This window comes from Chlorocebus sabaeus, chromosome 26, assembly GCF_047675955.1.
Source record: "Chlorocebus sabaeus isolate Y175 chromosome 26, mChlSab1.0.hap1, whole genome shotgun sequence".
Taxonomy (NCBI): domain Eukaryota; kingdom Metazoa; phylum Chordata; class Mammalia; order Primates; family Cercopithecidae; genus Chlorocebus; species Chlorocebus sabaeus.
Genome location: NC_132929.1, coordinates 40,572,669 through 40,713,544, shown reverse-complemented (window position 1 = coordinate 40,713,544; position 140,876 = coordinate 40,572,669). Strand labels below are relative to the sequence as shown.

Genomic DNA, 140,876 nt, shown 5'->3' with positions numbered 1-140,876 from the left:
CGGCGTGTGACCTTAGGCAAGTCACTGAACCACCCCTTCTCTACCTGCACAGTGAGCCAACAACCCTTCACCCGGTTGTTTAGAGCATACATAGTAGAGAAGAGGCCCTGTATTCACGATGAGCCACGCCCACATCCAAGACCAGATGCTGATACCAGGATGGCTCTTCCCTGGCCAAGATGAATTTAATTCTCACAACAACCCTGTGGGGGTGGGACAGTATTCTGCAGATGATGGAAATGAGGCACAGAGTGGCAAAGAATCTTTTTCAAGGACATAAAAGTAGACTCAGCTCCTAAACTTTGATGTTCTCCACCCTGGAGGTAATAAAGGGTAGATCCTAGGGTGAGGTGGTGGCAGGGAGAGCCCTGAGAAGATGTGGATGGGTGGAGAATTCATGTGTGTTACATATACACTCCACCCTAGGAGCCAGGCGGCGGCTGGGTTTTCCTTGGGAGGAGGGGACAGGATGAAACGTTTAGGGCTGGCAGAGAGGTACCTCCTCATGGGAGAAGGGTTGGGGTGACGCCGGCCAAACCAACTGAAATGCCTTCAAGTCACCCTCCTTAATCCAAGGTCTGTTTCAGTTTCTCCAACACCACAACCGAAGGGCTGGTGTGCCCAGTTCCTCCCCTGCTCCATGCCCTGCCAAACCCCAGCCCAACCAAACTCAAGAAGGAACCCAAGAAGGAGGGCCTGGTTGGGAAGACCTACCCCTGCTCCTCCCTCAACAAGGTGTGGGGCAAAAAACCTGAGTAGTGTTGAGGTGCCAAGCGTGTGTTGCTTAATCAGGTCATTAATGTTTCTGAACCTTGATTTCAATGTCTGTAAAATGGGATAGTAGAATAGATCTCAAATTTCTTTCACTAGTCACTTTCCTGACTTTTTTTTTTTTTTTTTTTGAGACAGAGTTCCACTCTTATTGCCCAGGCTGGAGTGCAATGGTGCGATCTCTGCTCACTGCAACCTCTGCCTCCTAGGTTCAAGCAATTCTCCTGCTTTCTGCCCCAGTCAAGTAGCTGGGATTATAGGCATGTACCACCATGCCCGCCTAATTTTGTATATTTTAGTAGAGGCAGGGTTTCACCATGTTGGTTGGGCTGGTCTCGAACTCCTTACCTTAGGTGATCCACCTGCCTTGGCCTCCCAAAGTGTTGGGATTACAGCCATGAGCCACCATGCCCAGCCCCTCACATTGTCTTATTTAAGCCTTGTAATAGTCCCATGAAGTAGCTTAGGGATTGCCCTCATTTTTCATATGAGTATACTGAGTCAGTATTAGAGAGCTGGGGTCCGCAGGACTCTAAGCCCTCCATAATATTAGCCCCTACACTCTGCACAGAAGGTGGTACATAAATGCATTTTTTAAAATGTCCAGCCCAACTGGGTGTCACGTCCTGTGGTAACTGACATGTCCAGTCTGTATTTCAGTCCCTCAGCCCGTACACCTGTCTGCCACCTCCTGGGGGGGCACCCCAGCCTCTCAACCCCCACAAGTCACACCCTGATACTGCGGCTGACCTGCTATCTGCCCTGAGCCAGGAGGAGCAAGACCTCATTGGGCCAGTGGTCGCCCTGGGATATCCCCTGCGAAGGGCCATCATAGCTCTGCAGAAGACAGGCAGGCAGAGCCTGAGCCAGGTGAGTTGGGGGGCCCAGAGCTGATGGGCTGTGATGCTGGAGCCAGATGAGTGGTCACATGGTTTTCACCTTTTGAGCTGTGGCATAGGCCCAACAACAGCATCAGCCAACCCCAAAGATCTGGAGCATCTACGGCCCCTCAGGGTTGTCCTAAGTGGGGCTGAGATGGTCAGGCCTTTATACCCCTGCCTCAATCAGTCATTGCATGTGGGAAGGGGATGACTGAGGTAAGTGGATCTCTGCTGTTAAGGTAATCCCTGAAGGGGCAGACAACTGAAGAGTGTCTCCCAGCTCTCCCAACATCTGGGGCAGTAAGTCCTGCAGTGAAAGGGTATGTGGTTGGAACATCACAGAGTCTACCACGCCCAGGTTCTACTCACCCACGTTCTATTCTTCTAATAGAATTCACTCTATTGGAAGTATGGCGGAGACTCATGAGGACACTCCAAGGACAGCACTCTGAGCCACGCTAATATTTGGAAGCAGGTCTTGATTGACCCCTAATATAAGCCAAGAATATAAGAACACCTGCAGAGGAGTGAGGGCCCCCATAGTGCTTAAAAAGAGGTGCTAGTCACAAGATACCTGGGAGAAGTGGTATGAGTGTTATAGGGGTGTTTCTGTCATCTATTTCTGTGTAACAAACTACCCCAAAACTTAGTGACTCGAAACAATCATTTATTTGCTCATGATTCTCTGGATTGGCAGTTTTAAGGTGGACTCAGCTAGGGGGTTCTTCTGCTCATCTCACCTGAAGTCTCATGTGGCTACAGTTTGGTGACTTACTTGGGGCTGAATGATCTAAGATGGCCTCATTCACCATACAGTGGGTGGTGATACTTGTCAGCTGGGCCACATATCTCCAGCAAGCCACCCTACTTGGTTCCAAGAGTAAGGCCTCTTGAGGCCTCTTGAGGCCTAGGCTGAAATTGTACATAGTCACTTCTGCCTCATTCTATTGGTCAAAGCACATCACTGACCACTCCAAACTTAAACAGGGGAAAAACAGACTCCATTTCTTGGTGGGAGAGGCTGCAAAAATTTTTATGATCATTCTCAATCTACCACAAGGAGGTTCTAGTGATCAAGAAAGGCTTCATGGAGATACCAAGCATTGAGTGGGACTTCAAGGATGGATAAGATCTGACTCTGAAGGAAGGAGAAGGGGTGATATTCCAGGAGGGAAGGACAGTGTGAATAAAGGAGTGGAGGTGGGAGGGAAGTGTTTGGGAGGCCCTGATCTGACCAGTCTTGTTGGAGGAGAGGGTGCATGAGGCAGGCTGGTAGGAGATGAGACAAAGAGAACTGGGGGTAGATTTAGGGGTCTTGAAGGCTGGCCTGAGAATTTGATAAATGACCCAATAGCCAAAAGGAGGCATAGAAGGATTGTAAGTAGGGTCAGGAGGTGACACTGAATGCCATTGCCTATACCCCCATGTTCCCACGTGAAAGCAACATCCCTCATTGTGGTGTTTTCTAAACATCGGGACGCTTCATGGTTGGATGGCTGTTCCCAGGGTAGTTGGCCCTTTTCATTTTTCTCCCATTCCTGCCCCGCCATCAAAAGGCTTGGACACCTCCGTCATCACTGATGAGTATGGAATGCTGGGTCCCTGCAGTCCAGAGCTATCTGCTCCTGCAAGAGGGAATGGCAGAAGGAAAGTGACTTTCAAACAGGAGCTGGGGTGGGGCTGGGGAAATGCACCTGGTTAGCCCACCCACTCCTGCTTCTACTCTACTCTGGGTTCATCAGTTCATGCCCTGTCCTGGAGGAGAATTTCCAACATAGTGACCCCCATGTGGCTAAAATGGCAGGGAGGGGTGCTAACATTTATTGAATATTTTATTTGCATGAATCTCTCTCTCCCAGGGTATTCAGTTAGGTTTTCTCAATTCTGCAAGGTTGCTATTACGTTATGACCACTTTGCAGATGAGGAAACTGAGGCCAGGGAAGTTCCTGCAGTCAGTCAATGGCAGCACTGGGGTGAGGCCGGCTGATCTGACTCTGCATCTTGGTTGCACAATGCCTTTTATCTCATTTTCTGTGTGAGAGCCTCCTAGGACAGCACCATAGGCTAATCTGAGATTTAAGAGCAGATCTAAAGTCACCCCTACCTTCAGCTGACACTGAAAAGCCAGGGTCTTGGCCAAAAAGCTGGCCAGGCGGGCTGTGAGAGGCCAGGTGCACAGTGGGGCTCTGATATGCCTCCCCAGTCCCTTCAGGCCCCGTGACAAGGCTGAGGTCTCAGGCCATCTCTCTGGGGGTCTGAGGATGAGTCAGAGCCAGCCTGGGGCCCTGGCCTCCCAGTGGGTGAGCTGGAAGAATTTCACTGCATTGGGAACATTGTGTTTCCAGATATAGACTGACCACCTGCCTGGCCCCCTGGATCTCTGGGTGGCCTTCCCCAGACAGCAGTCAGGAGCCAGGCCCCAAGGGGGGGTCTGAGGGGCCTTTGGATGACTTCATCTATCCTCCCCCACCAAGTTAGTATTTCTGTCTGTTCTGTGAAGTCCTGGTAACTGAACAAGTCCTTTGGGTTCAGATTCCTTCTCCCGCTGAAAGCCGCATATTGCAGTAAATCCTTTTTGGCCAAGAAAAATGACAGATGGCCCAGGAGGAAGGGCATCAGGTGATAGAGACAGAGCAGCTAGAAGAGTCAGGGAGAGAAGATAAAAAAGAAATTGTGCAGCACTCCTTTCCTTCCACAAGGCTTGATGTGCCCCTCACTGCCTCCCTGCAGGACAGGCCTGGGTGCCACGTGTGAGGGTCCACAGGCCAGGCCACCTCTTTTAGCCTCAGTTTCCCAGTTCACAGGGTGGAGGGGGAATACGTGTTTGGAACCAGTGACTTCCGGGGGCTCCATCCTGTGGCCTGAAGGTGACATCCTCGCCCACCTGGGGGCCTGAGGCAAGCCTGATAGCTTCTACAGTCCTGCAGGCCCAAAAGCTAACCAAGCAGCAGAACCTTTGCAAATGCAGACTCTCAGGGCTTATCCTGCAGGGTCCCAGTCAGTGGATCTGGTTGGAGCCCAGGGGCCTTTAATTTTAAAAAATGTGCAGATGGGTCTGATATTCACGGTGGCATGGTATAGATCAAGGTCAGCTGTCCCCATTCCGTGACGCTTAGTCTTGGGTGCACATTAGAATCACCTGGAGAGCTATAGGAAAAAATCCCAATGATCAGGCTACACCCCAGACCAATTATATCGTAACCTCTGAAGGTGAGGCCCAGACATCAGTAATGTTTCAAGTTCCCGAGGCGGTTGCAATAAGCACTGAGATTGAGAACCATGGCTGTGGATGAGCCAAAAGGTGGAGGCAGCGTCCGCCACCATCCTTGCCTGCCCTCCTTCTGAAAGTGAAGGTTTCACCTTTGGAAACCCTGTCCTCCACCAAGACAGCTCAAAGCCCCTCCTCTAGCAGCTGATCCCTCTGATGGACAAGGCATTAAGTGACAGGTTACATAATCGGGGGCCTAGTCCTGGGACCCTGGGCAAGGCACCTGCCTTGCCTGAACCTCAGTTTCCTCAACTGTGAAAGGAGGGCACGAGTGTGTGGTTTTCAAAATGTGCTCAGAGCAGGTCTGGCTGTATTGGGCAGTACCTTGGGCAGGAGCACTGGACTCCGGGCCCCCATGCCCCTGGCCCTTGTTCTCCCAGAGCAGCTCTGATCTTAGCCTGTTATTGCTGAAGCCTCCTTGTGCTAAGACAAGCACTTCAGGAGCTAAAACCAATTTGAAAACTGTTAGTCTAGATGATCTGCACTTTCATCCCAGCTCTGAAGGTCTGCAGAAACCCCACTTTCCCTTCTCCACATATACTCATAATTCCTGTGGTCTGGAGCCTTCATTTGGCACCTACACTCTATAAATCCTGCTTTGATTTGCCTGGCACTGATGTGGTCCTGTATCTGGTTTATCTCCCCCACTAAGCTGTGAGTTCCTTGAAGGCAGGTCTTCATTTGTTTTATAAACACAGCATACATTTATTGAGCTCCTTCTGCCACCATGCTGGATGCTGGGGACACTGTGGTGAATGAGACTGACACAGCCCCTCCCTCAAGGAGCAAAAAGTTAGTGGATGAGAAAGATTGAGTGAAGCAATTACAAAGTTATATGTGCTGTAATAGGGAAGCACAGGGTGCTATGGGGGCACGAGGGACAGCACCCAGGAAGACAGAGGGGGCAGGAAGCTTCCCAGGGACAGGGAAGGAGGCTGGCCTTGGCTGAGGGAGCTGCATCTGCAGAGTCCTGGAGGGTGAGGGAGGGGCCAAGGCCATAGACAGGGAACAGGCCTTTGAGCCCTGCCTGGTAAGGAGCAGCACTTTATCCTGGGCCCCGATGACGTAACTGTGGGGTGACCTGAACAGTTTTTCTAACCTGTGGAATCCTCCTCTGTGCCTCCCCCGCACCCCTTCTCCAGCACTGGTGCAGGAGTTGCATAGTAGTGGCTCAGGAGTCCTGGATGAGAGAGATGCATCTGGGGGTAGAGTAGGGGTGCACAGGTGTGGACGGATGAGGAGGCGCCTTCACACGAATGGGTGCTCCTGGGCAGGGATGGGTGGTGCACGAATGTTGAATTGCGTTGGGTAGTAGGTGGGATGCCTGTTTGAAGCCTGTCCTGCTCCCCACCTAGGTTCTATGAACACCCTAGCCCACCCTGACAGCCCTTTTCCTGGAGTCCAGCTCCCAACTTGGGATAGTTGGTGAAGACCCACTGTCTGCCTGTCCCCAGGCACTCAGAGGAAGCCTCTATCCCTCTTCTGTGGGTTCACGGGATCTCTGGGGCCACACTGCATGTGGTGGCTTGCCCTGTCGCCTGGCCCTCAGCTCAGGCCCTTGGAGTTGCTGCTGCCCCTGCTGCTCCTCTTACCCTCCCTCCCTCTCTGCCCTCTTCCGGCCCAGTTTCTCAGCTACCTCAGTGCCTGTGACCGCCTGTTACGTCAGGGATATGAGGAAGGCCTGGTGGACGAGGCCATGGAGATGTTCCAGTTCTCCGAGAGCCAGGTCAGCAGGGCTTCCTGCCAGGACCCCAGGCAATGGAAGGGATGGGGGTGTACCCAGGAGCCTGGGTGCAGGGGCACACCAGTCTTCAGAGCCAGCCTGTGGGTCCGTCGGGAGATTGCCTGACTCCTCAGCTCTGGGGAGGAGATGGTCCAGGGTGCTACAGCAAGGACAAAGGAGAGAGGCACAGAGGGAGATCAGGAAGAGGTCGGAGGGGGACAGGAGGCAGACAGCAGCAGGGGCTTTGCTTTATTAGACTGAATCAACGCAGCCTCTGTAACTGAATGCCCACTCTTTGTCAGACATCCAGATAGGAGCCATGGGCAGCATAAAGATGCATGACCTCTCTGCTTGGGGAGTGTGCCACCTATCCCAAGTGCATGCAGCTGTAGGCCCAATAGTCACATCTTGATTTTTGAGACTGAGTCTCACTCTGTCGCCCAGGCTGGAGTGCAATGGCGCGATCTTGGCTCTGCCTCCCAGGTTCAAGCAATTCTCCCGCCTCAGCCTCCCGAGTAGCTGGGATTATAGGTGCCTGCCACCACATCCGGCTAATTTTTTTTGGTATTTTCAGTAGAGACGGAGTTTCACCATGTTGACCAGGCTGGTCTCAAACCCCTGACCTCAAGTGATCCACCCACCTCGGCCTCCCAAAGTGCTGGGATTACAGGAGTGAGCCACCGCACCCGGCCCCAGTAGTCACTTCTAAGTGCCCCATGGCAGAGCAGCTCTTCACAGAGGCTGAAGGGGACAGAGAGTTGAGTGAGGCCCCGAGAAGGAGAGAGGGAGCAGAGGTGGGGAAGTTTCAAGCCCTGGGGTTGGAGGGGAAGGAAGGTGCAGGCTGCGCTGTGAGACCTCCGCAGCGTTCAGGGCATGAGCAGGGACTTCGGGCTGTTTGTGCTCCGGTGCCGGTGTGCGGTCTGCCCCCTCCTGCCCCAGCAGAAAGTTGACAGTGAGTGGGAGGAGAGTCAGGACAGAGCCCGTGGCCAGGCTAGGGCCTTGTTTTCTTGGCAGAGAAAGGGAGGTCGGAGCCTACATCACCCTAGAGATTCAGGAAAGTGGCAGCTGCAGCCCAGGATCAGGCTCAAGTGGCCTGCGGGGAGCCACAGCTTTTTGGGACTAGGAAAACCACAGCTTTTCCAGTGCAGTAGGTACTGGAGCTGGGCTCCCCACGGCTGAGGCCAGGCCCAGCAGAGGCCCCAGCACCCTCCCTGTCTCCTCTTCCTCAGGCAGCGGAGTTCCTGCGCCTCTGGGAGCAGTTCAGCGACATGGGCTTCCAGCAGGACCGGATCAAGGAGGTGCTGCTGGTCCATGGCAACCGCCGAGAGCAAGCCCTGGAGGAGCTGGTGGCCTGTGCCCAGTGACCATGGAGGCACTCCACGATGCCTGGGTGTCCAGGCCCAGTGCCAGACCCGGCGACCCATCCTAACTGTATTATTAAAACCAAGCAAGAGTAACAAAGTGATGCATGCTTATTGTAAAAACACAAATAATGCCAAGGTGACAGTTAACAGCAGCAGAATCTGCTGAAAGCGTTGAAATGGTTGCCTCTGCAGAGGGGCAGATAGGAGAGCCGGACGGGGAGCTATGTTCTTCATGCACGCCTGTGAAACCACCTGATTTGACTCTTTACACTGTGTGCATTAGTAACCTTGCTTTTAAGAAAATTAAAACCAATAAATAATGGGCAGTTCTTTTGAGTCCTGTAGGCACCTGGTCTTGGTGTGGAAAGAATATCAAACTGTAGGTCAGAAGACCTCATTTCTGATTTTAGGTCTACTGATGTCTGGGTCAAGGCTTCGTTGGGCCTCAGTTTCCCTAGGAAAAGTGGAGAGATTTGACCAGGTCAAAAGCTTCCAGGCCTGGTAGCTATCCATAAGAATCCTTTGGGTGTTTATTCAAGAGTCCTAGGCCCCACCCCCGTATATTCTGATTCAGGAAGCCCAGCTTAGCAGCACCCGGGAATCTGTTTTGTTTTATGTAAGAAGATCTCTGGGGATTCTTTACTACATAACAGGCCTGTGGCCAGTGTGTGTGACTTTCAGCCAGTCTGGGTCCCCTTCTGCTCTGACAATCTTTGATCCTATGCCAGTCTTTCCTCATTTGTGGGGCGGGGAGGTTGCGACCAGAGTTGTCTCCAGTCACCCAAAGCCTATCCTTCAGAAGTCCCCAAGGATTGAAGGGACCAGTTGCTGGAGCAGCCCATAACTCAAACAAGCAGAGGCCAGGGGCCAAGACTCTGGTGCCTATGCCCTCCCCAGCAGGCCCTGCGCAAAGACTTGCAACAATTACCGCAGAATCAAAACATCTCAGCCCCCTCCACCCTGCAAACAGGGCTGGACCTGGAACTGAGGCCTGTAAAAAAAACGAACAACTTCCACGTTTCTCAAGGCTTCAACCCCAGATACCTCATCTGAATGTGTAATGGCACTTCTGCAGGCCTACACACAACAAGCTTGGAACTAGAACCAGGTCTCCGGAGGCCCAATAGCCCCTCGGTGCTTTCCACTAAATCTCAATGCCTGCCAACTTGAAATCACAATAAAAATATTCTTTGGCCTTAAAATTTGCCTTGAATAACTTGCAGGCAGCACAAGAGAAAATGGGCAGGATGTTGTGAAGTTGGACATACATCTGTCTGTTGCCAAAAGTAAAACTACACTTGAAAGAGACAGTAAAGTTCTAAGATGCAATGTTAGGTCCAAAGCTAATGTTCTGATTAAGGTAATCTGGCCTTGGTCTACCACTTTACTAAGTCCCCTTGATTAGAGGCAACCAGTTGACAGGTCCATCCATTATTCCTATCCTTCTCCCACATGCCCCAAATCTGTCCATCCCCAGCAAACTGTTGCTTGATTAAAAATGTAACATCTGGCCAGGTGCGGTGACTCACCCATGTAATCCCAGCACTTTGGGAGGCCGAGGCGGGCAGATCACTTGAGACCAGGAGTTTGAGACCAGCTTGGCCAACATGACAAAACCCCGTCTCTACTAAAAATACAAAAATTTGCCAGGTGTAGTGGTGCACGCCTATAATCCCAGCTACTCGGGAGGCTGAGATGGGAGAATAGCTTGAACCTGGGAGGCGAAGGGTGCAGTGAGCCAAGATCATCCCACTGCACTCCAGCCTGGGCAACAGAGTGAGACCCTGTCTAGAAAAAAAAAAAAAAATATTTGGGAGGCCAAGGCAGGTGAATCACCTGAGGTCAGGAGTTCGAGACAAGCCTGGCCAACATGGTAAAACCCCATCTCTACTAAAAATACAAAAATCAGCTGGGTTTGGTGGCATACACCTGTAGTCCCAGCTACTCGGGAGGCAGAGGCAGGAGAATCACTTGAAGCCAGGAGGCAGAGGTTGCAGTGAGCCAAGATTGAGCCACTGCACTCCAGCCCGGGCAACAGAGAGAGACTCTGTCTCAAAAAAAAAAAAAAAAAAAAAAAAAAAGGTCAGACGTTAGAAGCAGGAAGGTTGCTTGAGCCCATGAGTTTGAGGTTACAGTGAGCTACCACAGTGCCACTGCACTCCATAGTGAGATTCTGTCTCCAAAAAAAAAGGAGAGACATCAGTGAGCAAATTGTTCATTTAAAATATTTTTTAGGAGGTACAATAGTGTGGTAGTTAGGGGCACAAACTCTGAAGTCAGATGTGGGCTGAAACTACAGCCTTAGCACTAACCAGCTGTGTGACCTTTTGAACATCACACAGCCTCTCTGCCTCAATGTCTTATCCATAAAATATAGATACTGAAACTTCCCAATTGTGATGATTGAGCAGGATAGTGTGCATGGTATCTAGTAGCTACTTATTTATACATATTTACACCCAGCCTCATTCCATCATCATTACCTTTACTATGATCATCCTCATCACCGTTATGGTTAACAAATCTCCAGCATTTATCATCAAACTCAGAAACCCTGGGAGAACCACTCTCTGCCTCTCAGGTCAGCAGGGTTAAACAAGGTGCCTGGCTGGAGCAGAGGATTCTGGGAGTGCCACTTGGGAGAAGGACAATCTCTACAGTTAATACTAAGGATCAGGTGGCTGCCTTGGTGGCTCCTTGAAACAGTAGCAGATGACACACTCAAGCATGGTCTGGACAAGAGGATCCTTAGAGAGGAGGTCAGGAGGATGGCAGGGTCCAGATTCCAGGAGCAAACCAAGGCCTGGCCCATGTAAGGAGAATGAAGCTAATTCTGCCCGGTTCTTGCTCTCCCTCCTGTCCGCTTATGCTTTGTTTCCTCTTCTGGGTCCCCACCATGTTCCCGCAGAGGCCCAGTGGAGCAGGCTGAAGGTGGCCTTTTGACTCTGACAGGAGGGATATCTCCTAACCCATTCGGCCTGAGATCTCAAGGCCTTTACGTGTTCCTTTCCTGGGGAAATGTGCATAGTGCCCTCTATCTGGTTGACTTTCTGCCTCTTTCTTAGAAGGACCCTCGTGATTCCATTGGGCCCACCCATATAATCCAGGACAATCTCCCACCTCAAGATCCTTAATCACAGCCAGGTATAGTGGCTCATATCTGTAATCCCAGCACTTTGGGAGGCCGAGATGGGTGGATCACCTGAGGTCAGGAGTTCGAGACCAGCCTGGCCAACATGGTGAAACCCAGTCTCTACTAAAAATACAAAGATTAGCCAGGCATTGTGGCGCATGCCTGTAATCCCAACTACTTGGGAGGGTGAGGCAGGAGAATTGTGGAGGTTGCAGTGAGCTGAGATCGTAACACTGCACTCCAGCCTGGGCGACAGTGAGACTCCACCTCAAAAAAAAAAAAAAAAAAAAAAAAAAAAAAAAAGATCCTTAATCACACCTGCAAAGTTCAGGTAACAGATTCACAGGTTCTAGGAATGAGGACGTGGATGTCTTTGGGGAGCCATTATTCGGCCTACCACAGAGAGGCACTGCTTAACCCAAAATCATACATGTGTAATGGTGGCATTTCAGGTACTTGTACCAGGGGGTTTCCTTGTATTTTGTATTTGAATTATGCAAGGCTGGGCCCCCAGGCAGGCTCCAGCACACACAGCTGCCGCTGATCCTCTCTCACCTCTGCTCTCTTGCTTCATCTCAAGTCAACCTTCCGCAGCTGATGACATTCTTCTGGCATGGGAACAGCACCAGCTGAGGGGCTGCCAGCACCTCCTCTCGGCCCTGACCCTTTCACTCTGCGGGGAGGGAACACACTCGCAGGTCACTGTTGGCCTCCAAGGATCAACTGAAGTCAGGAGCCGCTTCCCTCTTCTGGGACCCTCCTGACCGCTCAGCCCCTTCCTTCCACTCTCCGTCCCCCATGCTGCCCAGGCTGCCTCTAGCTGCCCTGTCCTACTGTCTTATCTAGAGAGTAAAGAATTCCTTTGTCGATCTCTGCAGGGAACACTCTTTGCCTTTTGAGAACTTAGGGGACGAGGCAATGCTTATTTCAGGATAACGGCTCATAAATGATAGGGTTTTAGGTACAGTGCAAGCTGTTAAAGGGAAGGCGTGACCCTCACAGTTCTCCTCAAATGACCATTCTGTCTCTACGCAGGACTCCCCCTGAGAGGAACGTGGGGCTTTAGGAAGCTGAGGGAAGGATCTTTCCTAATAAGGGTTTGGGGAGGCTTCCAGAGTCCTTCTCTCAGTATGGGACCTCCTGGGGGGCTCCTCTGCTCACCCTCAGATCCCAAGGGCCAGGTCTTTAATCCTAGCGATGCTGGGGTCAGAAAAGTGCAGAGACAATCAGGAGTCTCCCAGAAACACACTCTCTGTCACACACACACTTTGACCTCGGGGAGTGAAACTCTTCCACCCTATCAGGAGGAAGTTGATGGTATGTGTGTCTTCACACTGGGGACAAAGGTGATCCTGGGCAGGGCAAACACTGACTGCCCAGCCCTACCCACCTCCTCAGCCCCACATTGGGCCCTCTGAGGAGAGAAGACGCTGCCCTGAGTTCCAGGTGCTACAGCCCAGGTGATGAGCCAAAACTCCCACCAGAGAACCCTTCATTTCCTAATTCTGTCACCCCACAAACCTTTACTGCACACCATACCAGCTGGTGCTAGGCCTGCTGGGCCCAGAAGTGGGGGAAGGTGGGATGAAGGATGGGAAATGGCCTCTGCCCTGGAGGGAGGGGGTTCCCAGGGCGAGGCTGCCAGGTGAGTTTGCGTGGCAGCTGGCTGAGAGGTCAGTGACACAGTGAAGGCGGAGGGACAGGCAGGCTTTGGCCCCAAAAGGGCCTCTGGAGCTCACGCGCAGCCAAGTCCCTCTGTGGAGTCAGGTCCTGGCCAGGCATCCTACTGGCTTCACACTCAGCCCAGTGGTGGGGTACCCACCCCTACTCCAGTCTCCTACTCTCCTGGTGGGTGGCCCTCCCTCCTGCCCATTCTACTCCTGAACCTGTCCTTATAAGGCCACCCGCTCAGGAGACGTGCGTTCTGTGTCCTCTGGGCAGCTGCCTACACAACGTCATCTGCTGTTTTACTGCTCGAGATTTTTAACCTATGATTTTATTTTTTTGTCGTTAAGAAAATGTTTCCAGGTTGAGCAGAAACATTAACTGGGTGCCAGATGAGGGCAGAAGGATGAATGCCAGGGTGCTTGGGAGCCAGGGACCCAGGACTGACAGCCCCAGGGTGTGACTTTGCCACATATCCCAAATACCGCAGTAGCTGAACCATTCCAAGAACTCCAGCAGGCCCCGTGTGGGCCATTTCCCCTTAAGTGACACCCACTGAGTTGGGGGAGTTGACCCTCCCCCAGCTGTGGACCATCTTCCTGTGTTGTTAGAGTGCCCTTTGGTCCTCTGTCCAGGGGGTAGGCACATGGTGCCCACACAGGGCCGGTCCGACAGCGGGCTGGAGCGCTGGAGTCTTGAGTACACACGTTCTGGGGTAACCTCAGTGGGACTGTGAGCAGCTCCTGATGCTGTGGACTGTCCATTTCCAGCCAGGTGCGCTGGCCTTCCCAGGGAGTGCTGAGTTACCAAAGTCCTTCCAGTAAGATACTGTTCTCCTGAACTTAGCCAAAGGTTTCCCTGGCTGACAACCAAAGCACCCTGCTGGGTGCAAGAGAATATGAGTAAAGGTAGTGGCAGTCAAGGGGGGCAGAGAGTGTGTCCTGTCTCCCTGCGAACATAGAGGAAGGTGTGTTAAGCTGGATGAGAGAACCCTGGGGTGAAGCTGCCACCAGGAAGGATGCTATCTCCATCAGGGAACTCACCTTGTGGTCCTAACTGCTGCAGGGGCTGGCTGCCTCCTTCGCTCTACTGTGAGGCCCTGGGGGCGGGGGCTGAACCTGGCTTGTCTCTCTGCCTCTGCGCCTGGCACAGCTTCTGGTTAGAGGAGGTGCGCAGAGTGTTTGCTGAAAGAAGAATAAGAAAAAGAGTGGGGGGAGAGGGCAGCCCGGAGAGTCACCCGAGGAATGGCCCATGCTGAAAGGGAGGTGCCTTCCAAACGGTCGTCACCGAACTCCAGCTGAAAGACCCACCAAAAGGGATTCAAGGAAGCTCTAGTACTCAGGATGTCTACTAGTGAGGTGATTTCCAGGAACCAAGGCAGCCACCGCCATTCCTCGGCGACCAGACCTCAGAGCCTGGAAGGACTGCAGGGCGGGGGCTGAAGAAGGGATCCCAGTAGTTGCTGGGAGGGTCCTGGTGTTGATCTGCACAGGCCCCCCGGTGCCCACGGAGCGGAGTGAGGTTCCAGCTGGTTCACACCCCCCCGTGCTGTGCTCCTTTGGAGACCACATGGTACCTTTTGCATGGCAGTAAGGCAAGCAGAAACAAGCGTGGGCTGCTGTTCTTGAGCAGGCCAGGAGCAGTGGCCACACTCGGCAGTGGAGCAGACTGAGCTCTGAGAAGAGCAGTGGGCGCTGCTGGGCAAAGCTGCCACCACCCTGTCCCTGTGATGAGGAGCTTTGTTTTGTCACACCAACCCCAGGCCTGGTGGGGGCAGGTGGCCCATGAGACCGCCTAGAGGCAGTCCAGAGCTGTTTTGGGGGTTCAAGGTAGGAGACTGAACCTAAGAGAAGTGTCTTTAGCTCCCCAGGAGTGCAGGGACCTCAGTTACAGGGCTGGGGCCCATGGGTCACAGGGATGCCACCTTCTCAGCATCTGGATCTTCAGTCAGACCCAGGGCTGGGGAGGCCGCCTGCCCAGGCCAGGTGAGAGGACTCACACACTTGCTCCTCCACCCAGCACTGTCCTCCCTCCACCAGACGGGGCACCAGCCTTTGTCCCTAGGGTCATATTCTGGAGACAATGCCCTAATCAAGAGGGACGATGAGAGATCTTTTCAAGGCCAAAACTCTTTGGGGCTCCCAAGTACACCAAGCAGTCATGAATTGCCTTCTCCATCTGAAGCCAGACTGCCCGCTATTGCCAAGATACTCCACTGCCCACGCCTGAGGGCAGGGAGGTTTCTGCTTCACTGACACTGACAGCCAGGCCCTGCTCTACACCCTGTCTGTGCTTTCTCTCATTTACTCTCCCAACAGCCCTTTCAGTTTAGGTTCTGCTGTCCTCACTGACAGATGCCCACCTGAGGCTCAGAGAGGGTAAGCAACTGCTTAAGACCACACAGTCAGGAAGTATTAGAACTGGATTCAAATCCAGGAAGTCTGAGCCACAACTGGAGCCTCCCTGCCACTACACTGGCTCCTTTCACAGTGAGCCTGTACACACGTTCCCCCACCTGACCCCACAGCAAATGTATGCACCAGACACATCCCAACCACAGATACAAACTGGGGCTCAGAAAGGTGATGCAACCAGCCCCACATCACTCAGCAAACAGGTGGCAAGGGTGGGCCTGAAGCAAGGATCCCCAGGGCTCCCTCTATGTACCTTGCAGAACCCCTTGGATAAATCTGGTAATGATCTGGTCCAGCCAGGGTGGTGGAGGCCGGGGCTGCAGGCCTGCCTGGCCCCTCACTTGGGAGGGGGTGACAGAAGCTGTGCACTCTGGAGCTCATGCCATCTGGTTCGGTTTCCATTCCCAGCCACTCTTCAGAGAGCTTCTAAAGGTCAATTTTTTCCCCTCAAATTCAAGTGACTTGGGAGGCAAGGCCCTGGCTTCTGGTCATGGAGGCACCGCCTCTGCCTGTAAGACATTCCTCTGGTTCCCATAACCGTGTGATCAGGCAGAGGAACTGAGATGGGCATTTGCCAGTATAATGTGCCCCAGCCAAGCCACTTGGTGACACGGCCCAGAGAGCTGAGGGTCAGAGGGGATAGGGCCCATGTCCAGCAGGGTCTTGGCAGGAAAGAGATGGCACACTCAAATCGGGTCACTAGAGGAGGGTTGAGGAAAGAGGCTGTTCACGAAGGGTGGAGGGCCCCTAAGGGATAGCACAAGGCTAGTGAGCTTGGGGCTTCACTACTCCTGCCTGGGCAGGAGGGAAGAAAGCAGCCACCTCAACCTGGAGACAGAGGGCTGTAAGGAAAGGACCACCCGTCAGCGGCGGGGACTTGAGTCAGTGAAGGAAAAAGATCAGTGCAAGATCACCCCACAGGGAGGAAGCCAGGAACTAAGTTCCCTGACTCCACACCCCTCCCCACTTCCCACCTTCTGCTGCTGCTCTGTATTGGGAGCCAGTCAAGGGAGCCCAGTGATGTCACCCAAACAGGACCACCTCTCAGGGTGTGGAGCAGAAGAAAGGAGCGGATCTGGAGGGACAAGCTGATCTCGAGGGACAAGGAGCCATCAGCCCAGGGCTGAAGGAGGGGCTTGTTATCTGAATACAAAAAGCAGGTCTTTCAGTCACACTCACTGCCTCAAAAACTTGCTGTGGCTCCCCACTTCCTACATAATAAAGCCCAAGTTCTCTAGCCTGGCATTCAAAGCTCTTCACACACACAGACTCCAGCCTACTTCTCTGGCCCCATTACAGGTACTTCACATAATCTGCAAAGAGACTCTGTAACAGTCTCTCATCATCATCTCCATTTGCCCAATATCACAGAGCTGGCACGTAGAGCTGGAATATGGACCCAGGTCCCCTGGGTGCCATTCTGCTGCATCATGAGCGATAAGCACAGACTGCTGGAACACGGTCCATTCACCAAAACTGCGCCTTCTCCACAGTAAGGGTGTCAATAATGGGTGGAGGGGAAAGTGTGAAGAGGAACCAGGAGAAAGAACTTGGAAGGTGAGGACTGCATATGCTGGTCTAGAAGCTCTTATTTCACCCTCAGGACAACCCTCCTGGAATTACCATCTCTGGTTAGAGTTGAGACACCTTCACTCTTTCATTTCAGCAACTTTAAGGAATTTACCCATGGTCAAACAGAAGTCCCTGTCAGAGCCAGGGTTTGACTGCAAAATCAGCTGGCAGGCAGGCAGTACTGTCCCTCTGCAGAGTGGCACCTACGAAGTCCTCAGTCCCTCGTTTCCACTGCAACCCAGTGTTAGCTCCTTCCCTAAGCACCTGAAATTCCCTTTGCTAATCGGGACTTTGCGGTTAGGCATATTTTTGTAAGACTCCTGTTAGAATGAAAATATGTTACCTGCAAAGAGAAGCATGTTGGGCCAATGGTTTCTGATTTCCTGTAGAGTTGGCAAAGTGTGTGTGTGTGTACGCATGAGTGTGTGATCTGAAGGGCCCAGGTGCCCAAATACCATTAGAGATTAACTCCTTTGTCTCTATCTGCTGAATCTGAGTGCTGAATGGGGTGTGTGTGTAGAGGAACTTTCCTAGAAAAAATAAGGATGGAAGCCTGGAATCAGGGAGGGCAGCCTGAGGATGGGTCACCATAGGGAAGTTCTTTCATGAATGCCCTGGAAGGCAGCACAAGAAATAACATGTGAGGATGGGAGGAGGATTCCAGAGAAGCAGGCTTTAGGTTGGGTGGTCCACTTGCATGGCTGTGTCTCCAGGAAAGTTGCTTGCCCCTAACCCGTGACCTTGCTTTCCTTCCCTGTGAAGAGAGGGGTGGAACTAGAGGCTTATACCCTGCTCCAAGACCCTGTAGCCCAACAAAAGGCCCATTTTCCCTTTGTTAGTTACTCAGATGCCAGAGAGAAGGGCTCCCTCTTTTCATGCTTCCCCAGTCCAGCTGGGGCAGAATCATGAGAGCTGCAGAGGATGCTGCTGGGACAAGACCTCCTCCAGGGGGTCCTGTATCCCACGTCCATTACTGGCCTGTTGGGGGCAGCCTGTCTTCCAACAACTGTGTCTCCCACCAGCACAGTTAATTTGCTGCCGTTCCTGGGATGTGACAGCAACTTGAAGCAAAGTAATTAGGATGAAAAAGAGGCCCAGCTCCTTGGGGCCAAAGGAAAATAAACAGAGCAGCCCTGTGTGTATTCCGCCGCCAAGAGGAGCCATTCTTCATGGGATGATTAGCATTTCCAATCCCAGCTTCCTCCCTTCCCTTGAAAGAAGTGACCTGTGACCTGCTACTTTTCTCAGATCCCACTCTTCCCAAGGTGGACTGTGAATTTGACAACTCATCACCTCCACAGAAAAGTCTTCCCTGGCCACCTGCCACAGCCCTGCCAGAAATGATACCCCTGTCCTCTGAAATCTGAAAGCCTTTCTCTGTACCTCTCCCATGGAGTTTCCTTGACTGACTGATCAATTGATCAATTCATTCTCTCGACAAACATCCGTTGAGTACCATTCATTCATTCAACAAATATTTCTTAAGTCCCTACTATATAAATCATCTCTTAAGCTGCCTACTATGTTCTAGTCATTGTTCTGGGTCCTGATGAGACAGCAGTGAACAAAACAGAAAAAAACCTCCACCTTAGTGGAGTCAAATTTTAGTAGGAGGAAGCCAACAGCAAACAAGTGAAAAGATAGCATGGAAGATGATGCTAAACGCTATGGAGAAAAATAAAACAGGAAAAGGGAGAACACACAGAGAAGGGGGAGGTAGATTTTAAACAGGGAGGTTAGGAAAGCCCGCAGGATCGAAGTGACATCTGAGCCAAGACCTGCAGGAAGCAGAGTGGGGCTAAGTGAGGCAGTGTGCAGGCAGACACCGGCCACAGGCCCTGAGCTGGGAGTGTGCCTGGTGTGTCTGAAGAGCGATGAGGCCAGAGAGGAGTGGGAGATGAAGTCAGGGAGAAAACAGGGTGGGAGAGTCTGAAAGGACTTTGCCTTTCAGAGAGGGAGCACCATGCTCTGACCAGCGTTTTGTTGAACTAGGATGGCTCTGGCTGCCCTGTGAGCACACTGAAGGGAAGCCAGCAAGGAAGCGGGTCCTGGGTGGAGGACAGGGGTGGGGCAGCTTCTCTGCCTCTGCCGGGCGGGCTATATAAACCAGATAAGATGATTTCAGGCAGAGGAAGGCTTGGGGTGCAGGACATCGGAGTCAGGGGCAAGGAGAACGTTTGTGGAAGACTGGAGAGAGCTCCAGAGAGTCGGGCTGTAGGGCTGCCACTAGGTCCAGGAAAATGATCCCTGCAGCTTTAAGCTGTGTGAGTGTAGGCCTCTCAGAAAGGACGGACTTCTCAGAGTAAACCTCTGGGCTGGGACCGAGAGATTTCAAACCCAGCACTCTGAGCTCAGGAACTCCTAAGTGTTTCTGTAATTTGCCCAGCTGCGCCTGGTTTGTGCCCCCACACCTGCATGCAGCAGTCAAGCCGAGGTGCTGAGGAATGAGAGGCTGAGAATCCCAAGTCCTGAGTTCAGGTCCCTCCTCTTCCACGTGACTGCCTGTGTGACTCTGGGTGAGCCATTCTGGCTTTCTGCTGGTTTCCTCACCAGCACCCCAGGCACAGTCACCATCCCTGCTGAGGGCGGTGGGCAGTTGACATGCTGACTGTGGGTGGAGCAAAGCCTTACCTGTGAGAACCCTTAGGCAGAGAAGGTTACAAAAACTGGTTTACGAAAGCTCCCCACACTTCCTGAGATGAGGGAGTATCGGTGAACGGTGAACGTGCAAATATCCCCCAGGGCCTAAACCAGTCATTACCTGGGCTGAACGGGGCTACTGGTCTTCCAGGTCTATCCTAAGGGAAGAGAACTAGTTAACTTTCCTACGGAAGAGGGAGGAGAAAGGGTTGAGTCCAAGGGAACAAACGAACCCCCAAAAGAGGTGGGGATACATAGAGAAAGGCAAAAGGGAGGGAGTGTTAAGGAGACTGTTGGAAACACCGTGTCCATCTCAGGATGTTGGCCAAGCAGTCATGCAGCACATAAGACAAGCCTATGGCCCTGGGTTCACAGCCAGGTTCTGCCACTTCCTAACGAGCCTCTTCTAATCACACGACCCTTGAGCTTTTTCCCCTCCATTAAGCTGCTGGAGTAGGGGTGTTGCCAAACTATCTACCATTTAAAATTCTTAAAAGCTCAAGCAAGTCAACTGTGGGAAAGCTCTCTGTGAACAGTGTTGTTATTATGCACAAAAGGCATCTCAGAAAGGGCCGCCCTGGATGAAGGAACAACCAAATGCCAGGAGACAGCAGGCCAGGGCTGAACAGCCTCAAGTGCAGACAACGCTGTGGGATGAGAGAGACTACGAGCTGATGGATCACGATGTGGCAAGTCTCAGGTGTTCAGCACTGGTCAGCAAGGAGGAAAATGCTCTGTACTGTTTGGAAAAGTTATCTGTAACTTGGAAGTAAGGCAAAAGGAGGATTCTTTCCTTTCAGTGTCACTTTGGGACAGGGTTGAACAGAGAAGAGTTATTTAATTTTCAAGGGGAACGTACCTTTGCCTTACAATTTACTATAGATTAGAGCCCAGACTTTGTGAAGTCACATGCTAACTTGTAGGCATATGCACAAATATGTACATGCATGTATGTAAAGATGCAAAGGATTTTTGTTCAGTAGGGAACCAAAAAAATCATGCTTTTGTCCTGTAAGGCATATTCCAGTTTTGTCTCTAACTTAGCAAACTTATTTTAGTATGTCTCTTCCAACTAAATACACAAATCTGTCTCTCAAATGCTCTTTCAATCAGCTTTGCCATTCTTTTTGGTTCTCTTATAGGTGAGTTAAATAAATCTTTGATGTGTGACAAAAATTACACTTTGAGGCCAGGTACAGAGGCTCATGCCTGTAATCCTAGAACTTTCGGAGGCGAAGCAGGATTGCTTGAGCCCAGGAGTTCAAGGCAGCCTGGGCAACACAATGAGACTCCACCTCTACAAAAAATTTTATAAAAATTAGCTAGGTGTGGGGATGTGCACCTGTAGTCCCAGTTACTCGGGAGGCTAAGGTAGGGAGGATCACCTGAGCCCAGGAGGTCAAGGCTGCAGTAAGCCATGATTTTACCACTGTACTCCAGCCTCAGGGACAAAGCAAGACCCTGTCTCAAAAAAGGAAGGAAGGAAGGAAGGAAGGAAGGAAGGAAGGAAGGAAGGAAGGAAGGAAGGAGGGAGGGAGGGAGGGAGGGAGGGAGGGAGGGAGGGAGGGAAGGATTACACTTTGATAGAACTACAAGTGAGGAACTCTTGTTGCTATGCTGTGTGGCTTTGGGCCAGTGGGTCAGTTTTTGCTACAAGAAGAGGGTACCCAACTCCCAGGCCCAAGGTAGGTCTGGAGGGGAAAGACAGATGTGAAAGTACCTTGCACATCATTCACAAGAAGAAAAAGTCAGGGTTTATTGTTGAGACTTATCAGACTAGGCTACTCCAGGGCTGGAAGGTCCCAGGCTTCTGAGGGCAGCATTCTCCAGGCTTGGGACATAGGCCAAGAGAAGAGGCAGCTAGGGGCAGCCCTGGAGCAAGCCTCCATGCCCCGGAGGTGCCATGCTGACACTGCATTCTCCACTTCTGATGAGGCCAAGATTCCCCATGGGCCTCAGGTCCTGGGGGATGGAGACCAATCAGGACCACCCAGAGAAGTCTTCCCAAGGCCATGGAGAGGCTGGAGAGGGCTGGGACAAGCATCTGCCCAAAAGCTGGAGCTGGGGATTTTGATGAAGGAACGAGAGTCCTCATCCAACAACAGAGGTCAGCACTAGGTTGCTAACTGGGCTTTCAAGGCATCATCATTTTAATCATGGACAGGGAAGTCCCCCAGCTCACTGAACATGATCTCTGCCCTTACAATCCGCACACGTGGTTGTGCACACACAATGATGTTACAGCCAGGGGTCCAATGAGCAATGCAGGCAGCCCAGGTCAGGAAAACGAAGAGCTGGGTCAGCCAATGCTGCACATAGGATGGTAGAGCACTGACAGGGAGAGAGAAGGAGACAAGGCATTCTGGCGAGGGGAATCGTGAAGGCCAGAATAGGACAGAAGAGAACAAACTTGTAGAATGTGGAGGAGGGGCTACAACTGAGGAAGATGAGGCAGGATTTGGCTCATACCTGAAGTCACATGGGTTAACAGTCCACTGCCCCTGTGGTGATGGCAAAAACAGGGTGGGCAAGGGCTTATACCTGGGTGCTCCCCTAAGGGTCCCAAAAGGGAACATGAAAAATTCTCTCACCCCCACAGGTCTTACTCCAGGCTCAGCTCAGTCATTATCTGCTACAAGTTGGCCCAGTCTCACCACCTCTCCAGATGCCCCAACTACTGCTGCTCTGCCGGTATGGTTGGACTTGCAGAGACCCTCCAGATCTGCTCCAGCCTTCCCCAACCCTCCCCTTTCAGCAGCTAATGGTATCCTGCTCACCTCCTCCATAGAGTTTGCACACACTCTTCTGGAGTTACATATTTTTCCTCTTCCTATTTTCCCTTTGCCCTGATTTCTTCAGCACTTTATTATACTGTAGGTGGTTTTAAATTTTTTTGCATGTTGCCTTCAACTCTGTGGATCAAGTGTGTGTAAACCTTTTTGTTGTACTGTAACTGTTAAGATTTTTTTCTGGGTTATCCTCTAAGCTTCCTGGATCCCTGTGTGGCAACTACAGCTCTCATTAGGCATAACATTGTATTGGGCATACAGTAGGTGCCTAATTCTTGCCTACTACCGGCAGTTTGATCAACATCACTTAACTCACTCCTAGCCATGCTCAATCACTAGCCCATTACATACAAGCCTGGATTATTCAAATCCCAACTCCCCCTACCCTTTTCACTGACACTGTGACCCACCAGCTCTCAGCAGAGCCCAAGTGATTTGATGGCATCATCGCTGCTCCCTGAGCTGCTTGAACATGTCCACACCACCAGAAGGCACCAGACCTGGGTGTCTCAGTAGAAGGAGGGAAGTTACCAGCTACTTCTAAGGCCGGCTTCACACACTCAACCATAACTCAGGGAGGAGTCGCGGCGTCTCCTCCCTCCTAAAGCCGGCCAGAGGTCACAGTTCTGGCGTTGTCGAAGCCACAGGCCCAGGGGCGCCAGCAGGCAGCCTTAGGAGAAAGGTCTGCAATGAGCCGGGCCGTGGGAAGCCGGCTTTCTCCCTGAGCAGCCGCCAGGTGCCGCCCTCAATGGCGTAGAGCAGCGTGAACATACGGTTGACCGTATACACGGTGTCGCCGCGCACCACGGCCGTGAAGAGCGCTCCCTTGCTGTTGACGAACTGGCCGGGCAGCGCCGTCCACTGGCCCGTGGCCAGGTTGAGACAGTCGATGGCGCAGTGCAGGAAGTCGTCGGAAGGTCCGTTGCGCACCACGTAGAGGCTGTCGCGGTGGGCCACCATGCAGTGGCCATAGCTCTGCGGACGCCGCAGGTCGGCCACCGGCAGCCACGCGTCGGTCCGCGCCGCGTACTCCACCACGGCGGTGGTGTCGGCCGGCCGCCACAGGCACACGAAGAGGCGGCCACACGCCTGGGCGCAGGGCACGCCGGCGGCCGGCTGCGGCAGGTCGGCCACAAAGCTCCAACAGCCCGCGGCCGGGTCGTAGCGCTCCACGGAGCTGACGGGCGTCCTCTGGAGCTCGCCGCCGATGGCGTAGAGGCGGCCGTCGAAGCCGGCCAGCGCTGTGTCATAGCGCGGCTGGTGCGGGCTGGGGAACTCGCGCCACGTGCCGCCGTCGGGGTCGTAGCAGAAGCCCAGCTCTACCACCTCCTTGCTGGCGCCGCGCACGCCGCCCACTATGTAAAGCTTGTTGTCCAGCGTGGCCACCCCGGCCAGCAACGTGCTGGCCTCCAGGGGCAGCGCGGCCAACGTGCGCCACGCGTCCTCTTCCTCGTCCAGGTAGCACAGCGTGCGCGACGCATCCTCCAGGAAACCGGGCGCGGGCGTGTGCGTGCTCACGGCCACGTAGCTACTGGGCCGCAGGGCCGCCACGTAGGAGCGAGCCTCGGGCAGCGCCAGCTCAGCTGCCAGCTCGCACTCGCCGTCGCGGATGAAGAGCGCGGCACTGTGGAACACGTCGCGCAGGCCGAAGGCGGCAGCCGCGTCGCACAGCAATGCGCAGTTTTCCGACGTGAGGTTGTGCTCCAGAAAGCGCGCCAGCGCCGGCGCCTGCAGGAAGGCGGCGCACTCCACAGCCTGCAGCAGCTCGTCCTCCGCCGCCAGCGCCGGCCGCTCGCCGCGCAGCACCTGCAGCGTGACGCGGAAACCGCCCGCGCTGAGAACGCCCAGGCGCACCTCTGCCGCGCGCGCCTCCCGCATGCCGGAGCGGAAGAGGCCGCGGAAGAAGCCGCAGTGCTCCACGAGCAGGGCGCGGTCGGCTTGGAAGAGCTGGCCGCCCACCCATACCTGCACCGGGGTCTCCGGGCCCCGTGGCATGGCGAGCCGGCGGGGCGGAGGCCTCCGCTGGGGCCTTGGGTTCGCCCGCCACAGACTGTAGGGCTCCCTCGGAGCAAAAAACTTCCCTGGGGGCTATAAATATCTCTCCCTGGCTAAAGATAGTACGGCTCATGTGATGTGGTGGCCCGCAGGCTGTATGGCTCCGGGCCCGGAGGGCATCTGGAGACCTGTGTGGTCATTCATTTCCTTAGAAGAAATGGTAATAATAGTGACCATATGCCGTGCACCTGCAGCATGCCGGCGCACTGAGGGCTGCTAGGGAGATACCCATTTCACCTGCATCTTTCCAGCTGTGTGCCCTCGTGCGAGTGTCCTAACTGTTCCTCATGTTACAAATGGGGCCAGTAGGCCAGAAATGGTGGGTCACGCCTGTAATCCTAGCACTTTGGGAGGCCTTGAAGGGTGGATCACCTGAGGTCAGGAGTTCGAGACCAGCCTGGCCAACATGGGGAAACCCCGTCTCTATTAAAAATACAAAAAAAAAATTAGCCGGGCGTGGTGACACGTGCCTGTAATACCAGCTACTTGGGCTGAGGCACGAGAATAGCTTGAACTCGGGAGGCTGAAGTTGCAGTGAGCTGAGCTCGTGTTATTGCACTCCAACCTGGGCAACAGAGTGAGGCTCTGCCTCAAAAAAAAAAATTAAAAAATTAAATGGGGCCAATAATAACACCTATTTCACAGCCTTGGGACAACATCTGAAATATCCCGGTTGAGGCTGAGAGAGTTTAGGTAGCTTGTCCGGGGTCATTCAGCTAGGAAGTCGCTGAGACGGAATGAATACCCATCTCACCGCTTAAGCTCAGAGGAGTGGGACAGGCAGGTTGGAGAACAAGGCATAAATGGAGCAAATACGTTGGGCCAGACTGGGGTCCAGGACCAGAGTTTTAATTTGGCTTGGGCTTCTGACCCTGACTCTGGGCCAGTCCAATCTCTTTTTGAGTCTCAATTTTCTTCTCTGAAAAATGGAAAAGGTAGCAACCCTGCTTTGCAGATGAGCATCCCATAAAGCCCCTGAGTTAGGATGGGAATGGGAATTCCACACTTGCTTCGAGGCTCCAGATCCTGGGAAAAGGAGTTGGGGCTGCCTAGGGGATCATAGGCCTGTGGATGGGAAGAAGGGCTTCCTAAAATAATAGCTAACACTTTAATTGCATTATGTGTCAGGCACTATTGTAAGCACTTTATATTAACTCCTTGCAACACTCCTAGGAGTAGATACTATCATTTCTTCCCCCATGGATATTATCCATTTATTGCTTATAGCAACACTATGAATTAGAAATTAATGGCCTTATTTCATATATGAAGAGACTGAAGTGCCGAGAGGTTTAGTCACATAGCCAGAGAGTGGCACACCTAGGCCTGGAATGCAGCCAGCCTGATTCTAAAGCAGGAGTCCCCAACCCTGGGGCCACGGACCTTAGGAACCAGGCTGTGCAGCTGGAGGTGAGAAGTGAAGCATCATCTGTATTTACAGCCGCTCCCCATCCTCTTTACTGCCTGAGCACTGCCTCCTGTCAGATCAGTGGCAGCAGCATTCGATTCTCATTGGAGGGTGAATCCTATTTGTGAACTGCGTGTGGGAGGGATCTAGGTTGCCTTCTCCATATGAGAATCTAATGCCTGATGATCTGTCACTGTCTCCCATCACCTCCAGATGGGACTGTTTAGTTGCAGGAGAACAAGCTCAGAGCACCCATTGATTCTACATTATGGCAAGTTGTATAAGTATTTCATTATATAATAATAATAGAAATAAAGTGCACAATAAATGTAATATGCTTGAATCATTCTGAAACCATCTCCCCTCCGCCGTCTGTGGAAAAACTATCTTTTATGAAACCAATCTCTGGCACCAAAAAGGTTGGGGACCGCTAGAGGGTATGGCTATACCACTGTATTTTTGTTGGTGGTGGCTTTTTTTTGTTTGGTTCGTTGGTTTGGGGTTTTTTTTTTTAGACGGAGTCTCACTCTGTCACTCAGGCTGGTGTGATCTGCCTCTTGCGTTCAAACGATTCTCCTGCCTCAGCCTCCAGAGTAGATGGGATTACAGGCATGCACTACCACGCCTGGTTAATTTTTGTATTTTTAGTAGAGACAGGGTTTCACCTTGTTGGCCAAGCTGGTCTTGAACTCTTGACCTCAAGTGATCCACTTACCTCGGCCTCCCAAAGTGCTGGGCCATACCACTGTGCTCTGATGCCTCTCTGTGCTACAAATGCTGGGCAGTCGCCTTGTGTCAGGAGGGCATAGTTGGAAGGCACCTCAGGCTCATATGGTTCAATCCTCTCACTTACAGTGGAGGGAGGTGCTCAGGGTCTTGTAGCTTGAGGCAGACAGCCCCAGGCCTCCTGCTGCCCACTCCATGGCACTTTTCCCACTACACAGAACTTTTCTGGGTGACCAGCTAAAACTATGGGTCCCAAAATGGAGCTTGGGATGGAATAGAGCTTAATAATTATCTCCTCCTGCTACCTTATTCTAAGGTGAGGAAACTGAGGCCCAGACATATGTAAAATGGTATCTGCCATTCAGATGTGCAGCTGTCCCATCCTTACCTGCAGGCCTTCTTAGGGAGGATGAGGGGCTTGCAATGACCAAGTAGAAGGTGGGAAGAGGCAGGGGAACTTCTCTCCCCCTTAGGATATATATGCATAGATCCTCACGTATGAATCTGCAGAACCAACACGAATGTGCCTCCCCTGCTAGGGAACTCTCATCCAGTTCACTCCATCAAAGCAGTGATGGGATGTGGGGACCACTTGTGTGAGCCTGGGAAGCCAGAGGCCTGGAGGAGGCAGCCAGAAATATCTCTGACTCTCTACCCCAGGGACCAGACAGGAAGAGGAGGAGGAGATGGGAGGATGGGTGGGCAGGAGTCCCCACGAATACTATCCCAGGCCCTCTGCCAGCTTCTCTCTTTCCCCGAGGCCAGATATTGGCTAAATGGCCTGGGATGTCCAGGCAGCAGGCATGACAGTCCCAATCTTGGGGACCAGTGGGCTCTCAGTGCTGGGTCTTGACGGTGTCCTTGCTGGTGGCCTTAGTGGTAGGGAAAGGGTGTCTGACTGTTCCCATTTCACAGATGAGGAAAGAAAGGCTTAGAAATGAGCTAGGCTTTTCCTTGGTTATGAATGGGGATGTGGGCCTGAATCAAACCATGCCCACTGACCCCAGCTGCCACTCCTCACCTGCACTAGCCTTGCCTCAGGGCAGGGAAACAGTTGCCTTCTGCTGGGGACAGGACTGGAGAAGGGCTGACTCCCAGGGGGCTGGGGCTGCTGCATAGTCCTGGGACCACAGTTCCCTCCCAAATGGCCTGTTCCAAACACCTAGTAACTGGCAGACACAACTAGATGGAACCATTGCCTGGCCCTCTCCTGAGAGCAGGAGGAGGAGGGAACGCAAACCCCTCCTGGCTGAAGTTTGCTCTTGGCTTGATGTTTTCCAAGTCTAGCCCTGCCTTGAGTGGGCTGGGGCTCGGGCACACACCCAGTTTCCACCTCCAGCAGCCAGGCAGTGGGGAGAGGGTCATCCAAGGTGGGGGGTCATGTTTTCCTGAGGCTGGGCTGAGGATCAGCCCTTTGGTCCCGCCCCCAAGGCCCCAGTGGGGTGTTGCCTGCAGCTGGGGAGAGTTTCCTCCTCCTGGACACTGAGTGTCCCTCTGGGATTTGGAGAGGACAAGGAACTATCCCGGCTGTGGGCAGCCCACAGAGTTCCCAGGCCCTGCTCGACCCCACACCAACCTCCCTCTCCACTCTGCATCCCCCACACTGTGTGAGGTTGGGGATGGGGGCAAAGAAAGGAGAAAGGAACCTGCCTCAGACTCTGAGCCTTTCTAGAGCGCAGACCCAGTGTTGTTCATCCCTGTATTCACAGTGATTGGCACACAGTAGGCGTCTGTTAAGTAGATTCTCTGGGGCGCTAACCTGTGGAAGTCTCCGGTCTGACAGAAAAGATATAACCCTTACCCTGGGAGACACCCCCACTCTCTGAAGTCTGATGGGAATGCCTTGGCCCTTGCCACTCATGCACATAGGTGTTTCCGCACATAGAGTAGTGAGTGGCTTGTACTGCCTGGACCTGGAGGAAGAAGAGCACTGGACTGGGAGTCAGGATTCCTGCCTGGGCTCTGATGCCGGTGCCACCACTGACTTACAAAAGCTACCCAAACTCTTCAGGCTACAGTGCTTCATCTGTAAAGTGGAATTTGAATCTGCCGTCTAAGGTTCTGTTCAGCTTTGACATCTGAATTTATCATTCAACAACCACAGAAGTGGTTGTCATGTTGTGCCTCCACAAGAGGCACCCACATCACAAAAGGGGACCAAAAGCTTAGCTTTATATGAAAGGGCTCCTGGGGGTTGGGTGGCAAGGGTAGATGCTGCCATCAGAAAAACCTCACAGGCCCTACATGTCTAGACCTATATTTGCTCCAGTCCTTCACTACAGAGATATCTATTGACCACCTGCTATATGCCCACTGCTGGGCTTGGTGCCACATCCTCTAGACTTTGAGTGCCCGGGGGCCTCCTATGAGACCCTTGATGGGGGTTGGTGGTAGAGGGTAAGGAGAGTTGCGTTACTTGCCCTAGCAGAATAACCTCTCTCTTGATCTGAAGTGTACAAACTTCTGGTCACTAAATGGTTGTGACTTCTTTGTAGGTGGATGAGAAATGTGTGCTATTTATATCCAGAGGAGTAGACGGAACTAACCTCTACTTTCTTGGGACATGGGCCAAGGTCTGGATAGGACACATGCTATCTAATATACTTCTTGATATTGTCCCTGCTTTATTTTATTTTGAGACAAGGTCTCACTCTGTCACCTAGGCAGGAGTGCAGTGGCACAAATACAGCTTACTGCAGCCTCCGCCTCCTGGGCTAAAGCTATCTTCCCACCTCGGCCTCTGAAGTAGCTGGGACTATGGGTGCACGCCAACATGTCCAGCTAATTTTTTTTATATGTTTTTGTAGAGACAGGGTTTCACCATGTTGCCCAGGCTTGTCCCTATTTTAAAGATGAGGAACTGAGGCCCGGAAGGGCAAAGTAGCTTATTCCAGGGTCTGACAGTAGCAGCCCCTAGCTGAGGAAACTGGGGATGGAGAAAGGGATGGGTCACAGCCATGAGGTGGGCACTGTTTTCCTCCTAAGCCTCAGAGGAGGGGCAGACTTTGAGCAATGAGCTGTAACAGCTGAGGGCCCCAGTAACCAGCTGGCCACCAGCTTAAATAATCTCTGAACTGGAAGAGAAATAAGGGTCATCTTACTGCATCATGCAAGTCATAAAGGAGTCTCCTCTACAACACTTCCTTGAAGTGGTCACCCCCTTGGTTGCTGCCAGTGTCAGGGGAGAGGGGTTCAGTTCCACCAAAGACAGTCCCTTCTAACTATGGACAGTCAGATGGTTACAGAGTTCACCCTCAGACTGAGCTAGAATCTTGCAGCTCCCATCTCCTGGTTGGTCAAGTTTTAAAGATGAGGAAACTGAGACCGGATAGAGGCCAAGTAACATCCCAGCATCACACAAGCTGGGAAGTAGCAGAGCTTAGGTTTACATGCAGTTGGGCCCATGCAGGACCACAGCTAGCCCTGTCTCCAGCAGTCTTCCACTGAGATTGATTCTATCCCCACAGGCCCCATCTGGAACCAGTCTGTCTTCACAGGACGGGGCCAGCCCAGGGATGTGACTGGAACTTGGATCCCACTTTCTCAACTCCTACAACTCAAAGGAAAACCCTTGCCATTAGCTGTGTGACTAATTCTGGCCTGAGAGTGTAACCTAAACAAATTCCACCCGATACCTTAATAACACAGCTGGTTTACCATGATTTCCCCAAAACACAACTAGGCTGAGTCAATATTCATGTCCTGGCCAGGAAAATAATTGTTCTTCATTGAAGAGTCGTTATTACCGTCCAGCTCTGACCCTGGGCCCTGCCTGCACAGCTGGTTTTCCATGGTTCTTCTGTGGGTGGGTGGGTAGATGAGTTAACCATCTGGGGGAAGGGGAAGGAGAAGGGCTGCCGTGACAGGTCTCTGAGGCCCCCGTGCCTTTCCCCACTCTAACCTGGTGTGTACTCCAGAAGAGATGCCTCACAGGGTTCTAGAATGTATGCAGGCCTGGAGCCCAGGGCTGATTCTGTCACTCTCTATTTTGCCTCATTTTCCCCTTCCTTTAGTGTTTATAGATGGGGACACCAAAGCCCAAAGAAGCAAGGTGACTTGCCCAAGATCACTCTAGGGAAGGAGCTAGCACTAGATCCTAAGTGTACAGGTTCGTGGTGTGGGCCATTTGCCCTGTCTTTGGTATGACCAGATTTAACCTGAGTCCCAAGGGGAATGACCAGGTGACCCATGCCAGGCTCACCACCAATCCCAGAATTGCTGTAGGCAAGAGGCGGTGCCAGGTTTTAGAACAAACACCCCATTTACACAACAGGCCACAAACACATGTAACTCATTAGCTCCCATTAGGGAGAAACAGTAATTCAGAATGGATTAGGTTTCTTGAAGCTGAATCCATATTGGCCCTGAAATGTTAGTAAGGGGTTCTCTCTGCCCCGCCACCTCTCCCAGAAGCCTGGATTCTGAATGGGTTCTGCAGTGAGGCCTCTAGAGTCTTCACAGGAAAGGGCAGAATAATGTGATTGGGAATATAGAGTGCCAAGGCTGAGCTAAAGAAAGGGCAAGGCTTGGAATTGAACCCAGGAAGCTTCCTGGAGGAGGAGGCGGGGCTGGCTTGGTAGAACAAAGGGAGGGGTGGATTTTCTTGCTGGTGAAAAGAGATTGAGTGGGAGGTTCAGGGAAGAGTGCAAACATCCTTTTCCTCTCTCCCCCTAACCCTGAGGCTCCCTCTCTCTGCTCCTTCCCAGCCGGGTCCGGGGCACTCATGAGGGTGACGGGCCAGGTCCTCGAGGCCCAGCCTGGCGGTGGGGGCGCGGCCGGCCGGAGCTCCCTCCCGGCTCCAAGAGCCGGGTGAGCGCGCCCCGCGGGGGGCTCGGCAGACCTTACAAGGAGTTTGGTGGCGCTTGGGGTGGCCCCGCCCGCCAGGCTCCACCGGCCCCTCCTTCCCACGGGGTGGCAGCCCGCTGGACGTGGGGCTGAGGGCGCGGACGCCGACGGGTCCGGGGCCGCGCGCGCCAGGGAAGCCTGCGTCCTGCTCTCCTGCGCCCCTACGGGCGGGCTTACTGCGCGGGGCCCACCGGCCGCAGACCTGCGTGACTGTCCAGGGCGTCGCCATGTCCTCGGTGTTTGGAAAACCCCGCGCCGGCAGCGGGCCTCAGAGCACGCCCCTCGAGGTCAACCTAGCCATCCTGGGGCGCCGCGGGGCTGGCAAGTCTGGTGAGTGGTGCCGGGAAACCTGTGCCGCCTGGTGCGGAACTGGGCGTGGGTGGGGGGGACAGTGCGCTCTGCTCTTGGGGGCAGGTTCTTCCACTGGCCTAGGGAGCTTCCTTCACCCGGGAGGGTCGCACAAGACACCGTGATTTTCTTTGCCTCAGTTTCCCTGTTGCCAGGCTTTCTCTTCTCTCGGCTTTGTGCTCTGCTCCTGCATCTCTGTCTTCTGTTCCCTGCCTGCCTCTTCCCTTTGTGTCTTCCCACTGTCTCTGTCCTCCGTGTCAGTGACCCTGCTCTCTCTCCCCTCTCTCTTACTCTGTGTCTCGGAGTCCTTTATGGATCGGTCTGCCCTGCCACCAACTTTCCAACCCCTAACCCTATGACCTCCCCTGGGGCCAGCAGTCAGTCTTGGCGACTGACTCTAAAGGGACCTGTTGGGCACTGAACGCCCCCCCCCCCCCCCGCCCCCTCCGTCCAAGGCGCCTCTTTGAGCTTAGTCGCAGCCTTGCTACTCCCTGATTAGGCTTCGGGAAAGACTTCCCGTCCAACTCCTCCCCCTCCACACCCCCTCCCCGTGGAAAGGAGCTGGTGAAATCACTAGCTGTTGAGATTTTTCAGGGAAGGTCCACTCCCCAACTCCCATTCCCATTCCCTGGGATTCTGGGACAAGTTGTGCATTCTTATCAAATGTGTTTGTTTCAAACCAGACCCCTCTCAACTTTCTGGAAACACATTGGGTTATGGTTCCAGGTGCCTGGGATTGTCCTTGATGAGCCAAGATCTTGGGCTTCCATTGAGATAATTTGTGTCAACACTGAACTATGCCACTCCTGGCCGGCTGAAGGAGGGAGGGCAGAGGGGGTTCTCCACTGACTGTTTTTCCAGTTTTAGCCATTACTGATGGCCAACCCAAGCTCAGCTGGCTGTGGGTTTCCTCCCCAGTGTTCTGTGAGGCTCGCTGGGGGCCTACTCTGATTCTGAAGCCAGCCCCACTCCCGTCGGAGAGGGGACTCTGAGTGTGGTTTTCCTACAGAAGAGATTACCCTCTTCCTCTGAAAGATTTGCCCTTTGAAAATCAGATTGTTATCCGTAGCTCTGTAACTGGTACCGTTTAGCCAGTGACTACATAAAAGAAAGAATTTAAATTTTAAAATATGTATTCCCTGAGTATTCGTTTGCAAACTGACACTGTTATGAATCCTAGGAAAGAATTTTAAGGATTTTATTCACAGTATCACTTTTTTTTTTTTGAGACAGTATCTCTGTCATTCAGGCTGGAGTCCAGTGTTGCGATCACGACTCACTACAGCCTCAAACTCCTGAGCTCAAGCCATCTTCCCCCTCAGCCTCCTGAGTAGCTAGGACTACAGGCACACCACCATGCCTGGTTAATTTTTCTATTTTTTTTAGAGATATGGTCTCACTATATTGCCCAGACTGGTCTCAATACCCCAGTCTTGGCCTCCCAAAGCACTGGAATTATAAGCATCACATTATTTTCTTTCTCTTTACTTCTTTCTCTTTTCTTCCTTCCTTTTTCTCTCTTTCTCTTTTTCCTCCCTCCCTCCTCCTTTCCTCCCCTCCCTCCTTTCCTCCCCTCCCTCCTTTCCTCCCCTCCCTCCTTTCCTCCCCTCCCTCCTTTCCTCCCCTCCCTCCCTTCCTCTTTTTTTCTTTTTCTTTCTTTCTTCCTTTCTCTTTTCTCTTTTTCTTTCTGTTTCTTTCTTTCTTCTCTCTTTCTCTTTTCTTTTCGTTTTTCTTTTTCTTTTCTTTTCTCTCTTTCCAAACAAGCAGTAGTGAACATTACTTTTTGAGGGTCCAGCGTAGTAGTTGGCTGGTCCTTGCTTTATGTGGCTATACTCTGAACCAGAGAGCTTAATTCTTGAGTTTTACATTCTGCCAAGATACTCGTGATGAGTGTAGAGGCCCCAGAGAGAGCCAAGACTTGCGATGTGGGAGACCAGGACAGAGTGTGTTTCTTCGGGACACAGACCTCACCTGGACCTTACCTGGAAAGCCCAGGCGCTTGGGGATTTATACCCTTCCCAAGGATCAACCACTGTGATCAACTCTGCTCGTCCTGTGTTTTTGGCTTGTAGCCAAAGCCTGGAATAAATAGTCCCATATTTCAGAATCTCTATGACTTGTCCGGGGTGGGCGACACCTCCCTTCAGTTGAGGTTTCACCAGGCTGACTCTAGGGTAATGGTTGCATGCGTCCTGACCCCTAAGTTCATACCTTCACAAACACCCCTTAGGCTCACCACTCATTGCTTTCCTTGCCATTAAGAAAAATTCCCAGTGCAATTAGAGGCACTTGGTTCCCCATATTTCTGGTTTCCTTCTGAGCCTCTCAAACCAATTCCTCAGTTCCCTAGCTTCATTCTCTGGGAGAGCTGAGTTTCATGTCAGTCAGGGATCACAGAGGTTAGATAAGGCCTCCCTAAAACGAGGGGCCAGCAGCTAGACATGGCAGCAGAGATGGAGCCAACCTCTTTCTGCTTCTTGCAGCCCTGACCGTGAAGTTTCTGACCAAGAGGTTTATCAGTGAATATGACCCCAACTTGGGTAAGAAACTACTCCTCCCTGTACCCTCTGCTGCCTGCGCCCCACCTGGAGTGCTCCCCTGGAACCTACCCCGTGGGTGGGCACTGACCAGGACTGCATGTCTGGGGACAGAAGGGAGAAGCCGCCAGGATGACCCAGCCCATGGGGGAAAGTGTTTTAGGTCTCAGAAATACCCCTTCCACAGCCCACCCCAGACAATTGGGGGTTGGCCTAATTCACAGAACTAAGAAAGGCTGATTTACCCTAAAATATGAAGTATGATGAAACTTAAAAAAATAAAAATAAACATAGCAGGACATCCACATCCAAACAGGTATTATTCTTAGGCCGGGCGCGGTGGCTAATGCCTATAATCTCAGCACTTTGGGAGGCTGAGGCGGGTGGATCACCTGAGGTCAGGAGTTAATGACCAGCCTGGCCAACATGGTGAAACCCCGTCTCTACTAAAAATACAAAAATTAGCCTGGTGTAGTGGTGTGTGCCTGTAATCCCAGCTTCTAGGGAGGCTGAGGCAGGAGAACTGCTTGAACCTGGGAGTTGGAGGTTGCAGTGATCTGAGATCGCGCCACTGCACTCCAGCCTGGGCGACAGAGCAAGACTCCATCTAAACAAAAACAAAAACAAAAAAACCTCAGAAACAAATAGGTATTATTATTCTTCAGGATGGTCAGTGTTCTCTTCCAGAAAAGCTGGGCAAACATTTGAGGAATTCTCTAGTGGTGCTGGCTTCTGAACCAGTTTTTTAACTATATGAGAAAACAACTCTTGTTTTTATCACTGCGTCATGGTATATTGGAAAAAGGAATGTTTCCGTGTCAGTCAGAGCTGGGTTTGAATCCTACCAGGCTCTGCTCCTTATTGGCAAACTTGAGCCAGTCAGCTAACCTCTCTGAGCTACTGTTTCCTCATCTGTAAAATGGGCATTAAACAATATTTATCTCAGAGAATTGCTGTGAGGATTAAAGAAATAACACATGTAAAAGATCCAGCATAGTACTTGACCCACAGTAGGCACTCAATGCATTTTTGCTTTTCCTTCCTCAAATGGCTTCCTGTACACAATGGCTTAGATTCCCTTCTAAAACAAATCAAAGCAGGATTTTATTAGTATAAATGTTGCTTAAAGCTCACATGTATAACATTTGTCTATTGTAAACTGTTCACTGAGAGCCATAAAGTGTCTGGATGAACTTAGCCTTTTGAAAATGGGTGTTGTAGTCTTGGATTATTTTCCCCATTCGTACAAATCAAATAAAGCATTCATGGGACCCCTGACAGCCCTCCAAAGAAGCCCAAGGCTCTGTGACACAAGTGGAAACCCCCTGCACTGCCTGTAGCAGGCCCCTGATATGGTGCTCCTGCCGCACCTGGAGGGGAGAGCTCCTTACACTAGTGGTGCCCAACCCCTTAGTTCAGGCTGGAATCCAGCACCAAATCACAGTGTTGGAGCAGGCAGAGACATCATGACTATTTAGTCCCCTGGTTTAAAAAAGCTTTTCCTGGCCGGGCGCGGTGGCTCAAGCCTGTAATCCCAGCACTTTGGGAGGCCAAAACGGGTGGATCACAAGGTCAGGAGATCGAGACCATCCTGGCTAACACGGTGAAACCCTGTCTCTACTAAAAAATACAAAAAAACTAGCCGGGCGAGGTGGCGGGCGCCTGTAGTCCCAGCTACTCGGGAGGCTGAGGCAGGAGAATGGCATGAACCTGGGAGGCGGAGCTTGCAGTGAGCTGAGATCTGGCTACTGCACTCCAGCCTGGGCGACACAGCGAGACTCCGTCTCAAAAAAAAAAAAAAAAAAAAAAAAAGCTTTTCCTTAGGTAGCAGAATCCCTTCTTCCAAATTTTAAACAGAACCCCAGCGTGTCAAACAGAGAGAGCAAAGGGGTTCCCATGGGTAAGTCAGGGATTCAGGGCAGGTGACATGGTGACAGTCCCTAAGGGATTTGTTCTTCGAAGCTCTGCTTGATCCCTGTGCCAAGGCCTTGGCACAGCCCTTCAGTGCTACAGTGGAGGAAACAGGCCCAAGGAGCTGAGGACTCTGGGCCAAGGTCACCCAGAGGAGGCCCTTTGGTTAGCAGAGGTCAGCTCCAGAGAGAGGAGGACACAGGACGCAATGGTGTGCTGGCCGGTGAGGTGTTGGGAGAGGCCAGAGCATGGAATAGAGATGGGGTGGAGAAACTGAGGACAGAGGTGAGGTGGGAGGACAGGAAGGAAAGGCACACAAGCAGACATGGTGTCTGGGAAAGGACAAGGGGGATTCCCAAGGACAGGGCCTCAAAAGACATATTCGGCCTAATTCAAATATTGCATGGGTCATGCTTATACTAAAAATTATTCCTTTTTGTTTGAAATTCAGATTTAACTGGGCATCTTGTATTTTTCCTGGCAACTTACCTCCAGTCTCTCTTCCGCCCTGCCTTCCAATCCATACTGTCACAGGGTCCCACCGGATGAGCCTATTACAGTGGTAGTTTGAGCCTCCTGATTGAGTAATTTTGGAGTTCTGACCTGGTAGTGGAATGCGTGGGCAGACTGTCTGGGAAGTGGGCAGCCTCACAGTGGTCAGTCCTCTCGGCCTGTGGTCTCTCACGCTACACTGACAGCCCACGATTCCGAGAGCCAACCAGACATTCTCCCCTCAGACTCTCTGGGAGGCCTGTGCCACTCCTCGAAGGTTCTGCTGAGAAGGGCCTGAACATTCTGGCCACTGTCCCATTGTTGTTTCCAGCAGCAGCAGCAGCAGAGACTGAGACGAGAACCTTTCCTTCTGTGGATAAACGTCTCCACCACCGGAGAGCTAGCCATCAGTAGTGCTGGTAAAATCACTCTCTATGCCCTTCCTAGGTCTTCTGAGAGCCTGAGCTCATTTGGTGAGCCTGGAGGATGGAGATTCATTCCTGTTTCCAGCAGGTAGCACAGTACTAGCCTCAGTGTAGATGAGCGTTTAACTGTGGGGGTAAATTTTGGTTTTAGGATTACCCTTTAAAGAAGAGCTCCTGGCTGGGCGCGGTGGCTCAAGCCTGTAATCCCAGCACTTTGGGAGGCCGAGACAGGTGGATCATGAGGTCAGGAGATCAAGACCATCCTGGTTAACACGGTGAAACCCCGTCTCTACTAGAAAATACAAAAAATTAGCCGGGCGAGGTGGCAGGTGCCTGTAGTCCCAGCTACTCGGGAGGCTGAGGCAGGAGAATGGTGTAAACCCGGGAGGCGGAGCTTGCAGTGAGCTGAGGTCCAGCCACTGCACTCCAGCCTGGGCGACAGAGGGAGACTCCGTCTCAAAAAAAAAAAAAAAAAAAAGAGCTCCTATCATGATCCTCATTTTATAGGTGAAGACATGGAGGAAGAGAGGGTCCAGTGATTTGCCTTAAGATTATGGAGACCCTCAGGCACAAAGGAAGACCAGGCATGGCTCCAGTTGCTCTCCTCCAGGAGCAGCCTCATGTCATAGAGGGCCTGGAGTCAGAGGTCTGTGTGGCACAGGGCCCTCTGAGATGCAGTTTCCCCATCTAGAAGATGGGACCAATAGCCTGTGCTCTGAGTGTGTAAGAGTTGCACTGTGTTCTGGGTTATGTCTCCTAGAGCTGGTAGGAGCTGAGAGATTCAGTGTCTGTGAAAGGGCTTTGCCTGTGCTGAGCCCCACAGGAGTGGGCAGGGGTCTCCAGGAGAATATTCTCCTCTCCCAGAAGGGCTGAGCGTGCCTTATCTGGCTCAGCCAGGGGAGAATGTCAGCTTCTTACTCTTCTTGCCCTCCTCCTCCTCCAGCAAGGATGTAGGCACCATTTCTGAGGCAGCACCCTATATACACTCTGATGTGAGCTTCTGTGGTGCCGTTTAAAAAATTATTACCGTGAATGAGAAGAAAACATTGACAAATTCAAAACTTTGGGAAATGACTCTTCTCTCAGCACAAAAGTCCATAGACTATTAATTAGAACCAGGTGTTAGGAAGCCCTTATATTTAAGGACACCAGAGTACTCTGAGGCAGGGACTTGGTGATAGGAAGTCTGGACATTACTGTGACTGGGAAAGGAGCCCCTCACTCCTGCCCCAGCCCCTGAGGCCCATCACCTCTTCTGTAAAGGGAGGCTGGACAGTATGAGCACCAAGGCTTCTTCCAGCTCATACAGCCATGTTCCACATCCCTGCCGGACTGGGCGATTCTGATCTTTCCTCGTACTCTGCCCAGGCAGAGCTGGAGGGCAGGCTGATTCACTGAGCAGTCGCGGGGTGAGGGAGTCCCAATGTGAACACAGCCCAGCCTAGAAGCCCTGAGTTCAAGTTCCTACTGCTGATTAGGTGCTGTGTGGCCTTGGGAGAGATCCCTTCTCTGGGCCTCACCTTGTCATCTCTCTACAATGGAGCTAACAGCAACCTTGAAAGGCTGTCCTGCTGTCGGCAGGAGACCAAGGTTGGGCTAGCACCTTTCACTGGGCTGGGCAGGACACTGCACCCATTGGGGGGAACCCCTAAAAGGGGTGCCTCTGACATCTTTGAGTGGAAAATAAAGACAGATCTGAAAGAGATGTAAGCAACTAGGGGCAGCTCTTCTTGGACTAAATATAGTTAAACATTTGGAACATAGTTTCCATTAGATTTTTTTTGTCTTTGCATAAGAGCAGCTATTTATCCAAGTCCCCAAAGCAGGCTGGGGACAAGAAGCTGTCTGTGATTCATGCTGGATGCTAGTGGACCTGGAGTGTGTCCAGACCGGCTTGGCTGCCAGTAGCCTTCAGAGAGACGTGTTTGACTATAAATTCAGCCAGGGTTGGGAGTGTGCCCTCTCACAGTGGATGCTGCCAGGAGGGCAGAGACCATCCCAATTCTGCCAAAAGGGGTCTTCTTTAGGGCCACTAGGGGCAGGGGACACCTAGGGAAAGGTAATAACGAAGTACACTCACACATGGGGGCCAATGACACAGGCACAGATTGGGATTGTGGAGAATGACTGCCAACATGGCTGCAAGGTCCTCTGTGTGCCTGGCCACTTGCTGCCTTCTCAGATTTGAGATCATGAGAACTATATGTGTGTGTGTATATATATATATATATAGAGAGAGAGAGAGAGAGAGAGAGTGAGTAACAACTCAAGAAATTCAAATAAGGTCACTAGTTTGGTTCATAGTATGGTATCAATGTAAGTTTCTTTTTGATCATTGGGCTGTGGTTATGTAAGGTGATGACACTGGGGGAAGCTGGGTGAAGAGTACACAGGAACTCTGTACTATTTTACAACTTCTATGTCAGTGTAAAGTATTTCAAAAGTAAAAAAAAAAAAAAAAAAAATCACCTGGGAATGTGATCCTGCCCTTTTAACTTTGGAGAACCATGGTTCCCACTGTCCTCACCAGGCATGTGTGGTAAGCCAGGCCCCATGCCCAGGGGGGCCCATCCAGTTCTTACAGAGCCCTGGGAGATGGGACTGTTAAATGAGCTAATGTCAAGCACTTAACACAGCGCCTGGGACAGAGGAAATGCTTGGAAACTGTTAGCAATGTTATCATAGTGTTCCTGTTTTAAAATGAGGAAACAGCCTCAGAGAGCCGAAGTGATTTGGCCAAGTCACAAAGCTAAAAAGTAGCTGACATTGGGTTTAATAACCCATTCTCCAACTGAAAACTTCTGACTACACTAGACTGACTCCCCTGCTGTCATGTTGACAAGGATTGTTTGTAAAACCTTCTTGGAACTTCTAAAGGGGGTCTGACTGCCGTCCTTCCATCGTATCATGTACTTCTCTTTTCCCTTGTCTTTTCTCCCACTGAGGGCAGGAGGGTGGTCGGAAGGGAAGAAGGTGGGAAAAACTGGGGTTCTGGGATAGAGGGGCTAGCAGTGCTGCTCCTGAGCCAGCCTGTGCTGCTAACAGGGTCTAGGGGTCACACACTTGACTCTATCCTGCTGGTTTTGTGTGTAGGTCCAGAACACAGTCCCGCCCCCAAGCCATGGTCTGTGAGTAACCACTAATGCTGAGTCCTACAGGTGGAGCAGCATCTCCTTGGTGGGAGGGTCTGCCTGTAGCCTCCATGATTGTGAGAACCAAGGACTTTCCAGTGGTCCCAGCCCCAGAGCAGCTCCTAAGGTACCTCAAGGCCACATGGGTCTAGCACAGAGGGAAGCTCAAACTTACACCCAAGGCACTGTGTCTGACCTGGCTAACCATCTGTGTTGTAGAGGACACCTACAGCTCCGAGGAGACCGTGGACCACCAGCCTGTCCACCTGAGGGTCATGGACACTGCAGACCTGGTAACATTACCTCCATTACCTATGCACTGCTGCGAGTCACTGTGGCCTCCTAAGAAGTCCTGGCCCAGAGTGCGAGTCCTCAGATGTGCATTTAGATGCCTTTTAAGCTCAGGTTTGCTGTGTAACCCTGAATAAGGCACTTGATCTCTGTGGGTCTGAATCCTTTCTTTGCCAAATGAGAAGGATGGGACGGGGCCTGGAGAGACATGATGATTGCTGGCATCTGCTCTGAGATCTTGTGCTGTGGGGCTCTGTGCCTGTGCACACGAGGAAGCAGGTACACACCTGTTTACACAGATGCTCCTGGTGAGAGCCCCTTAGCCCAGGTCTCTCCCACACGCAAGTCTCCACCCATGTCCTCACCACCCCCTGCCAAGGCTGGACGCCAGTTACTCTCAGAAGCCAAAGGGGCAGCATGAACCCAACCCAGAACCAGCGGTGCCCAGGGACAGCCAGGTCTCTGTAGGGACCATGCCAGAGTCTTTGGCTCTGGGCCCAAGGGGCCAAGGTCTTCAAGTCTCTGGCTGGGTGGTGGGAGGGAGGTTCATGAGACAATGTCTCCTTTCACACCAAGCCAAATCCACACTCAAGTGCCCCTTTGAAAGGGCTCTGCTGGGAAACAATATACAAAGCCCGGGGAGTGGGGAGGTGGGATTGGACGGCTCAGGTGAAGGCCTTTACCCCAACCTCCTCTGCCCCCCGGTGGGGCTTCTCTCCTTCACCCCAGGACACCCCCAGGAACTGTGAGCGCTACCTGAACTGGGCCCATGCCTTCCTGGTGGTGTATAGTGTCGACAGCCGCCAGAGCTTCGATAGCAGCAGCAGCTACCTGGAGCTGCTTGCCTTGCACGCGAAGGAGACACAGCGCAGCGTCCCTGCCCTGCTGTTAGGCAATAAGCTGGACATGGCTCAGTACAGGTGAGCATGGCCTGCTTGGCCCTTGTCTCCAGAGCTCGCTTTCTTCACTTATAAGGGCAGGTGGCATCTTCAGGGATTAGTGGGCTGCTAAGAACAGTCATCCCCTTGAACTGAGGTAGAAAGGATTATATGTTTGTCTGTTTGTTTTCTGAGACGGAGTCTCACTCTGTCACCTAGGCTGGAGTGCAGTGGCACCATCTCAGCTCACTGCAACCTCCACCTCCTGGGTTCAAGTGATTCTCCTGCCTCAGCCTCCCCAGTAGGTGGGATTACAGGTGCCTGCCACCATGCCTGGCTAATTTTTGTGTTTTTAGTACAGACGGGGTTTCACCTTGTTGGCCAGGCTGGTCTTGAACTCCTGAATTTGTGATCCACCTGCCTGGGCCTCCCAAAGTGCTGGGATTACAGGCATGAGCCACTGCGCCCGGCCAAAGGGATTATGTTATAAAGGTATTGTAGATGTTGGTCTTCCAGGCAGCCAAGGACTTGAAGGGAAAGGTTTCTGGGTCACACAGGAAAGTCAGAAGAGCAGCCACTCCTTCCTCCCTCTTGGGTCTCTGTGGATTCTCTTGGATTCACCCTTCTTGCCTGAGTCTATCCTGACCTTCCGGCCCCACTCCTAGCAGCTGACTGATCTAGTGCCCGATTCCAATTCTAAGGAGAGAGGCTCTGATTGGCTCCTTGGTCAGGTGTCTGCTTTAGTCCAACCGGCTCTCCCTTCACCCAGACCCAGCCTCCCACACTTACTCCCATGGTTGACTGGGCTGACGGCAGGTTCTCTTAAAAAGGATTGGACTCAAATCAGAGGTCAGAGACTGGGCCAGAGGACGCATTACTGAAAAATACTGCAGCCATATTTTGCTTGGCTGGCATAGTGTCTTAAAAGACCTAGAACTGGAATGCTCTGAGGTGGGGCACGCTCTCTCCAGCCGACCCCAGGCCTTGCCACTCCCCGTGGTTTACCTCCACCCTCTCCACACATTCAAGTTGCCTGCCTGGCCCTGAGGCATTTGACACTGTGATGCCTAAACTTAATGAGTAATGCCACTGAACTTCTCCAGCACTGACCTTTGTCATCTGTGGCCAGTCTACCTGCAAGGGATAGCCCCTTCCACCAGCCACTCATCCCTCCTTGTTCACGGTCGGTCTGTCCTGCTTCCCTAGGCCCCGAGGGCACATTGACTGGTGTTAACAAGGAGGGGACCCTTTGTTTAGAACGGGTCAGATGGGCAGTGGGAAAAAGAGAGGTGTGGGGCTGTGAAGGGGGACTATGGTGAGAGGCTTTCAAAAAGGTGGCCAAGCCCTCAGACCCAGGCAAATTGTGTCTCCGTGAATGAGGGAAGTCATGTGATCTGAAAGCTGCTGAAGGTAGTCTTTGAGGAATCGCAGACCCTCTTAGGGGTCAGAAAACTGGATTGTGGCCGGGCGCGGTGGCTCAAGCCTGTAATCCCAGCACTTTGGGAGGCCGAGACGGGCGGATCACGAGGTCAGGAGATCGAGACCATCCTGGCCAACACGGTGAAACCCCGTCTCTACTAAAAATACAAAAAAAAAATAGCCGGGCGAGGTGGCGGGCGCCTGTAGTCCCAGCTACTCGGGAGGCTGAGGCAGGAGAATGGCGGGAACCCGGGAGGCGGAGCTTGCAGTGAGCTGAGATCCGGCCACTGCAGTCCAGTCCGGGCTACAGAGCAAGACTCCGTCTCAAAAAAAAAAAAAAAAAAAAAAAAGAAAACTGGATTGTGAGTAGGCCAGTTTCAATACAGGGAAAAAAACTACGAATCACTCTTTTGACCCCAATCTTTGCCAAAGGGATTGTCTAAAATGGTTTGGAAGCAAATAACAAAGAATACATGCTCAAATGAAGCTGATCCCACCCGTTCCCTAAAAACAACTTAGGGCAATGTATTCCTATTTCATTCTTCGATCAAGTCCCGAGTTTAGTAGATTGAGATTCTGGGAAGCACAAGAAGTCTAACTTTTAGCTGAGCATTGGTCATTGTCTCCCATGACTGTCTCACTGTTTGAAGGGTAAAATCTGGGTTAGGTTGGTGCTTCCCAAGCCGCTGATAAAATTTTCACTAGGATGCAACAAAATAAGAAAAAGAACAATGTTCTGTGCCTCTGTCACCCACTCACACACATGCACACACACACGGGGTTTGTGTTTGTGAAAATTCATTATTCAAGCCCCCACAATGACGAAGTTGCAGATTCAAGCTCATCATAAAAGCACATAATAGCAAGTGTTCTTTCCAAAACGGTTCCTCAGGAAGCAGTGAGCTTACTGGCAGAAACCAGCCCTGGGTGGGGAATAGATTCCATGCCTCTGACTCGTTTTGTCCCAGTCACTCACTCTCTCTGAGACTCCCCCCACCATGGAGTGGCACCCGGGGCAGGTAGCCCACTCTCAGCCCGTGCTCCTGCCAGATCAGCCTTGGGCTCAGAAACTTCTCCCGCCATGGCCCACGAGTGCCTCCTCTCATCTAGTGGCTGTGCCATTACCCTCGGGAATGAGCAGTGGGACAGCTCAGCAGTAGGGCAGGAAGATGCAGCCAGTGGAATCTCAGCCCCAAGACCTCAAGGACCCCCCCGTCTCTTCCCTCTTCTAGACATCCGACCTACGCAAGGGCCAGTCTTCTTTTTTCTCCCACCTCAATTCCCATGGCTTTCAGGTCAGAAACCTCCACGACCTTCCCAAGTTTTGGATATTCTATCCTCCCTTCACGGGAGGTGGTGTAGGACCAAGCCAGAATAGGTGTTGCCCCCTCTCTCCTTTTGCCCTCCTCACCATGAAATGTTGTCACCCCTGCCCTCTCCTGCCTCTGTCCTGGAGAGGCAGACAGAACACCTCAGGAGCCCTGAGAACTCTGCCAACCACAGGCTTCTGGAGTCACCTCTGTGGTCTAACCCTTCAATCCAAACGACTGCTTCTCTCTAGAGCTGATCCCACAAGCCAGAGCTGTGGGTGGCCCGTTTCCTGCCCCAGGGACCCATGTTGGGGTAGAGAAGAGATGGGGCTGGAAGCAGGAAGATGGCCTGCTTCCTCCAGTCACAGGCAGGGTTTAGCATAGGGGATTTGGAGTAGCTTCTTACCCTCATCCTCATCCCAAAATTCTCGCTTGGGTGACATCAGCTACCATTTATTGAGCACTGACTCTGTGCCAGGTACTGTGCTAAGCACTTGAAACAAATTGTCTTTCGTAATCTGAACAACCCTGAGGGGCAGAGGTCAGTAATCCATTGTACCTATGAGAACGCTGAGACTCAGAGAGGTGAAGATGACCCCAGGCCCCTCAGCTAGTCCATGGGGCGCCAGGTATAGGAGCTGGTCTGCCTGATTTCGCACAGCCTGCTCCTAACTCCCTGCCTCACCCTGCTTCCTCACCAGGCAAGTCACCAAGGCAGAGGGTGTGGCTTTGGCAGGCAGGTTTGGGTGCCTGTTTTTCGAGGTCTCTGCCTGTCTGGACTTTGAGCACGTGCAGCACGTCTTCCATGAGGCAGTGCGAGAGGCACGGCGGGAGCTGGAGAAGAGCCCCCTGACCCGGCCCCTCTTCATCTCCGAGGAGAGGGCCCTGCCCCACCAGGCCCCACTCACCGCCCGGCATGGGCTGGCCAGCTGCACCTTCAACACACTCTCCACTGTCAGCCTGAAGGAGGTGCCCACCGTGGCCCAGGCCAAGCTGGTCACCGTGAAGTCATCCCGGGCCCAGAGCAAGCGCAAGGCGCCTACCCTGACCCTCCTGAAGGGCTTCAAGATCTTCTGAGGACCCTTCCCCAGGAACCCCAGGCTCGGTGGGTGGACAGGACTGCAGCGGGGCAGGGGCTGGCTTCTCACCACCGGCTTTTCCCTCTGATGGACAGCAGACCCCACCTCCAGCACCAAGCAGTGTCCCTACACTCAGTTCACTGTGCGAGCTGCAGTGGCAGGCAGGGATGCTGCTTCTGTTCCCTCCAGGCCTTGGTCTTCATGGTAACCACCGCATCTGTGGCCCTGGAGGGAAACAGCCACTGTGACAACCCAGAGACCTGGGTTCAGCCTTAAGTAGGAAGAAATTGCAGTGTCCATCCTGCTGCCATCAGCCCTTCCTGCTCCAGCTACAGTTGGGCCAGCTGTGGCCCTTAGAGGACCGTCTAGGTGGATAGCTCTGTCAATGTCAGGCCTGAGAAGAACCTGCAGAATGACAGCCCTGGGGTCCTTGTGCCCCCTGGTGGACGGGAAAGGCAGGGCAGCTGCAGTTTCAGAGGCCAGAGCCTGGCCCTCCTGTCATCTGCTGACTTCACAGAAGGCCCAGGCTACAAACCCCACAGTTTATTCAAGGAAAATCTAGTTAAAATAATCCAATGGACAGCCTGGGTGGGGCGAAGCAGCCCCAGGAAGGGGTATTTCCAACACTTGATGTCTCAATGAGGATAAAAGGGAGGGGGCTGTGGGTTGTCCAATGTAAGGAGCCCCAGAGTTCTTTCACCAGCAGACAGATTCCCCATGTGTTTTCCCACTGTTAAAGACTCTGTCCAAAGAACCTCAGGACAAGCTCCGTCAAGTTTAATGATCCAGGCTGCAGAAGAAAGTTGTCACTCCAGTGAGTTACCCAGGGCTCCAGGGAGCTCACAGCAGCATCAGACCCATCCAGGGGCTATAGGGCCTGCTCCCTTGCAGGTGGAAACACAGTATACCCGTTTGTCGTCTGGTTTGGCAGGACGCAGGACCCTCAGCAATGAGTCTGAGTGTTCAAAGCCCACTTTAGAACCTAAAGCATTTTGGGTTAATAAAGCAAATTTTTGCATATGTTATTTGGTGGTGTCACTGCAGCTTATACCAGGACACCATGGCTCAGACATGGGATCAAGACACTCCTTTCAGATCCCACCGTTGGCAAGAAAAGGTTCTCCAAGGCAGGCAGTGTGGCAGTTGTCTGATTTTGTTTACCACACGCCAGGTCCAAGGGAAGTCTTGCACAGACTCTTAGCAGATAAGCAGGGAAAGGAGAGGGCCCTGGTGGGTGGAAGGATTGGGAAGGGGGTTCTGGGCCTGAAAGCCTGCTTCTTCCCCTCTCAGCAGTCTCAGGACTGCTGTTGTATTGCAAACAGCATCTCTGACCCAGTCTTCAGTCTCATTCTGTAAATAGAGGAGCTGAGGTCAGAGCGGGGCTGTGAACTACTCAAGACCACATGCTTGGAGTCCTAGCCAGGCTTCCCGACCCACAGGCCAGCTACGGATTTTGCACTTTTTCTCCAGGCCACTTGTGTGTGTATGTGTGTGTGTACCACTGCCATGTGAACAAACTATGCAATACCACTTGCTCACTTCCAGGAGCATTTTAATAAAAGATTTTTTTTAATAACAGAATTTTAGTTTGCTTGCAGTTCATTCATTGTATCTGCTAAAAAAGGAAGGAAGGAAGGAAGGAAGGAAGGAAGGAAGGAAGGAAGGAAGGAAGGAAGGAAGGAAAAAGAAAGAGAAAAGAAAAAGAAAAAATCAGGCTGCTTGGGAGAGACTGTAAAACTTGAGAGGTTTCAGGCCACTGAGCTGAGCCCAGATCATGTGCCTGGCTTAGGGTGGGACTTCTCTGAACCCTCACTAGCTCTCAGTTTCTGGTATATCTGGAAGGAAAACTGACAGCACATCTCTCTCTTTTAACTCAAGTTCCACCTGGGCCGAGTTTGGCTTTTCTGAGAGCAAAGTCTCTCTTAGGTTGTTTAGGCTGTTGTGATCCTTGGTTCTGGCTTCATCCAAATGCAGGACTTCTGGATTTTCTTTTTCTGGTGATTGCATCTTTTGTTTTCTGGAGGGACAGGGAACAGTATTAATCAGGGGGGCTGAGTGGTTGGGGCAGGACTGGGTCTGCCAAATGGCTTAAAGAATCTGAAGGGAAAATTCTGTATGCAGTTTGGGAGCTACTCGGGGAGAAGCGGCAATGGTTGGATATTCCTTCAACAGAGAAATGACTTACGCTTGCGTGTGTGTCATTTCAAGGAATCCTTACTGTCACCTGGGAGCTCAAGTATCAATGCCACCCCCACCCCTCCGCCACCTTCCAAGTGAGGAAATGTAGTTCATGGAGGCCAGGTGCAGTGGCTCATGCCTGTAATCCCAGCACTTTGGGAGGCTGAGGCGGGTGGATCACTTGAGGCCAGGTGTTTGAGACCAGTCTGGCCAACATGGCAAAATTCCGTCTCTACTAAAAATACAAAAATTATCTGGGTGTGGTTGTGCCTGTAATTGCAGCTACTTGGGACACTGAAGCAGGAGAATCGCTTGAACCTGGGAGGCAGAGGTTGCAGTGAGCTGAGATAGCACCATTGCACTCCATCCTAGGCAAGAGAGAGACTGTCTAAAAAAAAAAAAAAAAAAAAAAAAAAAAGGCTAAGGATGTACATAGTTAGGGTGTGCACTTAAGCCTCCTGACTCTTGAGTCCTGTGTTCATTTCACCTAACCACACTGTCTCTAACCTTGGACTGTTATCCTACTTAGCATAGGTCCTTGTCACCACACACCTCATCCCTCACACTACTGCAGGAAATTTCTAACTAATCTCTCTGCTTCTGGGTGTTTCCTTCTCTAAACCATCCGAGGCACAACACCAGTCATGTTTCTAAAACCCCATCGTGTACACATCACTCCCCTCCCCCAACCACCTTCATTGGCTCCCACTACCCACTTCCTTAACCTTCTAATAACTCCCACGAGTCTGTCCTCTCTCCAGATTGGTTTTATTCAAGGTACCCCTAGACTTCCTGGCCATAGTGGAGGGACCCAGTGGGGGTAAGCTGTCAGCCCAGAGATTCTGCCTGGGTCGTAGGGGGAACAGGTCTGCTGTACCTGTGGACAGCCACTCATCTCTGAGTTGACCTTGCTGAGGTGCATGTGTCCTGACAGGGTGAGGGGGCAAGCTCCCCTTCTGAATGGCTACACTCCTCCAGGTCATGCCTGCTTCCTGTCCAGGGCCAGGGGGTGGTAATCAGGGACTGTTGTTGTTTTTTATTTTGTTTTGTTTTTAACAGCTTTGGGTTCTCGAAGGACACTGAAGGCTGAATTTTGCTGTCCCAAAGGGTGGACAGCCATGATCCCTAAGTGACCCCTCTCTAGATTTCCCTCTGGGAAGGCAGGGCCTCTACCCCTCAGAGACCACCCCATCCCCCAGGACCAGCTCCTCACCTGCTTGCCTGGATGCTCCTTCCCAGGAGGAGCATGCTTATCATGACCACCACAGCCGCCAGGGCAAGGATGGAGTGATTCCAGGGAGATGCTGGGGAGGGACACACAGGACAGAGCCCTGAGGAGTGGCCAGACACCTCTCAAGCCCACTAACAGCTGGGCCCTGGGCTCAGACCCAGCTTACAGTATCAACTGTCCTTTGCGTGGAGACCCTAATCCAAGATGAGCCCCTTGCCCTGGGGCACTCCCAGTGTAACAGGTGGGAGGGTGGAAGACACAGTCTCTACTCTGGAGAAGCCCTAATCTAATGGAGGAGACAGTACTGCAGTTAAATTACAGTGGGGCCACAGGGGTGAAGGGCAGAGGCCATCGGAGGGTAGGGGGCAGGTGGGCCAAGATAAACTTTACAGTCTTCAGTTTTGCCAGGGGCTGGCACAAGGCAAAGAAAGAAGGCTGGGCACAGTGGCTCATGCCTATAATCCCAGCACTTTGGGAAGCCAAGTCAGGTGGATCACCTGAGGTTGGGAGTTCAAGACCAGCCTGGCCAACATGGTGAGACCCTGTCTCTACTAAAAATACAAAAATTAGCCGGGTGTGGTGGTGTACCCCTGTAATCTCAGCTACTTGGGAGGCTGAGAATCACTTGAATCCAGGAGGCAGAGCTTGCAGTGAGCCAAGATTGTGCCACTGCACTCCAGCCTGGGCAACAGAGTGACCCTGCCTCAAAAAAAAAAAAAAAAAAAAAAGACAAAAAAAAAAAGAAAGAAAAAAGAAAGAAAAAGAAGGAAAGAAAGAAGGCAGGGAGAAGGGTGGAAGGAATGGCAGCTGCCCACAGAGAATACATAAAGTAACTAAACTGAATGTGGATACTCAAGATTTGTCCATGCTGTACCAAAATGAAGGAGGGTCCAGCCTCAGAGCTTTTGTATTTGCTGTCCTCCCTCCAGGAATGTTCCTCCCCCGAATAATCTGCATAGCTAACCCCTTAGTTTCCTGCAAGTCACCTTCCTGATGATAAAAATGTTACCTTTTTAGTGAGGCCTTCCTTGACCACATTACTGCCCTTGCTACATACTTCCTATTCTCTTTCTCTGTTTAATTTTTCTTTTTATTACTCATCACCAATGCACTATGCATTTTAGTTGTTTATTTTTAATCCCCACTAGAATGTACGCTCCATGAAGGCAGAGATTTTTATCGTATTTTATTCACTATTGTCGCCCCAGTGCTGAGAACACTGTCTGGTATAGAGTAGGAGCTTAATAAATGTTGTGATGATTGGAGGGTTGCATAAATAAGCGACCACACCCTGAGAAAAGGAAGGGGCGGTCCAGCAAGACCCCTCTGGGTACTGAGACACCCCAGACTGAGTCCCTGTCTTGGAGGAAATGTGCCGCCTGACCTGGAGGGGGCGACAGTGTCAGGGCCTTCAGCCAAACTGCTCTGTGTTGAGGGGCACACCCCGGCCCCTGCCGTCAATCTCTCACCACTTACCATCTTCCACACGAAAAAACCAAAGCATCTCTTCCAGCAGCTCCTGGGGCACCACAGTACCAGCTGGGTCTCCGGGAGCCCCCTCACTGTGCTCCATGCCCCTGCTCCTGGTGGTGTGTACCGCTGGCAACGAGGTCCTTAGGCCCCTTAGCCCCAGCAGCCCTCCTTGCCTCCTCGGTTCTGGCCCCTGGGCCGAGAAGCCCTGAAGACCCCTGGAAACAAAGCAGAGAGCATGACTGGATATCCTACCCGAGTTTGATCTCCCTCCGTGCCCAAATCCAGATCTCCTCTGGCCCAAAGTTTTGGGACCAAAACGACCCGAACGAACCCAGGAGCACGTGGAGCCTGGAAGGGCAGAGACTGTAGAAGTGGGGTGACTCAAATCTTTATTAAAAGCCATCGCATGTGTGGAGGAGCACTGATCTGGGAGTGAGAATGACTGAGCCACTGACGGGCTCTGGGACCCTTGCAAAGGACATCTCGGGTCTTCGCCTGTCCAGCGTCCCCACCTGGCTTCTACGAGCCCACAGCGCGCCCACGCGTTGCCGTAGCAATTGTCCCTTGAGTGTCATGCGGTAGCCAATCACAGGCCTGTGTTTCCCCACGTGTCAAAGGCTGGGCCTATTACGTCTCTCTCCTGGGAATTGGCACGCCTACGGCACAGAGAGGAGAAAAGGGAAAAGTGCCAGAGGCAAACAGCTGCGGGCTCCTAATGCTGAGAGGGCACCCCCTGCCCCGATCCCGAGAGCTTCTTTTGTTTGTTTGTTTTTTGTTTTTTTGGACAAGTTATCAGCAGAATTGGTTTCTGTTGTTTGCAAGGGAAGAACCTGAACCCATGCTCTCTGGATAAATCCCTTACTTCGTGTAGGCCTATTTCCGTCCCAACTATTAATAATAAACTGAACCTCAGTCAGTCTCAAAACAGTCAGACATTCTGACATCTTGTACTACCTGTACTATTACTACTTAACATAAAATGTTCTAGCATCCATACTTTAAAAAACAAAAAGAAATAGGTGAAATTAATTTTGACAACATATAATATTCGGGCCAATATTAAAATTACTAAGTTATTTTGCTTATTTGCTTTTTTTTTGAGATGAAGTCTCACTCTGTCGCCTAGGCTGTAGTGCAGTGGCACGATCTCTGCCCACTGCAACCTCTGCTTCCTGGGTTCAAGCGATTCTCCCGTCTCAGCCTCCTAAGTAGTTGGAATTACAGGTGCGTGTCACTACCGCCCGACTAATTTTTGTATTTTTAGTAGAGATGAGGTTTCACCATGTTGGCCAGGCTGGTCTCGAACTCTTGACCTCAGGTGATCCGCCTGCCTTGGCCTCCCAAAGTACTGGGATTACAGGAGTGAGCCACTGCACCTAGCCCAATAACACATTTTTTAAAAGGACACACATTAAACACATTAAACTGTCTCTTGGGGAGGAGGAGGAAGGGAGCAGGAATGGAGATAAATGTAACTAAAATAAAACAAGAGAAGGGTTTTGAACAGATCAATTATAAAACATGCCATAGGGCACCAAGGAAAAAAGTGTACAGGGAGGATCAAAGCATTCTCAGGCCCCCTCACACTCTGTCACTGCCTTAGGAGCTCAAAAATCTCAGACCTAAATAGCCTTTGGATGCTCAGCCAGGGGCATTCAAAAACAACTGGATGGCAAACAGCCAGACAGAAAATCGGAGTATCAACAAAAGGACTAGCTTTACATCAGAGTTTCCTCCAGCACTAAACGCTCTGAGAAAACTAAAAAGGCATATCTACAAATTGTAAGGGAAAATATTTTGACACAAATACAATACTGGCAAGCTTTTCATATGTGAATGATCATTCATATGTCAAGGTGGAGACAGAAGTCAGGGAGAAAAAAAGACCTTTCTTAGACTTTTTTTTTTTTTGAGACAGAGTCTCGCTCTGTCGCCCAGGCTAGAGTGCAGTGACATGATCTCAGCTCACTGCAACCTACGCCTCCTGGGTTCAAGCGGTTCTTGTTTGTGCCTCCACCTCCCAAGTAGTGGGACTACAGATGCCTGCCACCACACCCGGCTATTTTTTGTATTTTTAGTAATGATGGGGTTTCACCCTGTTTCCCAGGCTGGTCTTGAACTCGTGACATCAGGTGATCCACTCGCCTCAGCCGCCCAAAGTGCTAGGAATACAGGCCCGAGCCACCGTGCCTGGCCTTTTCTTAGACTTTCAAGGACTCACATGCACACTGCCTACTTACTCATTTGAGGGAGATTCTATCTATCTATCTATCTATCTATCTATCTATCTATCTATCAATCATCCATCTATCTATCTATCTGCCTACCTACCCATCTAAAATCATGGAAAGACAAAGTTACAGGAATGGCCAACAGATGTGATCTTGTGTTCTAGCTCCAACTGACTGTCCAGAGCACTGTCCAAGAAGGATTGTGACATTCCATCAAGTCTCAGATGTAAGAGTGCCTGGATTGATTAGTAGCATCAGCCACAGGCCCCTGTCCCATATGCAAACCCCCTGAACTCACAGAGAAAAGTGTTGAAGTTGAGAAACCAAACACAATCTTCCTCTAGGGTGTGGGATGAGATTTAGATACATGGGACATGCATGCTGACCTCTTCTGTATTGTGTGGTTTCTTATGGGCATATACTACCTTCATGAGACCAATACATGTAATTCCATTTTAATGTATTTATATGTATTTTGTCTATTTGTATGCCTCTTTTTTTTTTTTTTTTTTTTTGAGATGGAGTTTTGTTTTTGTTGCCCAGGCTGGAGTGCAATGGTGTGATCTCGGCTCACTGCAACCACCGCCTCCCAGGTTCAAGAAATTCTCCTGCCTCAGTCTCCTGAGTAGCTGGGATTACAGGCATGTGCCACCACACCCAGCTAATTTTTGTATTATTAGTAGAGACGGGATTTCACCATGTTTGCCAGGTTGGTCTCGAACTCCAGATGTCAGGTGATCTGCCCGCCTTGGCCTCCCAAAGTGCTGGGATTACAGGTGTGAGCCACTGCGCCCAGACTTTGTACGCATTTTTAAATGTAGGTATTTGTTGTACCTTTTGAGACAACAGTTCCAATTTTGGATATTTAATTAATGGAACTAATCAGATCAGTGTGCAAAGATGTAGATAAGCTACTGTCCACAGTGGAGTGGTTTTTTTTTGTTTTTTGCTTTTTGAGACAGAGTCTGGCTCTGTCACCCAGGCTGGAGTGCAATGGCACCATCTCGGCTCACTGCAACCTCCATCTCCCGAGCACAAGTGACCCTCCTCCCTCAGCCTCCTGAGCAGCTGGTACAACAGGCATGTGCCACCATGCGCGGCTAATTTTTGTATTTTTTGTAGAGACAGGGTTTCATCATGTTGCCCAGGCCGGCCTTGAACTTCTGAGTTCAAGCGACCTGCCCACCTTGTCCTCCCAAAATGCTGGGATTACAGGCATGAGCCACCAAACCTGGCCAAAGTATGTTTAAAATATGTTTAATATTGTTACAATAAACACACACTGACCAACAAAAAACTAAAATGACAAACTGGATACAAATCTAGAACCCAGAGTCAACCCTCTCTGGCTTTGTCAGATGCTGCAGAAACAAATAACATATTTCTTTCTCTTTTTTTGAGACAGAGTTTCACTCTTGTTGCCCAGGCTGGAGTACAATGGCACCATCTCAGCTCACTGCAACCTCCACCCCCCGGGTTCAAGTGATTCTCCTGCCTCAGCTTCCTGAGTAGCTGGGATTATAGGTGATTGCCACCACAACCAGCTAATTTTTGTATTATTAGTAGAGATGGGGTTTCACCACATTGGCCAGGCTGGGCTTGAACTTCTGACCTGAGGTGATCCATCCTCCTCAGCCTCCCAAAGTGCTGGGATTACAGGCATGAGCCACCACATCTGGCCAATTTTGTATTTTTAGTAGAGATGGGGTTTCACCATGTTGGCCGGGGTGATCTCAAACTCCTGACCTCAGGTGATCGATCTGCCTCGGCCTCCAAAAATGCTGGGATTACAGGCATGAGCCACTGCGCCTGGCCAAAGACATATTTCTATCAAAGCACGCATCCAGTTTGCTTCTAGAGTGAGTATCATATTATCATTTGCATGATTAAACTAAACTTTATGCCTTATTTGCATTTTATTAGTTTTGCCTTTAATGTTCTTTTCTTGTTCCAGGATCCCATTTAGGAAATCATACTGCATTTAGTTGTCTTGTCTCCTTAAGCCCCTAGGGGAGATCCCTGCATTTTAAACAGAGCTTAACCATGTTATTGGACTGTGACTTCTGCCAAAGACCTGGGCCACCCATCCCCAAGGCAAGATGAGGACACTCACCCTGGATCCTGAGTTCCTGAGGACTGCCTTGATCTGCTGTTGGGAGCAGCACCAATTTCTGTATCTTCCTCTTTCTCCTCTTTATGGGAGAACAGGATAGTCTTTGCACTTGAGCTCTTCCAGACAGTAACAGCTGTCACTTAGGGGACAGTGCCTGGAGAGCCTGCGGCAGCTGAACCCATCTGGTAGCTCTGGCCTTAGCACACACCCAGGCCTGGAGCTTTCTCTATCACTCCGGGGTGACTGACCTCTTGAATGAGTAGACTCAGAGTGCAAACAGACTCCACCTGACTTTCACAATCCGAAAGCACCAGGAGTCCAGTGCTTTCTTTGTTATGTGTTAGCCTCTAGTAAAGAGAAAACATCCGGATCCTCTGGACAGGCAGGAGAATGAACTGCAGAGGACCTGTGGTCTGTGGGTTCCATCACTGCAGAGGGATATGTGGTGTGCCCACTCAAGGTCTCTATTGCCCAATATCATCATCAATACTTAACCACGGAGCAGGGAGCCAGGCTGGCCTTTTACAGCCTGTGCTTTCTCATAGTGAAGGTCATGGCATCATGTGAATTCCTCACAAGGAGCTGTAAAATATGACCTTTGGAGGTGGGGGTTGGGAAAGGCTGTGTGAGCACCAGTGACCCAGAGAGTAGGAAGCAGGCCAAGGCAAGCAATTTGGTGGGGAAGCAGGAATGAGGTGCTCCTCCCACCAGGGCAGCGCCATTCAACTCTGATAGTCTATGGGCTTTTCCATCAACTGGCTCCGTGCATCTTAAGCAATCATTGTTGGTTTAGTGAGGAGTGGGCTTATTTCACATAAGCCCACTCCTATGTCTTTTTTTTTTTTTTGAGATGGAGTCTGACTCTGTCACCCAGGCTGGAGTGCAGTGGTGCAATCTTGGCTCACTGCAAACTCCGCCTCCCCGGTTCAAGCAATTCTCCTGCCTCAGCCTCCTGAGTAGCTGGGACTACAGGCGCCTGCCACCACTCCCGGCTAATTTTTTCTATATTTAGTAGAGACGGGGTTTCACTGTGTTAGCCAGGATGGTCTCAATCTCCTGATCTCGTGATCTGCCCACCTTGGACTCCCAAAGTGCTGGGATTAGAGGCGTGAGCCACCATGTCCAGCCGCCCACTCTTATTTCTTCACAAATGAAACAGAGGCTGAGTGAGGTCACATGTCAAGCCCAAACTCCTCTATGAGTTGAACATTAGTCAACAGTGTATACTGTGTGTGCATGGGGCAGAGGAAAGAAGACCCAACAGGGAATCCAGGGGCTGCCTGGAACTTCAGCTCCTCCTCATTTTTTAATGCATTCATTTATTCATTGAATAAATGTTACTTGAGTATCTACTGTGTAGATACATGGTAAATAAGACGGGTGAGAGCCCCGCTCTCTTGGAGCTCAAACTCCAGGGGAGACAGACAGCTAACAAAAAGTAAGCAAAAACATAATTAAAAGATAATTATAGCAGTGATCATTTCTGTGAACATCTTTTTTTTTTTTTTTTTTGAGACGGAGTCTCGCTCTGTCACCCAGGCTGGAGTGCAGTGGCTGAATCTCAGCTCACTGCAAGCTCCGCCTCCCCAGTTTACACCATTCTCCTGCCTCAGCCTCCCGAGTAGCTGGGACTACAGGCGCCCGCCACTTGGCCTGGCTAGTTTTTTGTATTTTTTAGTAGAGACGGGGTTTCACCGTGTTAGCCAGGATGGTCTCGATCTCCTGACCTCGTGATCCGCCCGTCTCAGCCTCCCAAAGTGCTGGGATTACAGGCTTGAGCCACCACGCCCGGCCCTCTGTGAATCTATACTAAAAACTGAATAATGAGGGGTTAACCATGCAAAGACCTGAAAAAGCAAGTACAAAGGTCGGGCATGGTGGCTCATGCCTATAATCCCAGCACTTTGGGAGGCCAAGGCGGGTGTATCACCTGAGGTCAGGAGTTCGGGATCAGCCTGACCAACAATGTGAAACCCCGTCTCTACTAAAAACAAAAAAATTAGACAAGTGTGGTGGCAGGCACCTGTAGTCCCAGCTACTCAGGAGGCTGAGACAGGAGAACTTTTTGAACCCTGGAGGCGGAGGTTGCAGTAAGCTGAGATCACACCACTGCACTCCAGCCTGGGTGACAGAGTGAGACTTCATCTCAAAAAAAAAAAAAAAAGAAAGCAGGTACAAAGACACTGAAGAAATAATGAGCTTAATGTGTCTGGGACAAAAAGGTGGCCAATATAGCTGAATCATAGTGATGAGGGGGAAGTGGCATGGAATAAAGTCGGAGAATAGATAGGAGCGAATCATGCAGGGCCTTGTAAAACAGGGTAAGGAGTTATATTTTACCCTAAAAGTGATGAGAAGCTGCTGGAGGGTTTAGGCAGGGAAGTGATGTGATCTAATTGACATTTGTCTAAGATCACTTGGCTCTCTGGGTGGAAAATGGATTGTAAGAGAGCAAGAGAGGAACAGGGAGACCATTGGGAGTCTGTTATATTCATCCAGGCAAAACACATTAGTAGTTTGGACCAGGCTGGTGGCAATGGAGACGATGAGAAATGGTCAGATTCAGGGTGCATTTTGGAGAGAAAGGTAGTTGATAGATTTCAAGAGAGAAACTCAACACGAACACTCTTAAACACAAAAGGAATTTATTGGCTCATAAACTAGGAAGGGCAGGGTGGAGCTGACCTGAGGCATATGGGAACCAGGGATTTGAAAATCCTTGGTGTTTTGTTTCTGTGGCTCTTTCCCTGCTTTTCTCTGGGTGTCAGGCTCATCACCCTAGGCTGGCCACCTCCAGGAAGTTTGACCAGATGATAGGAAACCCAGGCTCACACTCTTACAGCTGCAGGGGAAGTAGTTACTTTTCTTAGCTCTTGTTTAAAAATTCCTGGGAAATGACTCTAATTGTCCAAGCTAAGTCATGTACCCATCTCTTGGATCAATTGTTATGGCTAAGGAGGGGAGTACGACAGATAGCCAACCCAGAGCTCATGCTTGTTGGGTAGCCAGGAGAGCCAGGAGAGACTGTTGGATAGCCAGTGTGAGCTGGACAGCCCACGCCATGTGGGTGCCTGAAGCAACCATTTGACCACAATCCCCCTTGTCTGCCTCGGAGGAGTGTTGTGGTACTCTAATGGGATAGTGTCCCCTTAATAAGGAGACTGCACAATCCCAGGTTCTCCACTCTTCTGCTTCTGTGCCTTTTCTCTCCCTCCTCTTACCCTAGCTCTTTCTACTATGGCCTATCCAATAACTTGTTCCATGGTTGCCATGTGCCAGGCATTATGCCAGTGATAAACAGTTGAAAGCATTGTCCCTGCCCTCATGGAGACTCCAGTCTAGCAGAACAGGCAGATGGGTGTTCCTCATGTCATCACAACCTTTGTGTGACAAGTGCCATGAAGGAAACGTACACATGGAGATGAGAGTACATCACCAAGCCCTCCTTTCCTCACAGCATCAATATCATTCCTGGCCAATAAATCCTACCTTGAAATCTCTCCTGACTTCTCTAGTCCCTTATCTCCCTGCCTAGAAGATGATAGACAGTCAGCAGTGGAGTGGAGTGGAAAGGGCTTTTGGCTTTCCTCTGCTGTTCTGGTATCTGCCACCTGCTGACCCTTCGAGCCTCAGCTTAAATGTCATCTTCTTAGGGAGTCTTTCCATATCAGTTGAGAATTGTGTTTGGCTCTGGGTAACAAAGACCCAATCTCAGTGGTTTAAACCATAAGAGTTTATTTTCTCATAGAAGAATGTCAGAAGTACCCTGTTATTAATGTCATAAGACCAAGGAAATCAGGGCTGAGGTTTCTAAGATTCCTTCATGGCCCCAAGATAGCTGATGCAGCTCCTGCCATTATATCCAAGTTCCAAGCAGAAAAAAAAGCAAAAGGGAAAAAGGACAAAAAGGTGTGACCATGCTCCATAGTAATCAAATAACCTATCTGAGAGTAAACTCAGATAATACAGAGAACTAAGGTCAAGGGAATTATTCCCAGAAAACAGTAGCAAGGGCAGCCAGGTGGGCTAATCAGAGAACTTACTCTACTGCCAGGGTGGAGGTCTTCACAGGTCATGCCCAGCAGGATTTGATAACTGTCATGGGCCTGTGACTGCTGTGTGGACTGTAGCACAGCCTGCTAATTTCCCCTCAGATTACATTCTTCCCTTCTTTTAATAAGACAATCCTCTAAATTTTAAAGGCATATGGCCACCCAACTAGAAACTGCATTTCTCAAGCCGGGCGTGGTGGCTCATGCCTGTAATCCCAGCACTTTGGGAGGCCGAGGTGGGCGGATCATGAGGTCAGGAGTTCAAGACCAGCCTGGTGATACCCCATCTCTCCTAAAAATACAAATTAGCCAGGCATGGTGGTGTGCACCTCTAATCCCAGCTACTCAGGAGACTGAGGCAGGAGAATCGCTTGAACCTGGGAGGTGGAGGTTGCAGTGAGCTGAGATCATGCCATTGTACTCCAGCCTGGGTGACAGAGCAAGACTCCATCTTAAATAAATAAATAAATAAAAATCAATTAATTAAAAAATAAATAAAAAGAAAAAATAAATAAACAAATCAAAAAAAATTAATGAACCTACATTTCCCAGATTCCTTGCAGTCATAAGTGGTCCTTTGACTAAGTTTTGGCCGAAACAGACCTGAGAAATCATTGCAACTTCAGAATCACTTTTTTTTTAAATTTATACAAAATTTTTTTTTTATTGGAGTATATATACAGGAAAGTACACAAATGTTAAGCTTAGTGAATTTTCACTTGTGGACACAGTCATGCATGGGAACATATGCCATCCAGATCAACAAATAGAACAATTGCACCATTGCACACTGTACTCCAGCCTAAGCAACAGAGTAAGACCCTGTCTCTAAAAGAAAAAAAGAAAAAGAAATAGAACATTTCCAGATCTCAGAAGTCTTGTCACTATCCCTTACAGAGGCAACCTGACTTTTAATACCATAGATTAATTTTGTCTGTTTTTATACTTTATATAAATGTAATTAATCAATATGCAATCTTTTGTGTCAGCTTCTTTTGCTCAACATTATACTTGTGAGATTCATCCGTGTTGTGTATAGTTGTGGTTCCTTCATTCCTGTTGTAGTGTAGTATTCTATTGTGTGACTATGCTGCACTATTTCTACTTGTGGATCATATTTTTATGAGAAAATTCAACCCCTCCACTTCCTCCTTCCTCTTTCTGGAACACAGATATGATGGTGGAAAGGACATCTCAGGACAGGGGTTGTTAACCTATGGGCCAAATCTTTTTTTTTTTTTTTTTTTGAGATAGAATCTCACTCTGTCGCCAGGCTGGAGTGCAGTGGGGAGATCTTGGCTCACCGCAACCTCCACCTCCTAGGTTCAAGCAAGTCTCCTTCCTCAGCCTCCCAAGTGGTTGGGACTACAGGCACGCACCACCATGCCCAGCTAATTTTTGTATTTTTAGTAGAGATGGGGTTTCACCATGTTGGCCAGAATGTTCTCGATCTCTTGACCTTGTGATCCGCCCACCTTGGCCTCCCAAAGTGCTGGAATTACAGGTGTGAGCCACCGCGCCTGGCCTATGGGCTAAATCTGACCTGCAGAATGGTTTTGTAAAAAAAAAAAATAAAAAATCTTACTGGGACACGCTATGCTCATTTGTTTACATATTGTCTAGCGTTGCTTTGGCATTACATTAGCAGAACTGAGCAGTTGTGATGATTGATTCACAAAACCTAAAATATTTGCCATTTGGTCCTTATTTACCAAACAAAAAAAAATTTGCCGGCGGGGCACAGTGACTTACGCCTGTAATCCCAGCACTTTGGTAGGCCGAGGCAGGTAGATCATATTAGTTCAGGAGTTCAAGACCAGCCTGGGCAACATGGTGAAACTCTGTCTCTACTGAAAATACAGAATTAGCCAGGCTGTTGGTGCATGCCTGTAGTCCCAGCTACTCGGGAGGCTGAGGCAGGAGGATCACTTGAACCTGGTAGGTGGAGGTTGCAGTGAGCCAAGATCGCACCACTGTACTCCAGCCTGGGCAATAGAATGAGACCCCTTCTCAAAAAAAAAAAAAAGTTTACCAACCCAGACAGCAAGACAGAAGGAATCTGAGGTTGGGCGCGGTGGCTCAAGCCTGTAATTCCAGCACTTTGGGAGGCCGAGACGGGCAGATCACGAGGTCAGGAGATCGAGACCATCCTGGCCAACACGGTGAAACCCCGTCTCTCCTAAAAAATACAAAAAACTAGCCAGGCGAGGTGGCAGGCGCCTGTAGTCCCAGCTACTCCGGAGGCTGAGGCAGGAGAATGACGTGAGCCCGGTAGGCGGAGCTTGCCGTGAGCTGAGATCCGGCCACTGCACTCCAGCCTGGGCGACGGAGCGAGACTCCGTCTCAAAAAAAAAAAAAAAAAAAAAAAAAAGAAGGAATCTGAGCTCTTGAATGACCTCAGGTAGCTGAGCAACCTACCTGCCCTGGACCACCTATCCGCTTCTGAAAGTGTTACGTACGGGAAAAGTTTGGGGATCTCCCTGTTACAGAAATTTACCCTGTACTGTAACTAATACATACATTCTGCATGTTTAAAAACGGTTTATTGGATAACTAAATAACATGGCAGCAGAACTAACTTCTAGTCCTGTCCATCTTTGCTACTGACCAGCTGTGTGATCTTGAGCTAGTCACTGGGACCTCAAGTTTTTATCAAAAGGCATTAAGGTTCTACAAGGAGTGAAAAAGCAAAGGATTTTAGAAACTATTATCAGAAGGAGCCCATTGTGTAATGACAAAGTGCAGGTCCTTTAAACATGGGAGATTTCCACCTGGGGTCAACCGGTTGGTTTTTCTGCTAAATAAGGTAAAACCACCAGTATGAAAGAGAACTTTTTCCCTAAATTGTGATGGATGCAAGAGGGTAGGGAATACCCGCTCAGCTGTCCAGAAACCTGACCCTCAGCTGGATTGCAGAGGACCCTTTAACCTCAGCTCAGGGTTAAGTTCCAGGAGGCAGAGTCTTGCCCTGACCTTCAGGGCCTAAGGCTAAGTATCTTCCTGAGTCTCAGCCTCCTGTCTCCCCATGCTGAAGATGTGACGACTGCTAGGCTGACAGCCAGCAAAGGTTTCAAAGTTGTGGAAACTGCTCTGCATTTCCAGGGCAGGCTGTTCTGCTCCTTGGGGTGGGCCATCTGTCATCAGCTGGCACCAGGAGGGGTAGACAGGCCTTTGGCTAGCTGTTTGTTCTCACCCTCATTTTCAAAAGCATCATTTACATGTAGAAGCCAGTTTAACAATTCAGTTTGAACAATAGTTCTTCCAAGTCCCCAATGGCGCACGTTATCTTCTCAGTAAACTTCATGGAAAATAAAATGACATCTGAAAGTGGTGATGTAAGTAAATGATGACACATGGGAGCAGAGATGTATGTCCAAGAATGTTCGCTGCAACATTGTTTAAAATAGCAAAAAGAAAAAAAAGGAGTGGGTATGGTGGCTTCTGCCTGTAATCCCAGCGCTTTGGGAGGCTGAGGCAGGAGGATCACTTGAGCCCAGAGTCTGAGACCAGCCTGGGCAACAAAGTGAGACCCAATCTCTAAAAAAATATTAACCAGGCATGGTGGCATATAACCAGGCATGGTGGCAATATTAACCAGGCTGTGGTCCCAGCTATTTGGGAGGCTAAGGCAGGAGAATCGCTTGAGCCCAGGAGGTTGAGGCTGCAGTGAGGCATGATCCACCACTGTACTCCAGCCTGGGCGACTGAGTGAGAGGCTGTCTCAAAAAAAAAATTTTGTTTTTGTTTTTGTTTTTGTTGTTGTTGTTGGCTGGGCGCGGAGGCTCACGCCTATAATCCCAGCACTTTGGGAAGCCAAGGCGGGCGGATCACCTGAGGTCAGGGGTTCAAGACCAGCCTGGCCAACATGGTGAAACCCCATCTCTACAAAAATACAAAAGAAATTAGCTGGGCATGATGGTGGGTGCCTGTAATCCCAGCTACTCGGGAGGCTGAGGTGGGAGAATCACTTGAACCCAGGAGGCAGAGGTTGCAGTGAGCCAAGATCGTGCCATTGCACTCCAGCCTGGGCGACAGAGTGAGACTCTGTCTCAAAAAAAAAAAAAAAAAAAAATTTTTTTGAAACAAAAATACAAATATCGAGGATCAGAGGAGTGGTTAAATTATGGTACCAATGGAACCACATATTTTTTCTAGGGGCTAATTTTTATGTTAAACCCAGAAGAGAAAAAAAAATTAGTGAGGGACATTTTTGGAAAAGGTAAGGAAAGTAAGTCCAAAATTATTTCCAGTGAAGCACTGACTTGAGGCCTTCATCTGTAATAGGATGGTTGAGAGGAGTGACAGGTGTTCAAAGGGAAGTCATCTGTATACCGAAGTAAAAGGATCTCCATGATCAAAGTATTTTCTTCAGACACAAGTTTTGCTGGAAGTATTTCAAGAATATTTGCAAAGTATAGGAAGTTTGGCAAAACCTGGTGTGAAACAGTAAAACCAAGTACAATATGTACTTTCTCCAAGAAAAGACCTTCTGCAGCCACCACCTCAATCCCTTTCACCTTATCGATAGCATTTGAGACTATCTATGTTGTTGACCCTTATTCATAATCCTTTAATTATTTCTATGTCTTTGACCTCTTGCTCCTGGTTATAGTATAACCAAAAATTTTCTTCAGTCCCCTACTAAACCAGAGTCCAAGAGTAGAATAAAATCAAAGTCTATCAGCCTTTCTTTTAGCTATAGGAGGTGCTTAAAATTTAATCATTCTCAGACACAGCACTGTGAATAGTTTCATTTTGCAGACATATTGTTCAATAATGTGTTTGAGGAATGTCAAACAACTTGGTAAGTAAGAATTGTGTGTTAATTTGTATCAGTTTTGTCCCTCCCATTCACAGGTAAGTAAGCACTCTTTTTTTTGTTTTGTTTTGTTTTTTAAGACAGGTTCTGACTCTGTTGCCTAGGCTGGAGTGGCATGAACATGGCTCATTGCAGCCTCAATCTCCTGGGCTCAAGTGATTCTCCCACCTCAGCCTCCTGAGTAGCTAGGACCACAGGTATGCACCACCACACTTGGCTAATTTTAAAAATTTTGTAGAGACAGGGTCTTGCCCACACTGCTTTCAAACTCCTGGCCTCCAGTTATCTTCTGTCTTGGGCTCCCAAAGTGTTGGGATTATAGGTGTGAGCCACCATGCCTGGCTTGATTATTTGCAGGCATACTATAGTTAGAGAAAGAAAAAAAAATTTTTTTAAGGAAAATTTTGTTTTGCTAAGCGTAACCCATTTTACAACAAATTGCATTTTTTGGAGGCATCATCCTTAAATTTACCTGCATATTAATTTATCCATTTGGATTAAATTTTCCATTTAAGATTTTCTGGCCAGGCGCAGTGGCTCATGCCTGTAATCCCAGCACTTTGGGAGGCCAAGGTGGGTGGATCACCTGAGGTCAGGAGTTTGAGACCAGCCTGACCAACATTGAGAAACCCTGTCTCTACTAAAAATACAAAAATTAGCCGGGCGTGGTAGCGGGTGCCTGTAATTCCAGTTACCCGGGAGGCTGAAGTAGGAGAATCGCTTGCTTGAACCCAGAAGGCGGAAGTTGCAGTGAGATAAGATTGTGCCACTGCACTCCAGCCTGGATGACAGAGTTGAAACTCCGTCTCAAAAAAAAAAAAAAAAAAAAAAAAGGTTTTCTACAGTCTTGACCTCCTAGACAGAATATTTAATACATCCTGGATTCTAAGGGGGTTTGGCAAGGTGGGTAGGTATTCTGAGGCATTTGGTCCCTCATTTCTGAAAACTAGATGATCTAAAGTATACAATATTATTCATTTCATGAATTTTGAGGGTCCTCTGAAATAACATAGCAACCAAGGGTAGGACTTGCAAAGCTAATAGTCAGGGAGATTTAGGGTAATTCCTTTATGTGTGTTGAGAGTTCCTTTCAGTTTGAACATTTAAAGCCTGTTACATTGAGGGTTAGAGATGGAACACAAAGGACTAAAGAGATGTTTTTCATATGCCTAGCAGAATATAGAACATAAAAAAAAATACTGACAACATTTCAAAACGCAATCTGAGTTTCATCATTAGTTTCATTCAGTCCTATATAATGAATTCTCCATAGGTGGGTCTTGGGTCAGCAGTCCACATTTGCACAATTACCTGCTTCTAGACAAAGGCATCCTGGAAATCCTGAGATGTAAGTGCTCTGGTACAATGTGCCAGGCATCCATGTGCAGCAGCAAAGTCAGTTTACACAAAGAGGCCTGAACTCCTGAGTTTACTCCCTGCAGTATCGGTAGTTATATGATGATACACTGTCACTCACTGCTGGTGGGAATGTAAAATGGTGTGGCCACTTTGGAAAACAGCTTGTCACTTCTAAGAATTAAAACATAGAGTGGGGCTCAGCAATTCCACTTTTAGGTATATACCCAAGAGAATTGGAAACATATTTGTTCTTTTTTTTTCTTTTTCTTTTTTTTTTCTTTTTTTTTGAGACAGAGTCTCACTTGGTTGCCCAGGCTGGAGTGCATGGCTTGATCTTGGCTCCCTGCAACCTCCGCCTCCCGGGTTCAAGCCATTTTCCTGCCTCAACCTCCCAAGTAGCTGGGACCACAGGTATGCACCACCACTCCCAATTAATTTTTGTGTTTTAGTAGAGATGGGGTTTCACCACATAGGCCAGGCTGGTCTTGAACTCCTGACCTCAAGTGATCCACCTGCCTCGGCCTCCCAAAGTTCTGGGATTACAGGTATGAGCCACCATGCCCAGCCTGGAAACATATTTCCACACAAAAGCTTGCACATGAATGTTCACAGTAGCATTATTCATAATAGCCAACAAGGAGGAACAATTCAAATGTTCAACTTGAGGCAAGACAGGTAGTCAAGGAAGTGACCATGTCCTCGGGATGCGGCAACCGTGGTGACCATACAGTCAACACAAGAAGCCCCAGCATTCACATTGTAGTTCAAGCAAAGCTATCTGCAGTAGGGAATTTCCGCTGTAAAGAGGATGTGCATTTTGGCCAGGCGCTGTGGTGCAGCCTGTAATCCCAGCATTTTGGGAGGCCAAAGCAGGAGGATTGCTTGAGCCCAGGAGCTCGAGACCAGCCTGGGCAACATGGCAAAACCCTATCTCTACAAAAAAAAATTAGCTGGGCATGGTGGTGCGTGCCTGTAGTTGGAAGGCTGGGGTTGGGGGATCACCTGAGCCTAGGAGGTCGAAGCTGCAGTGAACCGAGATCATGTCCCGGCACTTTACCCTGGGTGACAGAGCAAGACTCTCTCAAAAAAAAAAAAAAAAAGAGTGCCTGGTACAGCCCCTTCGGCCCCTACCCCTGAGGCTATAAAGTTTTATTTTGATATTTCTTCCAGAAGCCAAGATCTCTGACTTATATACAGGGGTCTTTAGGCCAACTGTGAGGAGAGAGCAGAAACCACCTGTTAACGATAAGACTGGGTAGCTCTGGTTTAATTTATTACAGAGTCAGCTAAATCAGATTGGAGGCAAGTAGGATTCCCACACGAAAGCAGGATATAAGCAAATGAGCCTTTTTATAACTCTTACATAAAGACTGAGATGATCATTATCTCCAACAGAGGGATGTATTATAGACCAGAAGGTTTTGGCAGATCTCCAGGGAATGATAATCTTTATTGTAAAATGTAAAGAGGATACCACAGGCACCTCCAACCAACCAAATTATTACACTTCTAGGACAAATTTTCTTAGAAGTGTATTTATTGATAGCCCTTACATATGAACAGAAATATGCTACCACCCCACACAGGATACATGATATATATTCATAATAACAATCTATACAACACTTCCTTGGGGTAGCTTCATCCTCTCTTTCCCATATTCTGAAGCTGGTAGATAAAGGAAGCTTGCTAGTGAGCACCTGATTAGAAACTATGGAACTCATCAATTGCATGCAATCGCCCTTCTTTGAGTCCCACGTTGAGGGTAAAGGGTAAGGAAGCAAGGCTATGGCGCTATCTAGTGGCTGTCTAGGAAGTAGCAAAGGTGATTTTGTTTAAAAAAGGACTTCTGTTTTATCACTATATATGTGGAACCTGATTTCAGAGAACAGCATCAAAAAGTGTTTTCGGATAAAATCACAGGTGTCCAAGAACAAGAACTGGCCACAGCTGTAGCTATTTTACTAACTAGTCTTTCCTCCTGTTAACAACATACAGCTTTGTTAACACCGTCTAGCATTTTTGCTGCGGGTAAGGGGTTAGGAACTAAAGTTTTTAAGATTTGATCTCTTTAAGTGTACTTTAAAATATTCTTTTGGTTTTCTAGGATGCCCCTCAGCAGCAATGAGGAAATGTCCATATTGTTAGGCTGCTTCTCCTACCTGTGCTACATTTGGCTTCTCTTCCTGGGGTCCCAGATACCCCTTAGATGTCCCTTAACCTCTCCAGTCTCTCTCCTCAAGGAGAGAGTCCTGTGGACCCATGCTGCTGCGTGTGGCCTTTCATCCCCAGCCCTGATTTACAGAGAGACTGGACAGGTTAGGGAGTGACATCTACTGGACCACACAGGGCAGTAACAACACAGAGGGCAGATTCCGTCAGAGGCACTGGAGCAAATGAACTATCCGCTACGCTCTGTGACAGGACAGACTGGTGGGCAGCACCTCCTTGCCAGCATCTGGCATCTGATGCAACCACAGGCAGGTGATGGCTATACCTGGAGTGGCTCGTTAGGAACTGCATCTCAAAAGGCTTACTGGGCTGTGCCCAGAGGTCAGTTCCTGCCCCTGGCACTGGGCTGACACCTATGTGTGGCAGTCCTTCCCCTGGTCAAATGTGGCATTGCCTCCTAGGCCACAAGCAGGGGTTCTTGTGGACTTAGGCGTTGGACACCTTACCAACCGGAGTTCTGTTCTGTGGTAGTTATCCTCGCCCTGCAGATATAATACCCATATAGTCATGGGGTGGGGTGAGATGATGGGAACAGGAAGTGGAAATGCTTGTTGCCTCCTCCTCCTAAAGTGTACCAAGGTTTACACTTTAGGCAGCATCCAAATTCTCTCTCTCTCTTTTTTTTTTTTTTAGATAGAGTCTTGCTCTGTTGCCCAGGTTGGAGTGCAGTGGCACAATCTCGGCTCACTGCAAGCTCCGCCTCCTGGGTTCACGCCAGTCTCCTGCCTCAGTCTCCTGAGTAGCTGAGACTACAGGCGCCCGCCACCACGCCTGGCAAATTTTTTGTACTTTTAGTAGAGATGATGTTTCACTGCGTTAGCCAGGATGGCCTTGATCTCCTGATCTCATGATCTGCCCACCTCAGCCTCCCAAAGTGCTGGGATTACAGGCGTGAGCCACCACGCCCGGCCTGCAGCAGCCAAATTCTAAGGTGAAAACCAGATGACTATTTGCATTGTATTTCTAGGTCATGCTGTATGGGAAAAGACCAGTCTTTGAATATTAGAATCACATTCTGCTTACCCTAAGAGAGGATACTGGAACAGAACTTGATCAAGGGAATAGAGGTTTGGGGTTCCATCTCACTCTCCTTCTCATATGTGATCAGATAAGCAAAATTACTGGAATATCTTCCTCTTTGCTTCTCTTTTCTATTCAAAACACATGTGAATTTCTCAATGTCTATGCATACATTAGAAAATCTTCCTCAATAATACCAAACTATGTGAGAAATGGGGGTCCCTACAGAGTATTAAAGGGGTACATGGGCTGAGTGTGGTGGGTCATGCCTGTAATCCCAGCACTTTGGGAGGCCGAGGCAGGCGGATCACCTGAGGTCAGGAGTTCGAGACAGCCTGCCCAACATGGCAAAACCCTGTCTCTACTAAAAATACAAAAATTAGCCAGACATGGTGGCAGGTGCCTGTAATCACAGCTACTCAGGAGGCTGAGGCAGGAGAATCACTTGAACCCAGGAGGTGGAGGTTGCAGTGAGCCGAGATCACACCACTGCACTCCAGCCTGGGCGACAGAGCAAGACTCTGTCTCAAAAACAAAAACAAAAACAAAGACAAGAACAACAACAACAACAACAACAAAAACAGGGCACATGGAGAAAGAATAATCTAAAGAGGCAAGAGCTCAAAGCTTCAGGATGAATGTCTGAACTTGGCATTGAAGAATGCACACAATTTAGAGAGGAATTGATGTGGGAGGGCAGTCTAGGAAGGAGAGCGTGAGCAAAGGCGCAGGAGCAGGGATGTGCAGAGCTCATAAATTAGGAAAAAGGACTGGTCCAGGGTCACTGGTTTAAGACTGTGTGATGGGAAAAGGTGGTGAGATGGCCAGGCGCAGTGGCTCACGCCTGTAATCCCAGCACTTTGCGAGGCCAAGGAGGGCAGATCACCTGAGGTCAGGAGTTCAAGACCAGCCTGGTCAACATAGTGAATCCCATCTCTACTAAAAATACAAAAATTAGCTAGGCATAGTGGCGCATGTCCCAGCTACTTGGGAGACTGAGGTGGGACAATCACTTGAACCTGGGAAGCGGAGGTTGCAGTGAGCCAAGATCACGTGCTACTGCACTCCAGCCTGGACAACAGAGTGAGACTCTGTCTCAAAAAAAAGAAAAGAAAAGGTGGTGAGAATTAGATTAGAACAAAATTCGGTTGAGGTCTGTGCTCAGATGCTGTTTCATGGATGTCTGATTCTACTCAAGGAGGCTTTGGGGATACAGAATCTAAGCACTAACGGTCCTCAGAGGTCTTCAGGGGATAAGGTTCCCTGTCCATTTTCCCTAGGAATCACCTATATGGTATCCTTCTGTGTGCAAAGGAACCCACAGGGGAGGAGTAAAGATGGAACCTTCGATTCAGGAAGGTGATTGCAGGCAAGTAACTAAGCCTCAATTTCCTCAGGTGCAAAATGTGGGTAATTGACTTGCTTAATACATAGGATCGCTGTGAAGGCCAAACGGCTAGGATCACAAGCCTTGGAATTACAAGAGTCCCACCTCTGCTCTGTCATTTACTAGCTGTGTGAACCTCATACACTGATAAGTCCTTACTTTCACAGAGCCTCAGATTCTGTTCAGTAACGTGGTTGTAACAGTATTTACCTCCTAAGGTTGACCTGATGATTAACCATAATAATGAATATAAAATGCTTAGCAAAAACGTACTCAGCAAATATTGGTTATAATGGTTGAGAAAATGACATGCACTACATACATGAGGTTTCATTGTCTGAAACACGTACGATTTGTTACCAAAAGACTTATCCTGGGCCGGCGCAGTGGCTTACGCCTGTAATCTCAGCACTTGGGGAGGCCGAGGCAGGAGGATTGCTTGAGACCTGTGCAACATGGTGAGATACTGTCTCTACAAAAAAATCAGCCGACCATGGTGATGTGTGCCTGTAACTCAGCTACTCCGGAAGGTGAGGTGGGAGGATCCCTTGAGCCCAGGAGCAGTGAGGTTGCCGTGAGCCGTAATCGCGCCACAGCACTCCATCCTGGGCGACAGAGCAAGACCCTTTCTGAAAGAAAAAAAATTTTTTTAATAAATAAATAAATAAATAAATAAATGATTTTAAAAAGAAAAGAAAGACTTAATCGGGAGGATTGGCTACATAGTGCAAATAAACAGAACAAAAATCTAGGGCCGCTGTAGCGGGCAAATTCGTTCACCAATTCCAACCAGACCCCGCCTCCAAGCAGGCAAGCCCCGCCTTTCCCAGGCTGCTCCCTTGTCCCCGCCCCGACGCGCCTGCGCAGAGCGGGCCGCCGGCAGCCTAGGCGATGAGGGTGTTGGTGCGGTGCTGTTGGGGTCCTCCGCTGGCTCATGGCGCTGGGCGTGGGAGGCCGAGTCCCCAGTGGCGAGGCCTGGCCCAGCTCGGCTGGGAGGACTCCAGAGTCCGCAAGAAGCCTCCCTGGCGGGTGCTCTTCTTCGGCACGGACCAGTTCGCCCGCGAGGCGCTGCGGGCGCTGCACGCCGCCAGGTACCCGGGCCAGGGATCCGGGAACCCGGCCGCCGAAGGCCCCCAGGCCGCGCCCGGGCGGCCGGCCCCGAGGGTTTTGGACTTCTGGTCGCGGAAAGCAGGGGCGCCATAGCGGTGTGGGCCCAGATCTTGGCGTCTCCCGGCGCCCGCAAGGTGCGCCATTCCCGCCGGTCAGCCTTTGGGCGCCTAGTCCCTGCGGTCTGCGACCCCCACTCCCCGCTGCTTCTGTGGGTTCTCCAGACGCCCCGCCACCCACGCTGTGCCTAGCCGGGGCTGGGCGCTCTGCCTGCATCCCCCGGGCCAGTCCCACGGCCTCCCTGCCTGTTTTGCGTGTGGGGAATCTGTGGCTCAGAGAGGTGATGCGATTGCCGAAGGTCATCAGCCGAGGTGGTTCGGACTAAAACCTGGTCCCACTTCAAAGTTCTCCCTGCTTTGCATTTCCTCCTCCTGCCCCCATCCTTCGGCACACCCATGTCTTGCTCTTTTGCTCCCCCTGTGCTCCTTGTATACAAGGACATAGTCCACAAGCTTCCTGTTTTCAAAAGGATAAATTTATAAATCAGAACTGTTAGGTATACATTTAGTATTCATAATATTTAACAAGTCTTGTTTACTGGGAAAGAAAATTATTTGAAATCCAACTAGTCCTGAGAGTCCATGGTATGTGGTGGCAAGACCATATATACTTCTCTCTTTTTCCCAATTAATGTTTTTTATTTCCCCATTCTGTTTTTTCCTGACGCAGTCCCCCTTCCACTTTTTTTGTCATCCCTATCTCCTCTTCCCTACAAATACTTCACTGCAGCCCCTCATGTATTGAATCCTTCGTCAATCCCCTGTGTGGTTTTCCTCCCTCCACACACCCCTCTGTGCACACACCTGGCAGGAAACCCTGTGTTCCCTTTGCACATCCTCCATGGGCTGCTGTTGTCACATGAGTCTCTCACTGCATTTATACATTTATACCAACACTTTTGTTTTTGTTTGTTTTTGAGGCGGGGTCTCACGCTGTCGCCCAGGCTGGAGTGCAGTGGCCAGCTCATAGCTCACTGCAGCCTCGACCTCAAGGATCAAGCAGTCCTCCCACCTCAGCTTCCAGAGTAGCTAGGACTACGGGCGCGCACCACCACGCCTGATTTTTAAATTTTTTGTAGAGGCGGGTTTTCACCACGTTGCCCAGGCTTATCTCAAACTCCTGGGATCGAGCGATCCTCCCACCTTGGCTTCCCGAAGTGCTGAGATTACAGGCATGAGCCATCATTCCTGGCCTATCCTGATACTTCTGATGATGCTTCACTTGGCAGCTCCATTATTCCTGTGCTTTCTTTATAGTGCCCCAGGACATACTCCTCATAACTCCTCAACATGTGCATACAATACCTGTTTAATAAATATACTCCCCTGGGTACTAGAATACTATGCAGCAGGTAAAAAGTATGAGGTAGGGCCGGGCGCGGTGGCTCAAGCCTGTAATCCCAGCACTTTGGGAGGCCGAGACGGGTGGATCACAAGGTCAGGAGATCGAGACCATCCTGGCTAGCATGGTGAAACCCCGTCTCTACTAAAAAAATACAAAAAACTAGCCGGGCGCCGTGGCGGGCGCCTGTAGTCCCAGCTACTCGGGAGGCTGAGGCAGGAGAATGGCGTGAACCCGGGAGGCGGAGCTTGCAGTGAGCTGAGATCCGGCCACAGCACTCCAACCTGGGCGACAGAGCGAGACTCCGTCTCAAAAAAAAAAAAAAAAAAAAAAAAAAGTATGAGGTAGTGCTACATGTACTGCCATGGAATGATGCCCATGTTATGTATTTTTGTTTTTTAAAAAGTAGTGTGATGATATCATGGTTATGGTAAAAAAAAAAAAAAAGTTCCATGGATTCAAAGGATATACAGTGAAAAGTTACTTCCTTTCGCCTCTCTTTAGTAGTTCCCAGTTCCTTTATCCAGAGACAGCCACTGTTTTCAGTTCCTTCTAGAAATGTTCAGTGCAAATACAAGTATATGTATATGTAACCCATTTTTCAAGAAGACTCACATCATGGCATAAATAGCATTGTTAAGAGGAAAAAAATGCAAAGCAGTATGTAATATCCCAATTGTGTAAAGTATCCATACTATATATGTTTCTGTATGCACAGGAAATCCCTAGAATGATACTGTTCAAACAGTAGCCACTAGCCATGTGTCGCTCTTCACATTTTAAGTAATGAAAATTAAATAAAAAATGAAAACTGAGGCCGGGCATGGTGGTTCACGTGTGTAATCCCAGCACTTTGGGAGGTGGAGGCAGACGGATGACTTGAGGTCAGGAGTTCGAGACCAGCCTGGCCAACCTGGGGAAACCCCGCCTCCGCTAAAAAACACAAAAATGAGCTGGGTGTGGTGGTGCATGCCTGTAATCCCAGCTACTTGGGAGACTGAATCAGGAGAATCACTTGAACCACGGGGGCAGAGGTTACAGTGAGCTGAGATCACTCCACTGCACTCCAGCCTGGGTGAGAGAGTGAGACTCCATCTCAAAAAAGAAAAAATGAAAACTCAGTCTCTCACATTAGTTTTAATCATTTAGCCCTAAATGCTTCATGAGTTTAATCATGCACATTCTTAGCGATATGTGAAGTCGTTTTAGCTTTGAGTCATTGCCTTAACACTCATACTTTTCTTCCAATCTAACTTAGGGAAAACAAACAGGAAGAGTTAATCGACAAACTGGAGGTGGTCACAATGCCTTCCCTATCACCAAGAGGACTGCCAGTGAAGCAATATGCTGTGCAGTCTCAGCTTCCAATATACGAGTGGCCGGACGTGGGATCTGGAGAATATGATGTTGGAGTAGTGGCTTCGTTTGGCCGACTTTTGAGTGAGGCTCTTATTCTTAAATTTCCCTAGTAAGTTTTATTTGTAAGGAAATACAGTATAGAAACCTTGGTCTTTATAAATGGGCCTTGTATCTAAAATGTGATAATTTGAACTCCAGTTATGTTTTCTGTAATTTTTTTTTTTTTTTTTTTTTTTTTACCATTTTATTTTTGTGTACATGTTTGCTTAAAGTCAATGAATTTCTCTGCCAGGTTCAGGTAACTGAAGGGCCTTTATAAGTAGTTCATATTGTTTAAACCCAAGGTATGCTGCAAGCACAGTCTGGAACACAATAGGAAATAACATCTTTCTAAAGACAGGCTTAGAAATTTGAATCCAGTAACTTAAGATGTTCCCTTTCTCTGGTAACAGAGTTGATTCATACCAGGCTGCTAGGCCTCCAGTCACAGGTATAGACAAGAAAACAGGGTATAGACCACCAAAAGCAAGACCAACCAATCCATTCTGTGTTATGGTACAGGTTTCACAATTCAAATCGCCTGTATTCAAAGGAAAATTTACAAAACTTTCGTAAGCTGTGTTTGTTGTAAGAAAAGGGATCACTGCCATTGGTAAGTCAACAGCTATAAGAGCCTGTGCCATGTTCAAGACGCATTGAGAAAGACTATTTGCTATGAGGCCACAGAGGGCAGCATTAAATCCAACATATGCTGATCTCTGTTCAGGTAGATTCTGTTCTGCTTGTGGAAGCTGGTTAGTTTTTCTGGTTATGACATCAAAAATTGTTAAGTTTTCCTTGATAGTATTGGATTTATGATTTTCCGTCTTGAGCCTTATGCTCTTCTCCCAGCAGCTGGTGTGCCTCCCCAGGTCATCTTCAGCCATGCGGGGGCTCACTGAAGCCTTTGCTCAACTTGCCTGGGCACAGCCATATTTGGCTGACACATGACTCGGCCTGATATTTTCTTTTCAAGTACTAAAGAACATTTTATTTTATTTGTGGCATGAGTTGTCAAAATGTATTTAATTCCTTATCACCCTCTGTAAACTTTCATCCACCTTCGTTTAAATTCCATATATATGCTGAAAACACCCAAATTGGTCCCTCTAGCTCAGCTCTGTCCCCAAACTCTAGTCCCCTAATACCTACTGCCTCCACAGCTCTGCTTGGATGTCTGATAGCCGCTTTACATTCAAGATACCCAAAGCATCTCCTAAAATCTTTATCTCAGTAAATGGCTACTCCATCCTTCTAGCTGCTTGCACCAAAATCCTGGAGTCGTGCTTGATTTGTTACACCCCATATCCCATCCATCAGTAAATCCTATTGGCTCTGCCTTCAAAATCTGTGTAGAATCTATCTATATCTCATCACTTCCACTGCTGCCACTCTTGCCTACATTACTACAGAAGCCTCCTAACTGGTCCCTACTTCTGTCCTTGGCCCTCTCAGTCTTTTACCAATCCAGCAGCCAAAATGATCCTGTATTTGTTTATTTATTTATTTCTATTTTATTGTTTTTAGAGACAGAGTCTTGCTGTCACCCAGGCTGGAGTAGGGTGTTGCTGTCATAGCTCACTGCAGCCCCAGACTCAAGGGATCTTCCTGCCTCAGCCTTCTGAGTAGCTAGGACTATAGGAATGTGCCACCACACCCAGCTCTTTTTTTTTTTTTTTTTTTTTAGAGACAGGGGTCTCGCTACGTGGCCCAAGCTGGTCTCAAACTCCTGGCTGCATGTAATTTTCCTGCTTTGGCCTACCAAAGTTTTGGGGTTACAGGCATGAGCCACTGTACCCTGCCTCAAAGTGATCCTTTTAAAACATAAGTCAGATCATGTCACTCTGCTCAAAATCCTCTGGTAGTTTTCTGTCTTACTCAGAATAAAAGTTAGGCCAGGCCTAACTGGCCTCCCAGCTGTGCCTCGAACTTGCCGAGCATTTACCTTCTTCGAGATCTTTGTACTTAATGTCCCCTCTGCCTGGAATGCTTTTCTCCCATATATATGCATAGTTATTTCCTTCTTCATGTTCTTGTTCAAGTGAAAGCTTTCTCTGACCACTACTAAAATTGTAATCTGTCCCCCTCATATTCCTCTTTGCTTTATTTTCTCCGTAGTCCTCAGCATCATCTGGCAAAACCTTTTACATATTTTGTTTTTTCTTGCTTATCTCCCACTCTTTGTACATAAACTCCCTGAGGGCAGGTTTTTTTTTCTATCTGATTCACTGCTGCTTGTATGCCTAACACTTAGAACAGTGCCCACACATGAGTGTGCTCAGTGAATGTCTGTTGGATTGGGCTGAACAGTGAGACTTAGAATATAAGACTTTCTCATATGTACATGCTCCCAAGTGCATAGAATCATGCTGATGGAGGCATCATTAAACTAATGACAGATTAATAAAGTATTTAAATTGCACATGAGTGGATGATAGGTATATTGGGATAAACAGCAAAGGTGAATGGATCATTTGGTGGGAAGCTTATTTTAGGCTGGGCGTGGTGGCTCACGCCTGTGATCCCAGCACTTTGGGAGGCTGAGGCAGGTCACTGGAAGCTAGGAGTTGGAGATCACCCTGGGCAACATCCTAAGACCCTATCTCTACAAAAAATAAAAAAGTATCTGGATATGGTGGATGCACTTGTAGTCTCAGCAACTTAGGAGGTTGAGGTGGGAGGATCTCTTGAGCTTGGGAGGTTGAGGCTGCAGTGAGCCATCCAGCCAGGGCAACAGAGCGAGACCCTGTCTCAAAAAAAAATTTTAAATAAAGAAAGAAAAAAAAGAAAAAGCTTATTTTAGGCAGTCTGTATGTAAACCAAGTGAAATGAGGATAGTTATGTGACTAAACTATAAAATTAGAATTGTTCGTGAGATGCATAATAGGGTTTGAGTGGTTCTCTTATAGTCATAAATGCATTTTAAAATTTTATTTAAAAACTCCCAGACATCATGGGCTGTTGTAGAACATCTTTTTTGTTTGTTTGTTTGAGACAGAGTTTCGCTGTTGTTGCCCATGCTGGAATGCAATGACGTGATCTCGGCTCACCACAACCTCTGCCTCCCAAGTTCAAGCGATTCTCCTGCCTTAGCCTTCTGAGTAGCTGGGATTACAAGCATGTGCCACCACACCTGGCTAATTTTGTGTTTTTAGTAGAGACAGGGTTTCTCCATGTTGGTCAGGCTGGTCTCAAACTCCCAATCTCAGGTGATCTGCCCGCTTTGGCCTCCCAAAGTGCAGGGATTACAGGCATGAGCCACTGCACCCAGCCAGAACATCTTTAGACAGCGAATAGTTGTCCTGGTTCTGTTTTTAATTAAATTTCATTGGTTTCTTACGATAAGAGAATTAACATCTAACTTTTTTCGTTTCAGGTGATACAAGACTTAGATTTAACTGTCAGTTTTTCCAAATTTCTGGGAAAGTTTCATAATGAAAAGTAGCATAATAGCTTAGGTACTGGTAACAAAGTGGTAAAGCCCACTGACATACTAATTTCTGCATCTTCTAACTCAGTGGCATATTGAATGTCCATCCCAGTTGCCTCCCGAGATGGCGTGGCCCAGCCCCTGTAATCCATACAGTGCTTCACGGAGACACAGTTACTGGAGTAACAATTATGCAAATTAGACCTAAAAGGTAGCATGTATTTTTCTTTCTTGAGATTTTTGTGATTTTAAATGTTGATGTCAGCCTGTTTGGGGGGCAATGGATGAATGCGTGGTGCTCACTAATTTCTGTGACTCCAGAGTGCTTCTGTTTGCTTTTATATCCTTTCTGTTTTCTCCTGGTTTCTAACATCAACTATATGTCTTTTGGTATTTATGTAGGGTCTCTTTAAAGTTCATATGAAAATTTTAATTTGTTAATTGAAATCAGTTATATTATTAATACTTGGATTTCTATAAAAGATATTATATAAATGAGAGATCGATTTTTGTATGTTAATTGTTTTGAATCTTGGTTTTGCTGGCCTTGGTTTCTAAACTGTGGCCAAAAAATTTTTGGAACCTGAAATGAGAATATATTGTATATCAATATGCAATATAATTGTCCTAAAACATTCATTTTGTCCTGTCATACCTACAGAACAATTTAGAAACAATTTAGAACAATTGTTTAGAAACAATTATTTAGAATTACTTGAGAGTTTATTCAGTCTCTGCCTGTTACCACCTAATTTCCCCTTAGAAAAGCATAATTCACAAGTTCACAAGAACAACATGGTATCTGGGATTTGCTTTAACTTACTTCAGAAAACAAGAGAGGGAGTAGATGAGACAAGCGTGGCAAAACTTTGGTAGTTCTAAAATCTGAGCCAGGCATGGTGGCTCATGCCTGTAATCCTAACACTTTAGGAGGCCGAGGTGGGAAGATCACTTGAGTCCGGGAGTTCAAGACCACCCTGGGCAACATATAAAAAATTAAAAAATTAGCCAGGTGTGGTGGTACACACCTGTAGTCCCAGCTACTCAGAGGCTGAGGTGAGAGGATCTCTTCAGCCTAGGAAGTTGAGGCTGCAGTGAGGCAAGATCACGCCATTGCATTCCAGCCTGGGCGATGGAGCAAAAACCTGTCTCAAAAAAAAAAAAAATCTGAATGATGTGTGTATGATGATTCATTAGACTGTTCACTCTGTTTTTGTGAATGTTTGCAATTTTTCACGATAAACATATTATTAAAGCTCCTAGGTTAGAAATAGAATTAACAAAAACACAAAGTAAAAAAATTTAAATAAAGCATATTTCTCATGAAAACCCATGGCCAGTGTTTACAGAACTTGATGTAAAATGTCAGACTTGTGGGAATGCAAATATACTTGCATTTACTTTTTGTTTTTCTTGAGGCGAAGTCTCACTCTGTCACCCAGGCTGGAATGTAGTGCAGTGATCTCAGCTCACTGCAACCTCCGCTTCCCAGGTTCAAGCGATTCTCCCGCTGCAGCCTCCTGAGTAGCTAGGACTACAGGCACACGCCACCACACCCAGCTAATTTTTTGTATTTTTAGTAGAGATAGGGTTTCACCATGTTGGCCAGGATGGTCTCGATCTCTTGACCTCGTGATCCGCCCACTTCGATCCCTCAAAGTGCTGTGATTACAGGCATGAGCCACCGCGCCTGGCCCTACTTATAATCTCCCATGGTGATAATCTAGGCAAAATTCTTATCCTTTGAGGAAGGGACTATAGAAAGAAATAATTATGAATATCCTAACTGTACTTCCATGGAAAATAAATTCTTTGCCTTATGCTTTTCATATACAGAGATTTTTTTCATGCTATTACTGATGGTATAATTTTTCTGTAATTGTAATTAAATTCCTGATACGCAACTGTATCCTTTCTTCGCTTTAGGAAAAAAATTTAGACTCTAAATACAGGCCATATTTTGTTTTCCCATCTTTCAAACTGACGTATCTTCCTTGCTAATGGCTAACAGCCAAATTAATAGCCAGTATAAACTGTCTTTATTTATTTTTTTATTTTTTAAGAGATAAGGGCTAGCTGTGTTGCCCAGGCTGGTCTCAAACTCCAGGGATCACGAAATTCTGCTGCCTCAGCCTCCTGAGCAACTGAGACTATAGGCATGCAGACCACTGTACCCAGCTTGTATCTTTTTGTGTGTAGACAAACATTGATTCAGGAAATAGTAATCATTGTTATTTACTTTTGATTTTTTGCTAGGTTTGATGTAGGTCCAATTCTCAAACAAGAAACTATTCCTGTGCCACCCAAGAGCACTGCGAAGGAATTGGAAGCAGTGTTGTCACGACTGGGTGCCAACATGGTAAAATTCTCCAATATCCTACTGCTTTTTACTCATTTAGTGGGTTTTCTAAGTGGTTATGAAAAGAAGAACAATTTTGTGACTTCTAATTTTCTTGAAAACAAAAAAGGGTAGTTTCTGTCTTTGGCTTCCTAAAAATTAGCCTGGCATTTGTGATCTTATGTAAATCTTTGAGAATTTTACAAAGGCTTTCAAGTGAGACAGGTGATCTTATACGGTCTACTACATGTCATAGTGTGGCCTTAGACTATTCTTCCCAATTTCAGTCTTCTCACTTTCATATGTATACCTTGCATCCCCGTCAGAGTGAACTAACAGCAATTTCCTAAGCGACTCTTAACTTTCCTTCCATTTCTTTGCCGGGCTTCAGTCATTTACGCTTGAATTCTGCTGACCGTTCTACCTGTAGATGATCTTTCTTCTCTCTGTGGCTTTGTATATATAGCTCATTGAGACTGCATGAGTAGGGTCAGGGTAAATGTTTAATGACTAAATTTATGTTTTCCATATGAACGGGTTAATTTTATACAGAGGAATATTTTTTTTTCCCACCTGTATAGATGGTGTTTCCTATTCTAGGCACTTACCTCACAAATGATCTTAATGATAGTGACTGCCATTTATTGAACATTGGCTTGTGTACTACGACTGTTCTAGATACTCTGTGGACTTTTTTTTTTTACCCTCCCAACTTTGAGGTAGTTGTTGCTGTTGATTGTTTCACAGATGATGACATTGAAGGCCAGAGATAAGCTAAATAAGTTTTCCACAATGAGACAGCTGGTAGGTGGTGGAACTAGGACTTGAACCCAGAGCTGGGTGACTCCATAGTACATTCTCTTATGAGATTTCACTGCCTTGTTACCCTTGGGGTGAGAGTGTGTATCGCCAAGCACGGGCTCTCCTGATGCCAAAGCTTCCACAGCATTCTCTAGAAGTGAATCCATGACCTGTATCTACAGACAGCAGAATCTCTACTGAGGTTTCCCTAAGTAGACACCTATACTCACAGCTTAAGCCAATGTACTACCTTGGCCTGCCACGTAGATCTTTTAAAGGTATAGGTTCAGCCTTGAAGAGCCAATAGTAAAGAAAAAATTTTTTAAATTGAAAAACAGAAAAAGAAAAAAAAGAAAGTTACAGGTTATTTCATGGTACTGAATTGTAATGTGTTTCTGCTTTTGTTCTTATGTTCATTTTGAATATATCACACTCTTTTTTTTTTGTAGCTCATTTCAGTTTTGAAAAATTTGCCTGAAAGTCTGAGCAATGGAAGGCAGCAGCCAACAGAGGGGGCGACTTATGGTAAGTGGGGGCTGCAGACTCTCACATCTTTCTAAAGGTTCTGCTTGTCATGATAGCATCTGAACATTCTGACTTCTTAGCTGTACTTTTTGCTTAATTTTGATTGAGTGCCCACTTTTCTGTGCTTTTCCACAGAATGGTAGAAAGCATTCTTTCTCCCTCTTAGCATATAGTCTCATGAAGGATTGAGCATTTTTTTCCAACTTTTTGATTTTGAAAATATTAAATAGAAAGACTGGTATAATAAACACCAGTTTACCCCAGAGTCAACAATTATTAGTATTTGTCCATATTTTCTTTCTTTTTGTGTATTTAGTATGTGTATTTTAAATTTGGCTTATTCATTTGGAAGTTTGAATCGTGATCTTTCATTTCTAAGTAGTGTGCTTTTCCTAAGAAAAATGAACAATTTCCTAATAGCATCCAACGTTCAATTCATCTTTAAGTGTTCCTAATTGTCTAAAAATTTATTGTATAGTTGTTTTATTTTTCAAACTGGGATTTAGTTGTAATTAGTTGTTATGTCTCTTTAGTCTCTAAAAAAGATTCCTCTTTTTTTCCTCGCTGTATGTCATTGACTTTTTGAAGAGACCAGGCCAGTTATTTGATTTGTTTGTTTTCTTCCAGTGTTGTTTAACTTGTTCCCTATCACTTATATTTCCTATAATTAGTTCTAAAGGTTTGGCTGGATTCAGGCTGAAAGTTTTTGGAAAGAGTGTGTTTCAGTGACGTTTGTTTTCTTCTTTTTTTCTTTTTTTAGTAGAGTTAGGAGTATAAACATTTGTTTCAGTTTTTTAATTTTAGGGATTACTTCTTGTTTTTCTTTATGATTAAATGTTATTTTTTGAATATATAAAACATATAGCTGATTCAAAGTATTCAAAATACCTAGAGAAGTCTTACTTTTGTCCCCTGCAGTCTTAAGGTACCACTTGAGTAAGCCAAGGCATCAGGTTGTACTAAAACAAGTGAAGCTAAGTTTGATCACTTGGTTGAGATGGTGACCACCAGATCTTTCCAGTGTTAAGATGTGTTTTCCCTTTTGCAATTAGCAGGTAATCTGTGGGGTAATACTCTGGCACTGTGCAGATATCCTGTTCACCTTTCACATGATGGTTTTAGTACAGATTGATATTCCTTGCCCAAATGAATTATTTCACTATGGATTACAAAATGGCAATTTTCTAATTCCTTTTACATTTAATAGCTGGTATTGTTCTGGAAAGAAGAGTTTTTCCTCATTAATTGGAGATGAATTTTAGTTAATCCTAAAATGGGGACAGGGACTTTATTCTTTCTCTTTAATTAGCATAAGAAGTTGATGCCATTAATTGCCTTCAGTTTTGGTGTCAGATGTGTTCTTTTTAGTATCATTTGACACGTAGATTTTCACTGATTGTGTTTTACAGTCGTAATTCTTTGTATTGATCAAATTTCCCATATTGCCCAGTGGGAGCCCCTTAAATTTGGCTCCTACATTCTGTTAACACTCTTCATTTCCCACTAGTCTGGAATGCGTTCTTGCTTCCACCACAGTAATGTCCCAGGCTCCCCTATGTGTCCTCTGGCCCACATTGAAATCTACCAGTATGATTTCCAGGGAGCTCTTGTTCATTTTAGTGGGGTCGATAGTTAGAGATCATCTGATACAACAGTGTGTGGCAAGATAAGATATCAGTGGACAAAACTAGAAATTATAATTTTAAAAAATATTTAAGCTTACATTGTTTATTACTCAGATTTATCATTAAAGGGTTTTCCTTATATTTTCTCACACTATCTTTTTTTAAATATTAACCTATTTATTTGCTATTCATAACATCGTTTCAGCATTACAATACCAATATTACTACTAACAGTAAAAATACTAAGTAAGATTTAAGATTTCTTTACAGTTTTCCTTTTTGATCCTTGGAATATATCCTAAGGATATACAGTCAGATTACTGCCTTCAAAACTTCCTGGTAATGATTATTTTTTCCATGTGGTTTTGTTACCTAGTTTCATACATAGTTAAGTTTCAGTTTGTTTTTTTTTTTATTTTAAGGGTTGCTTTATTTTCTTTTAGGATTAAATTTTATTTTTTGAATGCATAAAATATTTACATGCTTCAAAAGTTAAAACAGCTTAGAAAGGTATACTCATAGAAATCCTACTTCAGTTTCTATCTCATCTAACCCGTATTTCTCCCTCTATAGGTAACATTTTTATTAGTTTCTGATTTAGTCTTCCAGTGTTTCCTTTTGCCAAAATAGACGAACACATACATAGTGTTATTTTTTATTTTTCCTTCACAAAAGGTAGCATAAAATACATATTCTTCTATGCCTTTGTTTTTTCACTTAATAGTGTATCTTAGAGACTACTTCCTATTAGTAAGAAGAGATTTTCCTCTTTCTTTCTTGTTTTTTCTTTTAGATAGGGTCTCTGTTACCTAGGCTGGAGTGCAAAAGTGTGATCATGGCTTACTACAGTCTCAAACTCCCAGTCTCAAGCAGTCCTCCCACCTCAGCCTCCCGAGCTGGGACTGCAGGTACATTCCACCATGCCTGGCTAATTTTTTAATTTGTTGCAGAGACAAGTTCTAACTGTTTTGCTCAGGTTGGTCTTGAACTCCTAGACTCAAGCCATCCTCCTGCCTTGGCCTCCCAAAGGCATGCCTGGCCTCCTTTTTGTTTTTTATGATGGCATAGTTCTCAGTTATGTGAATATATCATAATTTACTCAACAGATGTCTGATTGATGGGCATTTGGGTTATTTCCAATCTTTTGCTATTTCAAATAATAGTACTAGTAAGATTAGGAAGATAACATGCACATAGTTATTTGTAATAGTATAGTAAAACTATGTGGAGTAGTTTTAATGTACCTTATTCCTGTCAGTAATGTTGAAGATCTTTTCATATATTTAAGAACTATTTGCATTTCTTTTTTCTGGGTAGTGTTATATCTTTTGCCCATTTTCCTATCAACATTTTGGTCTTTTTCTTTTCCGTTTTTTGGGTACTTATATTTCATAATAGAGAGATTAGTCCTCTCTGAGATAATTTGCAAATTCAGTTTGTCATTTGTTTTTTGATTTAACTTATGGCATTTCTTTTTGTCTCATTAAAAAAAAAAAGTTTATTTTGGCTAGGCATGGTAGCTCACGCATCTAATCCTAGCACTTTGGGAGGATGAGGCAGGTAGATCACTTAAGGTTAGGAGTTCAAGACCAGCCTGGCAAACATGGCGAAACCCCTTCTCTACTAAAAATACAAAAAATTAGCCAGGCATGGTAGTGCATGCCTGTAGTCCCAGCTACTCGAGAGGCTGAGAGAGAATCTCTTGAGCCTGGGAGGTGGAGGTTGCAGTGAGCTGAGATCATGCCACTGCACTCCAGCCTGGGTAACAGCAAAACCCTGTCTCAAAAAAAAAAGTTTAGTCTCATTTCATAGTTAGAAGGGTATTTTCTACTCCCAGGATGTGAAGAAGTTCACCCATGTTTTCTTTTAGTATTTATGTGATTATTTATGTATTATTTTTACTTGATATATGGAAAATTTTGAACATACAGAAAAGTCGAGAGATTAGAATGAATTCTCTGGTATCTCTTACTTAGTATCAATAGCTATCAATTCATGGACATTGACCCTGATGTTCATTTTTGCTCTTGGCTTTATCTTGTAGCCCCTAAGATTTCTGCTGGTACCAGTTGTGTAAAATGGGAGGAACAAACTTCAGAACAAGTATTCAGACTTTACCGTGCCATTGGAAATATAGTAAGTTGGGAAGTCAGGTTGCAGTTTTGCCTAGTTGGTTTTCTATGTGTGTAATTTGCTTTCTAAATATTTTTATTTAGGAATAATCCCAAATGTATCCCAAATAAAAGGTTTATCTTAGGAACAAAACCTAGGAAACCTGAAATTTATTCTTAAAAATTCTTTCAAGTGTTTAAAGTGTTTATAGAGACCTTAGAATTCACCAAGCACTTCTAAATATATGTATATTGCAGTTTCACATAACCAAGTTTTACTATCCTACTTCATAGGTGAGGGGAAAGAAAATGAGATGACTAACAGGAATATCCAGTCACTAAATAATGAACTTAAATCTTCTCACTCCTAATCCTGTGTTTTTTCCAATATGTCTTTCTGCCTTTGGCCAATGTTTTACAATCAGATTGTTAAATCATTGATTTCTACATATGGTACACCAAGTGTAGTAATATAACAGTTTGTTCAAATGTCTGAGTTAAATTCTCAGTTCATTGATAAATTTGTGGGGGTTTTTTCTTTCATTTCAATAGCTACTTGTATTGAACACTGGGCTTACCGTGTGTGTGTGTGTGTGTGTGTGTGTGTGTGTTTTGTTTTATTTTTTGAGACAGGATCTGGCTCTGTCACCCAGGCCTGGAGTACAGTGGCAAAACCTTGGCTCACTGCCAGCTCTGCCTCCTAGGCTCAAGTGAGCCTCCTGTGACAGCCCCTGAGTAGCTGCAACCACAGGCGCACACCACCACACCTGGCTAAATTTGTCTTTTTTTTGTAGAGACGGGGTTTTGTCATGTTGCCCAGGCTGATCTTGAACTCCTGAGCTCAAGTGATCCGCTCTCCTCAGCCTCCCAAAGTGCTGGGGTTACAGGCATGAGCCACTGTGCCTGGCCAAGTGTGTGGTTTTTAATGGACCATCTCTTATTAATGTTGGGTAAAATGGGGAACGACCATTGGATATCTATAGCATGCTAAATTCTTCAATAAGGAGGATCACAGACTTATATTATAGTTATTATCATCCCATTTTAAAGTTGAAGAAATTGAGGCTTAAAGTAGATAATGAATTGTTATTAAATGTTACTCAATGTCGTGTTGCTAGTTAATGAAAGTCAGTGTCAGGTTTTGAACGAGATCTGTCTTACTTCAAATCCTATCATTTTCCTGCTGCCACAGAGTGGCATCAGGAAACAAGGACTATAGGGCCAGACAGAGCTGAGTTCCATCTTGACTCTGCTACTTCCTAACTTTGTAGACTTAGGAAAGTTATTTAACCTCCGAGCTTTAGTTTGTTCATTGGAATATCAGGGCTGGTATAATGTATTTACAGCATCTTGTACAGTATCTGGCACACAATAGGTACTCATTAAATGATAGCTGCTATTATTCATTCATTCATTCAACAAAATATTTATTGAAGGCCTATTATGTGTCAAGCAATGTACTAGGTGCTATAGATACAGGTGGTGTGGGAGAACAGACAACAAATAAGCAAAAAAAAAAAAAAAAAAAATTCAGGCCAGGCATGGTGGCTCATGCCTGTAATCCCAGCACTTTGGGAGGCTGAGGCAGATGCATCATCTGAGGTCAGGAGTTTGAGACCAGCCTGACCAACATGATGAAACCCTGTCTGTACTAAAAACACGCAAAATAATTAGCTGGGTGTAGTGGCATGTGCCTATAATCCCAGCTACTAGGAAGGCTGAGGGAGGAGAATTGCTTGAACCTAGGAGGCAGAGGTTGCTGTGAGCCGAGATCATGCCACTGCACTCCAGCCTGGGCAACAGAGCAAGACTCTGTCTCGAAAGGAAAGAAAAAAAGACCGGGCACAGTGACTTACACCTGTAATCTCAACACTTTGGCAGGCCAAGGCAGGCGGATCACTGAGGTCAGGAGTTCAAGACCAGCCTGACCAACATGGAGAAACCCTGTCTGTACTAAAAATACAAAAAAATTAGCCAGGCCAAGTGGCGCATGCCTGTAATCCCAGCTACTTGGGAGGCTGAGGCAGGAGAATTGCTTGAACCCAGGAGGTGGAGGTTATGGTGAGCCGAGATCGCACATTGCACTCCAGTCTGGGCAACAAGAGCAAAACTCTGTCTCAAAAAAAAAAATCAAATGGTGTGATGAATTCCTTGATGAAAATAAAAATAGGATCATGTGATAGAATAACTGGAGGTTATTTTAGATTGGTGATGGGGAAAGCCTCTCTCTGACACTTAAGCTGAGATCTGAAAGACAATAAGGAGCCAGCCATGCCTAGATCAGAGAAGAGCATTCCAGGCAGAGGAACAGCTAGTACAAAACCCAAGGTGGGCTAACCCAAATAAAGAATCACAAGAAAAGAAAACTACAGATTGATATCCCTGAATATAGATGCACAAGTCCTCCACAGAGCTAGCAAACTGAATCCAGCAACATATAAAAAAGGATTATACACGATGACAAAGTGGAATTTTTTTTTTTTTTTTTTTGAGATGGTATCTCGCCCTGTCGCCTAGGCTGGAGTGTAATTGTGCAGTTTCAACTCACTGCAACCTCTGCCTTCTTGGCTCAAGCAATTATCCTGCCTCAACCTCCTGAGTAGCTGGGACTACAGGCATGCAGCACCATGCTCAGCTCATTTTTTTGTATTTTTAGTAGAGATGGGGTTTCACCATGTTGGCCAGGCTGGTCTCAAACTCCTGAACTTGAGTGATCCGCCCACCTCAGCCTCCCAAAGTGCTGGGATTACAGGTGTGAGCCATCACACCCTGCCCCAAGTGGGATTTATCCCAGGAATGCAAGGTTGGTTCAACATATGAAAATCAGTCAATGTATTATATTAGTAGAATAAAGGATATATATACTATATACTAATATACAATTCATATTAGTAGAATAAAGGACAAAAGCTACATTACTGTCTCAATAGATGCAGAAAAGCATTTGACAAAATCCAACAGATTTTTAAAAAACCTCAATAATAAATAGAAGAGCATTTCCTCAACTTGATAAAGGACATCTATGAAGAGCCTATAACTAACATCATACTTAATAAAAGAAGCCAAGCACAGTGGTGGATGCTTGTAGTCCCAGGTATTTTGGAGGCTGAGCAGGAGGATTGCTTGAGGCCAGGAGTTAGAGACCAGCCTGGACAATATAGCCAGACTTTGTCTCTTAAAGAAAAAAAAAAAAGAAAGAAAGAAAATAGAAGAAAGACAAAGCCTTTCCCTTAAGATCACAAAGAAGATAAAGATGTCTGCTCTCTCAAAGTTAAATGTCTTCTATTTAACTTTGTTCTGTTGGGGCAATTAGACAAGAAAAAAGAAACGAAAGGCAACCAAACAAAAGGTTGGAAAAGAAGAAGTAAATCTGCCTCTATTTGTAGATGATATGATCTTGCATATAAAAAATCATGAAGAATTTCCCAAAAAACTTTTAGAGCTGAAAACAGTAAAGAAGACCCAAGTAAATGGAAAGACCCCCGTATTCATTGATTGGATAAACTTAGTATTGTTAAGATGTCTCTACTCCCCAAATTGATGTACAGATTCAACACAATTCCTAAAAAAAATCCCAATTGGCTTCTTTGTACAAATTGACAAGCTGCTCCTAAAATATATACGGAATTGCAAGGGGCCCAGAATAACCAAAACTAACAAAATTGGAGGACTCATAGTTCTCAGTTTCAAAACTTGCTGCAAAACTACAGTAACCCAAGATAGTGTGGTACTGGCTATAGTTCATTGGAATCGAATTAAGGGTCTAGAAATAGGCCAGGCATGATGGCTCATGCCTTTAATCCCAGCACTTTGGGAGGCTGAGGCAGGTGGATCACTTGAGGTCAGGAGTTTGAGACCAGCTTGGCCAACATGGTGAAACCTCATCTCTACTAAAAATATTTACAAAAATTAGCCAGATGTGGTGGCATACGCTTGTAGTCCCAGCTACTCAGGAGGCTGAGGCACAAGAATCGCTTGAACCTGGGAGGTGGAGGTTGCAGTGAGCTGAGATCACACCACTGCACTCCAGCCTAGGTGACAGAGTGAGACTCTGTCTCAAATTTTTTTTAAAGTCTAGGAATAAACCCATACATTTATGGACAATTGATTTTTTTTTTTTTTTTTTTTGACAAGAGTGCCAAGACAATCAAACGGAGAAAGAATAGTATTCTCAATAAATGGTGCTGGGACAACTGGATGTCCACAATCAAATGAATGAATTTGGACCCTATGTCACATCATATGTAAAAGTTAAAGAAGCTAAGTGAATAGCTAAAACTAGAAAACTCTTAGAAGAAAATATAGGTGTAAATATTCATGATCTTGAATTAGGCAGTGGTTTCTTAGATATGATGCCATGAAGCATAAGCAATCAGACTAAAAATAGAGAAACTGGGCTTCATCAAAATTTTAAAAAGTTGTGCTTCAAAGGACACTATCAACAAAGTAAAAAAGACAGGCCAGGCATAGTGGCTCATACCTATAATCCCAGCACTTTGGGAGGCTGAGACAGGAGGATTGCTTGAGCCCAAGAGTTTGAGACCAGACTGGGCAATGTAGTAAGTCCCCATCATTACAAAAAGTAAAAAATTAGCTGGGCATCATGGTGCACACCTGTGGTCCTAGCTACTTGGGAGGCTGAAATGGGAGGATGCACTTGAGCCAGGGAGGTTGAGGCTGCAGTGAGCTGTGATTGCACCACTGCGTTTCATCCTGGGTGACAAAGTGAGACCCTGTCTCAAAAAAAAAAAAAAAAAAGACAGCTTACAGAATGGGAGGGAATATTTGCAAATCATGTAACTGATAAGGACCTAATATCTAGAGTAAAGAACTCTTACAACAACTCTGCAGTAAAACGACAAATAACCCAATTAAAAATGGCCAAAAAGACTGAGTAGACATTTCTTTTTTATTTATTTTTGAGATGGAATCGTGCTCTTGTTGCCCAGGCTGGAGTGCAGTGGCGTGACCTTAGCTCATTGCAACTTTGGCCTCCTGGGTTCAAGCGATTCTCCTGCCTCAGCCTCCTGAGTAGCTGGGATTATAGGCATGCGCCACCACGCCCGGCTAATTTTTGTACTTTTAGTAGAGACGGGGTTTCACCATGTTGGCCTGGCTGGTCTCGAACTCCTATCCTCAGGTGATCCACCTCGGCCTCCCTAAGTGCTGGGATTACAGGCATGAGCCACCACCTTGGGCCCTGAGTAGACATTTCTTTCAAGCACATACATAATATGAATGGCCAATAAGCACATAAAAGATTATCAACTTCATCAGTCTTTAGGGATATGCAAATCAGAACCGCAATGAGATACCACTTCACACCCATTAGGATGGCTATAATTCAAAAAACAGACAAAAACTAGTGTTGGCAAGGATGTGGAGAAATTTGGAAACTTCATACATTCGTGGTACCATGTTTACCTCTAAAAATGGTGCAACCTGTGTGGAAAACAATTTGACAGTTCCTCAAAAAGTTAAACACAAAATTATCTTATGACCCAGCATTTCCATTCCTAGGTTTATACTCAAGAGAATTGGAAACATTATGCTCACACAAAAATGTGTACCCGAATCTTCATAGCAGCATTATTCAGAATAGCCAAAAAGTGAAAACAACCCAAATATCCAACTGATGGATGCATAAATAAAATGTGGTATAGCCATACAATGGAATATTATTAATACTCAGCCATAACCATAATCACATGCTATGACATGGATGAACCTGAAAAACACTATGCTAAGTGAAAAAACTATTTCACAACAGACTACATATTTTATTATTCCATTTATATGAAATATCCAAAATAGGCAAATCCATAGGCTGGAGGAGAGAGGATAATGGGAGGTTTCTGATAATAGGTGTGTGTTTTTTGTGGGGAAGATGGGTGATGAAAATGTTCTAAAAATTAGGCAAGAAAAAAACGAGTGGCATTGGTTGAACGACTCTGAGTCTACTAAAAACCACTGATTTGGAAGCTTCAAAAGGGTGAGTTTTCTGGTATGTGAATTACATCTCAATAAAGCTGTCAAAAAAAACAACCCAGGATGGAAAAGAGTTGGACATGTTTGAGGGACAGAAATGAGGCTGGTGTGGCTGGAGTATAGCTGGCAAGACGGAGAGTAGCTAAGGTGAGGTGAGAAGCAAGATTGAGTAGGATTGATGTGCAATGGGATGACATCAGAGGGCCACGGCAGGGGAGTAATAGGATTAGGTATGTACATTCTTAAAAGTTTGCCCTGGCTGCTGCTAGAGAGTGGAGTGAAGGTCAGTTAGGGAACTGGTTGGGCATGGTGGCTTACACCTGTAATACCAGCACTTTGGGAGGCCAAGAAGAGCGAATCGCTTGAGCCCTGGAGTTCCAGACCAGTCTGGGCAACGTGGTGAAACCCTGTCTCTTACACAATATACAAAAATTAGCTGGGTATTGTGGGATGCACCTATAGTCCCAGCTACTTGGGTGGCTGAGGTAGGAGGATCACTTGACCCTGAGAGGTTGAGGCTGCAGTGAGCTGTGATTCCACCACTGTACTCCAGCCTGGGCGACACAGCAAGATCCTGTCTAAAAAAAAAAAAAAGAGAAGAAGCTGCTGCTGCAACTATAGCCAGATGACAGATGATAGCAGTTTGGAACAATGATAATAGTGGATAGAAAGGAGTGGACATCCAGACTATGCTTGGAGATAGAGTCAGTGGGATTTGCTGGTGGAATCTGGGAAATTAGGGCAAGATAAATAAGAATCATTCATAGATTTTTGGCTTGAGAAACTGGGTGAATAGTGGAACCATTTAATTGAGATGAGGATGTCTGGGGAGGAACAAATTTGGGAAGAGAAATCAATAGTTTTGGCAATGTTAAGTTTGACATATGTTAAGTTAGAAGACATTCATATGGAGATATCAAGTAGACAACTTCCTGAGATGCAATTTAGGCCAGTAGCTTGAAATCTCTTGGCACCTGTAACTTACTACCTGGTGATTCTTACTCTCTGCAGTTTATCTTCACTGTACATGGAGAAAAGCTTTGTGCTATAAAAGACTGAGCCAGAAGGTGGGGTTTTGTTCCTAGAGCTGCCCTTTACTAACCAAGAGGAAGGCCCTTGTCTTTGAGCTTCTGCTTTTTTTACCTCTAAAATAGGGTTAATGACCATGTACACAACTGTCAAGATCAAAGGAAATAAACTAGGTGAATGTAAATTCATGCAAACGTACTATTTTGGCAGTAATGATGGCAGACACCAAAATGATTATATTCTTACCATCCCTTTCCTTTCTACAATGCTCTGTTGATAAGGTGAGCTTTACCTCCTCAAGAACAAGACTATATTCTGAGTATGTACCTAGCATGTTTATTACTCTCAGTAAATAGAAATCTTTTTTTAGTCAGTAAGCATGTTTCAAAAATATTTTGAGTTATTTAAAAGAAAAATATTGCACATATGAAAATTGTTTCAGAACTTTTATTGATGCAGGCAAAAGAGAAGTGAGCCAGCAAGTTATAGAAGAGGATATGACATAGATACGGTTATGAACTTGTTCTTCAAATTCATTTACTTATTTGATTTAATGTTCAAATTATTACAACAACCTAACTCTTCTCAAAGTTAAATACCCTCTTTAAGGGATGTCATAAAAAGAGCACTGTGCTGAGAATCAGAAAACAGGAGCCAATCCTGGCTTTGCTACTAACTAGCTGGGTCCAACCTTGGGAAAACAGCTGCATTTCTCTGAGCCTCACTCTCTTCATCTATGAAATAGAGGATTGAACTACAGTCTGGAAATAAATGCATTCAAATCAGAAATTTGAGAGAACTTATTTCCTGGTGTGTGTTAATTTTTATTAATATATTTAAATCAGGCTCTAGGATCTCAGGTATGTTGGAAATGTGTTACATGATAAAGGGAGGGAGGGGTAAGATGGATTATCTAGTAAATAGCATTGGGATAACTGTCCAACCATTGGTGGGGGAAACCCTTAAATCCTATCATTTAAAATCATAGTAGGCTGGGCATGGTGGCTCAAGCCTGTAATCCCAGCACTTTGGGAGGCCGAGACGGGCGGATCACAAGGTCAGAAGATCGAGACCATCCTGGCTAACACGGTGAAACCCCGTCTCTACTAAAAAATACAAAAAACTAGCTGGGCGAGGTGGCAGGTGCCTGTAGTCCCAGCTACTCGGGAGGCTGAGGCAGGAGAATGGTGTAAACCCAGGAGGCGGAGCTTGCAGTGAGCTGAGATTGTGCCACTGCACTCCAGCCTGGGCGACAGAGCGAGACTCTGTCTCAAAAAAATAAAAAATAAAATCATGGTAACTGCTATATTATAACAATGCATATGTAGTTAACAATACCGTATGGTATATTTACAATTTGTTAATTGAGTAGATTTTTCTTACGTGTTTTTTACCTTAATAAAAAAATCAAAATATAGATGAATCAAGGATTTAAATATAAAAATAAAATCACAAGGACTAGAAAAAAGCACAACTGAATAATTTGACAATATTTAATAATCTTAAAGTGTGGAGTAAGCCTTTTTAAGTATGATATGAACCATTAAAGTCTTGAGATAAAAGACTATATGAAAATAAAAAACTTATGCATGGAAAAAATGGCTGTCCCCAAGATTAAAAGTCAACAAACTGAGGAAAATATTCACAACACATATAAGAGTTAAATATTTTCTATATTTAGGAAATTAATGAGATAACCATCCCAGTTTTAACCAGGGCATAAACAGGCAGGTTACAGAGAAATAAAAGTGCACATAAATACATGGACAGCTCCTCAGCTTCACTAATAATAAACAGCAAGAGATTATCATATTTTTTTCTTACTTATCCAGGCAGTTTAGCAATAAAATGTTGATGCTGTTTAACCCAGGCATTCCACTTTAAAAACAAACAAAAAACCCCAAAACTATTATCCAGAAATGTATAAGTGCTCAAAGATATATCTACAAGGCTATTACCCTAGTTTATAGTGTTATAAATAGCAATAAATTGAAAATAACTGAAATATCTATCATAAAGATAGTTGTTGCATAAATTATATATTCATAAAATAGGTTACTGTGCAGCAGAGAGAATGAAATAAATAAGTATGTACTGATGAAACATCAATGCTTTATGGTCAAATAACAAAAGTCCTTGTAAAACAGTATTGATGCAGGACTTTTTGCTCCTTAACTCAGCTAAAATCTGGGTTCTTGTCTCACAACCAGGAAAAATTAGGCACGTGGACACACTGAAAGGTGAGGAGAGAGGAATTTATTAAAAGAAAGCTCTCAGCAAAAAAAGAGGGGATCCTGCCAACAGGCTTCCACCCCACAGATTGAATACCAGGCTACCACACAGGAGCTGAAGAGGCCAGGCTCTTCCCCCACATGAGGCACAGATTCCTGGTGGCTCCACCCCCATTCTTCCAGTGCTCATGTGGGCTCTTAGTCTGAGCCACGCCATGCTGATTTATTTCCTTTACTGCACATGTGTTAAGGGACAGAATTTTTCACCATGGACATGTTTAGGCAAGCCCCCTGTGCATAATGACCTGGGTGGCATTTGACTGTCTCCTGTCTCTATCAGTGTGTTCTACATTTTTATAATAATATTTGTAGAAAAAATACAGGGAAATGCACATCAAACTTAATAGTCGTTAATAGAGATGGGAATAAATACAGAATACTATCATTTTCTAAAATCTTTTAACATAATTGATGTAATGCTTGCATTTTTTATAAGGATAATAGATTTTTAATTGGAAATATTAGTATATTAGATATAAACATTGATTTAAAAGTAACATTTAAGATCTTATAAATCCTGGAAACACTGAGATAGAGAGTCGTGTTTGTGGTCTGTTCCATGAAATTTAGTGACTGAGTTTCCAGTTCCTCTAATTGCAGGAAAAGTCCAGATTAACACAAAATGGTAGTTGAAAAGTGTTTGGGAGTTGAGTGTATTCTGTTGTCATACCTTCTTTAATTTTACTTGCAGATTCCATTGCAGACGCTCTGGATGGGGAATACCATTAAACTTCTGGATTTGGTAGAAGTTAACAGTTCAGTCTTTGCTGGTACTAACTTTTGAATAGCTAACGTGGAAACTGTTTTCACTGTAGTCTGTCTGGAAATATGTCTGTTTTATCATATGTCACAATTACTAAAAATAAGAATTCTTTTAGTTTGTTTCAGTTCAGTAATGATAATACTTTTCATTCACTTATTGTCTTATTCTTTGCAACACTCATTCTCATGTATTTTCTCATTTAATCATTACAAGAACTGGCCGGGTGCGGTGGCTCACGCCTATAATTCCAGCACTTTGGGAGGCCAAGGCGGGTGGATCACCTGAGGTCAAGAGTTCAAGACTAGCCTGACCAACATGGTGAAGCCCCGTCTCTACTAAACACAAAAATTTAGCTGGGCATGGTGGCGCATGCCTGTAATCCCAGCTACTTGGGAGGCTGAGGCAGGAGAGTCACTTGAACATGGGAGGCAGAGGTTTCAGTGAGCCAAGATTGTGCCATTGCACTCCAACCTGGGCAACAAGTGAAACTCCATTAAAAAAAAAAACAAAATCATTACAAGAACCTGGGGAGTAGGCAGAGCAGTGTTCCTATCCCATTTTAAGCTCTGTGATTTCCTGCCTTAAGGTTTTCAGAGCGTGCAGAATGACTTGATTAGTTTCATTCTGATGAATATTATAATGAAAATATCTGGGCAGCTCAGTGAAAATCTAGGCCAGAGTGTATTCATACATCATGCCACAGGTCCATTCTAAGGCCCATCAGCACCCTCCCAATATGGTGGACAGAAGGAATGTGAGCCACAGAGGAAGGTGGTTTAATTTAGAGGTAGTTGGCGTTCCCCAGGAACCTAGGAATTAGGATTTGTTTGGGCAGGGATGAAAGGGCCAGATTAAATCCTAAACATCCCATGTATTTCCCCCGTTGGCTAGTTATTTCACCAAAGTGCTAACACAAAACTTGTAGATTCAGCATTTTAGGTGGTCACTGGGTAAAGGAATTACAGCCTTGTATGTTCATAGGCAGCTTTCCTCTGGGTTTCTGATGTACAGAGAGCACTGTGGCTTCCTTGTAAGTTTTGATTTACAAAGTCAGCATCATCAGCAAATGTGTTCTCTCCGGTATCAGTACTGCCTCCCAAGATGTTTTTTTGATTTTTAAGAAGTACTATGAAGTTGCATAATTGCTTTTCTCTCTTATATATCTTTTCTTTTTTCCATTCTTCAGACCCAAAATTAACGGGACAGGCTCTTATTCCAGGATCAGTAATATACCACAAACAGTCACAAATACTGTTGGTTTATTGCAAGGTATGTTTTCCATAGTTTCAAGTTATCATAGTTGTTTTACTGTGTTTATAGTCTGTATCATTTATTATTTTTAGTTGGAACTTAACTACCTGTCCATCAGATTTGGTCAAGAGACCATTTAATTTTCTTAAGAAATAGTGAAGTCTCTAGCATAATTTTTTGAAAGTGATGAAGTTTTGCCAAGGCATTATTATTACTCAATCAAAGAAAGAAGATTCAATAACTTGGTGCTTTCTTAAAAGAACACGTGTATTTTTAGTAGCCCAATTTAATTAACAGCTCTTGTGCTTGGTAACATAAGAGATAGTCATATCAAAATATCTGGCTGAACTACTACAGGACACGGATCCTACTTGGTTTTACTACTTAACAGTAGTAAAGAGGAGATTTCTGAACTATTTAAAATAACTTTGGAATCATTATTGTTTTATAAGACCATGATGTGTTCTGAGAAGTGTTCTATATTCCTTCCATTTCCTAGGTATTTTGCATCATATGGTGTTCATGTGAGATATTTCATACTTAAGAAGAGGTTTAGCTGGGCGCAGTGGCTCACACCAGAAATCCAGCACTTTGAGAGGCTGAGGTGGGTGGATGACCTGAGGTCGGGAGTTCGAGACCAGCCTGACCAACATGGAGAAATCCCATCTCTACTAAAAATACAAAAATTAACCAGGTGTGGTGACAGACGCCTGTAATCCCAGCTACTTGGGAGGCTTAGGCAGGAGAATCGCTTGAACCCGGGAGGCGGAGGTTGTAGTGAGCCGAGGTCGCGCCACCGCCCTCTAGCCTAGGCAATAAGAGCAAAACTCCGTCACAAAAAAAAAAAAAAAAGGTTTAAAATGTGTGATAGATTGACCTACAGACTGTGAATACAAAACTCCATCAACCTCTCTTTGTCTCTCGTCACCTTATTCTGGAACAGTGTTGGATGCATATGTCTTGCTGTCCTTTTCCAGGTCTATATATATGGGTTTTTTTGTTTGTTTTGTTTTGTTTTGTTTTTTTGAGATGGAGTTGCCCAGGCTGGAGTGTAGTGGCACGATCTCAGCTCACTGCAACCTCCACCTCCTGGGTTCAAGCGATTCTCCTGCCTCAGTCTTCCAAATACCTGGGATTATAGGCACCTGCCACCATGCCTGGCTAATTTTTGTATTTTTAGTAGAGACGGAGTTTTGCCATGTTGGTCAGGCTGGTCACGAATTCCTGACCTCAGGTGATCCACCTGCCTTGGCCCTCCCAAAGTGCTGGGATTACAGGCATGAGCTACCACGCCTGGCCTATGTATGTATTTCATGTTACATACCTTTTATTCTGCTACTTTTGTATTTAAATACATTTATACAGGACTATACATTTGTTATCGCTCCTTGGTAATAAGCTTGTAATTTTGGTGGCAAAAACCACAATGACTTTTGCACCAACCTAATAGAGTCAAAGAATTCTACATGTTACTTAGTATAGTGCTATTTGTAGCTAGGCATTTAGTAAAGGTTTGTTGGTTTGTTGTTTCCGTGATGATAATTGTATAAACTAATATTTACTTGGCTTTTTAGTTTTACCACCCCTGCCTATTCACTATTTGTATTTTGCCCTTTAGGATAGTTGGATTGGTGTTCGATCAGTGATGCTCAAGAAAACATTAACGGCTACTGACTTCTACAATGGATATTTGCACCCCTGGTACCAAAAAAATTCCCAGGCTCAACCAAGCCAATGCAGATTTCAGACTCTCAAACTTCCAACAAAGAAGAAGCAGAATAAAACTGTTGCTATGTAACAATGCATTGAGTAGTTAGGAAGAAGATGGATAAAAACCTATTACGTATTTGTAATTTATTAAAAACCTCATTTACAAGGAATTATCTGGACTTTCTTTTTTTTTTTCTGGAGACAGAGTCTTACTCTGTCGCCCAGGCTGGAATGCAGTAGCACAATCTCGGCTCACTACAACCTCCGCCTCCCAGGTTCAAGCAATTCTGCTGCCTCAGCCTCCTGAGTAGCTGGGATTACAGGCACATGCCACTACATCCAGCTAATTTTTGTATTTTTAGTAGAGATGGGGTTTCACCTTGTTGGTCAGGCTGGTCTCAAATTCCTGACCTTGTGATCTGCCCACCTTAGCCTCCCCAAGTGCTAGGATTATAAGCATGACCCACCGTGCCCGGCCTGGAATTAACTGGACTTTCCAAAGAAGATGGCACTGTTAGAAGAAGAGAAGATTATTGTCAAAAAGATGGATTGCTTCACTTTCTACTTTTTATGTAACAGTAGTTAAATAGCTTTTTCTACTTGAATTACAAAAAAAGTTTAAATAAAACTTGTATTTATGATACCAAACTCAAGGACATTATCTTTCCCTAAGAACAAGGGCAACCCTAACTGGTGTCTGTATGCACATACATACATACTGAGAAGAGGTTTTTTGTTTTTTGTTTTGAGATGGAGTCTCATTCTGTCGCCCAGGCTGGAGTGCAGTGGCGCGATCTCGGCTCACTGCAAGCTCCATCTCTCAGGTTCACGCCATTCACCTGCCTCACCTCCCGAGTAGCTGGGACTATAGGCGCCCGCCACCATGCCTGGCTAATTTTTTTTTTTTTTTTTTTTTTGTATTTTTAGTAGAGACAGGGTTTCACTGTGTTAGCCAGGATGTTCTTGATCTCCTGACCTTGTGATCCGCCTGCCTTGGCCTCCCAAAGTGCTGGGATTACAGGTGTGAGCCACCACCCCTGGCCGAGAAGAGGTTTTTTTAAAAACAGTGCATCTGTTTAATCTTTTTTAAATCGTGTCCTCACTGACATTTTAGGAGTATTGAATCTGCATTTTTTATTTCCAGTAACTAGTAAAGCCAGCTCTTTATATTTCACTACCAGCTAGGTTTAACCAAGTAGTAAATGTAGGTAATATTTAATAATCTCTGCCACAGTGATCTGTACTATAACATTTTACATCCAGATTTTAATTTTTATTTATCTTTTTAAAGATGGGGTCTTGCTCTCCCACACAGGCTGGAGTCCAGTGGCGTGAAACATTGCTTACTGCATCCTCAATGTCCTGGGCTTAAGTGATCCTCCAACCTCAGCCTCCCAAAGTGGGGCCAGCATGGCTGGCTAATTTTCTTTTTTAATTAAAATTTTTTTTGCAGAGATAGGGGTCTCATTATGTTGCCTAGGCTGGTCTTGAACTCCTGCCTTGGCCTCTCAAAGTGCTGGGATTACAAGCATGAGCCACTATACCCGACCCAGGTTTTCTTGAAGTAGGAACGTGCTAACATTTTTCAACTTACTTGTGCAATAAAGGTGATTGAGCATCTGGTGTGTGCACTTTATCTCCTCTGTCTCCAGGAGAGTCAAGCACTTTTGGAGAAGGAGGTACAGTGACCGCAGAATCCACACATCGACTTTTCCTGCCTAGATTCTGACAGTGAACGTCTTTCTCTATTCATTAAGTCATTTGTTAATTCAACAACATTTATTGATAGGGTGATTTGGTCATCTAAGTTAGGATGCTTTTATGAGTGAAAGAAGCACTTACAATAATTACTCCAGGGCAACAGACATAAACCAGGACTCTCCCAGGCAAACTGGGTTGTGTGGTCATCTGATTTACTGAGCACTTACTGTGTCACTAGAACTTCAAACTGGTTACCAGAGGTTCAGAGATCAAATATTTGACATCTTCAACCTACCAGGGAGACAAATGTGTAAGCAAATATAATAGTTATAAACGCCATAGCAGAGGCATAATAGAAGCATTATATCCCTCAGGAGTGTCCATGGAGGCTTCCCAGAGGAAGTCAATGGAATCAGCTTCCAAAGGATGAGTTTACTATGTAGACTAAGGCCTGGAAGGACATTCTAGCATCTGCAGAGGCACAGAGACTTAACACTATAGGGGGTTTTGGTAATGTTTAGCTGGGAGCATGATTGTTCTTTTATTATTCTTTAAACCATAAATTTGTCATACATTCCCTTGTATGTATGAGCTAGTTATAGAGCTGGCTGGTAAAAAGCTAACAATGGATTATGGAAGAGAAACAAATGGCATGTTAAATACCGGGGGAAAGCCCAGCGTTTTGATGAAAAGAATTGATAAAGGTGGAATCTGGTGATAGAAATGAGACTAGAAAAGCAAGTTGAGGCCTGATTATGGAGGGCTTTGAGAGTTAGGGCCTTTGTCTCATATGCAGTAGACTGTTGGAGAGTGGTGTGATCAGAGTTAGATTTTGGAAATTTAATTCGGTGGTGGTGTGGAAGATAGGTTGGGGGTAAAACCTGGGCACGAAGATCTGTTGGAAGGTTAGAAATGTGATCTTCAGGGATATGGATGGAGCTGGAAGCCATTATCTTCAGCAAACTAATCCAGGGACAGAAAATCAAACACTGCATGTTCTTACTTATAAGTGGGTGCTGAACAATGAGAACAGATGGACACATGGTGGGGGAACAACACACAGGGGCCTCGGGGGTGGGGATGGGGTTGGGGGGAGGGAGAGCATCAGGAATAATAAGGGATGCTGGGCTTAATACCTAGATAATGGGATGATCTGTGCAGCAAACCACCATGGCACACATTTGCCTGTGTAACAAACCTGCGCATCCTACACATGTACCCTGAACTTAAAAGTTGAGGATAAAAGAGAAAAGGAATGTGAAGATCTGAATTACATCAGTGGTTGGGATGAAGGGGAAATGATTGAAAAGATTTTTGTGGGTGAGGGAATTTGAGTTATTGGCTATTATAACCTTATGGAGAGTTTTGGATCCACCACTGATGAGCTCTTTGATTTCTGACAAGTCAGTATCACTGAACTTTATTTCTTCAAGTGTGAAATTAGGCTGATGATGAAAACAAAACACTACCAAAATAGTTTTGAGAATCAACAAGAGACTGTGAAAGTGCCTTGTTTTTCCAATTATATGTATTGAATACTTAATCCCCTCCAGGCACTCTGCTCAGGTTAGGGAATTGGGAGAGAAGGGAAATCAGTGTCCTGTAGGAGCTCACGAGTATGATTTCTGCAGGGGATCTAAGGAGTGCCCACTCAGACACTGCCACCAGTACTGGGGAAACCTGACTGAGGGCACAGCTTCCCGTCAGAGTTGTGACCAAGGAAAGGTTGGATTCCTCTTGCAACACCTAAGGAATATTCTGCCCCTTCCATCCCCTCAAACAGGGTAACGACCTCGACAAGGGGAATCTTGAATAGTTGACGGAATCGCAAGGGAGATCCCTTAAACCCTCACATTTGATGAAACCAATAATCTGTATGTGTGAAGTTAGGCTCTTGGTTGCAAATAACAGACTTGAAACACTTTTAAGAAATGGGGATTTTAGGCCAGGCACGGTGGCTTACACCTGTAATCCCAGCACTTTAGGAGGCTGAGGCGGGCAGATAGACCACCTGAGGTCGGGAGTTCGAGACCAGCCTGACCAACATGGAGAAACCCCGTCTCTACTAAAAATAAAAAATTAGCCGGGCGTGGTGGTGCATGCCTGTAATCCCAGCCTGGGCAACAAGAGCAAAAGTCTGTCTCAAAAAAAAAAGAAAAGAAAAGAAGAGAGAGAGAGAAAGAAACTCAGAGGTTTCCTTTGGTTACTGTCACTCCCTGCCTTCCGTTCCCCATAGTTTCTCTGATGACATATGTCTACTTAGCAGTTTTGATCTCTTACTACTACTGGTTAATGGCCTCAGCTCTGCCACCCCACATTCTGGGTGGAGCCTGTCTGACTCTCTAACCAATTACCATTGCCCTTGCCAGATAGAACCTTTTGTGTCAGACCACAACTAGTCCTTAGCCAGACTGTGAGTCGAGGCCCACCCCATTCCATTGATTCCACTCTGCAGAAAAAGCAGCATAAGGGGCTGTGAAATTGGTCATCATGACTGGCACAGTTGGTATACCTAGGACTGTATGAAATACCTTTCATGCATCTGAAATCTTGAGGTAAGAGTGCAAGGCCCATCCTACAGTGCACAGTTCCCCATCCAGGGAGCCTCAAGCTCATCCTGGAACTGGAGGATAAACACCAGGTATGGAAGTGCCATCTTCAAGTTGGCAGCCCATTTCTTCAAGAAAGTAAATGATGCACATCCCAGACAGGCATCAGGAAGCCATATGACTCGCTCTTTGTTCAGGCCCCTGTAGAAACCACAATTCAGTGTGACTGAGTAGCATTTCTCATCTGAACCAGAATCACCTGGAGTAGGTTTCCTGGGCTCTAATACGGACATTGAGTCAGAATCTCTGCATCTGGGACTCTGCATTTTACCACACTCATCAAATAATTTTTCTGCTAGAGCAGTAATAGTTTTAACTAGCATAAGAGATGCATGTTAATCTGAGCTACGTGTTGGCCCAGAGTCCAGAGTCCTCCCAGGAAGGTAGAACACAGTCTACTTTATGCTTTAGTTGAAAGGATGTATTTGCAAATACATTGCCTCCTTATGCAAGATGCTTCTATTTTGGTTCTTGTCATTGCTGAAAAACATATGCTTCGCATCAGACTCAAAACCAAATTTTCTTGCTAGTTACTAGTTGAGTGACTCAGGACAAGTTGCTGAAAGTTTTAACACTGATTTCTCAGTTTAAAAACATGTGTAATACCTGCCTTGCAGAATAGAAATACATCTGGGAAGTGCCTGGCATATAGCAGACCCTCAATAAATGGTAGCTATTGTTGTCATCTGTGGTTAATATTATGTCAATGACTGGGCCATCAGGTGCCCAGACATTTAGTCAAACATTATTCTAGGTGTGTTTGTGAAGCTGCTTCTGGATGAGATGAACATTTGAATCACGTCAGGCATGGTGGCTCATGCCTATAATCCCAGCATTTTGGGAGGCTGAGGCAGGCAGCTCACTTGAGTCTAAGAGTTCAAGACCAGCCTGAGCAACATGGCAAAACCCTGTCTACAAAAAATACAAAAGTTAGCTAAGCATGGTGATGCATGCCTGTGGTCCCAGCTACTTGGGAGGCTGAGGTAGGAGGATTGCTTGAGCCCAGGAGGTCGAGGCTGCGGTGCAGTGAGATTGTGCCACTGCATTCTAGCCTGAATGACAGAGTGAGACCCTCTCTCAAAAACAAACCAAAACAAAAAACCCCACACACTTGAATCAATGGATTCAGTAAAGCTGATGGCCCCCCTAATGTGGATGAGCCTCATCCGGTCAGTTGAAGGCCTGAATAGAATAAAAAGGCTGAATAAGAGGGAACTCCTCCAGCTTGACTGCCTTTGAGCTGGGATATTGGTTTTTACCCTGCCTTTAGATTTGAACTGAAAATCAGTTCTTCATAGGTCTCCAGCCTGCTGGCTTTTTGGCTGGGACTATACCATCAGCTCTCCTGGGTCTCCAGCTTGCCAACTGTAGATTTTGGGATTTAAACTCCATAATCACATGAGCCAATTCCATATAATAAATCTCTCTGTGTATATGTATACACCCCGATGGTTCTGTTTCCCTGGAGAACGCTGACTGATACACCACCACAGTCAAATGCTACCATAATCCCTTCTTTGGGCCTACAACATTTTCTCTTCTGAATGGTAGCAACAGCTTGTAGAAGAAGATGCCTTTATTTATTTTGATTTCTTATTGACACATAATAATTGTATGTATTTATGGAGTACATTGTGATGCTTTGATATATATAATAATGTGAGGGGATCAGATCAATGTAATTAGATATCCGTCATCTCAAACATTTATCATTTTTGCGCAGGAAACATTCAATATCCTCTCTTGTAGCTAGTTGAAAATACACATTGTTGTTAACTATGGTCATCCTACAGTGCTATACAACACTAGAACTTGTTCCTCTTATCTAGCTGTAGTTTTGCGTCCTTTAATAAATCTCTCTCTAACCCTTCCTTTCCCCTCCCCTTTCAGGCCTCTAATAACCTCTATGACTGCTTTTTACATCTATGACATCAGCTTCATTTAAGCTTCCATATATGAATGAGAACATACAGTGTTTAACTTCCTGTTCCTGGTTTATTTCACTTATTTCTCCAGCTCGCCAACTGCAGATTTGGTGATTTAGCCTCCATAATCACGTGAGCCAATTCCTTGTAATAAATCTTTCTCTCTACATACACATCTTGATGGTTCTGTTTCTCTGGAGGACGCTGAGAAATATGTCCTACAGTTCCATTCATATTGTCTTGAATGGCAGGATTTCATTCTTTTTATGGTTGACTAGTATTCCCTTGTGTATATATACCTCATTTTCTTTATCCATCCATCAGTTGTTAGACACTTAGGTTGATTCTATATCCTGGCTATTGAGGCTACTGCTGCAATAAACATGAGCATGCAGATGTCTCTTCGATATATTGATTTCCCTTTCTTTGGATGACTGCCCAGTAGTGGGATTGCTGAATCATATGGTAGCTCTATTTGCAGTTTTTACAGGAACTTGTATACTGTTGGAAATGTCTTTAGACCAATAGGAGCAAAAGAATTTTCAAGTAGGGGAAGGATCTATATAACTCAAAATTTCTTTTTAGAGATGATGAAACAGGGGCCTAGCAACAGCTAGGTAGTGATAATACTAGGATTAGAACCCGAAGACTACAGGAGATTTTGTTTTAAAGAAGGATTTGACCCTTCATTTGGTCTGGGGGACAAAAGAAACATTTCTGAGCATAAAATTGAGTTCTCGAGAATAGCTACCGAAAGGATGTTTGTTGCTTTATACTTTGTATTTAAATCAGTTCAACCTATTTTCACCATTTTTCTTTATATTTATCAAACAATTTCAAGGTGAAAATATATGACTTTGAGGGGCAGAGTCTTAGAGTCAACAAAGCTAGCATGAGCCTAGCCCTGTCACTGATTGTAAACCTAGGCTGGTTACTGAGCCTCTCCATGTATTGCCCTATCCATGAAATTAAAATTAAAATTAAAATTAAATACCTACTTTGCAAGTATTGTCATGAAGAATAGAAATAATATACTTGGCCAGCTGTGGTGACTCACACCTATAATCCCAGCACTTTGGGAAGTCTAGGCGGGAGGATCACTTGAGGTCAGGAGTTCGAGACTAGCCTGGCCAACATGGCAAAACCCTATCTCTACTAAAAATACAAAAATTAGCTGGGCATGGTGGTGCATGCCTGTAATCCCAGCCACTTAGGAGGCTGAGGCAGGAGAATTGCTTGAAGCCAGGAGGCAGAGGTTGCAGTGAGCCAAGATCAAGCCACTGCACTCCACCTTGGATGACAGAGTGAGACTCCATCTCAAGAAAAAAAAAAAAAAACAGGAAAAGGAAAAAAGAAATAAGTCATCTAGCACAGTGTCTGAAGAAACACAGTAGGTTCTCAATATCACTACTATTAGCTAACATTTTTTGAGGGCTAGCCATGTGTGTAAGGACTTGACCTGGACTGTCCCATTTTATCTTTACAATAACCCAGTGAAGCAGGTACCGTTATTGATCCTCATTTTTCCAGAATTTTAAACAGTCAGTGGTGGAGCTGGAATGTATGCCCTGGTAACTTAGATTCCAGTCGGTGTGCCTAACCAATCTACTACCACTATGTGTCTATTTGCAAATATTTTTATCCTTGATTAGGGAATTTAATGTGTTTGGCTTTGGTGCTCAGAAACAAAGAAATGGGAACACATGCCAATTGAATGCCCATTATATGCACGTACTATGCTAGACAATTTCAAAAATATTTTATTTTAGTTACTATTTCATCAGTCTTTTTTTTTTTTTTTTTTTTTTTTTAGAGACAGGATCTCACTACATTGCCCAGGCTGGAGTGCAGTAGCTATTCATAGGCACAATCATCATGCACATAGCCTCAAATTCCTGGGCTCCAGTATCCTCCTGCCTCAACCTCCCAAATAGCTGGGACTACAAGTATGTACCACCCTGTCCAGCTAATCACTGTCTTTTTTCACCTCTAAGATTCATAAACTTTTCTGAGACACTACAGATAGAAGCTATTTTTTGTAGTAAAGAAGTGCAGCTCTCGCTTTCCACTAATTTCTATTGCTGCTCTTCTTCCAGAAGGTAGATTATCCATTGTTATTTACATTAATTATTTACATTGTTGAAACATTGAGATGCTAGGTTGGCAGATAATACAAAAAATGTGGTACCTTTGCTTAGAAACTTTTATTCTAAAAAGTTAATGGACAAACATTAACTTTTCTGAGAAATTAAAATACTGTTTCCATTAAATAAGCATTTTTGTGTGCAGGCTATTTTGTTTCTGTTTTTGTTTTTGTTTTTCGTTTTTGTTTTTTTTTTTCAGTTTGATTGGAAGCAAGGAGGAGGAGGAATATTATCAGAGAAAGGCAGCTTTGAGGAAAGGCTGCTGTAAAGATTTTTTTTTTTTTTGAGATAGAGTTTCACTCTTTTTGCGCAGGCTGGAGTGCAATGGTGTGATCTTGGCTCACCACAACCTCCGCCTCCCGGGTTCAAGTGATTCTCCTGCCTCAGCCTCCTGAGTAGCTGGGATTACAGGCATGTGCCACCACCCCGGCTAATTTTGTATTTTTAGTAGAGACGGGGTTTCTCCATGTTGCTCAGGCTGGTCTTGAACTCCCGACCTCAGGTGATCCACCCGCCTCAACCTCCCAAAGTGCTGGGATTACAGGCATGAGCCACCGCGCCCGGCTGTAAAGATTCTTTAACATATCTCTTATAAATTTACAAAATCTAAAATATTAGAATTAGAAAGACCTTACAGATAATTTAGTTTAACCTTGGCCTCATTTTACAGAGAAGGAAACCAGACCTAGCAGAGGAAATGTTTTGCTCAAGGATAAAATTCAGGTTTCTGAACTCCCAGATGACAACTAATACATTATTAATTACAAATAACTATATATAACTTCTGTTTGATAATGCCTTTAGGTAGTAACCTCTAATATAGCCACATCAGCATTTTTCCAAGCCAGTTCCTGAATACCCACTTTGTGTCTGATTCCTCCAATCCAGTGCAGTACACATTTTACATAGACTTGGTCTGGCAGTGAAGAAACAGCATTCATTTTCAATCTTGGGTCTCAGCATAATTTGGTATATAACACTGCAGTCGACTGTACCCTGTAAAGCTTTAAAGGGATGGTATTCCAAGAATTAGTATTAGTCTGAAAAACCAAGTGTTTTGTTTCTCTTTCACTTTTTTACACATCCATGGTTCCTGGGGGTAAAATAAAAGTTTTCAGTCTAATGGGTGCAGTGGAGGGAGGCATTCTAAGTGGAAGGAAGCACATATTCAAAAGCCTAGAGGCCTCCTGAGACATCAGGAGGTGTTTGGGGCCCTTCAAGCAGTTGGCACGACTAGAGCACGTTGGCCCCACAGAGAGCTGAGTCAAGAGCCAGACCTGCTCTACTCTGCATACCTTGAACTTTAGCTTGAAGGCAGTGGGGAGTTATTGAAGGATTTATAGCAGAGGAATTATAGAAATATAGTTGCTTTTTATTATTATTATTATTTGAGACAGAGTCTTACTCTGTCACTCAGCCTGGAGTGCAGTGGCATGAGCTCAGCTTACTGCAACCGCCGCCACCCAGGTGGGTTCAAGTGATTCTCCTGCCTCAGCCTCCTGAGTAGGTGGGATTACAGATGTGCACCACCACCACCACACTCGGCTAATTTTTATATTTTTAGTAGAGATGGGGGTTTCGCCATGTTGGCCAGGCTGGTCTCAAACTCCTGACCTCAAGAGATCCACCCGCCTGGGCCTCCCTCAGTGCTGGGATTACAGGTGTGAGCCACTGAGCCTGGCTGCTTTTGATTATTTTGATCAAACAGATAATATATGAATACATTTTCATATAAACTCAACTATTAAATCCAAAGTCAAAGTTCTTCACCACTCCCTCCATCCCCAGTTCCTTCCTCAGAGGTAATCACTCTGCTGCTTGGTACATATCTCTCCAAACATTTAAAAAAGTGCATTCACAGCCGGGCGCAGTGGCTCATGCCTGTAATCTCAGCACTTTAGAAGGCTGAGGCGGGCAGATCACGAGGTCAAGAGATCGAGACCATCCTGGCCAACATGGTGAAACCCCATCTCTAATAAAAATACAAAAATTAGCTGGGTGTGGTGGCGGGCACCTGTAGACCCAGCTACTCAGGAGGTTGAGGCAGGAGAATTGCTTGAACCTGGGAGGTGGAGGTTGCAGTGAGCTGAGATGTGCCACTGCACTCCAGCCTGGCGATAGAGCAAGACTCTGTCTCAAAAAAAAAAAAAAAAAGAAAAAGAAAAAGAAAAAAAGTGCATTCAGTTATGTATATGCATGCATAGAGATATTTCTGGATCTGGGATTATTTTGTGTGTTTTGAAACAAATATTATCCTGTGAAAAGATAAATTAAGAGGGACAGCGCTTGGGTTTGGGCAATTATGAGAGCCAGCTGGCCTTCTGTTTACTTTGCTTGGTGTTCACAGCATATTTTGTGAACATTCCAGTTTTTCTGTGAGATTCTGACAGATGAATTGTGCTGTGGGAACCATTTGGCAGACAGACCCCAGTCACAACAGCTGCAAATCCTTACAGCCATGTCCACCAGGTCAGCCTGCACTGGGACCTGCCTGAATCAAAAGTTTGCTGCTTGCATTTGTGCATTACAATTCGACTGGAATTCACAGATATTAAACGTTCTTTGTTGGGATTAGGAAATGGACAATGTGCTTGCCATGTGTTATGGAACAACTGAGGACACAAACATGACCATGGGTTCCCTTTCTGAAACAATTAAAACATTTATTGTTTTTGGATTGGTCTACATTGTAATAAAAGTTGGTATGTAACAAAACATATCTACATAGTGTTTTTTTTTTTAATATCAATTGTCAAGTTAAAGTTTACTACCACACTAACAGAACAATGACTTTTAACATACGGGCATATCCACAGATTAGGTCTCATTAAAGCTGTTACTAAGTGGGGGCTAGGGATGTGGGTTCTAAGGAATACAGTTTTAGGAATAAATGAGGAAATGTGGGTAGATTTATTTATTCCACTCATTTATTCATTCAATACACTTTTTTGGCGGGGGTAGACGAGGTCTCTCACTTTGCCACCTAGGGTGTGGTGCAGTGGCTTCGACCTCTGAGCTTAACAGATTCTCCCATCTCAGCCTCCTGAGTAGCTGGGACTATAGGCGTGCGCCACCACGCCCAGCTAATTTTTGTATGTTTTTGTAGAGACACGGTCTCCCATGTTGCTCTGGCTGGTCTTGAACTCCTGGGCTCAAGCGATCCATCCACCTTGGCTTCCCAAAGCGCCGGGATTACAATCAATATACATTCAGTACCTATTGTTTATGCGCTAATCATGTGCTAACTCACTGGTTGAATCACTCTATTCCCTTTGCTCTAGATTGAAGCTTCGAGACCACCTGGGAAAATAGACAACTAATGTAATGAATATCCATAACCAGTTTCACAGACAACCAGTAGTTTGCAAGTTATTCCACCCATTGAACGATTCCAAATATTGGAGAAAAGGCCCCCAAGTTAAAATACTCCATGGAAACATGCTCTATACATCTACGTGGTGCTTACAATAAAAGATGACTTCCTGCGACTGACTTGCAACTCCGAAAGAAGTGATTTAGAGAAAAAAAAAGAAAGAAAGAAAAAGAAAAAGGTAAGTATGTCACCGTGCTCTTGGGAAATGCTTTTGGGATTTGTCCAAGTTCTAGAGTGGAACCCAAGGCTCCTGAGCCAGGGGACAGAAGTGATAATTAAGTAGGATGCAATTTAGTTGGAATCTTCCCTGACCTTAATCCCATAAACAGTTGCCTAGGTAAGGGCAAAGTCTACAGGCCCTAAAACAGGGTACAAGCTTCCCTAAAACATATTAGAGAGAAGCACTTTCAACAGGACCTTGTTGCAGGATCCCTTAAAAAAATTCAAAACAAGGAGATTTACATGTTATTCACCTTATCATAATTTCAGAAATATTTTACTAAAAAAAAAAAGTCGTGACGTCTGCAACACCTTAAGAACAATGATTATAAGTGTATTAATATTCTCTCTGATTTTAAGGGAAAAATGATGAAGGAACAGGAAGATGGGTGGGCGTACGTTCCCAGAAATCCCCAGAACGTCAAAAGGGAAGTGGGGACTTTGAGTGGAAGACTAACGGAGAGCGTCTACGGTTGTGCCAAAGGAAAAAAAATGTTCCTAAGAAAAGAGTATACAAAGTTCTGTTCACCAAAGCCTGGAACCCAAAGGTGTCCCTCCAAAGCTGTAAACGCGAACTGAAAGCACAAGCAGGTCCCAAGGGGCCAGGCGCCCCCTTCTCCTAGGTACGCAGGTCAGACAGGAGAACTAGGGCTGACCCACAGGTAATTCAGCCCTCTCCCAGTGCCCGCCGCCGCCGCCGAGGATACCACGGAGCCGCCCCCCGCTCCCGTCGCCGTGGCGACCGCCGGAGCCACGCAGCACCGCCCCTTCCTCGCGGCGTGGCCCCGCCCCCTCAGAACCCGGAAGCGGGAGTCTCGCGCCCGCTGAGCGGCGGTTCGGAAGTGGGGAAGGCGCCGGCCCGAGCTCGCTCGGCCACGCGCCCCGCCCCTCAGAGGCCGGCCTCCTGCTCTCTCCGCACGGCCTGCTGCGCCCGCGAGTCCCGAGCTCTCGGTCGCCCGCCCCTACCGGGGCCCAGCCGCCTCCACGGCCCGCGCTCGTACTGGAGCGAAGAGCGGCCTCTGGAAGAAGGGGAAGGGACGTGGGGGCGGCCACGGCAGGTGAGGGTGGGCGAAGCCCTGGGAAGCGGCTGGGTGTGCGGTATGCGGGGTTGTAGGTGTGTGTATGGCGCGTGGCTGCTTTGGTTGGTGTGACTTTGTGAGTATGTTCTGAGTGGGCCGGTCCATGTGACCACTCACGTGATCACGTGCCCTTGTGAGTGTGTGTCTGGGGCCGAGTGTGGGCTGTAGGGTGGTCGGTGTGCTTGCAACCCTGCCTTTGTGTGGCTGTCACCGGTGGGACTGGCGGGGAGCTGTGTATGAGTCTCCAGCGGGAGGTGGGGGCGGCAGAGGGCTTAACCGGGGCATCCTCCTGTAAACCCATCCTCGGGGTACACGACTGCAGCCCAGGGACATTTTTTTTTTTTCTCAGCAAACTTTTAAGAACTCTGAGCAGAGGTCAGTAATTTTGGAGACAGCACCTCGGCCTGAAAGTGACAGATGTCTTTGTTGTTGCTGAGTGTGGGCCAGGCGTGAGGTTTGAACGGGGGATGAGGCACAGAGCGGGACTAGAGTGTCTCATTTTTCCTCTTCTCGTTTTCCTGGGGAGTTATAAGTTAGACATTTATGCTGCTTCCTTTGTCTCCACCTACACTGGTTCAGCTCCTTTTGGCACAAAGATTCAACAAAATGAGGAGTAACTTTTTTTTTTTTTTTTTTTTTTTTTTTTGAGACGGAGTCTCGCTCTGTCACCCAGGCTGGAGTGCGGTCTCCCGATCCCGGCTCACTGCAAGCTCTGTCTCCCGGGTTCACACCATTCTCCTGCCTCAGCCTCCCAAGTAACTGGGACTACAGGCGCCCGCCACCACGCCCGGCTAATTTTTTGTATTTTCAGTAGAGAGAGGATTTCACCGTATTAGCCAGGATGGTCTCGATCTCCTGACATCGTGATCCGCCCGCCTTGGCCTCCCAAAGTGCTGGGATTACTAGGTGTGAGCCACCGCGCCCAGCCACTGAGGAGTAACTTAATAAACTGTGTCCAAATTCCAAAAGCTTTTATACCAAGAGCGTGAGAAGAGATGTCACAGATGTCAGGTAGGCAGCTTTTCCTCCTGTAAGGTTTAGAGATAATGCAATGAAGAAAAGAGGGATAGCTCTCCCCTGAAGAGATCTAAGAAAAGGATAGCTGTGTACTTCTGTGGTGAGGGATGGAGAGGTGCATTAAAAAGCCAGTTGCATCGCCCAGAGACTCTCAGCTTCTAATATTTTGTCATGGCTAATATTTATAATCACGGATTGTCCATAATGCACGTCAACTATAGATTGAAATAAAGTAGCAGAAACCTCTGACTAGTTATGCTGGTTATGTGACTTAAACATTGATAAAGGTGATTTTGTTGACTTTAAAGTGGCAGGTTCTGTTGAAGCCCTGAGCGATAGGGGCATAGTCACAACTGGCAGGTTTTTTTGTTTGTTTGTTTGTTTTTTGAGACAGAGTCTCACTCTGTCACTCAGGTTGGAGTGCAGTGGTGCGATCTCAGCTCACTGCAACCTCTGTCACCCAGGTTCAAGCTCTCCTGCCTTAGCCTCCTAAGTAGCTGGGATTACAGGTGCCCATCACCACGCCCAGCTGATTTGTTTTTGTTGTTGTTGTTGTTGTTTTGTTTGTTTTTTTGAGGTGGAGTTTCGCTCTCGTTGCCCAGGCTGGAGTGCAATGATGCGATCTCGGCTCACTGCAACCTCTGCCTCCCGGGTTCAAGTGATTCTTTTGCCTCAGCTTCCTGCTTAGCTGGGATTACAGGGATGCGCCACCAAGCCCGGCTAATTTTGTGTTTTTAGTAGAGACGGGGCTGCACCGTGTTGGCCAGGCTGGTCTCAAACTCCTGACCTCAGGTGATCCACCTGCCTCAGCCTCCCAAAGTGCTGGGATTATAGGCGTGAGCCACTGCACCCAGCCACAACTGGCAGTTTTTATTGTCCAGCAGCACAAGGGCCAGAGAAGACAGGGAGTCCACAGCACACCCTGAAGAGGGGTTTCCTTAGGCAAGATTGAGGCTAATATTGTGGCCCTTTTCCCACCAGCATGAACAGGTGCTTTTGTTTTTGTGAGGAACAAAATCATGAGAGATCAAATCAGTTTTGAGCTCATGGTCCACATTCATTCTTATTCAGTACTGACCAGTTTGGTCACAATCTCAGTTAACCTTTGCCATATACAGAATATTCCTGTTATGACTTAGAAAAGGATACCCCCTTGGTGGATGAAAGACAGCTAGGAGAACAAACTTTCCCATTCATACCACTCACAGCTGCTTTCCCTTTGCAGCAGTGATCTTTTTTTCCTTAGACGTCAGTTGGTCAGATGCAACATTTGGTATCCATTTTACCTTTCGTGTACTGCCAAACTAGCACAAGTGTTAAAATTACTTGTCTCTACAAAAATTTAGTCACAGCGGAGTGGAATCTCTCCATCTTGTAAGATTACTTTTAACACGTTGGCGTAGTGAAGTGGTTGTGAATTATTCTGAAGACTGTTGGTAAGGAACATCTTTCTATTTACTGCTATGGGAAAGAAGAGGAATCCACGTGAATATGTGTGCCTGTGTATGTGTGTATTTGTATGGTGGTTTGGTTTGTGCATTGCAACTGATTCCAAAGCTATGAATGTTTTATTTTATCCCGTTTTGTGACTCTAGAAGCATACTTTCTGGCTTAATTAGCTAAGGTGTTTTATAAATCTGTTAAGTAGATGTTATTTGCTAAACATGTTTTTTATTTTCCCTCCTTTAGAGTAGATTGTTTCTAATAATGCAATACTAGGAAATGTCTCCATTAAGAAGTATTTAGATGATATAGGAGTATTTCAAGTCTGTCCAGGTAGAAAATATTCCAGAATTAAGTATATGTGCTAGTTGCTTTCAATTAAAAGTTATAATCAGCTTAGAGAAAGCCTATACTTAAAATGGCTTAGATTTTTTTTTTTTTTTTTGAGACGGACTCTCACTCTGTCACCCAGGCTGGAGTGCAATCTTGGCTCACTGCAACCTCCGCCTTCTGGGTTCAAGCGATTCTCCTGCCTCAGCCTCACGAGTAGTTGGGATTACAGGCGGCCACTGCCATGCCTGGCTAATTTTTTTGTATTTTTAGTAGAGACTAAGTTTTGCCATGTTGGTCAGACTGGTCTTGAACTCCTGATCTCTGGTGATCCACCTGCCTCAGCCTCCCAAAATGCTGGGATTACAGGTGTGAGCCACCGTGCCTGGCAAAACTTTTTAACATATATTTTTTTGTTTTTTTGAGATGGAGCCTCGCTTTGTCACCCAGGCTGGAGTGCAGTGGAACGATCTTGGCTCACCGCAACCTCCGCCTCCTGGGTTCAAGTGATTCTCCTGCCTCAACCTCCCAAGTAGCTGGGACTACAGGCGCATGCCACCATGCCAGGCTAATTTTTGTATTTTTAGTAGAGACAGGGTTTCACTATCTTGGCCAGGCTGGTCTTGAACTCCTGACCTCGTGATCCGCCCACCTCAGCCTCCCAAAATGCTGGGATTACAGGCGTGAGCCACTGTGCCTGTCCTTAACATATTAATATTTAAGATAAAATGGATATACAAAGAATTATTTTCTTTATTTCAGTATGAATAACTATCTGTGCACACTAAGTTTCAGTGTAAGACTGGATGATGATTTTCTTAGTACTTTGAAGCAACTTATGATTTTAACAAACTTCTCTAAAATTACCATCTTAGCTTTGAGAGGAGAGACCATTATCACAATGTCAAGGTTGTAAATCAAGTTTAGTGTTGGAATGTCTACATCTGCTGTCTCCTTGGGGTTCAACTTAGTACGTCTCCAAGGTCACAGTTGAGTCTACTGAGGGCTCTGTGTTCCTGAGGGAGCAGATCTCGAGGGCCAGCAAGGAAGAGTTCCATTGAGTTTAGAATCCCTGTTCCTTGCCAGTCCAGAGAACTCCCTCTAAAACAACAGTTCAGAGTCAGCCCGGGAGTTAGGTCCTGGAGTCTCAACCTCATGTTAGCCGTGCTAGGATCAAGGCTTGCTCTTGAGGTAGAGGAAGTGGTACAAAGCAAATATTTGAATTCTTCCTGGTGGAATTTCCTCACTTGGCAATAAGAATCTGCAACAGGGAACTATAATTTCAGTTTCCTGTTATGACATAGCACAGATGCCTGAGCAAAGAGGGGCAGCCTTTTAGTTGAGGATGTTCAGCTAGACCAAAGCTCACAGATGCCAGGGTTAGGAGGATGGCCCAGTTCATTCTTCTTAGAATGTAGTTATTCATTTCATCAACAGATAATGCCTGCTATGTGCCAAGCACTGATCTGAGCTTTGGGGACACAGTAGTAACATAGTCATAGATGAGAAAACAAACTCCAAAAGGATCAAGACTTATCTAAGATCACAGAGCTATGAAAACTAGAAGTCACTAAGCTCACAACAAAAGACTACACATTTTTTCCTAAAGGCGAATGTTTCATTTTGTTGCTACTTACAGTGCCTTCAGGTTTACATTATGGATCTTTCAGAGGACCTTGTGTAACTTTTAATCATGTCCATGTGAGTGACAAATTTGTCTGTATTTTGTATTAAGAACTACATGTAGGCCGGGCACAGTGGCTTATGCCTGTAATCCCAGCACTTTGGGAGGCCAAAGATCATGAGGTGGATGGATCACGAGGTCAGGAGCTCAAGACCAGCCTGGCCAAGATGGTGAAACCCTGTCTCTACTAAAAGTACGAAAAATTAGCCGAGCGTGGTGGCAAGAGCCTTTAATCCCAGCCACTCGGGAGGCTGAGGCAGGAGAATCGCTTGAACTCGGAGGGCGGAGGTTGCAGTGAGCCAAGATCGCGCCACTGCATTCCAGCCTGGGCGACAGAGTAAGACTCTGTCTCAGAAAAAAAAAGGAACTACATGTGAATTTCTGGTTATGTGCAATTACAGTTAGATTTATGGTGTATTGTGAATTTATCAGGAAGCAGGCTTAATTTAAAGTTCTTTCTCTAGGCTGGGTATAGTGGCTCACACCTGTAATCCCAGCACTTTGGGAGGTGAGATGGGAGGATTGCTTGAGCCCAGGAATTCGAGACCAGTGTGGGCAACATAGGGAGGCCCCCATCTCTACAAAAAATACAAAATTGGCCTGTCATGGTGGTGTGCATCCATTGTCTCAGCTACTCAGGAGGCTGAGGTTGGGATAATCGCTTGAGCCTCAGAGGTCAAGGCTGCAGTGAGCTGTGATTGTGCCACTGAACTGCAGCCTGGACAACAGAGCAAGACTCTGTCTCAAAAATTTAAAAAGTCAAAAAACATCAACTCCTTTCTCTAGCATGGACTATCCCTATAATCAGACAGGAGCATCTTTATTAAAGGGATTCTTAAGGTAATGTCAAAAGATAGCTGATGGTATTGCAGTTGAGAACTAAGTTAGGAAGTATGGTGTCAGAAAAGGCTGTCTCACATCTGGTCCTAGCATTGCCATGTGATCTCGGGTAAGTCATTTACATTTTCTAGACCAGATTCCTTTTCTGGAAGAACTAAGAGCATTGGAATAATTTCTTTAAAAGCTCTTCTGGTAGCCCGGCACAGTGGCTCACGCCTGTAATCCCAGCACTTTAGGAGGCTGAGGTGGGTGGATCACCTGAGGTCAGGAGTTCGAGACCAGCCTGGCCAACATGGTGAACCCCCATCTCTACTAAAAATACAAAAATTAGTTGGGTGTGGTGGTGGGCACCTGTAGTCCCAGATACTCAGGAGGCTGAGGCAGGAGAATCACTTGAATCCCAGGAGGTGGAGGATGCAGTGAGCCAAGATCGCATCACTGCACTCCAGCCTGGGCAACAAGAGTGAGACTGTCTCAAAAAAAAAAAAAAAAAAAAAAAAAGCGCCCTTCTGATTCTGTGATTGTAGTATTTCACCAAATTGTTTTTCTGTAGTTTGAGTATATACTGAAAAATAGCCAGTTTCCTTGGTTTTCTTCTTTAAAATATTGTTGGTACAGCTAGATCAGACTCTACATTTAGTTCTGATGTAAACATGAATTCTTGACATGAAATATCACATGCTTTTATTTCAGGATTAACCTCCATTTCAGCTAATCATGGGAGAGATTAAAGTCTCTCCTGATTATAATTGGTTTAGAGGTACAGTTCCCCTTAAAAAGGTATGTATGGTTTTACTATACCTCTTATTTGCAAAATCTTGTATTGTTTTTGTGTGTGATTTAGATGTCATGTCTTAGTAGTGTTTGAGAGTAAAGGTTACTGCCAAGTATCATGACTCTGGGTTGCAGAGGATGAAGTTCACCCCTTCCCTGTCACGTACAGTCAACTTTTGAGACTCATTTTAGAGTGAAAGCAGGTATAACTGCAGTCATTTTTATTTATTTATTATTTATTTATTTTTGTTTATTTTTGAGATGGAGTCTCGCTCTGCCGCCCAGACTGGAGTGCAGTGTACTGCGTGATCTTAGCTCACTGCAACCTCTGCTTCCCAGGTTCAAGTGATTCTCCTGCCTCAGCCTCCCAAGTAGCTGGGATTACAGGCATGCGCTGCCACACTCAGCTAATTTTGTATTTTTAGGAGAGGCAGAGTTTCACCATGTTGGCCAGGCTGGTCTCGAACTCCTGACCACAACTCCTCCACCCGCCTTGGCCTCCCAAAGTGCTGAGATTACAGGCGTGAGCCACCGCACCCAGCCTGTACTCATTTTTTACAATTGCTTTTATATATACAAGCAAGCAGGTATGTATGTACTCTTCTATATAGTTTAGTGGAAAGTTTATAGCAACTATATAGTAAGTACAGTCAGATTATATTCCTGTTCCTGAGATTTAAGAATGGGGTCACGTTATAGAGCTTCTGTTTGCAGTGACCTACTCATTCTGCCACAGTCATCTTCTGGAAGCTTTATTTTCCTGGGATGTTTGAAAGTCCTAAATACTTATATTGCCATTGAGTATTGCCTCTGCTTCCCAAATTAATCCCAGAGTTTGGGGATCACACTAGACAAAGGCAATTCAAGTCACTGAGTAGAGTAAAACCGTTGCTGATTCCCTTGCAGAAGTGTTAGAATCCAGTGATCTTAAGATCTTTTGCAGCTGTTTGTGATGGCTCATGGCTGTAATCCTAGCACTTTAGAGACCTAGGAGGATCACTTGAGGGCAGGAGTTTGAGACCAGCCTGGGCAACATAGTGAAGCCCTGTCTCTATAAAAAGATGAAAAAATTAACCAGGTGTGGTGCTATGCACCTATAATCCCAGCACTTTGGAAGGCGGAGGCAGGAGGATTGTTTGAGCCTAGGAATTTGAGATCAGCCTGGGCAATGTGACGTGACCCTTTCTCTACAAAAACTAGAAAAAATTAACTGGGCGTGTTGGTGCACGCCTATAGTCCCAGATACTCAAGAGGCTGAGATGGGAGGATTGCTTAAGCCCAGGAAGTCAAGGCTGTAGTGAGCTGTGATCGTGCCACTGCACTCCAGCCTAGGTGACAGAGCCAGACCCTGTCTCGAAAAAAAAAAGCAAAAAAGTGAGTGGCAAAATATACAGGGCGAAAACATGAGCATGAGATACATTATCACCATCTGTGACCTGCGGAAGTCCAAAGGGGAACTGTGAGGCCTCTATGGACTTTGCCTTGCTCCATTTGTCTGCTCCTAGTGATGCCAGTGAGTGACCCTGGTTAGTGTGCTGCCATGCACACAGTGACACTGTGGAGTCCATAGCCCTGCTAGTGAGGAGCTCTCAGAAAACAGAGCCTGGAGGCCTTGAGTTTTTTAATATAAAAGTAGAACAAATACTGATTTGCATTGTCAAATGTTCAAGCAGTTAATGTACTTTTCTAAATACCACCAAAAGTCAGAGAAAACAAAAATTAAACTAGGATGCAGTGAATAATAATAATAACTAATACTTCTAGGACACTTAACATTTGCCAGACTCTGCTGAGCACTTGACTTGCCTCAGCTTGCCTTTTTTTTCTTTCCTTTTTCTTTTTTTTTCTTTTTTTTTTTTTTTTTTTGAGACGGAGTCTCGCTCTGTCGCCCTGGCTGGAGTGCAGTGGTGCTATCTCTGCCACTGCAAGCTCCACCTCCCGAGTTCACGCCATTCTCCCGCCTCAGCCTCCCGAGTAGCTGGGACTAGAGGCGCCCGCCACCGCACCCGGCTAATTTTTTTTTTGTATTTTTAGTAGAGATGGGGTTTCACCGTGTTAGCCAGGATGGTCTCGATCTCCTGACCTCATGATCTGCCCGTCTTGGCCTCCCAAAGTGCTTGGATTACAGGCTTGAGCCACCGCGCCCGGCCTCCTTTTTCTTTTTTTTTTTTTTTTTTGAAGAGAGAGGATCTCTCCCTCTGTTGCTCAGGCTGGAGTGTTGTATTTTTATTTATTTATTTATTTATTTATTTATTTTAAAGAGACAGGATCTGGGCTGGGCGCAGTGGCTCACGCCTGTAATCCCAGCACTTTGGGAGGCCAAGGCAGGTGGATCATGAGGTCAGGAGTTCAAGACCAGCCTAACCAGTATGGTGAAACCCCATCTCAACTAAAAGTACAAAAATTAGCTGGGCATGGGAGCACGTGCCTGTAATCTCAGCTACTTGGGAGGCTGAGGCAGGAGAATTGCTTGAACCTGGGAGGCAGAGGTTGCAGTGAGCCGAGATGGTGCCGCTGCACTCCAGCCTGGGCTACAGAGTGAGACTCCATCTCAAAAAAAAGAAAAAAGAAAGAAAGAGAGAGAGAGACAGGATCTTCCTCTGTTGCTTGGGCTGGAGTGTTGTGCGATCATATAGCTCAAAGGAGCCTTGAACTCCTGGGCTCAAGCGATTGTTGTGTCTCAGCCTCTCAAGTAGCTGGGACTATAGGTGTGTACCATCACACCTGGTTAATTTTTTCATTTTTTGTAGAGATGGGGATCTCACTATGTTGCCCAGGTTGGTCTCAAACTCCTGGCCTCAAGCAGTCCTGCCTTTTGCCTCCCAAAACACTGAGATTACAGGCGTGAGCCATCACGCCTGACCCTCAGCACATTGTTTTCTTTCTTCCTTTTTTTTTTTTTTTTTTTTTTTTTTTTTTTAAGACAGAGTCTTGCTCTGTTGTCCAGGCTGGAGCCCGATCTCAGCTCACTGCAACCTCCGCCTCCCAGTTTCAAGCGATTCTTTTGCCTCAGCTTCCCCAGTAGCTGGGATTAAAGGCATGTGCCACCATACCCAGCTAATGTTTATATTTTTAGTAGAGACAAGGTTTCACCATGTTGACCGGGCTGGTTGCAAACTCCTGACCTCAGGTAATCTGCCTGCCTTGACCTCCCAAAGTGCTAAGATTATAGGCATGAGCCACCATGCCCGGCCCCCTCAGTTCTTCCAGTGCTCATTATTTCCCCGTCATGTTGGGTCAAGAACCACTCCATCAGGAAAGTTTCTGATTACCTTCCTCCTTCCTACCCGCTTTTCACCAAAAAGCCAGTTTCTCTCTGTGCCACTCCCTAACCCCTACTGGTTTGACGTATTCTCCCAGGAGAGTGACACATAGACCTGCCTCGTTCCCCTTCTGTAGCAGAGTCTCCCGCACAACTCCCCAAAGGCTTGGTTTAGAGAGGCTCCTGAAGCATCTCCTGAGCTGGTGCTGTCTCTACCCACCTATCCAGATGGATAGAGACACGAGCTAGGAGCCTTGTCTCCCCAACAGCTCCCCTGTTCATACTCTGACCCTGCACATCCCAGCCAGTCGTCTGGGTCAGCACTGCAGAATGACTGCAGACTGCCCTCCTTGTACAGACACATTCTTAAACACACACGCAACCAGAAACGTGGGAAGAAATAAGATGCCTTGTATAGAGTTCACTGTTTAATGTTAAGCAAAATAGATTTCTTCCTATTGTTGTGGATGGACGGGAAAGGTAGAAACTGAGGGAAACAGCCAGGTGTGGTGGCTCACGCCGGTAATCTTAGCACTTTGGTAGGCTGATGCAGGCAGATCACCTGAGGTCAGAAGTTCGAGACCATCCTGGCCAACGTGGCGAAACCCTGTCTCTAATAGAAATACAAAAATTAGCTGGGTGTGGTGGCACATGCCTATAATCCCAACTACGTTGGAGGCTAAGGCACAAGAATCGCTTGAACCTGGGAGGTGGAGGTTGCGGTGAGCCGAGATCACGCCACTGCACTCTAACCTGGGGGACAGAGCGAGACTCTGTCTCAAAAAAAGAAAAAGGGTGGGGGGGGAAGAAACAGAGAAGCAGCAGCCCTCTGGAAGATTATAAAGTAGTTCTAAGTAGTTCTGTGGAATATGTTAGCCCTGAGGAAAGAAAAGGAGACTAGAGGAGTCTGTCATGCATGCTAATCTGGTGTGAGCTTCAGGTTACCTTGTAACAAACAAGGCAGTAGTGTTAAAATTGTCAGTGAAATGATAGTGTAAAATAACATAAAAAGTGAATTTATAAGATTTTCCACTTTTTTCTTTTAAATTTCCCTCCAGATTATCGTAGATGATGATGACAGTAAGATATGGTCGCTCTATGACGCAGGCCCCCGAAGTATCAGGTGTCCTCTCATATTCCTGCCCCCTGTCAGTGGAACTGCAGATGTCTTTTTCCGGCAGATTTTGGCTCTGACTGGATGGGGTTACCGGGTTATCGCTGTAAGTATTACTGATTCAGTATTAAAATGTAGACCGATGTTTTGTGGGTTTGTGTGTGTGTGTGTGTGTGTGCGCGCTTCTGTCTCTGATCAGCTATAGTAATAGGCACAGTTTGTTTGTTTGTTTGTTTGTTTGAGACGGAGTCTCACTCTGTTGCCTAGGGCTGGAGTGCAGTGGCGCGATCTCAGCTCACTGCAATCTCCGTCTCCCAGGTTCAAGCAATTCTCCTGCCTCAGCCTCCTGAGTAGCTGGGATTACAGGTGCCCATCACTATGCCCAGCTAATTTTTTGTATTTTTAGTAGAGACGGGGTTTTGCCATGTTGGCCAGGCTGGTCTCGAACTCCTGACCTCATGATTCACCTGCCTCAGCCTTACAAAGTGCTGAGATTCCAGCCATGAGCCACCGCGCCCGGCTGGGCAGTTTTTTTTAATTGAGGAAAGATATTGTTTCCTATTTTAATATGTGAGATGAAGCCTTTTGAAGGAGGCTGGTGTGAGTCCACAGTCACACAGAGATTCAGAGGGAACAAACCTCTATTGGCAGCCTCTCCATGCCCAGCGTTTACGTGCATTCTCTCCTGACGCTCAACTCGGAGTGGTTGGAAGTGTTGTCCTTGTTTACAGATGAAGAAACTGAGGTCTGGCTCACACAGCCAGTAAGTGGTGGAGGGAGGAACTGAGCTGCGTCTCCTGGCTCTGTTTCTGCTCCTCGTTTTACCACAGCACTGCTTCCAGGGTTGCTGAGCATGGAATATTAGACAACAAAGGGATTAACTAACACACAAGTGACTGAAAAGCTGGCTTTTCATGTAAATCTTTGATATTTGAGGTGAGATTCATTAATTAGCTCATACGTTAGCATTTGGTTAGGAAGATTTTTGTTCCTGATTATTACTTTATAGCTGAGTTTGGTCTAAATCCAGTTTCCCACTGATCATTCTTGAGTCTTCTCTGGGAGAAAAGTGTGTGGGAAAGGCACTCTTCCTGGTGACTGATCTGATTTTTCTTTTTTTTTTGCATGCTTCCACTGTAACGACACAGGTTGGTTAGGACGTTGGTCTCCTAATTTCCCAGGAAGGAGAGAGCCTTTTTAGCTGGCAGTTGCCTGCAGTATTCACTTGTAAGTGGTACTCCCGGTGGGAGTGCTGCTGTTAGTGTATGTGTTATTTACTGTTGAAGGGGATGAAAAAGCATGTCACATGTCTTCTCTTGGAAGGTAACTGAAAATTCTACTGAGGTTACCACCAACTGAGGCCACACAAAAGAAATCAGTTCCTCTTCCTCCTGAGAACCCATCTCTTACTTGAGAAAACAGTTATCATCACCACCACCTGCTGCTTTTCTCCTGGGTCTTTTCTTCTCTGGCTTAATTTCTCCAGCTTCTTTAACCATTCGTCACATGACATGTTTGAGCCTCTGCAACATAATCCTCCTTTGTTCAGACTTTCAGTCATTCCTCTTCACAAACAGCATTCTAGAACAGGGTAGGAACTGCCCTCATCCCAGCCCCTCTGCAGCCTGAGACATGACACTACCATTTTTGGTGGCCCCTGTTGATCAGCCAGGGAGGGGGAGCCAAGCAGCCTGCAGGTGCCCATCCCACTTGGGAGTGCTGTCCAACGGCATTTCTCGCTCCACAGTGGCAGATCATGAGAGCCTTGGCTTCTGGCTGGATGTTTCTTCTTTACCCTCAAGGTTCTCGATGTGGGCTTTCCCTGTTTCGTTAGGATAGTTAATCAAGAAAAGGTCAACAGCGTCTTGATCAGAATGTTCAGCTCCATGAGGTTGTGGAACTTATTTGATATTTGTTAGTATCTAGCAGTTACAATGCACAGACGTTTTTAAATTTTTTTTTTGTTGTAATTGTAGATTCACATGCAGTGTAAAAAATAGTTCAGAGAAATATTCTTTTTACACATTTCCCCAGTTTCCGCCAAACCTTTGCAAAACTGTAGTACAATATCACAACCAGGATATTGATATTACTACAATCTACCAATCTCATTCAGGTTTCTCCAGTTCTGCTTGAACACATCAGTTTGTATGTATTAAGTTGTGTATAATTTTGTCACCTATGTGGGCATGGATATTTATAAATTAAAGACTCCATGAAAATATCATCCCCTTTCTTTTAGGCTATCATCTGACTCAAATTCTCAAACTTTCTGCTAGGGAGAATCCGTTCCCCATTCTTTCTTGGAATGGTGGAAGTTTTACCCACAAATAGAATTTTAATAATAAAAGTCATACATCAAATCTAAAATGATCCCATAATTCATTTGGCAGTATCCATTCCAGTGATTCATCAATAACAAAATGAACCTAAGTGCTTAAACAATAAGCCTGTTAGACGAGGTTTTTTGGGGGTTTTTTTTGTTTTTGTTTTTGTTTTTTGGTGACGGAGACTCGCTCTGTCGCTCCAGCTAGAGTGCAGTAGTATGATCTCGGCTCATGCAACCTCCACCTCCCAGGCTCAAGCAATTCTCATGCCTCAACTTCCCCAGTAGCTGGGATTACAGCTGCCTGCCACCATGCCTGGATAATTTTTGTATTTTTTTAGTAGAGATGGGGTTTCACCATGTTGCCCAGGCTGGTCTCAAACTTTTGACCTCAAGTGATTCCCCCGCCTTGGCCTCCCAAAGCAGTGGGATTACAAGCGTGAGCCACTGCGCCCAGCCAGTGGGTTTTATATGTACATAAAAAAGGAATTCCTGACCAGGTGCGGTGGCTCACGCCTGTAATTCCAACACTTCGGGAGGCCGAGGTGGGTGGATCACGAGGTCAGGAGATCCAGACCATCCTGGCTAACACAGTGAAACCCCGTCTCTACTAAAAATACAAAAAAAAAAAGAAAATTAGTCGGGCGTGGTGGCACGCGCCTGTAGTCCCAGCTACTTGAGAGACTGAGGCAGGAGAATCGCTTGAACCCAGGAGGCGGAGGTTGCAGTGAACTGAGATCGTACCACTGCACTCCAGCATGGGTGACAGAGTGAGACTCCATCTCAAACAACAAAAAAAGGAATTCTTAGGGGACAAACCTGAGTCCCTTAGAAATGAGTTTGTGACTTGTACTTCTTTTTCCTCATCATTGCCAGCATTAATAGACAGGCTACATATAGTCAAGTACCATACTTCTTTTTCACAAACAGAAGTACAATAGCCTGGCATGGTACTTCTGTTGGCTCACACCCGTAATCCCAGTACTCTGGGAAGCTGAGGCAGTCAAATCGCTTGAGGCAGGCAAATCGCTTGAGCCCAGGAGTTCAAGACCAGCCTGGGCAACATGGCAAAACCCCATTTCTACAAAAAATATATATATAAAAATTAGCCAGGCATGGTGGTGCATGCCTGTGATTCCAGCTACTGGGGGGCTGAGGTGGGAGCATCGCTTGCGCCCAGGAGGTTGTGGCTGCAGTGAGCTTACAATTGTGCCAATGCACTCTAGCCTGGGTGAGAGAGAGAGAGAGAGAGACCCTATCTCAAAAACAAGCTGGGTGTAGTGGCTCGTGCCTGTAATTCCAACACTGTGGGAGGCCAAGGCAGGTGGATCACTTGAGGTCAGGAGTTTGAGACTAGCTTGGCCAACATGGCAAAACTGTGTCTGTACTAAAAATACAAAAATCAGCTGGGTATGGTGGTGGACATCTGTAATCTCAGCTACTCAGGAGGCTGAGGTAGGAGAATCACTCAAACCCGGGAGGCAGAGGTGGCATGAGTCGAGATTGCACCACTGCCCTCCAGCCTGGGCAACAGAGGAGACTGTCTCAAGAAACAAACACCCCAAAGTACAATAAATGAAATAGAGTAACTAAGTCATTTAAAAGAAGAGGAACAACTTTACTGAATACCCCCTTAAAGAAATGCTACCAAAAAGAGAGGGAGCTCTCCTTAGAACAAATTTTGTTTCCATCTCTCCTGAGCCATAATTCTGAATGAAATTAGATTTAAGAGAAAACCATATTTCTTTACTGGGATGGGTTCTGGTATGTTCATCCTTGAACCCCAGACTTTTTCAGCTGTTTAGAAAGGAAATTGATGGGAATTGAAATTGTTACTCACATAATATCATTAGAATGTGCTTACTTTTTATACTCTTTTAATTTGGTCTGTTAGATAAAATGTGAATTATGAAGTTTCGTAAAAAGTGAGAGCTTATTTTTACATATTTTGAATAAGGAGCAGCGCTTGAGCAAAAGAGAAATGCCACTGTTTGAGTCCTAAGTTTTTCAAATACATGAGTTGCATTTTTACTTTTATGATTTTTAAAATAAAATTATTGTTATTATTTCAGTTGCAGTATCCAGTTTATTGGGACCATCTTGAGTTCTGTGATGGATTCAGAAAACTTTTAGACCATTTACAATTGGATAAAGTGAGTACCCTGAAACTAATTACATACATACAATTTTTTTTTATTTTTTGAGATGAAGTCTCACTCTGTCACCCAGGCTGGAGTGCAGTGGCACGATATCAGCTCACTGCAACCTCCCCCTCCCAGGTTCAAGTGATTCTCCTGCCTCAACCTCCAAAGTAGCTGGGATTACAGGCATGTGCCACCATGCCTGACTAATTTTTGTGTTTTTAGTAAAGATGGGGTGTCGCCATGTTGGCCAGACTGCTCTCAAACTGCTGACCGCAAGTGATCCGCCCACCCCAGCCTCCCGAAGTGCTGGGATTACAGGCGTGAGCCACTGCGCCTGGCCCTCTTTTATTTTTTAATAATAGCTTTATTGCAACATAATTCATATACCATGTAATTTACCCTTTTAAGTATACAGCTCCATGTTTTTCAGTATACTCCCAGGTATGTGCAACCATCACTGCAATGTTTTATAATTTTTTTAATGCCAAAAACCTCATATTCATTAGCAGTCGGTCCTCATCTTCCCCCTTACTAGCCCTGCAACCTAATTTACTTTTTTATCTCTATGGATTTGCCTATTCTAGATATTTTACATAAGTGGAATCATATCATATATGTGGTCTTTTTGACTGGCTTTTTTTACTTAGCATTATGAGTTTAAGGTTCATTCATGTTGAAGCCAGAATCAATACTTCGTTTCTCTTTACAACTAAATCATATTTTTATGAATATGCCATATCTTGTTTAACCATTAATCAGCTGATGCACATTTGGGTTGTTTTTGCCTTTTGGATGTCATGAATAATGCTGCCATGAACATTCATGTACGAGTTTTTGTGTCGACATATGTTTTCAATTCTCTTAGGTATATGTTTAGGGGTGGAATTACTGAATCACAGTTTTCTTAGACATAAACCACTAAATGATTTTGGGTTTTTTCTTTTTTTTTTTTTTTTATTGAGACAGTCTTTCACTGTGTCACCCAGGCTAGAGTGCGGTGATGCAATCATGGCTCACTGCAGCCTCAACCTCTTGGGCTCAAGCAGTCCTCCCACCTCAGCCTCCCAAGTAGCTAGGACTATAGGCACATACCACAATGCCTGGCTAATTTTTGTATTTTTAGTATACAGGCCTTTGCTATATTTCCCTGGCTTGGTTTTGTTTTCTTTTTTTCTTTCTTTTTTTGTTTTTTTAGACAGAGTCTCACTCTGTCACCCAGGCTGGGGTGCAGTGGTGCGATCTCGGCTCACTGCAACCTCCGCCTTCCGGGTTCAAGTGATTCTCTACCTCAGCCTCCTGAGTAGCTGGGACTACAGGCACACACCACCTTGCCTGGCTAGCTTTTTGTATTTTTAGTAGAGGCGGGGTTTCACCATGCTGGCCAGGCTGGTCTTGAACTCCTGACCTTGTGATCCGCCTGCCTCAGCCTCCCATAGTGCTGGGATTACTGGCATGAGCCACTGCGCCTGGCCTGGTTTTGTTTTCTAATGCAATCTGTGAATGATATTTTTTTAAATTATATAACTTGGATGCAGAGTTGTATTATCTTGATGGACTGTGTAAATTGCATTTAAATACAATATTTTCTAAATTTCTAGCTGCTGTAAATATTTTAGTGTATTGGCTAATGATAACATATTCTGTGGTTAGTGATAATTGAAGCAACTTTTTAATACTCATGTTCAAGATTGATCAGTATTTTAGGATCTGCCTCATATTTGTTTATAATTAGGTTCATCTTTTTGGCGCTTCTTTGGGAGGCTTTTTGGCCCAGAAATTTGCTGAATACACTCACAAATCTCCTAGAGTCCATTCCCTAATCCTCTGCAATTCCTTCAGTGACACCTCTATCTTCAACCAAACTTGGACTGCAAACAGGTAAGAACAAAATTATTATTTCTGTTCAGTGAAATTTTGAAAATGTTGGCTTTTGAGTGTTTGGTATATTAGGAAGGGACGGCTTATATCTACTTCTATATTCTGCAACTTCCTTGGCTTTTTTTTTTTTTTTTGATACAGAATCTTGCTCTGTCACCTAGCCTGAAGTGCAGTGGTACAACCACAGCTCACTGCAGCCTTTATTTCCCAGGCTTAAGCGATCCTCCTACCTCAGCCTCACAAGTAGCCGGAACTACAGGCAGGCATGCGTGGCACCACACCTGGTTAATTTCTGTATTTTTTTGTAGAGATGGGATTTTGCCATGTTGCCCCATGCTGGTCTCTAACTCCAGGGCTCAAGCGATCTGCCCACCTTGGCCTCCCGAAGTTCTGGGATTACAGGCATGAGTCACTGTGCCCGGCTGTTTCTTGGCTTTTAAAATTAGAAACAATTACCTTTACAAAAGGAAAGAATTGAATGAACTCTAAATTCAGCTTTATTACCCTAAATTTTAAAATTTTGTTTAATATTCATTAATACACTTTTGCTGTTTCTATTCAGTAATACACTTTTGCTGTTTCTATTCAGTACTTCTATATAAATACCATGTTCTGTTTATCCCACTTATTATTTTGTGTAAACAGTTCCATGTATTGACTGACATAGTTTTATTAGGCATTTGACTTTTCCCAATTCTTCATCACATTCTACAGTAAATCTTTGTACAAATTACTGGGTTTTTTCCCTTACCGATTTTTTTCCTTGAGATATGTTCTCCAAATGGAAAGACTAGAGCATTTGGTCTGTCAACAGATGTTCTGCACATCATGACCCTTGTATTAGTCTGTTCTTCCAAAAGATAGAAATGGTGGAAATGAGGCCGGGTGCAGTGGCTCACACCTGTAATCCCAGCACTTTGGGAGGCTGAGGTGGCTGGATCACCTGAGATTGGGAGTTTGAGACCAGCCTGACCAACATGGAGAAACCCCATCTCTACTAAAAATACAAAATTAGCTGGGCATGGTGGTGCATACCTGTAATCCTAGCTACTCGGGAGGCTGAGGCAGGAGAATCACTTGAACCCGGGCGGCAGAGGTTGCGGCGAGCTGCGATCACGCCATTGCACTCCAGCCTAGGCAACAGGAGCAAAACTCCATCTCAAAAAAAAAAAAAGAAATGGTGGAAATGCTTCAGGAGCAGCCAGGGGGGTACTTGTTTCCTAGGAGCCATCCTTTCATTGATTTTATCATTTTAAGTAATTGATAGGTATCTATGATGCCATACAGCTGGCCACAGGACTTTTTTTTTAAAGGCTAGAGCCTCGCCTTGCTAGCAATGAAAGAAATATCTCTACAAATAATAATAATATTTGTATCTCTACAAATAATAATAATAATAAATTAGCCAGATACCATGGTACACAGCTGCAGTCCTAGCTAATCAGGAGGCTGAGGCAGGAGGATCGCTTGAGCCCAAGAGTTCGAGGCTGCAGTGAACCACAATCATGCCTCTGTACTCCAGGCTGGGTGACAGAGCAAGACCCTATTTCAAAAAAAAAAGCCCAATGACTAAACACATCTGTATGATCAGTGTTTTCAAATAATGTATAGGGAAGTATTGTTTTCACATCTACTTAAGATTGCACTCTGATATTTTTTAGTTTTTCTGATGTTACCTTAGTAGTTACTCAGTGTTCATGCAACAATTTCTTGTATACATTAGCTACTTTACAAATCCTTCCCGTCCAGATAATGCACTAAATAATGCTCATTATTTTTGGTGATTTTTATTGCTGTTCTAATTGTTAGACTGCCAAGACAGCCCCCATTCAGTTTGTGCTGTGGCACACGAGCTGCTTTTTGTCAAGTATCAGAGTGCTTACTGTGTGCCACACACTGAGGATACAGGAGTGAGCAAAGCCAACAGGGTCTACCCCTTACAGAGCGTACTTAGACCTCGTCACCTTCAAAAGATGAGAAAGTGATGGGGCTAGGAGAGAAGTTAGAAAGTTAACTGGAAGGTGACTCAGTGTTCCTTTTGAGGGAAGCTCAACTTCCAGCAAGGCTGTCCCAATGATAATAAGCATCAGAAGGTAGTTTGCACCTCATCTAAGTAATTTTCATCATAGGTTTAGAGAAATTAGTGTTTACCCTCCAAGATGGCTCTTAACAGTTGAAATTAATGGAATAAATATAAACTAAAGATCATATATAGAAATCCATAAAGATCTGACCAGTCACAGTGGCTCACACCTGTAATCCCAGCACTTTGGGAGGCAGAGGTAAGAGCATTGCTTGAGTCCAGGAGTTCTAGACCAGCCTGGGTAACATAGCAACACCCTGCCTCTACAGAAAAAAAATTTTTTTTGAGATGAGAGTCTCACTCTGTTGCCCAGGCTGGAGTGCAGTGGCACGATCTGACTGCAACCTCCACCCTCCAGGTTCAAGTGATTCTCCTGCCTCAGCCTCCCGAGTAGCTGGGATTACAGGCGCCTGTCTAAATTAGCCCCTGGCTAATTTTTGTAGTTTTAGTAAGAGGCAGGGTTTCACCATCTTGGCCAGGCTGGTTTTGAACTCCTGACCTCGTGATCCACCCACCTTGGCCTCCCAAAGTGCTGGATTACAGGCATGAGCCACTGCACCTGGCTCAGTAAATTTTTTTTTTTTTTTTTTTTGGAGAGGGAGTCTGGCTCTGTCACCCAGGCTGGAGTGCAGTGGCACGATCTCTGCCCACTGCAAGCTCCGTCTCCCAGGCTCAGGCCATTCCCCTGCCTCAGCCTTCCGAGTAGCTGGGACTACAGGCGTGCGCCACCATGCGCGGCTAATTTTTGGTATTTTTAGTGGAGAGAGGGTTTCACTGTGTTAGCCAGGATGGCCTCCCAAAGTGCTAGGATTACAGGCGTGAGCCACGCCTGGCCCTGGCTCAGTGAATTTTTTAAAAATTAGCCAGGCCTGGTAGTGCGAGCCTGTAGTCCCAGCTACTCGGGAGGCCAAAGTGGAAAGATCACTTAGCAGGAGTTTGAGGCTACAGTAAGCTATGATCACAATACTGCACTTTAGCCTGGGCAACAGAGTGAGACCCTGTCTCTAAAAATTTTTTTTTTAATTGTTTCAATGAAAAAATAAAAAGAGGCCAGGAGTGGCTCACGCCTGTGTTCCCAGCACTGTGGGAGGCTGAGGTGGGTGGATCACTTGAGGCCAGGAGTTTGCCACTAGCCTGGCCAACATTGCAAAAGCTCATCTTTACTAAAAATACAAAAGTTAGCCAGGTGTGATGGCATGCACCTGTAGTCCCAGCTACTCGAGAGGCTGGGGCATGAGAATTGCTTGAGCCCAGGAGGCAGAGGTTGCAGCCAGCTGAGATCACACCACTGCACTTCCAGCATGGGCAACTGAGACTCTGTCTCCAAAAATAATAACAATAATAAATTGAAAATATAAATCTATAAATATCAATTTGTCTTGAATTAGCCAAGTTGAATCTAATAGTAGCAAATTTGGGGAGTTGCAATAACTTTCAAATTGGGATTTTTGAAATCTATTTTGAAATATCAATCAGTAAAAAGATAATATCAACCAGAAGGAAAGAATATTTCTCTTAATGCTCAGTTTTCCAAAGGAAATAGTTTAATCCTTGGAAATAGGGCCAATTAGAAAAAAAAAAAAAAAACTTGGACTCATCAGGATGTCTATCTCAGTAAACGTATTTTGAAATATCACTTATAATTATCCTAAATCCTCAAATAAAAGTTTAATTACATGAACCCATAACTGTTTGGAAACTTGGGAAAGTGTGTATAAAAGCCAAATGCTGAGCTCTTTGGAGGAGGGGATTAGGACTTTTTATTTCTAGATCCTAAGCTAATACCAAGCTTTAATGTTCAATGAATATTTGCCATGTGTAGTCTCGGAAGTTTAAATTATAAAGTCTTTGTGTTTTACAGCTTTTGGCTGATGCCCGCATTTATGCTCAAAAAAATAGTTCTTGGAAATTTTTCATCTGGCCCGGTGGACCCTATGATGGCTGATGCCATTGATTTCATGGTAGACAGGGTAAGGATCATGACATTGGGGTGGGGACACATTGTATTGGGAATTTTTACATCTACTTGGTTCCAGAAGACAGATCTGTCTCACAAGTATGTGTTAGAGGTATTTGCTAAGCAGATTAATACATCTGAGCAGATATTATTGCTGGTAAGGGCTTGTCTACATTAGTGCTTCCCACCAGCTGTTTGTCAAAATCACTTAGGGAAGCTTTCAAAGGCCTCACAACAGACCATCCATCTGGCATCCCTGGGCATGGGATCTGTGAATCTATTTTTACTTCAGTCTTTTCCTTTACTCACCAGGTACATCTGATGAACCAGGTCTGTTGGCTTGCATTTAGGAACTCCTGGGCTAGATGATTTCTCAAGTCTCTTCTAGCTCTAAGATCCCTTAAAGGTTTATCTTAAAAAAACATACCAAAAAAAAAAACATGTATCTGTCACCTTTGAGCACTAGGAATTGGCTTGCTGCCCATAGGCACCTGGCTGGAGTAGGCAGTGTAGGCTGAGAGCTATAGAAGGCCAGGTTTCATTGGTTTATATCCAGGTTTCCAGAATAGAAAAATGCCACCACCTCCTGAGAAGCCCAGTTCATGGTCTCTCACCTATGTTGTGGTTCCTCACTGGTGACTTTTCTGGCCCCACCACAGATGATACCACCTTTATAAGCACAAATGTTGTCTGTGGATTTAATGTAAATGTGAAAAATAAAATTATTTCAAAAACTTTACCTGTATTTCTTCCTGCAGCTAGAAAGTTTGGGTCAGAGTGAACTGGCTTCAAGACTTACCTTGAATTGTCAAAATTCCTATGTGGAACCTCATAAAATTCGGGACATCCCTGTAACCATTATGGATGTAAGCTTCCTTTTAAGTAAAATAGCTGCTTTGCTTTTTAAAATGTGTCTGTCAAGATCTCCTAAAAAACTATTTGATAACTTTCAATGTGCCTCTTCAAATGCTGCCTTGGCTTTTGTTTTTACCCTCCAGCTTTCTCAATTCCAAAATAATCTGTTTATTGCTTATCTTGGATTTCTTTCTGGCAGGAATAACACCATTGAAATCAAAATAGACTGAACACAGAGGCTTATGCCTGTAATCCCAGCGCTTTGGGAGGCTGAGGCAGGAGGATTGCTTGAGTCCAAGAGTTCAGGACCAGCCTGGGCAACATAGCGAGACCCTGTCTTCTATTTATTAGAAAAGATAAAAATAAAAATGAATCAAAATAAATTTAAACAAGAGAGTCTACCCATTTGATGTATTTTTGCTGTTCTCATCAATAGATACTGCGCCTTAGCCATTACATATATGGGCAGCAAAGAGAAGGTGCTTCACAAGAGTGGAGAATCAAGAATTCCATAGTCTAATTACCACAAAAGCTTGCTTATTTTTTCATTGTGGTAAAATATATGTTAAAAATATGCCATTTTAACCATTTTTAAGTGCATAGTTGAGTGGCATTAAGTATATTCACAGTTCTGCAACCATCACCATTTTCACAACATTTTCATCATTCCAAGAAGAAATTCCATACCCATTAAACAATAACTCCCGTGCCCTTTTTTCCCCCGGCCTCTGATAAGCAACAGTCTATTTTCTGTCTGTAAAAATTTGCCTATTCTAGGAACCTCATATAAGTGGAATCCTACAACATTTATCCTTTTGTGCGGCTATTTCACTTAGCATAATGTTTCACAAGACTTATCTTGAAATGTTATACATGTGTCAGAATGTCATTTCTTTCTTTCTTTTTTTTTGAAACCGTCTCACTCTGTTCCTCAGGCTGGAGTGCAGTGGCACAATCTCAGCTCACTGCAACCTCTGCCTCCCAGGCCCAAACAATCCTCCCTCCTCAGCCTCCTGAGCAGCTTGGACCACAGGTGCACACCCACTACATCTGGCTAATTTTTTGTAGAGATGGGGTTTCACCATGTTGCCCATGCTGGACTCAAACTCTGAGACTCAAACTATCTGCCTGCCTGGGCCTCCCAAAGTGCTATTACAGGCGTGAGCCACCACGCCCAGCCTGCCATTTCTTTTTAAAGCTGGATAATATCCACCAATAAAACCAGTGTTGGTTTATACCACATTTTGTTTATCCATTCATCCGTCAGTGGATACTTGGGCTGTGTTCAGCTTTTGGCAATTGTGAATAATGCTTCTATGAACATTGGTATAAAAGTGTATGTTTGGGCAGGGCACAGTGGCTCACGCCTGTAATCCCAGCACTGTGGGAGGCTGACTCAGGATGATTGCTTGAGCCCAGGAATTCGAGACCAGTCTGGGCAATATAGGAGACCCTGTCTCTACTACTAATAAAAAAAATTAGCCAGACATGGTGCCACATCCCTGTGATCCCAGCTACTTGGGAGCTGAGGTGGGAGGATCACCTGAGCCTGGAGTGAGCCATGATCATGCCACTGTGCTCCAGCCTGGGCAACAGAGTGAAACCCTGTCAAAAAATGTATGTATATTTGAGTTCCTGCTTTTAATTCTTTTTTATTTATTTTAAAATTATTTTTAAAAAATAATTTTTTGTTTTTTATTTTTGTAGGTACATAGTAGAGGTATCCTACTTTTAATTCTTTTGGACATATTAGAATTGTACTTTTTGAAGAACCGCCATACTGTCTTCCACAGTGGCTGTACCATTTCATGTTCCTACCAACAATGCACAAAGGTGCCAGTTTCTCTATATCCTGGACATTTATTTCTGGTTTTTTGGTTGGTACTCATCCTAATGGATGTGAATTGGTATCTCACTATGGTTTCAACTTACTTAAAAAAAAATATATGATTATTTTGCCTTATAAATGGATTTGTTCCTAAATTCAAATAATATGGTTTTTTTTTTTTTTTTTTTGAGATGGAGTCTTGCTCTGTCGCCCGGGCTGGAGTGCAGTGGCCGGATCTCAGCTCACTGCAAGCTCCGCCTCCCGGGTTTACGCCATGCTCCTGCCTCAGCCTCCCGAGTAGCGGGGACTACAGGCGCCCGCCACCTCGCCCGGCTAGTTTTTTGTGTTTTTAGTAGAGACGGGGTTTCACCGTGTTAGCCAGGATGGTCTCGATCTCCTGACCTCGTGATCCGCCCGTCTCGGCCTCCCAAAGTGCTGGGATTACAGGCTTGAGCCACCGTGCCCGGCTAATATGGTTTTTGTGTTTTTGTTTTTGAGATGAAGTCTCGCTCAGTTGCCCAGGCTGGAGTGCAATGGCGTGATCTCAGCTCACTGCAAGCTCTGCCTCCCGGGTTCATGCCATTCTCCTGCTTCAGCCTCCCAAGTAGCTGGGACTACAGGCGCCCGCCACCACGTCTAGCTAATTTTTTGTATTTTTAGTAGAGTCGGAGTTTCACCATGTTAGCCAGGATAGTCTCAATCTCCTGACCTCATGATCGGCCCACCTCAGCCTCCCAAAGTGCTGGGATTACAGGCATGAGCCACTGCACCCAGCCAAATATGGTATTTTTAATAATGGGTTTTTGTCAGGAAATTATCCGTTATTAGCGTGTAAACAACTTCTTATCCTCTGCCATAATCGCTGCATTCTAACATTTACCGTAACATAGAACAAGCTTTTCAATGGTCCTCACAGGACATTTGCTCTGCTTGCTCTTCTTTCAAAGCTGTGCTCACCCCCTGGGTTCATGGTCACTGAAAATGGCCTATAAGTTTTAGTTGGAGATGCACTTAAACATACAGATTTAGTATGGTATATTTAGTGTACAATACTTTTTGCTTCTTTTACTTTTTGAAAAATTTTGTTGCGTGTAAAAACATAAATGTGTATGGGTATTGAAAGATGTCTAGAATCATGCGCTGCAAACTGGCTTCCCCAAGAAAGAGTAGCTTATACTCTTTACATTTTTTTGGAATTTTTTTCACTGAGCCTAAATGACTTAGGTTGTTGCTTTTAGTTAATAATAAAAGTAAAAAGTTCTTTGGGGACCTCATGATCTTTTTGAAATTTATTGGCATTTGCAATGATTGTTCTCTATTATTCTGTTAACCTACTTAGCTATATTTGAGGAAAAAGGAAATTCATGGTAGAATTTCTCCACACCCCAGCCGAGCCCGGTGACTCACATTTGTAATCCCAGCATTTTGGGAGGCTGAGGCGGGCAGATCACCTGCGGTCAGGAGTTCAAGACCAGCCTGGCCAACATGGTAAAACCCCGTCTCTACTAAAAATACAAAAATTAGCTAGGTATGGTGGCACATGCCTGTAATCCCAGCTACTCAGGAGGCTGAGGCAGGAAAATTGCTTGAACCCAGGAGGTGGAGGTTGCAGTGAGTCAAGATGGTACCACTGCACTCCAGCCTGGGCGACAGAGCAAGACTCCATCTCAAAAAAAAAAAAAAAAAAAAAAAAAAGCTTCCTCCTACCAAAAGAATGCAGGAGCTGCTCTGCAGCAAAATCTGTAGCTATTGTCCTAGGTTGGACTTAGAAGTCACAAGGGATCAGCAGTGGAGGTAGTTCAGGCTGCTAGGGGTTCAGAATTGTCTCTTCATATGAAAGGAATACTTAGGGTAGCATTTCCATAATGTGAAAAGAACATATTAAAACACCAGTCGATTACAGCGTTGTGTATGTGTGTGTGTGTTTTACCTTTCCTATGGTGCTGAAGCTTTATGTTTTTTTAAAGGTATTTGATCAGAGTGCACTTTCAACTGAAGCTAAAGAAGAAATGTACAAGCTGTATCCTAATGCCCGAAGAGCTCACCTGAAAACAGGAGGCAATTTCCCATACCTGTGCAGAAGTGCAGAGGTGAATCTTTATGTACAGGTAAGGCCTAGTTTGAAACCCAGAGCACTCTGAGCCCAACATACGTTTGCAACATGAAGCCTTTTTTTTTAATGGACTAGTAAGGGAATCAGGGAACTACAGAATTCCTTGTAGGAATGAGGCATTGACTTGATAAAAGTGGTTTACATTTATAATTTGTAGGATAATGTGAACAGGTGTATCAGAGATCCCTTTTCTAAGGACAGCAGGCCTGCGTTCACACACTGAGGTTACCATTGGTATGATGTGACCTTGCCCTCTGGACATAGTGAATTCCGTCAGAGCAAGACATCCGACCTAAATGGGGTCAATCTGAGTCCTGTGAAGTGACTTCTTGATCTAATTTTAATGCACTAAAAGAAAACCCTGCCAAGCGCAGTGGCTCATGCCTGTAATCTCAGCACTTTGGGAGGCTGAGGTGGGCAGATCACAAGGTCAGGAGTTCAAGACCAGACTGGCTAATATAGTGAAACCCTATCTCTACTAAAAATACAAAAAAATTAACTGGACATGGTGGCATGCACCTGTAGTCCCAGCTACTCAGGAGGCTGAGGCAGAAGAATCTCTTGAACCCTGGAGGCAGAGGTTATAGTGAGCCGAGATGACACCATTGCATTCCAGCCCGGGCGACAGAGCAAGACTCCATCTCAAAAAAAAAAAAAAAAAAAAGAAAGCACTAGCAAACACCATCCCTTCATACTCTAACTAAATGGATAATAGAATAGCAGTGAAGGGTGAGTGCCCTGGCAATTTGGCAAGAAGAATCAAGAGCCTTAAAAAACCAGTCATATTCCTTGATCCTGTCATCCCCTTATAGAAGACAGGGTCCTAAAGACAGGATCCTAAGCAGGAAAGCTTGATGCCCGGAGATATTCATCATAGCAGCACTAGTCACAGTAGCAGAAGATTGGAAGGACCTAACTCAGCAGAAGGGAAGGGTAAACGTCTCATGAGCATGCACCGTCTAAGGTGTCTCAGGAGACTCTGCAGGGACTCAGGGAGACTGCTCAGGGAGTGAGGAACAAAGATCCCAAATGTGGTTTCAAAAAATTCTTCGACTTTTCTCTATTTAGTATGTATTAGTCTGTAAATTTTAGAAGTATAAGACATTTGTCTACTATGGTGATGTTTTCCTACCAAACTTTTTATAGAGGGCAGTATACATTTTACTCTGTAATGCAGCTATTTAAAATAATGATTCTGGCAGGGTGCAGTGGCTCACACCTGTAATACCATCTCTTTGGGAGGCCGAGACAGATGGATCACCTGAGGTCAGGAGTTTGAAACCAGCCTGGCCAACATGGTGAAACCCTGTCTCTACTAAAAATACAAAAATTAGCTGGGCGTGGTGGCAGGCACCTGTAATCCCAACTACTCAGGAGGCTGAGGCAGGAGAATTGGGTGAACCCGGGAGGCAGAGGTTGGAGTGAGCAAGATAGTACCACTGCACTCCAGCCTGGGCGACAAGAGTGACTCTCCAGCTCAAAAAATAAATTAAAATAAAATAAAATCATGATTCTGCATTTCAACAGATACATTTGCTACAATTCCATGGAACCAAATACGCAGCCATTGACCCATCAATGGTCAGTGCTGAGGAGCTTGAGGTACAGAAAGGCAGCCTCGGCATCAACCAGGAGGAGCAGTAGTGTGTGTCTTGCTGTCAATGATGAGTTGACCCGGTGTGTTCTCGTATAGTCAGTGGCATCAGCGCCCGCCAGCCAGCCTTTTCCTTCAGGTTCGTCAGGCTCACCGGTTCTCACTGTGTCTGGGAAGTAGGACTGATGGTCATCTTCGTGACAGGCAGCAGCTCCACTAAGCCTGAGCAACTGTTCCCTCTTGGTTTTCTTAGCTTTTGAATTTGAAGAAGTACTTTCGAAGATTCCCATTTTAAGAACCATGCAAATTTTGCTACCAAAAGTCTTCACCACTGTGTTCTTAAGTGAATGTTAACTTCTGAGGTTTGGAACTTTGTGGTGTTTTTTCCTTCTTTTCTTTTCCATTCTTCTTTCTTTCTTTTTATGTTGTTTGCTGTAAATGCTGCACATCCAGATTGCATATTGGGACATTGGTTATTTTATGCTTTCTTGGATATAACCATGATCAGAGTGCCATGGCCACTACCCCACTGTTTGCTCTCCTGCAAATCAACTGCTTTTAATTTACACTTAAGCAAATTGTTTTGAGTGTTAGCTACTGCCTTTCTAGATATTACAGTCATTTGGAATAAAAATTCAGTTTCACTGAGTCGCTTTTGTGATTATTGTTGCTGCCCAACTGGGCTACACAGGCCTAGGACTTTCTGAGAAGTAGGTCATGGTTGTCAATTCTGTGTGACTTTGGGTAAGTTACTTAATCTCCCAGAAGTATAGTTTGCACATCATAAAATAACCCTAAGCTATTGTTTATTGATCTACTGTGTGCCAGGTACCTTTCTTATCTTCATTCTTTCCCCTGAGTGGAAATGTTTAAACCCACATAAAGTAGAGAAAATGGCATAATAAATGATGTCCCCATCACCCAGCTTCAAAAATTATCAACTCTCAGTATTGCTTATGTCTTTTTTTTTTTTTTTGAGACAGAGTTTTGCTCTTGTTGCCTAGGCAACAAGAGTGCAATGGCGTGATCTCAACTCACCACAACCTCCACCTCCTGAGTTCAAGCGATTCTCCTGCCTCAGCCTCCCGAGTAGCTGGGATTACAGGCATGCACCACTACCCTGGCTAATTTTGTATTTTTAGTAGAGTCAGGGTTTCTCCATGTTGGTCAGGCTGGTCTCGAACTCCCGACCTCAGGTGATCCGCCCGCCTCAGCCTCAGCCTCCCAAAGTGCTGGGATTATAGGCGTGAACCGCTGTGCCCAGCCTTGTTCATCTTTTAACCTACCTGCATTTCTTCCACACATGCTGCTATCGCTAAATTATTTTAAAGCCATTTCTGGTGCTGTATCATTTCATCTGTAAGTATTTCTATGTGTACCTTTAAAATACAGCCTTAATACCATTATCACACTTAAAACTTTACCAATAATTCCTTCAATTATTTACCAATAATTCCTTCACTATATTGTCTAATAATCCAGTGAATGTTCTCACTCACAATTATTCTACTTTTTTTTTTAGGTGACTTGTTCTAATCGGGTTTCATATATAGTCCACACTTTGTATTTGATTGAAGTGTCTCTTAGATTCCTTTTGAACTGGAAGCTCCTCCTCCCTCTATTTTTTTCTTGCCATATATTCAGTGAAGAAGCAGGTTCATTTGCCCTGTAGTTGCCCCACAGTCCAGATTTTCCAACTGCAGCCTCATGGTGTCCTTCCACTTGTTTCTCTGTCCCTGGTATTTCCTGTAAACTGGTAGTTACATCAAGAGGCTTGATCAGGTCAAGCTCGGTCTTTTTGGCAAGAACACTGCATAGGTGGGGCTGTGTGTTTCTCTTGCCTCATCTCAGGAGGCACATCACATCTGGTTGTGTCGAAGTTGTTATGATTGCTGGGTGTGTTCAGGCATCATCAGCCTGATCCAGTCCTGAGAAAGGCTCCTGCTGGCTTAGCTGCCACTGCTGACCATTGCACAGATGCATCATTCCATTAGGGGTTGCAGAACAGTAATAATACTAATTTTTATCTTTCCTTCTGCATTTATTAACTGGAAATTACCAATTTAAAAAAACCAAAAACTTGCCCTCCTCAACTGCTTGGTTTTGCCGAGGTACAATTTAGACAGAAAAATAAGCATCAGTGCTTCTTTCCCTTTATGTGCCAGGTTTCGGAATATTAGGTTGGCCATACCCTCTTAGACTTCATCCCCAGTACAGCCCTGATTATCCTGACTTTACAGGTGAGGACCTGGAGACTGGGAGAGGTCAAGAGACTTGCTCAGGGTCAAGCAGTAAGGGGTGGAGCTGGGATGCCAGCTTGAGTCTGACCATCCCTAAAACCAGTGATCTTTCCACAAAGGGGCCACAGTGTCTTCTCTATCTGTGGCTTGACAACAGTCGTGAGTTATGGAAACACTTGGTAAACCATAAGGGCGAAGCTTGACATTTTAACTAGTAGCATCTGAGGCTACTAGAGCTGTCTGACAGCTTTAACTACTCCCCAGCTCTGCACCCTGATGACTGCAAGTTGTCATTGCCAGCCCTGATCAATTTTGAGTACTGGTCTTGAATGCGTACTCAGGCCTATCAGGCCAGCCTTTGACAGGCATCCCAGCCTTCAACAGACTACCAGGCAAAAGCTGGTAGTCTAGCCCTATTATCTTAGGTCCTGGCATCACTGTTCCTTGGAATCCCCAGTTAGGAACGCAGCCATCTTAGACCCTCCACCCCCACTCACTCCTCCACCCCCATGTCTCAGGCTGAAGTGGATGTGGAGATGAAATTTGGGGTGCAAGATGTTTATTAAGGATCAACATCTGTGGCCTGGTGTGGTGGCTCACACCTGTAATCCCAGCACTTTGGGAGATCAAGGAGGGTGGATCACCGGAGGTCAGGAGTTCAAGACCAGCCAGGCCAACATAGAAAAACCCAATCTCTACTAAAAATACAAAAAAAATTGCCAGACCTGGCAGCATGTGCCTGTAACCCCAGTTACTCGGGAGGCTGAAGCCGGAGAATCACTTGAACCAGAGAGGCGGAGGTTACAGTGAGCTGAGATGGTGCCACTGCACTCCAGCCTAAGCAATAGAGTGAGACTCAATCTTCAAAACAAAACAAAAAAAAATCTGTGAAAGGAAGATGGATTGGGCAGACAGCGAAATTGAACTGTGATGCAGGCCTGATCAAGTACCCGCCAACTTGGTAGGGCACACAGGAGCTTGAAGTGCCCACTGGAATATTTTCATGGAGGACTAAAATGGCTGGGTCTCTATGCTCAGTTCCCAGAGGCAGCTGCCCTGGGGAAGGTAGGGCATTCGGTGGGGCAGCTCTCTGCAGCTGAGGCGGACACTGAAGGACTGACAGCTAGAGGCTGTCTGCCCAGTGCACTCCCGCAGCTGGGTGGAAAGGCCTTCCTGGAAGAAGGGGGTCCAGGCAGTGCATTTCCACATCTACTACACCCACATCCCCTGACTCTCAGAGATCTAGCAACTTGCCTCCAGACTTGAGCATTCCTCACTACAGGCCAGGCTTTGGCATCTCTTGCCCAGACTACTGCAGTCCTTACTGGCTCCACCAGCCATCTCCTCCCACCCCCACCTAGCTTCTGTGTGGTCCACACGCAGGTCTGATCTTGTCACTTGCCAG

The 140,876-nt window shown here is 46.2% G+C and overlaps 6 protein-coding genes and 1 pseudogene across 8 annotated transcripts in view; 4 read left to right on the top strand and 3 right to left on the bottom strand.

The window, feature by feature from the left end:
* The window catches only part of UBAP1L (ubiquitin associated protein 1 like), a 12,155-nt gene extending 3,803 nt beyond the window's left edge, over positions 1 to 8,352 (top strand). Inside the window, exons 3-5 of the mRNA XM_008016255.3 lie at positions 1,432 to 1,641; positions 6,546 to 6,647; positions 7,874 to 8,352. Of these exons, the coding sequence (XP_008014446.3) occupies positions 1,432 to 1,641; positions 6,546 to 6,647; positions 7,874 to 8,008 (447 nt within the window). The 3' untranslated portion in view covers positions 8,009 to 8,352. The remainder of the gene's footprint in view (positions 1 to 1,431; positions 1,642 to 6,545; positions 6,648 to 7,873) is intronic.
* A 12,725-nt stretch (positions 8,353 to 21,077) lies between these two features.
* Positions 21,078 to 24,316, bottom strand: KBTBD13 (kelch repeat and BTB domain containing 13). Its single transcript, XM_008016264.3, has one exon. The coding sequence runs from the start codon at positions 24,214 to 24,216 to the stop codon at positions 22,840 to 22,842; it is 1,377 nt and encodes a 458-aa protein (XP_008014455.1). The 5' UTR covers positions 24,217 to 24,316; the 3' UTR covers positions 21,078 to 22,839.
* Positions 24,317 to 31,003: 6,687 nt separating this feature from the next.
* On the top strand, positions 31,004 to 46,658 carry RASL12 (RAS like family 12). 2 transcript variants are annotated; one of them, XM_008016262.3, is made up of 5 exons: positions 31,005 to 31,585; positions 34,087 to 34,143; positions 40,319 to 40,392; positions 41,120 to 41,310; positions 44,699 to 46,658. In XM_008016262.3, the coding sequence occupies exons 1-5, from the start codon at positions 31,483 to 31,485 to the stop codon at positions 45,072 to 45,074; spliced, it is 801 nt and encodes a 266-aa protein (XP_008014453.1). In that variant the 5' UTR covers positions 31,005 to 31,482; the 3' UTR covers positions 45,075 to 46,658. The 2 variants fall into 2 exon arrangements, with proteins under 2 accessions (XP_072868334.1, XP_008014453.1); XM_073012233.1 differs by lacking the exon at positions 34,087 to 34,143 and having other exon boundaries at positions 31,004 to 31,585.
* A 145-nt stretch (positions 46,659 to 46,803) lies between these two features.
* Positions 46,804 to 55,765, bottom strand: SLC51B (SLC51 subunit beta). Its single transcript, XM_008016258.3, has 4 exons — positions 54,303 to 55,765; positions 49,962 to 50,173; positions 48,468 to 48,558; positions 46,804 to 47,093 (listed from the first exon to the last, which is right to left on the bottom strand). The coding sequence occupies exons 2-4, from the start codon at positions 50,056 to 50,058 to the stop codon at positions 46,889 to 46,891; spliced, it is 393 nt and encodes a 130-aa protein (XP_008014449.1). The 5' UTR covers positions 50,059 to 50,173; positions 54,303 to 55,765; the 3' UTR covers positions 46,804 to 46,888.
* A 14,263-nt stretch (positions 55,766 to 70,028) lies between these two features.
* Positions 70,029 to 97,587, top strand: MTFMT (mitochondrial methionyl-tRNA formyltransferase). 2 transcript variants are annotated; one of them, XR_501955.3, is made up of 10 exons: positions 70,029 to 70,262; positions 72,938 to 73,147; positions 76,596 to 76,718; positions 78,764 to 78,866; positions 80,096 to 80,171; positions 83,841 to 83,932; positions 93,907 to 93,985; positions 95,165 to 95,247; positions 95,729 to 95,833; positions 96,848 to 97,587. XR_501955.3 is itself a non-coding variant. In XM_008016265.3 (9 exons), the coding sequence occupies exons 1-9, from the start codon at positions 70,063 to 70,065 to the stop codon at positions 97,025 to 97,027; spliced, it is 1,146 nt and encodes a 381-aa protein (XP_008014456.3). In that variant the 5' UTR covers positions 70,030 to 70,062; the 3' UTR covers positions 97,028 to 97,587. The 2 variants fall into 2 exon arrangements, 1 of the variants encoding a protein (XP_008014456.3); XM_008016265.3 differs by lacking the exon at positions 95,729 to 95,833 and having other exon boundaries at positions 70,030 to 70,262.
* LOC103245480 (transmembrane protein 126A pseudogene) lies at positions 73,210 to 74,174 on the bottom strand (annotated as a pseudogene).
* A 12,104-nt stretch (positions 97,588 to 109,691) lies between the features above and the next one.
* SPG21 (SPG21 abhydrolase domain containing, maspardin) lies at positions 109,692 to 137,879 on the top strand. The gene is made up of 9 exons (XM_008016268.3): positions 109,692 to 109,968; positions 115,997 to 116,083; positions 120,398 to 120,559; positions 124,852 to 124,932; positions 126,656 to 126,801; positions 130,746 to 130,854; positions 131,600 to 131,707; positions 135,492 to 135,632; positions 137,165 to 137,879. The coding sequence occupies exons 2-9, from the start codon at positions 116,021 to 116,023 to the stop codon at positions 137,279 to 137,281; spliced, it is 927 nt and encodes a 308-aa protein (XP_008014459.1). The 5' UTR covers positions 109,692 to 109,968; positions 115,997 to 116,020; the 3' UTR covers positions 137,282 to 137,879.
* The last annotated feature ends 2,997 nt before the right edge of the window (positions 137,880 to 140,876 follow it).

What these genes read in the sequence shown, in the direction of transcription:
- KBTBD13 (XM_008016264.3), bottom strand. Translation starts at nt 24,216, where the DNA reads ATGCCACGGGGCCCGGAGACCCCGGTGCAGGTATGGGTGGGCGGCCAG.
- RASL12 (XM_008016262.3), top strand. Translation starts at nt 31,483, where the DNA reads ATGTCCTCGGTGTTTGGAAAACCCCGCGCCGGCAGCGGGCCTCAGAGC. An exon ending in TGAATATGACCCCAACTTGG is followed by an intron (nt 34,144 to 40,318) that starts GTAAGAAACTAC and finishes TCTGTGTTGTAG; the next exon opens with AGGACACCTACAGCTCCGAG. An exon ending in TCATGGACACTGCAGACCTG is followed by an intron (nt 40,393 to 41,119) that starts GTAACATTACCT and finishes CCTTCACCCCAG; the next exon opens with GACACCCCCAGGAACTGTGA.
- SLC51B (XM_008016258.3), bottom strand. Translation starts at nt 50,058, where the DNA reads ATGGAGCACAGTGAGGGGGCTCCCGGAGACCCAGCTGGTACTGTGGTG. An exon ending in GTTTTTTCGTGTGGAAGATG is followed by an intron (nt 48,559 to 49,961) that starts GTAAGTGGTGAG and finishes GTCCCTCCCCAG; the next exon opens with CATCTCCCTGGAATCACTCC. An exon ending in AGGAGCATCCAGGCAAGCAG is followed by an intron (nt 47,094 to 48,467) that starts GTGAGGAGCTGG and finishes CTGTCCCTCCAG; the next exon opens with AAAACAAAAGATGCAATCAC.
- MTFMT (XM_008016265.3), top strand. Translation starts at nt 70,063, where the DNA reads ATGAGGGTGTTGGTGCGGTGCTGTTGGGGTCCTCCGCTGGCTCATGGC. An exon ending in CTTATTCTTAAATTTCCCTA is followed by an intron (nt 73,148 to 76,595) that starts GTAAGTTTTATT and finishes CTTCTAACTCAG; the next exon opens with TGGCATATTGAATGTCCATC. An exon ending in TAACAGTTCAGTCTTTGCTG is followed by an intron (nt 93,986 to 95,164) that starts GTACTAACTTTT and finishes TCCATTCTTCAG; the next exon opens with ACCCAAAATTAACGGGACAG.
- SPG21 (XM_008016268.3), top strand. Translation starts at nt 116,021, where the DNA reads ATGGGAGAGATTAAAGTCTCTCCTGATTATAATTGGTTTAGAGGTACA. An exon ending in ACCATTTACAATTGGATAAA is followed by an intron (nt 124,933 to 126,655) that starts GTGAGTACCCTG and finishes GTTTATAATTAG; the next exon opens with GTTCATCTTTTTGGCGCTTC. An exon ending in AGGTGAATCTTTATGTACAG is followed by an intron (nt 135,633 to 137,164) that starts GTAAGGCCTAGT and finishes GCATTTCAACAG; the next exon opens with ATACATTTGCTACAATTCCA.